This window comes from Pyrgilauda ruficollis, unplaced genomic scaffold (assembly GCF_017590135.1).
Source record: "Pyrgilauda ruficollis isolate IOZ18807 unplaced genomic scaffold, ASM1759013v1 scaffold24, whole genome shotgun sequence".
Lineage (NCBI taxonomy): Eukaryota > Metazoa > Chordata > Aves > Passeriformes > Passeridae > Pyrgilauda > Pyrgilauda ruficollis.
Genome location: NW_024523648.1, coordinates 8,101,434 through 8,244,280, shown reverse-complemented (window position 1 = coordinate 8,244,280; position 142,847 = coordinate 8,101,434). Strand labels below are relative to the sequence as shown.

The 142,847-nt window shown below is 40.3% G+C and overlaps 6 protein-coding genes and 1 non-coding gene across 17 annotated transcripts in view; 5 read left to right on the top strand and 2 right to left on the bottom strand.

Moving 5' to 3' along the window:
• Positions 1–16,656, top strand: part of LRP11 (LDL receptor related protein 11) — a gene marked incomplete at its 5' end in the record, with an annotated part of 19,561 nt that extends 2,905 nt beyond the window's left edge. The window contains 6 exons of the mRNA XM_041470025.1: positions 2,385–2,548; positions 5,470–5,611; positions 7,670–7,795; positions 9,225–9,434; positions 14,810–14,911; positions 15,195–16,656. Coding sequence (XP_041325959.1) covers positions 2,385–2,548; positions 5,470–5,611; positions 7,670–7,795; positions 9,225–9,434; positions 14,810–14,911; positions 15,195–15,349 — 899 coding nt within the window. The remainder of the gene's footprint in view (positions 1–2,384; positions 2,549–5,469; positions 5,612–7,669; positions 7,796–9,224; positions 9,435–14,809; positions 14,912–15,194) is intronic.
• Positions 16,657–22,559: 5,903 nt separating this feature from the next.
• PCMT1 (protein-L-isoaspartate (D-aspartate) O-methyltransferase) lies at positions 22,560–57,476 on the bottom strand. Its single transcript, XM_041469803.1, has 7 exons — positions 57,213–57,476; positions 45,254–45,285; positions 43,396–43,500; positions 39,978–40,098; positions 35,023–35,108; positions 33,221–33,437; positions 22,560–24,788 (listed from the first exon to the last, which is right to left on the bottom strand). Exons 1-6 carry the CDS (start codon positions 57,469–57,471, stop codon positions 33,258–33,260), a joined length of 783 nt encoding a protein of 260 aa, XP_041325737.1. The 5' UTR covers positions 57,472–57,476; the 3' UTR covers positions 22,560–24,788; positions 33,221–33,257.
• A 6,409-nt stretch (positions 57,477–63,885) lies between these two features.
• On the top strand, positions 63,886–73,100 carry NUP43 (nucleoporin 43). The gene is made up of 8 exons (XM_041469800.1): positions 63,886–64,054; positions 64,445–64,567; positions 64,829–64,906; positions 65,819–65,996; positions 67,608–67,743; positions 68,635–68,786; positions 70,638–70,760; positions 72,022–73,100. The coding sequence occupies exons 1-8, from the start codon at positions 63,935–63,937 to the stop codon at positions 72,234–72,236; spliced, it is 1,125 nt and encodes a 374-aa protein (XP_041325734.1). The 5' UTR covers positions 63,886–63,934; the 3' UTR covers positions 72,237–73,100.
• An 816-nt stretch (positions 73,101–73,916) lies between these two features.
• Positions 73,917–94,458, top strand: LATS1 (large tumor suppressor kinase 1). 8 transcript variants are annotated; one of them, XM_041469791.1, is made up of 9 exons: positions 74,003–74,050; positions 75,554–75,640; positions 77,916–78,421; positions 80,495–80,642; positions 82,454–83,982; positions 87,577–88,159; positions 88,854–89,036; positions 89,273–89,379; positions 90,322–94,458. In XM_041469791.1, exons 3-9 carry the CDS (start codon positions 78,071–78,073, stop codon positions 90,838–90,840), a joined length of 3,420 nt encoding a protein of 1,139 aa, XP_041325725.1. In that variant the 5' UTR covers positions 74,003–74,050; positions 75,554–75,640; positions 77,916–78,070; the 3' UTR covers positions 90,841–94,458. The 8 variants fall into 8 exon arrangements, with proteins under 8 accessions (XP_041325722.1, XP_041325725.1, XP_041325724.1 ...); XM_041469788.1 differs by lacking the exon at positions 75,554–75,640 and having other exon boundaries at positions 73,917–74,050; XM_041469790.1 differs by lacking the exons at positions 74,003–74,050; positions 75,554–75,640 and adding an exon at positions 74,253–74,376.
• Positions 94,459–96,352: 1,894 nt separating this feature from the next.
• TRNAG-GCC lies at positions 96,353–96,423 on the top strand. The gene has a single exon. It is a non-coding gene; the product is annotated as a tRNA-Gly (tRNA).
• Positions 96,424–96,628: 205 nt separating this feature from the next.
• Positions 96,629–114,984, top strand: KATNA1 (katanin catalytic subunit A1). 4 transcript variants are annotated; one of them, XM_041469795.1, is made up of 11 exons: positions 96,629–96,764; positions 101,582–101,756; positions 102,436–102,593; positions 103,360–103,543; positions 105,407–105,528; positions 106,925–107,030; positions 107,366–107,524; positions 108,641–108,767; positions 110,461–110,595; positions 110,870–110,996; positions 114,644–114,984. In XM_041469795.1, the coding sequence occupies exons 2-11, from the start codon at positions 101,586–101,588 to the stop codon at positions 114,840–114,842; spliced, it is 1,488 nt and encodes a 495-aa protein (XP_041325729.1). In that variant the 5' UTR covers positions 96,629–96,764; positions 101,582–101,585; the 3' UTR covers positions 114,843–114,984. The 4 variants fall into 4 exon arrangements, with proteins under 4 accessions (XP_041325729.1, XP_041325732.1, XP_041325730.1 ...); XM_041469798.1 differs by lacking the exon at positions 96,629–96,764 and adding an exon at positions 97,996–98,118; XM_041469796.1 differs by lacking the exon at positions 96,629–96,764 and adding an exon at positions 100,531–100,673.
• A 3,188-nt stretch (positions 114,985–118,172) lies between these two features.
• Positions 118,173–136,689, bottom strand: GINM1 (glycoprotein integral membrane 1). Its single transcript, XM_041469801.1, has 8 exons — positions 136,535–136,689; positions 128,112–128,171; positions 127,839–127,935; positions 124,975–125,126; positions 122,685–122,841; positions 121,805–121,935; positions 120,936–121,099; positions 118,173–119,115 (listed from the first exon to the last, which is right to left on the bottom strand). Exons 1-8 carry the CDS (start codon positions 136,637–136,639, stop codon positions 119,007–119,009), a joined length of 975 nt encoding a protein of 324 aa, XP_041325735.1. The 5' UTR covers positions 136,640–136,689; the 3' UTR covers positions 118,173–119,006.
• Positions 136,690–142,847: the final 6,158 nt, after the last annotated feature.

Below are 142,847 nucleotides of genomic sequence, written 5' to 3'. Positions count from 1 at the left end.
CTGTTTTCCTTCTGATACACCAAACCAACATTTACCCACAGAAGTGGTGCCCTCATAATTGCAAAATATTTCTGTGCATTTGGATACAGTGATCTCTAAGATCACTAGTGGTGAGCAGTGGGAGGATTCAGCATCAAGGTAGACTAATACCAAACACATTCAGGAGTTGGCAGTGAAATAACCTTTCATAACAAAGCCTTCATTCAGAAAATTAGTTGGAAGCTTCATTACTGGCAGGACTAGTCTGTATAAAGGATGGAGAGAGCAGAATAAATAAAAAGCAGGATGAAAAAAAAAAGCCTTTTTTGTTGGGTCCCAAAGAAAAAAGTGTTTCACCCCTTTTTCTAGAAAGCAGCCAGCTCCAGCATCTCAGAGTGTTGACCTGGTATTTCAGTTCCATACTGCTTACTTGCATTCAACTGAAATGCAAGTTGAAAGCAGAAGTTGAGATTAGTTTTTGCTGACCTGTGGCTTATAGTGCTTTATTCCCACAAGTGGTGGCTGCAAGTGGCTCCAGTGAGTTTGTCTCCTTAGTTTTTTATGCTGATTCTTATTCCTAGGATTTGGAAGTGTTTTGCTCTCTAAGAATCATGTGAAGAAAAAGCAAATAAAACTTTGCTATGGAAAAAGAATCTTCAGCTCAATAGTCTGTCTCCTCCCATGCCGTATGTCTCTATCAGGTCAAATTTTTCTTTTTGCTATTGATTTACTTTTCTGAAGATGATCTGGTGGCTTACAAGCAAAGGATGGTACCTCCATCTTTTGGGACTAGAGGTCTGTGTGGTCACTCACTCATCTTTAACAAAGAGCATGAATTTCTGTGACTGACTTACATGGTCCTTCCTTTGCAACTCATGCTGCTGGAGTATAAAGTTAGTCCAGGAAGGAAATATCCTCATTGCTTAGGGGAATTAGGGCTTGTTTCTGCCCCTGCAGGGCATTGATCAAGTAATTTAAACCAGACAGGTGACATAAAACCCTTCTCCAAGGTAGAAGCCAAAGGCTGGGCTGTGCAGTTTGAGACCCAGGTCAGTTTCTTTTTGACAGTTATTTGTAAAGTAAGTAACTGTGTGAAGTCTGTACGTAACTCATTTTTATAAAACAAAAATTGCTCTGGCACCATAATGATGGTGTTTATTAGCAATTAATTTTGAGGTTTTATTAACAATGAGTTTTGGGGGTTTTTTGCACCTGGATGGTTTTTTTAAACAAAGTTGCTTTTGAGAAGTGAGCGTATACAAATTAGGCAAAGCTGCCTTTGTCATCGGATGAGTAAGAAACATTTCATTCTATTATTATAGAAAGTAGTTATTGTATGTTTTCCTAACTTTATACATTTACCTTGACATTTTCTATGTCTGACCTACTGCTGAAAAAACCAAGAAATAAGAATTTTGCTGTTTAGTCATAGATAAACAGTTGTCCCACTGCTCCCATGAGCTCCAAGGCTTCAAGCATTTCATGATACTGTTGAAGAGCATGTGCAAAGAAGATTCCCCATGCTGATGGGGACCTTTCCTTGTGCAGCTCTGCCCACACCAAGTGCAGTTACAACCTTGATTTCAGTAACTGCTCTTCTGAGCATAACATCAATATCCTTTCCAGGGTATCCTTTGCAGGGGTTGAAGAGCAGAGAGCACCCTGGCACTTCAGGGTGCCCAGAGAAGGAATGACACTTGGGTGGGGAATGGTAGAAAGATACAATCTTTGGGTTAGACTTTCGTTAGTCTAACCCAAAAGCTTGTGGTCTGATTGGCAAAAGTACTTACTACACAGAGTTTTAATTGGTAAAGATTGTACTTTGAATATAGCAAAATGCCATAAATAAATATTCTGAAAATTGAGCTTTCAATATCTTAAATGAGGCACTTAAAATTGGTGGTGTCTGATGAATTTTAATCATGTGCACTGCTTCATCAGGGTGCCCCCTTATGCTAAGTCTGACATTCCTATAATGATGTATTATAAATAGGGAGTAGAAGCCTATTGAATTAAGCAGAGTACTGTAAAAGGTATAAAAAAGGTGATGTAACTGCCATCTGTATGTAAGTCATATTTAAACCTATTTTCCTTAGTTCAGATTTAAAAAGTACACTGATGCTAATAATCCTGTTTGCTGTATTGCTGAAACATCCAGGTACCTAGAGGGGTTTTCTATGCCATGTGCTTCTAATTTTAATTCCTGAAGACATCGTGGGACAGTTAACTAAAATAGAAGCACATACTACTTTGCCTAACAAAATGTGTGCAAATGAACATGTTCCTCTTTCAGAAAGTTGCACAGAGGTGAAACAATACCTTAACCAAGAAAGAAAAGTGTTTTATATAAATAATCACTCAGCCTCCCCTCATAAATAACTGATCTTCTCTTTTTTTTGTTGAAGAAGAAGAATACGATGAGCCTCCACAGTGTAGGGCGGGCCAAGACATTGTGCTGCAGTCACCTGTGGACTGGGTGCTTTTGGATGGCCGGGAAAGCTCCGATGACCATGGAATTGTGCACTATGAGTGGGCGCTGCTGCAGGGCGACTCATCAGTTGAAATGCAGGTACATGTGCAGCCCCCCTTGTGGCCAGTTACTTCTAGATTGTTGTGTATTGATGCAGGACCACCCCCAGCCAGGGAATAACGTGAAATGACTCCATGATTTAGGAGGCTGGACAATTGCTTTATTAAGCTATACTATATTATACTATACTATCCTAAAACTATACTATACTACTACTAAAGAAAAACCCATGACCCCTTACCAGACAGTCACGGTACAGTTTTGACCTAATTGGTCAATCAATGCAAACAGCCATCACTGGAGTCCAATTAAGAAATCATTCTTCAGTAAATAATCTCCATAACACATTCCACTTGTGCCAAACAACAGGTGCAGCAAGTCGAGACAAGAATTGTTTTTTCTTCTTTCTCTGAGTTTTCTCACTGCCTTGCCCAGGAAAAATCTTGGGAGGGAGAATTATGTCTCTCTCTGTTCAAAGAATGTCAATACCACAGTTGTTTTCAAGTTTTAAATGTACAGCTAAAAATATTAAATATATACAAATCTGTCTGCCAGGCACCAAAATGAGGATATCTTTACCTGAACATTTATTTCACAGAAATATAGAGCAGCCCAGGTTGGAAGGGACCTCAAAAGATCATCTGGTCCAACTGTTTGTGGGACAAGGAGTCTCAATGAGATTATTTTATCTGTCCAATCCCATCCTGAAGACCTCCAGTCAAAGGGACTACACTGTATCCCTGCGTAGTTCCAGTGATTATTTCTAGTGGCTTACACAGTTAATCCCTTTCCTGGATGGCATGGGACAGCTAGCAGCAAACAAGCAGATAATAATACTCCACTGGATTTGAGCTCTGCTTTATTTGTACTCGCTGCACTTGATTTTCAGCTTCTGTCACCCCAGTTAGAGACCCCTCAGTAATTCAGTTACTAAAAATTATAAGGGATTTTCACCACCAGTCTCCTGTCAGTGCTTATGGAGAAGCTACAAAGAAACATGATGAAAACCTTATGAGATATTTTATCTGTACATTTTCTGCTGAGCTTTGATTTCAAATTAAAATGAAGAGAGCAATTCTTCATTTTAGTCTTTTTTGTGAGTGCTGTAGGATCAGCAGAAAAACAAAAAATATCTCAAGTCCACTGACTCTACTCATAGTCTGCTCACAGCCTACAACATCCAAGGCACACTGGGAACTCCACCTAGAGCAGGAAGGATATGTAGAGGTGAGAGAGTGCAAAGCAAAATGGAGCTTTAAGAATAATTTCTATATATCATCTAGATAAAAGGAACACTTTATAATCAAAGACTTGTTAACTGACCCATTGCAGCATTATTTTCTTAAAAGAGGAATTAAATACTTTTAAAATTAATCTGTGATTTAGTAACATAGAGTAAAACAAAAATTAGAATTTAATAAAAACATTCAAAGTTTATATTTTAATATTACTCAAAGTCACTTTATAAAATAGAGACAAGTCTTATATCCATTCAAACTTGTAAAATTCACATTAACCTTGGTGGGTTTTTTGTATTTGTTAACAGAAAATTAATTTGACACACATTTATGCTTAAATAAATATTTTTTCATTGTGTTCAAATGGGCAGGAATTTCTCCTACAGATATGTACCCTGGTGATTAACCATGATAATTTAAATTTTAGAGTTGAATTAATAGCTGTGATTTTTTTTTATGCATTCTTCAGTTGATGTCTTTAGTGCTTTGGTTACTGCCCTGAAGTTACTGGATTTCGTGTCATTTATTCTTTGAGAATAATGTATGAATCCATAGCTACAAGGGAGAATGGGAGTGTGTTTAAATAAGATAAAAGGCAGCTGTTGCATTGCTTTTATGTAGCAAAGAATAAATAGAAAGCAGAGGAGGGGGAAGGACTGCTATAAAGAGATCTTATCATATTGTCATTTTATTTTATCATAAAACCTTTTTTTTTTTCATGTTGTGACTGATTATTGCTTTTTTAGGTAATTTGCTTCTCTGATTGCTACACCCACTCTGTAGCTGCACAGCTCCTGGACACTTGGGGACAGTAATGGGTTGGGTTTGTTTTTTTTTATTGCTGATTATCTATTTTGAACCAAAGTTTCTGTGTAAGCAGATACAGGCCAGCATTCTTCAGGGCAGCATGAAAATAAAAAGGAAAGCACAGAGGTTACTCTGTGGGAGTAGTGGTGGCGTATTGAGAAGTCAGTGGCATTTCTCTGTCTCTGCACTGGGAAGAGACTTGGGCTCCATGGCTCATGAGTTTTAAATACCACATTTGCTCTCCCTACAGTGAACAACAACAGGTGTTTTTTAGAGCATAATAATTTCTTTAACTCATTAAAGAATAAAATTGTAAGGGGTCATACACTCCATGAGGAGGTACTCAACAGTCTGATCAGATAACTGAGTGCATTCATGTAAATAGAAAAGGAAAGAAATTTCAGGTAGGAAATTTTCTCACTGAGAGAAAAAATGTGTTTATCAATACACTCTTCTATAATGGAAAGTCTAGGACTCTGGCTATATTAATCAAAAATTCTTGTTCTCTTTCAGGCATGAAAATTTATTTCTGTGGATCTGTGTTATATTGTCTACAGACTAACTTGATAAAGAGCAAAAGGCCAATATTTTACTGTCTATCCTCTAAAATTACATTTCTAATTACTCAAAAATTGATTTAAATGTATGTGATCATTTGTTCTCCATTTGTGTGCTGAGATCCACAGCTCCACGTAACTGAGTAGATCATGAAAACACTACCTGAATATTATGGGTTTTTTTACAAATGGATGCAAAAATAAAAAAGAGATCAAATGTTACATGCTGAAATACATGCTTGAATAGACTGACTAGACTGCAGGAGGTATTTAATCTGCATGATGAGCGCCTTATTCCTGGAAGGTCATGGATGGATCCATTGTGCCAATGTTTTTTTTACTGTGTGCCTTCACTCAGGTACCGCAGCCAGGAACGCTGAAACTGTCCCACATTCAGGAGGGCGGGTATATTTTCCAGCTCACCGTGACAGACACTGCAGGTCAGCGGAGCTCTGACAACGTCTCTGTGACCATTCTGCCCATGGTTCATTCTGCAGCAGGTGAGAAAATGGCTGGAACTGTTGCCTCTGTGACACCCAGGGTATGGTACTAGAGCACAGCAAGGGTCTTGATAAAGGTAAAAATGTTATTCTCCATTTTCAGTGTTTTATTTTGCCCTTGCTCATTACATAATGACATCTCTTTCAGCTTTGAATTGCTCTTTCAAAATGAGGAAACAAGCAAGCATTACTTGCCTGTTAGAGCAGTAATACTTTCAGGCACTGAGTATTTGTCCTTCTATTGCTAATAAGCATGCAGGATTGGAAGAGTGAAATGTTGACACAGGTGTCAGGTGCGTTGTAACAGTCAGATGGTGTGGGCATCATGACAGGGCTTCTGCTATAGGGAAGATCCAGTTTAAATTACTTAATAGTATGTTTGAGGCAGACTAAGAATAATACTGACCTGCATTTGTAGTCTGAAAGTTGACATGGTTTTTTGTTTTAATGCATTTAAGTTTTTCTTTCTGATGGTTGTTATTGAAGCCTTATGCTACTGGGGAAGCTGAAACTGGAACTGACCCATCATTTTTAAACTCTGAGCTTCAGAAACATGTGAAAAGCATAACAGGTAGAAAGTAAGTTAGATTTCAGTGGCTGTCAGTCCCACTCTTCAATGTAATAACTTCTAATTACATTGTAATTAACAAGTTGCTAGTGCAGATCTGCTGCTCTGGCACAAAGTTAAATAGCTTTAACCGTGTTTAGCAGAACCAGTGAAAATCTTTCCCTGCCTCAGCGCAGTATCTGTATGTGAGAGGGTAGTCCCTTGGCAATAAGCTTTTATTAAGAAAAAATCTGCTTAATAATGCCTTTGTTCCAGTAATGGATGACAGAGTTGTGTTCTTTAATATTTAATTCAGCTAAAGCAGCCAGAGAGGTTTGCTGCTTTGTTTATTTGCTGGTGTGGGTATCTGGGGTATCTTTTGTGTGGAGCACATAGGGGATTTGCTGTCTTTTTTATTTTTCTAATTCCCCAGCTACATTAGCAATTCTAGTGCTACTGCTGTAGCTAAACCAGTTCTTGATACCTTAATACATGCAAGATCAGTGCTATTACTAGTGCTGAAGTTTGGGAGATGCATTTTCAGATTTTAGGGGTTTTAAACAGTTGTCTGCTTTCCTGGCATCCTTCCCTTAGCATCGTGCATCGTTTGGTACACAGCAGGATAACAACCAAAGGCTGTGCCCCCTTATGCAAATTGATTTGCTCTTACAACACTAATCAAGCACTGAACTTGATAGTGCTTCACAAAGTGATGAACTGCACTGCTGTTGGAAAGACAAAAGCACAGATGTAAACACTTGACAATTATAGAATCTGAATGGGTTTCAGGAAAGCTTTGAGTATGCAAAATGGGATGTCCAGGGATACTCTCCATTTCCAGGGGAATCTAAATTTTAAAGCAGGCAGCAGTCAGTTCTTTCTGGTGAAAGTAATTAGTGAGAACATGACCTAGTCCTATTTTGGTCTGTGCTGTATTGAAGTCACTGGATTGCTGATGTCAATAAATGACGAGCATTCTTTGAGTATTTCAATTATGTTGCAGAAAACATGCCATAAAAGATCCCATATGGTCCAAATGTGTGCATGTAAAGAACACATGTAAATGGATATTTAGTAGGAATTACTACTAAAGGGAGGAGGGATGCAGTTACAGCCACAGAGATTTCATTTCTTTATTTTCAGGACTGTTCTGCATCTTTTAAGCTTAGGAAGATCTCCTTTCAGCTTAGGCCAGCAGAATTCAAAGCACTGTAAGGGTGCTGCACAAGGTGTAAGGTGCAACAGCCTCCAGGTTGAGTATTCCTGTAATAAAGAGATTACCAGGCTAGTGATGAAGGTGCCAGGAGCAGCTACTGCCTATATTTGCTTCTGAGTCAATACGATGTCACACAGCTGAGTCTGGACTTTGTGCCTTGTTCATGGTGCTTCTTGACATAGCTTGGTTTTGCTTTTTCCTCCATGCTGCAGATTTTAGTCATTGACTCAGTCACTGACTCAGTATTTACTACTTGGACGTCTCTTTTGATAATTTGGGAATTGTTTCTCAACAGCCTGTGTTGGGGTTTGCTCTCGCTACCAGTTTATCTGTGATGATGGCTGCTGCATTGACATCACGTTTGCGTGTGATGGTGTGAGACAGTGTCCTGATGGATCAGATGAGACTTTCTGCCAGAATTGTAAGTGTGCCATGTCTCCTTCTCTCTCGGTGCCTCCCAGTGAACCCCGGCCAGCTCCGGGTCAGCAGACAACGGGGGGAGCAGCCCCAAAGCGGCCAACAGCGGGGGGAGGGGCGGGGGGGAACACTCTCTGGTGCCCTGTGGGTACTGATGGCAGCCAGGCTAGTTGCCTTAGTTGCCTTTGCAGCAGAGGAGACACTGGAGACATCGGTGGAAGATAAAAGGCCGACTCGGGGGCCAGTCCAAGGTTTATTCGGAGCTCCTCAGGGGGCCCCACACCTCAGTGATGCACCTTGCTCAAGAGGGCGCAGGACCACTGCCAAGCGTACAGGGGGGAGGAAACCAAAGGTAGATGCATTTGCTGATCAATAAAGGCCCTCCAGGGATGCAATCTTAGGGATGGACATTTGGGATAGCGTATAAAATATTACTTGGGGGGCTGACTCCTGGCCTCGGACTAATCACTCGACGACTTAGACCAAAAGTTCTAGATAAAGAACATGGGATGCTGAGTGACTGACAGAGAGCCAGGGCAGGGATTTGGGGATGATCTCAACACAGAAGAATGATTACACAGGTAGAGGGAGGGGGTACAATCAGGGGTAAACCATTTGGGGATACATAAGGGAAACCATTTGGTAAAAATAAGGGATACAAAAACAAAGCTATTACAAAGTATTACAAAATATAAAAGCACACTACAACAGTGCCAGGCCACAGTGGCACAGGAGACTGTGAAAGTAACCACAGCCTCAATGACCAAAGGGGGACAATGCCACTTCTGTGGCCTCTCTCCCTGTAAGCAAGCAGTTTGCTCCCAGCCTTTCATTGGAATTAGCACATGGGAAGGTTTAATATTTGCATACTCAGGTGCTCAGAAATTTTCTTCAAAGCATATTAAAACTGTCAAGGTTTTGACACCCAAGTGACAGGTTTTGTGTTCACCAGTTAGAAGATTAGTTTTGTACTTGCATGATGATTCTGGAAACAAGAACTGTGCTCTCTGTGTGAAAGGGTGTCTCAGAGGTACCCTTCACTGTGCTGTTAGACACCTTGCAAGAATCTGAAACACTGTGGACACGCAAGGGAACCAGTTGATTCACCATTGTATTTGCTTTCGTTATTTGCCCATGCTCAGCTAAGTGAGCAATAACCACCAAAGGATGAATGGGCACAATGGCTAACCACTCTTTCATTATAGTTTAGTTACTGGATTTCACTGTAGGAGTCATGAGTGTACTCTTGAGAGCAAGGATTAGGTATCTGTGACTCACATTTCATCATACGTCTGAACCTGAGGAAGTTGTTTACTCTGCCTCAAGAACCATCTTGGACAGTCTTCCTTAAGAGCACTTCCATTCCCTTGTTGTACAAACATTTTTTTTGTACAACAAAAACATTGTACGAAAATTTTTGTTTCTGTTAACAGTGAGCTCGGGTCGGAAGACGGTGACACATGCAGCTCTTGGCACTACCCAACAAAGGACTGCAGGACTGACTGAAAACACAGAGGAAAACTCTGCAGTGAACACCCTGAAAGCCACTGCCAGAAATCAACCACTTCTCTCAGTGGATGCAGACATGTCTAACCAATCGCTTTCTCAGGGACCAAAGAAACAAATCAGTGGATTTGTGCCAGGTAAGAATTTAATAATTTTCAATAAATCCTTCTCCTCAAAGAAAGGAAGTGTCTTGTACCTTAAATTTAATTTGTCTTTTGGTGCCTGGCTAAGAGAAAAAATTTCAAATGTAAATAAATACAAAAGAAACGTGTAATAATGAAGTTCTAAGTAAGTTTTGATTTATTACTGTTAAATCTATTTTATAGTAGGTGCAAAAAGAAAGTTGAAATGTAGGAATGCTAGGGAAATAATACAGTCTAAGGAACAAAATGTGCAGTGAACTAGATAAATATTCTGCCACGGGTACAGCTGTGTAGGTTGATGTATTAAGGCTCTTTAAATCTGTAGGGGAGTACTTCAGGAGCACATAATAAAGTGCTGTTCAACTTGGGTGAGAGTAATTGCTTTTCTCCTGGTGCTAAGTATTACTTCTCTTTTTTTTTTTTCTTTTTTTTTTTTTCCTGAACTTCATCTCCAGGGCAGGAGCAGTCTTTCCTCATAGTAGAAAAGTCTCAGGCTTTGGTAACAAGCTACCTCAGGTGCCCCTGTACAGGTCCCCAGTATTGTTCTGCACAGTAGCTGCAAGCCTGTAGTGAGTCATTGTGTGATGTTACAGGCAGAGCCCCAGCCCTGGCCTTGGTAAAGCTCCAGAAGCTGCAATGAAATTGATGTGTCTTCTAAGGTTCATGCTAATGAATTAAAATGATCTGAAATGGCAATTACATGAAAGCAAAACTGTGTGCACAGAGCCTAGAATTAGTACAGTATAAACCCCCCACTTCTATTTCTTCATGGTTTAGACTGATTCATGTGCTCCAAGACACAGCTTTATTTTCCAGTTGTAACAGAGCAGTGCTCAGTGCCCTCTGCTGTCGACTCTGGAAAAGGGCACTGCCCTGGTTGGCACCTGGACGTTCCCTTCAAGGTGCTTTTACTTCATCACTGGAGTGCAGAAGGAGTAAAAACTCTGCAAAGGGAACACTCTGTGAACACTCTGCAAAGGGAGTGAAAACAATGTTGTCAAGAATTTGATGGCCTCAGTGAATTTGTGGGGAGTGACAGCAAAATCCTGTCCCAAAACTTTTCCCCTTTTCTGGCAGTATAGATGACCTCTAGATGACTCCTCACTGCTGTCTAAAATTCTGAAGTCTGCTTCAAACCCTTCTCACTCACATAGTCTTGAGTGACACCTGATATGGGGCCACCCAAACTGAACATCAAACTTCCAAAGGACTTTGCAAGCTCCAGTGGGAAGTCAGCTGCTAAGTAGGTCTCAAAAATCATTTGGCTTGTGAATCCAGGCATAAAACCAGAACTGAGGCCACTACCTTCAGCAATTGATAGCCAAGGGTTATAACTGGAAGTACAATGCAGAAGCATTTTTGCATAATCATTTTCTGTGTTTACCAATTGCACAGTAACTTACTTGCACCAGTTTTGCTCTAAAGGTAGCCTTTTGCACAGCAGTAGACAAGCAAAGAAAAAGACGCTTAGAAAACTAAAGAAGTGTGATGGGGCTTCAGTGATTAGTGTACTGCCAGTACCTGTTGTCATCTTCTGATTTTCAACAGGCAAGATTTCAAGCTGTTTTAATTCTTGTGGGTTTAATATTTTTCTTATGACAGGGCTCAGTCAAAATTTAATTTTAGATGCTTAATTATTTCCCTGTGGAATAAAAGGATCCAGTCTTTACTGAACCAGGAGCCCTATACTTCTAACCAAAAAAAGCAGCAAACAGCTCAGCAAGGTTTAAAATTGCTTATGGATTGATTCCAGTTAGAGTGCATGGGGTGGGACCTGAAGAGATGCTGAGTACGTGCTAGGCACATGGGTCTGAAGGGCAGAAACTGCCAAAAACTGCTGTGCCAAAACCTGCTCTGAGCTGTTGTCTTCTCCTGCAGACACTGAAAATTCAGAGTCCCATGCTGTGTATTAATGATTCACAGAAGTCCAGAGAGGCCCAAGTCCTGCCCCGCTGGGAAACACCACAGTCTTTATGGAACTGGAGAGACAGGCATCTAATCTATTTGTTAAAATCCACCCAGATCCATTAATTAGACTTCCCTCCACTACTGCCATCTCAGGGAGGTTACAGACCAAATCTAATAATTATGTGATACAAAAATGAGAGGCGTAGAAATGTTGGAGCAGCTCCGTGAAGCTCATCTGGAAATGTGTCCAGGAGGGAAATAATGTTATATGCATTTTTGAGAAGAGATGAGCAGTGCTGAACAGAAATCATACCAGCAGCCTCAAAAGTTCAGCAATTCAACTGGCAGAAATCCTGTTCTGGGAGGGATTGTCTCCTGCTGCTGATGCCAAGGTAGAACCTCTGCCTCTGAATCACTGTAAAGGTCTTTGTTGGACCGAGGCAATCATGTTCTTGTTGGCCTGGAGCTGACATTGCAAACATCCTGGCTTCTTATATACTATTTTACATAAGTTTTGAAAATAGCTTTATGGTTTTAATGTCACGATGGTGAAAAGCTGTCTACTTAAGATACATATTAGGGGATATGGCTTTACAGAGGCAGCCCAGGTTCCGCCTTTTCACTTGCAAGTGCTCCATTCAGGGCCACATTTTTCTTAATTCTCAGCTGACAGTTTCAGATCGTCATGGAAATACAATCCAGGAAGGAAAATGTGATGCTCTTAAATGAGGTGACTGCAGGCAGAGTAAGTGAAGGTTTTACCTACTGGAGACAGCATGTGGCACATTCCAGTTTGCTGCTAGACTCTATGCATGATACAGGAGCTTTCTGTTGATTTTAAACAAGAGAAATTTTACCCGAGACACTGTAGGACTTGGGAGTTCCTTTGTTTTGTTTTTTACATTTGTTTATTTTTTTAGTAGTGGCTAAAGTACCAATAAAGGCCTGTCCCTTCTGCTACTTACCTCTCCATAAACAACTTTCATCTCTGAGAATTCAATAAAGATGTCTAATAAAGGGACTTCCTTGTCAAGTACGACCAAATTAATCTTTTCTCCTTTTCTCCAAAGGAGCTGGGCTAAGTTGTAATGTTTTGGACTGTGAGATAGTTCTGGGTAGCAGATATATGAGCTTTCTACCTATGAGGGTGACACTTAAGGGAACTTCTTTCTAGAATCCATTTTCTCTTAATAGATTCTCTGTTCCAAATTTCCTTTAACCTTCCTTACAGTAGCCCTTCATGCTTAGCTGTGACTTGATACAAGCTTTTTAAGGATTTACACTGAAGTATGAAAATATGCAAGTCCAAGTTAAGGACTGTTTAAAACTTCTGCCTGACCTAACAGGATCTGTTCAAAGTAAAGTGAAACAGACCACAACCAACCAACACAAAACCCAAAAATCATTGATTGTTTACAGTGGGTAAATCTTGTTCTGCATTCCCGCCTTTTCAATGGGATTCCTCTACAGCAGGGCAAGTCCAGGGGAACACCAAGTCTGACTCTGAGATAACCCCCTCAGGCACTTAGGGCACCGAGTCTTCTGCAACAGACTCATGGTCTACTTTTGCCCAAGCTGAAAGGGCAAACATTTTCTTTCAAAGTCGAGAGTAGATGGAGGAAGAGGCATTTGATGTCAATGAAAGAGTCCTTTCTCTCTCTGCAGACATGTTTCCATGGTAGTAAAGTTACCCAGACTGCATCTCCTGCAAAGGCCAGCACAGCATTTCTGCATGGCTGCCTTCAAATAGCCCCAGTGTCCTTCTCCAGGGAAGTTCTTAAGCCTAGCTGCATATTCTGGCACTCCTGAACTTGCAGATAAATGTAGAAAACACACAGTAGCAGCACAGCACTCTGGAGTGAGCAGGGGGCTGGTTTCTAAGCAGCAGTGGCCAGTAGCAAATAGGGTCATGCAGACAGGTTGAATTCACGAGCAGCCTGAAGATTTGCACTCCCCAGCATAGCCAACCCAAGTGTATAAATCACCATAACAGCTTTGCATTCCCCTGGCACAGAGCCTCTGCCTCTCCCAGGCTGCCCGTGCAGCGCTGTTCGGGGCTGCCATTACAGCATTTGACTGAGTGCCCAAGCCTTAGTCATGTTTTTACTGCAGAGGCACCCACAGCAGTAGCCGTAACCTAGATCTGTAATTTAGGGTAATTGGAAAGGGCTGTAAATGGCAATTTCCTCGGAGTAGACTGGAAAATCAAGAGAAAGTGAAAACCAAATTAAAGCCATGTAAAATACTTTATGCCAGGCTCCTAAATGTCTTTGGGGAAATTGCTCCTTGTGTTCTAGAGATAACGGATAAGATATTGAGCAGCATTGACTCTGATAGTCTCTCCAGTCATGTAAGAACAGCCACAAGTCCTAGCAAAATCCTACAAGCTTTATTGAAAGGATTCTATTCTTCTACCCTTCCAAAAATTTCCCACTAAACTTTCCTCCATATTTGCCAAATTTCTGTACAAGCAGTTGACTTAAATATTCCCTTTACTTAAATCGCAGGGAAACAAGTTTTTAAAACAGGCATTTAGATGCAGACTGGAGCAGCTCTTAAAAAGAGCTAATGACTTTTGGATATTTCCAAAACAAAGACAAATATTCATTTAGGAAAAACAGCTGCTGGTTTTGGTGTCAGTTACATTCAGGTGGTCCTGCACATCTCTGATACCATTTGGATATTTTAAGGCCAGTACATTCACTGTTAGGATTTTTTCAAGCCCACTTTACATGCCAGGACAACATCAGGAGCCCAGTGAGGACAGGGCCATGGCTTGTTTCTACAGCATTCCCTGTGGGTGAAGTCAGTGTTTATGCACCACAGCCAAAAAGGCAGGGCAATAAAGCCACAGCCTGAGAGGCTGCCTTCTGCCTTGGAGTGGGAACATTAGCATGGACTTTCATGACAGTAGCAGTGAAACAATTTAAGCTTTAATTAGCAGTCGTGTGCATTTGCTGCTGCCACTACCAGGGACACCTTCTGCGGCTCTTCAGAGCTGCTGGAGGTGGGTGGGACTTACACACAGTGCATGTTCCAGGCTAATTGACTTAAACACTTCCTTAGCACCCACCACTACATGTAATTCCAATTACAACATTTCACATTCATATTCTACAGATCTTGTAGCATAGTGTGTTTCTGCTAGCTCTGTAACAGTTCTGAAGGCTGCCAGCAAATGTATCACAGCACAGTCAAAGTGCCCTTGCTTTTGGGTGAGATGCATTGTGGTTTGGGATGTAAAATTGAATTTAAATTTTAGCTTTAGTTTGACATTATTTCAAAAATTCAAGTTATACAGTCAAAGTCAGAAGTTCTTAAACTGTTCTTTTGTTTGTTTTCTTTCCCATAAGTTTAAGCGCTTCACATTATTTAATATTATTTAATATTAGTGTCCTGTGGATAAGATTTCCTGAGTCACTGAACTGCAGTATTTATTTATCTGGCTTGGTTTTGTGCAGATAACAGTTCCTCAGGGAAAAGAACAGATGATAAAAATGGGGATGGCATAATGATGCCAAAGAGAGATCAGCTTGGAGGTGGTCGCCCAGTCCCAGAAACAGGTAAGACCAACCATGTGAATTATGAATTATGAAGTTTGAATTATGTCAGTTTTTCAGTCAGGTGCTATAGATACAGATAAAGTGGTCAAGAATTGAATAATGTACTTACATATTCTGAACTGTCCCTAACATGATCTTGCAGTTTAGTTTCATGGTATGAGTTGTTCCAATTACTGACATCTAAGTGGTAGACTAGCTGTATTTTTAAAGAAAAATTTCAGGTTTTCTCTACCAGCGTCTCACTGTGTTAAATAAAATGTAATTTCTCTTAACCTCATTGTAGGTGCTGTGTTACCCTTAGCCTTAGGCTTGGCAATCACTGCTTTGCTGCTGCTTATGGTTGCTTGCAGACTGCGCTTAGTGAAACAGAAGCTCAAAAAAGCTCGACCCATTACATCTGAAGAGTCTGATTACCTCATCAATGGGATGTATCTCTAAAACCTGGATTTGGGTCAGTTGTTTTCTCCCCTTTCTCCTGTGTCCATGAATCTCTGCCTCTATAAAAGGACCAAAATCCTTAGTTTATTTTCAAGTTAGAAGCAGCCTATAAGATGAAGAATATACTCTTCCGCTTTGGTGATAATATAAAAAGTGGGTAGATGACCTTGGTCAGAAAATAAGAAACGCTCAGGCTCTGGAGAGTAGCTCTAGTTGGCTGTTGTGCAGAAGACACTGCAAGGTGGGGAGACCCCAAACTGGATGTGGGATGCTCTTGCCCTCCCCATAGCAGTTGGGGTCTCAGCCAGGGCTGAGTGCACCCCAGGGCCTGTGCACTGGAGCAGGCAAGGCTCCACAGCCCGGCTGTGTTGGCCAAGGTTGGGGGGAAGCCTGTGCCATCTTGCTCTTCTCAGTGTGCCACCACTGTGGGGACCAGGATGCTCCAGCCAACACATTCCTTCACCATCCAGCAGAGACCAGTTGTGTTCTTTCCACCTGATGATGCACTGGGATTCTTTATTTCCATTAAAGAATGTGTCTTGCTTTGTTAATTAAAAGCAGTTTCTATCCAGGCACCAGCTTTTGCAAAGAAAATTGGGATTTAAGGAAGAAAGCATGTTATTTTCACTCGGTTTAAACCTCTGCACTGCTAGCAGACAGCCATGCTTGCTAAATGCTGAAATGAAAAAATGCAGCTCCTCAGCGGATGAGCTTGGACTTCCCAGTGCTCAACAGCAGTCATGTACTGCTGCCTAAAGAAACTGTGGATGCCCCATCACTGGCAGTGTTCAAGGCCAGGCTGGATGGAGCCCTGAGCAACCTGGTCTAGTGGAAGGTGTCCCTGCCCACGGCAGGGTGGCTGGAGCTAAATGATCTTTAAGGTCCTTTCCAACCCAACCAAAGCCCTCTATGATTCCCTGTGCAGTCCCAGAGCTGTGTGTCTCCCCGGAGCTCAGGGCTTGTTCAGCCTTGTCCACATCCAGCCCACCACCCTCACACAGTGTGAGAACAGCACACAGCAGTTTCTACCCGAGATGACAGAGTGTAGGATTCCTGCTGGTTATCCCATAGCTCCTTGCAAATCTTGAAAGCTTCGGTGATCTGCCCTAACCGCAGAAAAATTCTCATATAATTAGAGCAAGTAATTGATATGTGTGAGTGAACTGCAGATGTGTTACCAGTAAAATGTGTACAGTACATGTTATATATACTTATATATATACACACACACTGTGCTGTCTGTCTTGTTTGGCTGTCCCAAGGATGTCACATTCCTCATGGGTCTCAATAAAACCAGAGTCAAATGAGGCATGCATTGTTTTGTATGTCGTCTTTTGTACTTCAGTAACTTTGAGTCAGCAAGAATATTGCCATGGTATACAAATAGTTCTTCAAGTAATTTGTTCTTGATTACTTTATGTAAAATAGCTCTAATAAACCGATTCTATTCTTATATTTATTGCATTGTCTTTCGTTTCCATTGCCAGCTAAATTCTGTGCTACAAGACTGCATCATGAGAGCAGACAGAATTTCTCCTTTCTGTGAAACAGCCTTACAAGAAGCTGGAATGTGAATGGTGGGGGAAGTTGTTGAGATACTTGTTTCAGGGAGACAGAGAAGGACAGGGCATCTGCCTGTGTGACCTGTCTCTCGAGCAGTGCTTGAGCTGAGCAGGACAGCAGCTGTAGAGCTGGCTGTGCCAGCCACTCAGGGAATCTGGGTTCCAGTGCTCCTTGCTCGTGCCACATGAGACAAAGTCTGGTTGTTACAGTGTTACGGTGGGTCCAGGAGACCATCTGCTGATGCTGCCCATTTCCAGTTTGGGAGTACGGCCTCTCTTCCATCCCAGCCCCCAGAAGACATGGCAAACAGCACAAGACCCAAAAGGCCACATTTTAAATACAGCCTTCTAGGGAATACTCACTGCCCATTTAGTTGGGGTCTTATTTTCCATCATTGAAATTTGCATTGGGTTTTAATGAAATACCTAAATGTCCTTCACCACCTTACCAAAGCAGCAAGAAAAGTGGTCTTTTCTCTCTCTGCCCACCGTGCTCCTATTACCAAAACCCTGGCACACAGCCAGCAGCAGAACAAAAGGTTTGGTTTTGTTCTGCCAGACAGAACAACAGCAAGATCTGGCACAAAGCACAAGCCAGCCAGTGCAGCCATGGTGCAAGAGGCTGCTCAGCTTTCCAGTCACTCTGCCCAACAGCAGCCTTTGTTTCTGTGCTGCTGCTAGGGGAATAAACCTTCAGGGGTTTTGCATATGACAGCTAGAATGAATGCCTGCAAGCAGAGAGCAGCAGACAGCAAGCAAGGTACAGGAGTCTGGCTAGTGCTGCCTTAGAGTGGCCAGTCTTCCCAGGGACTCTTTCTGGGACGGGACATGGTGACAGTTGCTGCCCTGTGGGCCACCAGCTTGAGGCCTGTTACTTCCCAGGTGACAGCTCCATGGCTGGAGCGAAATAAAATAGCTTTCACCTTACCAGAGAGCCTGGGGGCATTGTCAGCTGGATGGAGAGCAAGACAAAGTGGGCAAAGGAACAGATTGGCTTGGCAGCTCCTGCAATTAACACACACACTGGTCTCAATACCATGTGTTTGCATTTAATGGCTTTCATGCTATTTGATTTTTAAAAAGTCATACTGAACTACTCAGCTAGAGCACACCTGGGAATAACAGAAAATACTGTCAACATGCTCAGGATGCTTTTCCCTTTCTCCCCAGGCAGCTCGCAGCCACTGCCTCCTGCTGACACCACTACGGTAGCCCCTCCCTAGCCGCTCCCAAGGCTGGGGCTCTCCCTCTGATGTCAAAGGAGTGCTCAGAACAGGCAGTGCTTCCAGCCCATCTTCATGGCTGCAGTACTAAAACTGCATTCGTGGCCTCTCATGCAGACCCCAGAGCTGGGGAGTTTTACACAGTCACAGATCACAGAATATTCTGAGTCGAAAGGGACCTACGGGTGTTCATGCCGTAGCAGAAGTGAGACACACTGTGTGAAAGTCATTACTATTTGAAGTCTGTCAGATCTGTTTTTCCTGTCCTAAACACTGATGTTTGTCTATCCACATATCTGTGAATATGCTTATTCCACCTATTCTTACCAGCATTTTAGGTAAGCAGGGAATATTGACTACCCTGACTGCATAGCCCTGTGGATGTTGCTCCTCTGTGTATCAGGAGAGGTCATTAAAATTTATTTTGTCACTGTATGTTAATGTTGATCAAGATTCTTATTTCACTTAGACTGGTTTTTTAAAACTGTTTTGCCCTTCAGACAGCTTAAGGATACAGATTACTTCAGAGTAGCAAACAATACAATACTTACCTAGGTTTGATCCATATTTAGAAGTAAGGAGGTTTTTTTCCATAATATAGGCTGCTTGCTGCCCACTTTTGCAGGGGATGTTAGCCTGAACATCTCACTGTAATCATTCCGTAGCACTATAAGATAATAGCAGGGGCAGTTCCAAGAGCACATTTGCAAAACAAAAAGGCTGAAATAGGTCAGTGTGATGCTCCATTGGCTTTTCAAATCCTAGATAAAGCGTAAGAGTTTCAATCCCAAACTGCACAGAGCCAGCCAGAGACACAAACCAATAGCAACACAAACACGCCACCCCAAAACAAAGGGAGAGCCTTTCTAGTAAGCCCTAACAGAATCCAGTCATGCATCACTGAGGTCTGTGCTGGCTGTTTTCATGTGCATCAGGAATTGGGATTTTCAGTTTCTAACGGCAAAAGCTAAAAGAGTAAGAGCAAAGGTAAAAGCTAGAGAAGATTCAGAGAGTGCTGACAGGCATAAAAACCAGAAAGAAGCAATAAAATCACAATAATTAATATGAAAAAGAGCCTGTGACACAATTGGTCTGAGCTGAGTGACAGGGAAACATGCTGTAAACAAGGAATATTTAAAGGGAGAAAAAATTGTGTAAATGTAACTCTGCTCTATATTTTTCAAGTAATAGTTACTTAAAACAACTGAAAAAGTGAGCTGCACTCTGCGCTGGAGCCCTGAAACGCAAACAAAGAGAAATCTAGAATGACTGCATCAGCACACTTCAGCAACAAGTTTTTAAATAAACCTGCTAAAATTTAATTTTTGCAGTTATAAGGCTCCTGGCTGACAGTTACAAGCCACTCATAAATCAATGGAAAGTGTATTTTGAGCAAGCTGGCAGAAACCAGACACAGCAGAAAGGTTCAGTGTATGAGTTAGAGTTGGCACTTCCTTGGCCAACAAAAATGTATAATCCTGTTCTAAAGAGGGCAGAGCAAGACATTTTAACATAGTTCTTAAAGCTACCAGATCCTATTGCATTAAAGAGATGCATTTAAGATTTCTACACTCAAACCAAATTACTGGACAAAACAGATATAGAGGGAGCAGGGAACTTGAATGAGTGCAGGACTGCAAAGGACTTGAAACCAAGCAGCCCAGTGGAAGATTGGGCCTATAGAGAAGGCATCCCTGAAGGCTAATTCCATGCCCAAGAGATGACTGTCCTGGGGCTGCCTCTATATCCAGAGGAAAGCAGCTTCTCTAGAGCTCTGATCAGAGCAGCAGCCTTGGCAGGTGCTCTGAATCACCCATTTTCCTAACCACAGGCCTTTGAGAGTGTCCTCCCAGTCTATAAGGCGCCTGCAATAAAAGTTACTGATTTATCTAATGCCACTTCTCCATTATAGCTGAAAAAGGATTGGGCAGAACATAATAAACAAGACACATGGCCTGTTAATAGTGCAAACATGGCTGAAAAAAAGGGCTTCAGCTTCTCAGAAGCATTAGGGAATGTTCTCAAGAGTATCTACCAGGTCAGTTGCTCAGAAGCATATGATGAAAATGGCTGGACTACAAAGAAACCTTAGAGAATCAAAGTGACATCTCAGAGTAACTCCAACAACAGTCTTTATGAAGATAGTCTGTTGTTGCTAAAAAAGTTTGCTAAAAAGCACAGAATTGTCTCAACTTCTAAGTTTGGTATGATGAGACACAAAGCGAGTTATTTTCATTTCTCCTTCTGAAGCTTTCAGGCAATTCTCAATGGACAGCTGGATCTCCTCCATGCATATTTCAGCAACAGCTATGTCCACTCAATTCATAATTTAAAGAAATACAGTTTTAGTTCCTGAGCACATCCAGCTGAGCATCTCATTAACACCTTGCCAAGAGCATGAGAGAACAGTAACAGCCTTTCATAGGAAAATTCAGAGTGCATCAGCTGCAGCATGAAGTTGTGCTGTGTGAAAAACTACTACCTGGAACAGAAAGCAGCCCTGTTTGTCAAGGATGAAGTGTGGGAGGTAAATAGGCCAGGTGGAGGGAAGTTTACATCACCTCTGCCAGCATAAGGCCAAGTTTTAGTCCATGCTTATTTCCTCAGACCTGGCTGAGGCATGGAACCCCAAACCTTGCCAGCTGGGGAGTCTGAGCACACAGATGTGTGTTATTTACAGTAAAGGCAAAGTGGGGCTAAGATACCTTCAGAGTGTCCGTGACTTACTACAACTGGTCTGCAGTTCACAACCTTTCACAGTTAAAAGCAGATGGACAAAAGTCAAATAGACTCAATGAAGGCAAAATGTATGAACTCACAAAACCAACTTAAACCCCATGCTTGAAGCCATCTATTGTATACCACAGTACTTAAACTTGAATTTACCCTTCCCGATCTATGAAGTCTGAACATCCTGAAATGCAAAAGACCAATTTCAGACCTCATAATCTCCTGCATCCCCCTGTGCCATCTTTGAGGCAACACTTCCCCTCTGAATTTTTTTGTTTTGTTCTGCACAATGTGCATGTGTGACCTCACCATCTGCCTTTTTTCTGAACCAGGACCACCCCTCATTCACTTCAGCAGAATACCTCTTCCACATTGCGTGGGACAGGGACCAAGGTTCCATAAAGGTAACTATTCATCTTTTGACCTGCATCCTAATATGTTTAACATCAGGTAAATAGAACCAAAGTTACAAATCATGAGCATGATTTGTGCTACTCATCCTTTGTATCATGTCAAAGTTCAGAAGGAATTGTCTCATGTCTTCCTTCTGTGAACTGTACTTAAATCAAAAGCAGCACAACCTAGGGCACATTAATGAGGAGAAGGAAGAAAGCACTGCTACTGTAAGAATGAGTTAACACCCTTTTTCCTAGCAGGAAGGAGAGTACTAGTTCAGAATATTCCTCTGAGTATTTTACTTTGCGATGATGGGTTAATTACACAGTCCCTCCACACTCAAGGCAGGAAGGAGAGTACTAGTTCAGAATTTTCCTCTGAGTATTTTACTTTACTTCTTTGCGATGATGGGTTAATTACACAGTCCCTCCACACTCAAAAATCCTGGAGCTTGTCACCCTGTCACAAAAACACTGCACATGTGGAGAGAACTGCTGCCAGCTGCAAGCTCCAGAGCCTACCACACAGAGCCCCTCTGGCTCCAGGCACTATTGCCTGTTTCAAACTCGATGACTACGAAACATTTCAGGAATCATCCAGGTGGCTTCATCAGCAGTGCTGGTGCACACATGCTGTGTGCTGGTTTCCCTCCAGAAAAAGTCATGTTACGGGCTCTGTGGCCTCAACCAGGTGACCAGTCTGAACAGAAGAAGTACACAGGTCATTCCTGCTACATAAACAGAAAGCATCCCTACAGCACATCAAACTCCTCTGTGGAGAGCCCACAACTCTTGGTGGGTTTTCAAGATACAGGTACTGGTTTTCCAAGGCTTCTACTGTCTTTATCCCAGAAACAACCAGATAAGCAACTCAAGAGTTCAGCCAATCCATTCTCCCAAGCTGTTCTGACTTAGAGGTGATAATAACAGCCCAGTGCAACATGACTGCACTTCTTATAAAGAGGTAAAGCTGTAATCCTTCCAAGTGGCAAATCACACTCTCCAAGATGGCTGGATTCAACTATGCACAGCAGACAGAACTGTGCACAGAGCCTGTTCACCAAAACACACAGATGTGTGCTTCAGAAATGCCAAACAGACACCAAAAACCCCACTTACATTCCAGGTAGTATTAACAGGCTTTGTAACCGATGCAATACATTAATTGACTGAAAATGGACACATAGTTCTGGTCAGTTAGCAAACCAGTATTTTTATATATGTTTTCTTTTGGATATGTGAAATCCTGTTGAAGGTTAAAAACAACAAAACCAACCACAAAATCAGGCAGACACCTAGATACAGCTTCCTCTCAATTTGTTTTATTTGGCAAAGTAGCAATTCAGACAGTTCACACAGCATTTAGTCAAGCTCTTCAAGTCTTCTGCATTTCAACTTGTCCTTGTCTCCAAGTTTTTTACTTCAGAACCATTGCTCCATCATGGAGGAGTTTCCATTTTCGACTCCTAAATGCTACTCCTGGATACTCCTTTCTGTCAGAGTACCTTGACTGTCATCAGCCCCTTCAGTGGAATGGGTGCACTAATCCCACCAGCCTTGGTCCCTGAAGCCTTACACCTCCTGAAGTGGTTCTCCCCCAGGAAGCTGTCATCGGGTCTCAGCTTTAACACCACTTCCAAGTCAGGCTAGCTTATTAGACTGTGTCCAGAGACAGGAATTTGGATACAGTTGAGCTCATATCTTTCATTTAACTGATTAAATTAGTGAGAAGATGTAAATAAAGCTGAACTCAAACTGAAAGATACAGCGACCAAAAGGTTGAACGTTAGCATGCATCAGTTATTTCACTTCAACACCAAGAACTAGAGTCACAGTTGATTGTGGGTTAGTACAAATTTGTCAGACGCAAGTGGATTTTTCTGGATTGTATTTTCTAGAATATGCACTATATTAATTTCTTTATAAGATTAATCTTGTGCATGTGCTCCCAGGCTGCAGTCAGATCAGGAGGTGGTACATTAACTTCCAAACATCTAAATAAATTAAGTCCCATAGTATCTTTCACAGAGGAACAAAATGGGGCTGGCCTTCAAAAGGCAGGTTATTTAAAATGTTCCTTTTCCGTATTCAGAGGCCTTTGAATTATAACCTTTATGCTTTCAGGGATTAATCCTATCACAAAATTATTCCTCTTCCACCATAGGAAGTTGTTTTGGGCTTTTTTCCAGTGATCACTATGGGTTGTTTTATTCTGAAATCCTTCCTATCATTAAAAAAAAAAAAAAAAAAAAAAAAGGATAATATGCTGTTTACTTTAATTCTGGTTCGTTCAAATATGAGCAAGATCACTGAAGACACACTTCCCCCCTTTCCCAAAGCAGCCCACCTTAGTGTACTGCTTCCTAATTTGCTGTCAACATTTTACACTACCAGAACACAAAACTTACATGAGAAAAAAAGGTTTATAGCCTTCCAACTATTCTTCTATACGAAAACTGAACAAGTGCATCTATGTGTACTTAGGAGTCCAGGATTCTTTCTGATGCATTCCTTTTACAGCAATTTAGAATTCACTTTTTAAAAAGCCAGAATTTTTCCTGGGTGCCCACAATTATAAAAACAAGAATCTTAATACATCAAATGGCTTTACCAGAAGCAACTTTCTTTTGGAACCAAAGGGGGTTTTTGGCTTTTAATAAAGAACCTAGCAATCCATATATCAGACTACCTATCCATCCTAATCTTCCACACAAGCACAAAACCCCCTTTTGCTTTTAAATTTGCTTGGCAAAGCAGCATTGTGTAAATTATTCAGTGATTGGAACACAGCTCACCTCACATTTATGGAGTTAGCTCCATGTGTATCACACCAGCACTGAGCCATAAACCACAACAGAATTTCAAGCTTACATTAATCAGTTTTAGAAGGAAAGGGAAAACCATGTCTGTTATGTCCAGTTTGAACAGCAATGTTTGATAAGAGCAGCCACCTACCTCTGATGTCTTGAAATTTAATATATACAAATGCCTGGTTTTAAGGTAAAAAAGCAGCTGATTGTATCTACTACATGCTAGTCTATGACACCATGTCAAAAGCTTAGAAAGGAAGTTCATCTCCTTTTAGTAGCATCTAGCAGACGTTGGAACACAGAAAACCTGGTATTACCTACATAGTGTCGTAAGGTGCACAGAAGCGTTTTACCAAGGGACACAGGAGCCGAGAGAAGTGAGTGTTCAAGTTCCCCCATCAAAATCAGAGTTCACAAGCTACAGGTCTTTATCTGCAGTTTTGCAGAAATTCACTTTGAACAGATGAAAGTGAAATAAAGGCATGTTAAATAAAACAGTGCCCACATAAAACTTTCCACCATTTCTTTATCAGATTTGCCTTGAGCATCTAAAAAAATAAAACAAACACCACGCTTTTCCATGCTGATAACAACAGTATAACGAAGTCCAAAACAAGCTGCAATGCTGTTGGTTTTCAAAAAGCTTTTAGAACGGGAGATGAGCAGTCCACTGTAACACTATGTTTGGGTCAAGATGATGTAGCTTTTACAATTCATCCCTGTAGAAAGAAAACACATGCAGTTATGTTTCTTCTCCCCTTGGAAATGGTATTTGAAAAGTTTTGATATTGAATCAGGTTACATTTAAGTGCTCACGCACATCAGCAAAACTTTAGAAATCACTTCAAGCATTTGAGAAAAAAAACACCAAAGGAAAGGCAACAGCAATCCCATATCATCTCATACTACTATGTGACTTATTGTGAAAGTTTAATGGATCACTTGCTTTAAGGAAGCCCCCCCCATATTGCACAGCTGGTAACACAGCTACCTGCCATCTGTATTCTGCTGGCTACACACTGGCAAGCAACTGAGCCAACTTACTAGACAGAGTATTGGCAAAACCCATCCTCTGTAGTTGCCAAAAAGGCAAGTTTAGCTTCAGCTGCAGTCTCTCAAGAAAGTGGAAACAGTCTTGCATCCCTGTTATGCAGTCTGTACCAGTTAGTTTATTTATTTCTCAGAGGAACTCGATTAGCTCCTGAAGGAGCTACAATAAATCAGGAGTAGGTGGTGGAAAGGCTGGGGGCAGGACAGTGTGTGCGAGCTAAAAGGAGATTAGTTAGGAGAAGGATGAATCAATAAGTCTCTCTAAATCACTGAAAGCAATCTAGAAAATGCAGAGGTTTGTTCCTGTAGGACATTTAAAACACATTGAAACAAGAAACCCATAGAACCTATATTTCAACCACAAAGTGATCATACAGTAGTGATTTAAGTATTTCTAAAGCATTAATTTTAATGCAAAACACCCATCAAATCTGAAAGCTGTGCATTGTGCCACTCTGAGCACTGGAAAACTCAAAGAGAAGTGTTTTGCCTCTTTTTTTTTTTGACGAGGCACAAGCAATCTACAAATTCAGAATTAATTTGCTGCAATTTTTCTTTTAGTAGGTGCATCAGCCTCATCAGCCGAAGCAAACCGTGTCTGAATTAGAAAAAAACTCAGTAATGTGATTGCTGGCTCAATACACAATAGTATTTCCAGCTATCATGCAAACTAACCCACAAAAATATAGTTCTACATGCACACATACAAAACCTTTAAGTTTCAAAGACATTATTAAGCTCCAGGAATCATACAGCATGGAATGACAGCATGCAAAACATTTTAAAAGCAACTGAAAAGGCTGTAGAAACTAGTGCTTAAATGACTAGTTTTCTATCTAATGCAGCTGGGATGCAAACGTTGTGATTTGTAAGTGATAAATATTTGCATTCTTTGCACTTTGCACTGCCTCCTAATAGTAAAGTACTAATCACACAGCTTTAGAGCACTGCAGTAATTACACACAGCAGAAAAAAGCAGAAGTTGGAAGAACACATCTTGGCAGGGATAAAGAAAAATCTGTTTATAGCTAAAGGTTTGGAAGCTCTCCGTATTTGCCTGTCTCACAGAATGGGTATTGCTTACTTTAAACAGATAAAAAGAAATTAACATCTGATACCCAGTTTAAAATGCAGTGCCAGTGAATTCAGGACAAATGCTTCATTCATCCCTAACACTTCCAGGAGCTGCATCATCAGTTAATTTTTACAACTTCAAGAAGTGTGTGTAAGTAATGACTACTGCTGTTGCTGGCTTAGTCTCATATGCCTAATTGTGGGTGTGATTTTTATCCTGATTCCTACCACACACTCACAGCTTTATAAAACCCTGCTCTTTTACTGTGACAAGCAATTCATAATCCTTCAAATACAAGGCAGATCCTCAAGAAACTATAAGCCTAAGAAACATTACGTATTTACCTTGAAACTATTAAACACAATGATTCTACCTAGCCACAGATGTTAGCAGGGCTTTTGCATAATGTTGCTAACGCATTTAAGGTATTTAAAGTGTGGGGTTGTTTTTTCTTTTCCAAAATGATATTTCTACTTAAAACATATAAGTATTATATAAATATATAATTTAAAATAAATTACATTAGCATGGCAATGTTTTAATTGTTGGTAGTTTTCATTGCTTTAACATATTCTTGACCACTACATCCTGTATGTGACATTCAAAATAAGGATTTTCATATTTTATTTTTTAGAACATTTACTGTATTAAGGGGATCAGCTTTCCTCAAGAGGTTTTTCACTTGCTCTTCACTAGTCATTAATCTAACATCAGCATGCCAGCCCAAACCAATCCCTGACATAAGTGTTAAAATTATACAGCATTTATTTTCTACAGATAGAAGTTGAATTTATATGTGCATTATTGGGCTGTATGTATTAGAAAGTGCCAGAACAGTCTCAGATCACCTGATAGGTAACAGTTGCCAGCTTTCTCCCTAATGTAGCACAGCTTGCAGACATAAATACATATTGCAAACCAGCGTCAGCTCACCTGAGCTGATCCTGTATGGATCAGAAACTGCCAGGCTATGAAATCCACCAGGTCTGAGCGACTGGTAAGAATCAGGATAATTATCCTATCCTCCCAGTGGTACAACAAAATCTATCCTGCTGCAAAGCTTAAAAAGAGACTCAAAAGATTGCTCTTTCCTTGTTAAAACTATCCTGTTGTCCTCTAGAGCCACAGAAAAGATCTACTGATTTGTATTCTTTCTGGCCACAGCTATTTACTGTGACTCTTACACAACTCACGTAATTTCTCTCCACCTTCATATATGCTCTCCTTCTAATCTGCTTACCAGCTCCTGCTTAGCAAGCAATATATATATTTAGGGTTTAAGTCACCACTGTAGCCCTTCTCAGACTTTTGGAATTGCAGCAAGAGAACCACTCATCTATCAGCTGAGGCATCAAAGCAACTTTGTAAGCTCAAGTTAAAGCAAATTTCAGAAGTCATTAGCTTAAGGTTACTATTCTTGAAAAAAATGTAAGAAAGTTTGAAAAATTTTCGCTTGCTACTAGGGAAAAGATATACGTGAATACTCTACACTTCCCATTATGAATATCCAACAAAAAAAACCAAGAAAAATTCTCAGAAAAAAATCTAATGTGCAGCTTTTCAGGTAAATTACAAACTATAAAGAATCAATAATCATATCAACAATACGTTTGGGATACAAGTAACTCATGCAGCTTTGTGATCCCTCACTGCCACTTTAGTGAAAGGCATTCAAATTAAATATTTGAACAAACATTTGTAAATCTATCTGTAGTCTGTATCTCACTCTTTTAGATCCACTTCAATTTTCTTGTTATTAGGCAGCATTTGACTTTCCCTTCTCAATACATCATTTATCTATGAAAAACATGTTGTCATTACTGACAGTGAAATTCAGAGTATAGCCTTTTATGAATTAGAAATACAGCATCTACTCAGTGTTTCAGCAGCCCATTATTTCTCACTTTATAACTTTAAAGATGCAATATTTCGACTTCCAGCATTTTAATGTGGAAAGGTGCTATTATAAAATATTTATTATTTGCTATGATCAATCATAAAATTGAGAATAAATTGAAGGGATAAATTTTTTTTCTGTAATCTACTGTATCAGGTATATCACATACACTTTTACATAATTATATTGGGTTTGTCTGGCAAGGTTTTGGTAGTGGTTGGGGGGGTGCTGAAGGGGTGGCTTCTGTGAGAAGCTGCCAGAAGCTTCCTCCAGGTTCTACAGAGCCAACACCAGCTGGCTCCTAGACAGACCCTCCACTGGCCAACACTGAGCCAGTCAGGAATGGAAGCAACGCCTCTGTGGTAACACATTCAAGAAAGAAAAAAGTTTTTTTTTATTGTAATATATATATTTTATTGCAGAGAAGAGTAGGGTGAGAACAGGTGAGAGGAACTGCAGACACCCAGATCAGGGGAGGAGCAGGAGCTGCTCCAGGTGCTGGAGCTGAGATTCCACTGCAGCCCCTGGTGCAGACCATGGTGAAGCACCTGTGCCCCTGCAGCCCATGGAGGATCACAGGGATGCAGAGATCCACCTGCAGCCCCTGGAGGAGCCCATGCTGGGGCAGGTGGATGCCTGAGAGGAGGCTGTGACCCTGTGGGAAATGTGCTGGAGCAGGCTCCAGGCAGGGGCCTGCAGGCCCATGGAGAGAGGAGCCCACACTGGAACAGGTTTCCTGGTAGGACTTGTAACCCTGTGCAGAACCTACACTGGAGCAGGCTGTGCCTGCAGGACTGCATCTCAAGAACAGTGACCCACCTTGGAGCAGTTCATGAAGAACTGTAGCCCACAGGAAGGACTCATGCTGAAGAAGTTCAGAAAGAACTGTGTCCTGTGGGAGGGACCCCACACTGAAACAGAGGAAGGACCCCTCTCCCTGAGCAGCAGCAGGAAGAATGTGTGACTAACTGACTGTAAACCCCATTCCTTGCCTCCTTGCACTGCTGGGGGGCAGGACATGGGGCTAGGAAGGAGGCAGAAGGGGTGCAGGAAAGGTGTTTTGAAGGTTTGTTTTGCCTCTCATTATCCTGTTTTGATTTTGCTTGGCAATAATTTCAATTAATATCCCCAAGTCAAGTCTGTTGTACCCACGGTGGTAATTGGTGAGTAATCTCTGCCTGTCCTTAAGTCACGAGCCTTGCATTGTATTCTCTCTCCTCTGTCCAGTTGTGGAGGGAGCAGTTTTGGTGAGCAGCTGGCATTCAGTCAGGGTCAAATCACCTTGATACATAATTCATAATTCTTAAATTTAACCTAAAATGTTTTGTGTAGAGATTCTTTTTGCCAAAGTAAAATAAAAACTTAAACCATAATCATTACTCTGCATGGCCTGAGGAATTCCAGCAAACAATACCTGCTAATTTCAAACTAGATTGATCAACTAGCTCATCAGGAGCACTTGTAACACTGAATAAGAGTTTCTAAGCAGAAACACATTAAAATGTATCCTAATAAATACATTTTCCAAAAGGGTGTTAATCATGGTTTATGTACAGATAAGTGGGATAAAGTAACAGCCCCAGTTTAGTCACTGAAGTTTTTCTTCAGAAAGGTCATACTGTCATTATAATTTTGTATTTTATCAGCAAATATAAATTCAGCATGACATTTATAAATAATTTCTACTAATACAATATGTAAGACAAAAGTAGTTGTTAACATTTTTAAAAAGCTGTCCATCTGGAAATCAAATCCAAAATGCAAGAGACTCATGGCTGTTATTTACATTGTTACTCTCTTATGCCTCTGTATCAGCAGCAGCATGGCCAGCAGGACAAGGTTTAGTGGCTCTTAGGATCAGGTTTAGTGGTGGACTTGCCAGCACCAGGTTAACTGCTAGACTCAATGACCTTAAATGTGTTTTCTATCGTAAATAATACCACGATTCTGTAACACTTACAATTGTCTTTCCACATAAATAGTAAGTGAAGTAGTAAGTTTTATTTCACATAGAAATAAAACCAGAGAGATCCTAATTTATACAAGATCTGCCCATAAGGCATCCATCAAGCCATGTTCCCAACTGTGCTACACAAGAGGCCCTCTCTCCATACTATTTTTTCAGTTAAAAACCCAAAACAATCTAAGTTTTATGTGAAAGGATACCCTTATCCGTATAATCACATAACTGGGCATTGACTGCTGGATTTCTGGCACACTGCATTGTTTTGTTTTGTACCAGAGATAGGGTTCCTGTGTATATTCTACTTCTAAATGTCCCAGGGAGTCACGTTTGAGAGGATTCTCACTAATACTGGGAGCTTAAAAAAATACCACTGCAACTGAACCAAACTACAAAGTCATGGCCTAAATGTAAAGAAATTTAACAGTATTCACAAATAAGATGCTTTATTTAGCAATGTATTGAAACCCAAGGAATTTTTTCCTTCCAGCTAGTCCAGACTTTCTTTTGCTACAAGCTCCCGTTTTACATAGTGAAGCATGATACAAAATACCTGAAGATGGGGTTGACTTCAAACACCACTTAAGAGTGTTGTGCTGCTTTGCAAAAGCACCTTACAGCCCCATTAAAGAACATTCCAAAATGTGAATAGCTCAGCAAAAACTTAAACAGCTTCTTTCCTGCCAGCTGGAGGGTCTGCTACCCCAGGAAAATGCTGCTGGCCTATCAGTTGTATTCTGTGAAGGGACAGCCATTCTTCATTCAATGCAATGGAAGAGTTACCTGCATTAGGAATGAAATCACATAATGTAAACTAAAAGAATGACAAACTAAACACACAGAATTGAGCTAATCTTAAAATGATTGTTGTTTAATGAATTTGAGATTTACATTAACTAGTCTCCCATACACTACAGACTTTTATTACAGAAACACTTAAGAGATGCTTTTTCAGAGGAGTCTCTAAATGAACTCTGCTCACAGATCTTGAGCAGTGAAGAAAAAATGAAATCTAGGAAGTGAAGAGAAAACAGCTCTTTCCTCTTTGATGCAAGCATAGATAGCAAATGCTGACTTATAATTAGGAATTTCCTTAGCAGCAGCTGCCTGACCATATACTTCATAGTCACCAACAAGGAAAAACAAAGAAAAGAAAGATGTGACCTCCTGTAAGGTCAGCAGTACACTGACAGTTATCCTAGAAAATGGAATGGGAATTTTCTCCAGATGACAAAAGGACAATTAAAGAAATAGCAAATGTTACAAGAAGAGGACTTCTGAGATTTTCTTTAACAGAGAGTTCCAAGACTGAACAAAATTTAAATGCACATAGCAAGATACAGCCTCTATGCCATTGCAGATGAACCCTTCAGGCTAAGCACTTATATTTTCTGATAACACCACTGTAAATTCTTAAATTAAAAATAAATAAATAACATCAAGAAGTGTTTCAGAAAAGCACAGAAACTGGTACAAATTTCTGGGGAAAATAATCCTACAGTATGCATGACTGAAGAAGGCCCAAAGACAAGCTCTTTCCAAGCTTTCAAAGGGCTTTCCACAAAGCTCTTTCGAAGCTAGCAGACAAAATGAAATACCAAACTGCACCGAAGAGATGCTAAAAACTCAGAATTCTAGTCCTTAACACAGTACCCCACCTTCACTTGTAGCAAGGGATAAACACTGTCATTCGAGAAACCCTTCTTAAAGTGTTTTATGAACACACACTGCTATCCTTTTTTTGGGATACCAAAAAAAATCCCAATTGCTACTATAATCAGATCAGGTGGAAATAGAAAAAAATCTATGAAAACTCTCTGAGAGAAGGAAGGTTTAAGAAGACGACTACTCTTTTTTAGAGCAAGCGAAGCATGGATTCCAAACTTAAATAAAACATTTGCCAGAGGAGGAAACCGACCACAAAGGAAAGCTTCCAAAGCCTCACAAGAGGCAGGAAACTCCTGAGTACCACAGTGAGGGAATACTGGCAGTATTCGAGGCCAAAGCATTAATTTACATAACAAATACAGAACATTTGAATAACAAGCACGCTTCACAAGCTGTGAACTAAGCAGTACCTCACTGAAGTTGTTTTAAGAGTAATTTGTACGTGGTGGCTATACAGTAATCCAAGAAACACTGAAATGAGGTTTCACTAAGCAACAGTATGCAAACTGCTTTATTTTGTACTTTTTATGAATATTTTGATAGGTTAGACTGAATATTCATGTATTCAAATCACAAGCTATACTCCAAAATATCAAGGGGAAAAAAGCAAAAAATCTAAATTTAGGTTATAAAGCTCAAGAGTTGTTTTCAGAGCTCAATGCACATCTCTGCACTTCACTAATGCCAATAATACATTCACAAGCACTTTCTGCCAGGAAGCAAAACAGCACTGCTGCTCTGTTCATTCACATACTAATGCCTAGCATGGCTTAAGCTGACAGCTGCATTGAGTCTATTTATTTATTCATTTATTACTGGCTTTTCAATTCAGCAAACTGGAAGGTTTCCTACTTCTAGAAAGGCCTTTAGAGTTTGCTGTATTGGCAAACACAAATACTGCCCCATCAGAGACAGATGACAGACTTCTAATAACATGTCTGGGAAAATTTTCTAAACACTACTCAACTACATTTATACTTGAGGGAAGAAGGAATTATCTTTTCTACTTTTTGCAACTCGGAAGCTAAAGGAAAAGCTTGCAAGATCATCTACATTTTCCAAAAAGGATTTTGCAAAGATTTTTCTTCATTTGTAGTGTTTCAGAAAAATAAAAAATGAACACCCAATTACCACTAACTTAAAGGACAAAACAGTATTTATTAAGTAAAATTTTACACTTCACCCTAATTATTGGGCAAAATAGTTATAAAAAATTCATTAAAAGTGAAGTTTAACCTTAGAAAATACTGTGTTTAAAACAACAAATAAGAATCTTCAAAACACCAAAGACTAAAGAAAACATGTCCAAAAAAGACAAAGTGCAACCCATGCAATATTTTTCTTCTGCTTTTAATTTAACTCAAACTTAGCATAACCTCCTTTGGGTGATGTAGTAATGCAGACTGAGTCACTTTTCATGGTATGGAGGAGCAGAAAGCAATGACAGCAGCAAAGGCAGGCCTTGCAGTCTATCTGCTTAAAATTCACACCCTTTCACCTTGCATGTGTGTGGAAGAAGTAAGTGGAACAGAAAATCACTTCCACCTGGACCACTGCTTCTCTTTATCTGTTAAAGGCACATATATCACTCCCATCAGAGGCTTCATTTTGACACTGCCATCTTCTAGTTTGTCATACTGTTCGAGCATCTGGTTTCCCCCAGCAGGGCCAACTGGTAATATCAATCTTCCGCCAGGTTTTAACTGGTCTATAAGCTAGAACACAACACAGAAATTAGAATGTAACCAGCCACTTCAGAGAAGCTGGATCCAAAGTTTGTTACAGTAGATTAATAGCTTTGCCATTATGTATTTATCTACTTTTAAGCAGTAGATAACTACTTCCATTAGGAAAAATAAAAAGTGCACTGAAAATGAGAGTATCACAGCAACATGGTACAACAACTGGTATTACAGTAAAATAATTTAATTAACTGGGTAGGTTGCAGTTTTATTTTCTATATATGTGGGGGAAACATGTAAATCACAAATTATTTTTACAACAGATTCAATCTTTTGAAATTGTTTAACTGTTCAATAGTTATTGTGCATCAGTACAGGCCCATTGTCAAAAATTCTGGGGATAACTGATCTCCCCTTAAGCCCTCAGAATAAGATTTGAGATTGGTGACTTTTCATTATTTCTCTTCCTGGAAAAATTTTGTCTACAACACACTCACTATCCAACAGCTCCTCTTTCATTCTGTGAATTGAACAGCCTTTTGTGAAACTAGTCTAAAATATATGAATACGACTAAGATAAGTGACACATAAACATAGTATGTGAGAAAAGCTTGCACTTTTTTTCTATAGTTAAAGGAGGCTAATCACAATAGTCTCAAGGAAAATTTCATACTTCCCAGACGTCATGAAAAAAACCACTTAATCCCCATTGCTAACAAAAGTTATAATTAAGAACTGTTTCATTTACAAATAAGCTTTCAACTACTTTTTTAATTGTCATCTGTCAACATTTTGCTGGGAACATCCTCCCGCACATCCCCACCAAAAAAAACCAAAAACAACAAAAAACCTCAAACAACAAAACTCAAACAAATAAATTCCCCTCAAAAAAACAAACTAAAAATATAACCTACTTTAAAAACATGAAGTAAAAAAAAAACCCCACCACCACTGGTCATAGATTGGACATTTCCAAACAATCTCTAGCACATCAAAGCCCAGTCTTTCACTATCCCTCACTAAGATTTAAAAACCTTAACTGGCATCTAGCATATAGAAATCATGCTATGTATTACCATGTGCCTGATGAAAGGAAGAGAAAAAAAAAACTTATCTGTAAAAATGGACTATATATGTATGCACACTCTAAAGCTCCTAGTTACTCTTCAGCTTCTCTAGTGAGAACTGCCCTGTATCCGTTCTGAAACCTACGAACAAATGGCACTGTTTGTACTTCCAGTTGAGCATTTTATTTTCAACAGACTCAGTGCTTTGGAACTTGGGAAACACACCTAAATTTTGTAACTCATTGTTTGATAAAATTGAATTATCTTATTACATAAAATGCTCCAGTTCATTGTTGTAATAGAGGGTTGCACACATGTCATTTTAAAATATGTTTATTTAGAGCAGAGTTATTAGAACATACAGCTTTATCGAACCAACAGGAAGCCCAATTGTAACAGAGACAAAAACCCCACACCATACAGTAATACCACACTGCCCACTGATACTCCCAGCAGTGCAAGCTACCAAGTATTTTACATAGAGATGTATGCAAAGCATTCTCTACAGCTAAGATATTACAGAAACACACACACAGAACATAAAGGCTTACTGCTTGGGGCACAACTGGGGCTGCAGCTCCAACATGAATTGCATCATAGGGAGCTTCTTCTGCATATCCCATTCGTCCATCTCCCACTGCAAGAAAACACTATTTTTTAAAACATTTTCAAAAGGACTGAGAAAACAGCTGGTTTCCCATATCTACATATAAAAAATGAACACATTTGTAAAATAAATGCAACAAAACACCCTTATATGTGCATACACATGCTTATAAAACATACTAAATAATATTGAAGCAACTGAAATTAGAAAGCATGGATTTATAATGAAAGTTCTTGGAAACACATGGTCCACCTAGAAAAGAGACTAAAGTATTTATGTTCCCTACCAATTCCAGTGCAGGTGAGTTTCCCCCCTCATTTACCCTCTTAGAACATACACTTTGCTTTGTCTTGTCTTCCTGCACACCATTCCTAAATAAAATGCAAATCATAAGTCCAAAGCATTAAATGTCAGAAGCACATATCAGAAGACTCCAAAGGTGAGGAAAACACAAAGGAAGTGTTCTCATGGACTATATGCCTACAACCGCACTACCAGTTGGAACAAAAGCCCACACCTATATGCATACATTAATGCAGTACTGCAGTAACCTCTGCACACCCCACGTTCCAGCAGATGGGCCTCACTATTCTCCCTGCAGACAATCACTGCTAACACAGAGAGCCAGGTCAGATTCATGGCTAAAGCTCCAGGTGGTTGCTTGGAAGATGCTAGGAGCAATTAAGGTTACCAGTGCTGCTTGAGCTTTGGTGGAGAACCCATGGAGAAGCACTCTATCACAAATGTCTCATACAATCCCAGTTATACAGAAGGAAAGAGTAACAGTTTGGTGTTTTTAAGCCAATGAAATGTGACAAACTAAACTGGACCTTGAGTTAAGTTTTGAAAGAAGACTATATGAATATGGCATCCACAGTATTTACAGGAAAGCAACAGGAAATCAGAGCAAGTTAGGCAGGCTCTCTCTGGAGTTATTTAGAACAAATGTAAAAAATGAGGCTGAAGCATCCATAAATTCATACTCTGTGATTACAGAAGTTCCAATAATCAGTCAAGAAGAAAAAACATAGAGGTTGGTGCTCTGATCAGCACAAGTAATTTGGGGCTTCCCATCTTTAGGCTGAGCTTAGACTTCTGTGCAAACACCAGTATCACAGGTTAATTAAAACTGAAAGTCAAAGGAAGTGCTACACCCTAGTCAGAGGCTGAAAATCTGTTAACTTTTTGCATTCCAAAAACTCACATGGCAGGAAAAAAACATGGTCATCACAGCAGGTTTCACTTTGACCTCCATGATAAGGAAGGCCATCTGAACAGTAAGAGCACCCTTTGGTATCCAAGACAGTACAGGAAGACCTGGACAGCTCTTCAAAACAATTAAAACTGAAGTCTTCATCATCTTTCTTATGAGGTCCTGAAAGATGACCCTGGCTAGGACCTTCTGCATCCACACTCTTTAAGAGAGCACATTTCCTCAGAATCTGAGAAGCCTCTTAGAGGTCAGTGACATATAACAAATACTGGTTAAATACAATCATAAACAATGACATAAATACAATGAATTCTGACCAGCACAAGCTCCAACCAAGGGCCACAAGCAAAAGCTGCCAAGCAAGAAGTACCAGTGCTTCAGGAGATCTCATCCCTATTGATCAGCATTTCCACTAAGTCAGATGGCAACAGAGATCACCAGTAATGAAAGCTCCAGTATTTCCAGGGTGTAATCCCTCTGACTGCCAAAGTGGGTCCTACTGGAACAAACACCTCTATGCAGCCAAGCATATAATTTTTACTTACATCTTAACAGCACTGTAAAACTCTTCTAAAGAAGAAGAAGCAGCAATGATGTGTTACTAAATCAAGCTGCTGTTCCATCAGAGATGGCAACGGAGAAAGGCTTCTTTAGCTTATTCATACAGATACTGCTAAAAATTATGTTAGTAACACAACAGAGGCAGAGTCTCATCCCCCAGGGTGCACAGCAGGCATTAGAAGCAGCGGTCTCCAGTATTGCTGGCAAAAGAAGTGATTGCCAAGAGGAAGAAGCAGCTGTGAAAGAAATTGCTGTCACTTCTGAAGAAGAAAAAATGTATTCTGAGACATAAATGTCCCCAGTGCACTCTCCAGAGAAGTTGGAATGTGACTTCTGCACATCTTACCACTTCACTGACAGCAGTAAAACAGATCCAAAAACAACTAATCCCTTGGTTCCCGGAATCAATAGCTAACATCTTCAAAAACAGCACACACCCAAAGGGGTAAAAAAAAAAATCATGCTCCTTCATATGCATCACGCACAGCATGGTTCTTCCCTTCTAAAATCCACAAAATTTCTTATAGAAGAAATATATCCACCCACAATGGCAACACAGTTTTAGATACCCAGAACATTTAAAAAATAACTATTTTTATTAAGTTGGCATTCATATATTCAATGTCATTCAAATTATTATATTATTCAATGTCCAAGGGGAAAGCGCAGCCCAAATTTTCAGCCTGTGTTTACATCCTGAATGTCCCCTATCCTACTCACATCTCCAGTTACATGCAGCCTGTTAGTAAAGTAATTGTGGTGGAGGGTGGTAGGTGGTGATGAGGAAAAATGTCAGGACATTTTGATATAAAGGGTTCTGCAGCTTGATTATAAATCTAGACCTGATTTGCTGATCACAGTATCCAAGCCTTCTATGCAGACCTGTTTCACACAGAGCTGTAGCATGAGCACAGAAACAGAATAAAATTACTTCCCTCAGTCATTTAGAATCCCTCATCCCCGCTGGCTATGGCTGCATCAGCAAATAGTGCAGTACAATAGAGGCAGATCTGTACAGCAAAAGTTTTTTCTGAGAACCTGGCATCCATGCAACATATGCATTTCAGGATAATCACTGCAGCCTAGATCTAAGTCTTATTGTCTTAATATGCACATATCAAACATATTTGGCTGCTTCTTGGAAAATAATCTTGTCTAGTTTCATCCAAAAGGAATCAAATTTTGTGCTTTCCAGGAGTACTCTCATGTGAGCCAAAGAGTGGTAAGCAGAAGCACTTGAGAGATTCACCTCAAAGGCTTCCTCCTGATATTAAGAGGAAACAAAATAAAAATCAAGTTATTAAAAAAAAAAGCCAAAAGACCTGCAAATTAACAAAAAGACATGTTAATCCAAGTATACCTATTCCAAATTTCTCAGTGCAGTTCTACTGAGACACCCCAAAATAATTTTGGTGTTCCTGAAATGCAGTTATGGTATATGTGAGATATGACAAAGCAGAGTACAATGTCTGAAGCACACTGTGGAAAGCCAGCAACGGACACACCAGGTCTTATTTCATACAGTTCCCATCGTCAATCAACTGTTTTTCGTAACTTTTTTGTTTGTGTGTTTGGGATGGGGGGTTTTGGGTAGGGTTTTCTGTTGCTGTGTTTTTGTTTTAAATTAACAGCTGTCTGGATTCTTGCTCCACATCAAAGAGCTCCCAGGAATCCAACACAGTTGAAACATTGTTCTCAGCCTAATTCACAGAAGTATTACTTGCCCATCTGTACTTTTTAAAAATGTACCTCACAACAAAACTATCCAGAAGTCTCTTAGTCACCCTGCTACATAGTCAAAAATAATACAATGATGCTTACTTAGAATTCCAGACTTGCAAGACCTCCAGAGTTTGTTTGAAGAACAACCAGAAGCATAAGTCAAAATTGCTTTTGTACAATACCAGTGGAAATTATTCCCTCATTCCCCCTCTACAGCCCTAGCAGTCTAACTTCTTTTCCAAAAAGTTCTGAGACATATGTGTTCTCAGTGAGATACATTGCATTTTATACATGTGTACGTGTTGATAAACTAATTTAAAAAACATTTAGAAAAGTCCCTCATTTACAAGAAAAGACCAAGAATCAAAATGGTAGTTAAGCTAAGAGCCAAACATCACATAATAATAATTTCTCCAAGTGTTCTTGTAAGAAGCCTCAAAAAACATCCAGCCCTTCAACCTCTTTTTTTAACTTAGTGAATAGAATGACACTTATGCCTTGCCAGCCTTGCATATACTAAGAAAAACAAACAACAACCAAACAAAAAATCCCAAACAAACAACGGGGGAAAAAAAAAAAACAACAAACCCTAATCTTTTTTTTTTTTTTAAGTAAAAAACCTCATTATTTAAAATAATTCACTGTCCTGCTATCATTTGGGCATTATTTTGCCTTGCCAGACTTGCATATTCTAAGAAAAAACAAACAACAACCAAACAAAAAATCCCAAACAAACAACGGGGGAAAAAAAAACCAAAAAAAATCCCTAATTTTTTTTTCTTTAAGTAAAAAAAAAACATTATTTAAAATAATTCACTGTCCTGCTATCATTTGGGCATTATTTCCTCTCAGTTACTCTAACTGAATTAATGTACTTTGGTGTCAAGCACTTCCCTAACTACTGTCAATTTTAAAAACAAGTGAAATAAACATCTCTGGTGCATACTGCCAATCTAGTACTTTTTCCACTTGAATCTTCACATGCAGCTTTCTCAACCACCCTATCAGAAGTGTGAAGGCTTTGTTATAACACTCAAATTCAGATGACAGGGTATTTATTCAAGAACAGTTGTGAATTCAACCCCAATTTTAAATAGCAAACATAACATGACAGACTTTCAGCATGTATTTTCACCAAAAAAAACACTCCCCTATTAAGTTTTTCTAGTAGAATGATTACATAGTCTTTGAGATCACCAGAAGTCATAGTCTGAAAACTGGGGGAAGATACTGATTTTCAAAGGCCTAAAGACAATTTAAATTTTAAAGTTTTCATTTGGCTTCTCTTTCTTGGGTTCGGCTTATTAAATTCAAACTTTTAATAACATCCAATTCAGTCATTTTCAACCAGCTGCTAGAAAGAATATCAGTTTAATTAGTAAGTATATCAGTCTGATGCTCACCAATCAGTTTCACTCTTCCTGAAGACAGCAATGTGGGATCGTCTTTTTTGACATTATTTATTGAGTCATCTACTAGTTCTTTGATATGATCAATTCCTACAACTTGTCCTTTGGGACCAACCTGGAATAAAAATATACAGTTGAACAATTTCTGCTAGCTTTATTTACAGAATGAGTACTTATACTTCCTGACCTCATTTCTCTAAAATAAAAACAAAAACAGGAAAGTGGAAGTATATTTTCCCAATGTTATTAAAACTACTGTTAGAAATGACAAATTCTGAATCCTAGAAGCACCTGATAATTAAAGTGTGTCTGCACAGTTTTATAAATACTTGTTACAGAGATGTTCTTGAGATGTGATTCAGTTATGTTATATTGTTAGTGGAGATTTCTTCTTGGAATTTTTAGAAGTTAAATTTGATCATGATTGTTTTCATTATCTGCAATAAAAAGTAACAACATCAAAGACAAAGACTAGAACTGATCTCTTTTCACACTGAATAAAACTTATTAAGGATTAGGGTTTTTCTAGAGAAGACCTTACTTCAAGAATTAAATAATGATTTTTATACAAAATTGTCCTAAGAGTCCTATTCTTCCAGAAGCAAATGCTGCAATTACCAGTCACGGACAAATTACCTTCCACTCACCCTTGCATTCATGAATCTGCTTTCAGATTTACAGCTCTGCTCCACAGGAAGAGTGGAACTTAACTCAAAAAAGGTCACAAAATTTCTGTATTCTGAGAGGAAAAAAAGATCTAACAAAAATTTCTCCATTACAGGAATTTCTTCCAGAATTTTGTCTTTAGTCCAGAAAAAAAATTCAAAACCAATCCAAATCTTTAAAAATCTGACCACTTTTAACAGGATCCAGCTCAAAGACCACAATAGCAGAGTACGTCCTAGCAAAGCCCATGTTGCCTAACAACTGTCTTTGGACACATCTAAACGCATTGTTTATGTTTCTGTATCTTACATTTTAATATTGTTACGACATGAAAAATTAGTAACTGGGGTTACTGGTTATCCTGGGGAATTTTTTTTTGTTTTATTATGAACAAGTCCTATGTTAAAAACATTTAAAAAGCAGTGTTAGCTTTTCTTGTTTGAGGGGAAGACCACCACCCCAGCCTTTGAAACAGAGCAAGACACAGAGCAAGTTTTCACTATGACAGCCATGGGTTGCTGTTTCGAGGAATGCCTGGCAGCCAAATTTACCATAAGCTGGCAAAAGATCCAGTATATTCCAAACAGTAACATCAGTAAAACGAAAATTTAGCAAAATGGTCAGAGCATGAAATAGCCTGAAAGTAAGAGAACCTCCTGCTGCATGTGACAGCCCATTATGCTATTTCTGAGTCCTCATCAGTTGTCTTTATTACGCTGGAACTGTGAAGCACATGCAACTGAGACAACACAAAAAGGCACAATTTTTTGATCTCTATGTTAGGAATAAAAATATACCCAACTTTTTTCATAAATCCAGTACTGACAGGATGAAAACTGTAATTAATTTAATTTGCCAGCAACCTTCAAAAGTAAATAAACTTATCTACATAGCTTGCAAAATTATCCCAGAACTTTAACATGAAAATCTAAACAACAATCTTCAAGAAACTTTACTAGTCTAAGTAAACATAAAGCTTTCCCAGAGGTACCACAAATGACATTATCATCATAAGAGTACAGCTGTCATCTATGAGCACTGAGGCGCTTGTGCCACAAATGTGAGCTACTAATTCTAGATCTCAATTAGACTGAGAAGCAACATTAGCATAGTCACAAAAAGCACATCTAAAACTGAATTTTTATGGCAAAACACTCTACCATTGATTCCTATAATATACTTTGTCCTGGGGTGATTTTATGATGCTTGCATCCCCAGTCGTCGGTAACTTCTTTCAAGTTTTTGTTACTGTTAGCAGTGCTACCAAGCAGAATGAAAGCATGTACTCAATTTTTCATGACACATGTCTGTAAGCCATTCCAATGCAAACAATAAAGGAGGATTCATAAGAGGCACATGACATTCATATGGCAAAAATAAGAGAGAGGGATTAACTTCAGGAAATTTGGGAAGAGATTTCCTTTTTGGGCTGATTCTGACTTCTCCACAGCTTGTTTTAGTAGAAAAAAGTGCAAAACTACAATTTAGCAAATCCTATGGAAAATGGCTATTCCTTTATGCATTCATAACTGCAGTGAGAAATATATATAGCCTGGACAAAAGTTTTAATGCTTGTAGGATTGGCATTCTTATGCTAGCATTTGATTACTGACTTCAAGACCAAAAATAACAGGCAGCCAGTTGAATCAAGTGCCATCTAAGTCTTTTTCTAAACTGCAGTTTGGTTAACTTATTTCAACTACTTTTTTTTTTCCCAGATTTTGCAGCTAACACTTAGAAACCTAAATACTTTTGCAAGTGCATTGCCCAGTCCTAAACACTCTCAGCTAACTCTTAACACTGGGAAACAGAAGTGATTGCAGAGTCAGACTGGTGCTTGAAAACAGAAAACTAAGTAGCAAAGAAACCTAAATGAGAAATTATCATATGTATCAATACATCTCAAATCAACTTGGCAGAAAGACAAAACAAAAAATCTAGTTGGCAATTTAATGAAAGTCTCTACTAATCATAAAGCAATTATAAAGCCCTGGAACAGAGAAAGAAAATTATTCCTCTTCATTAATCAGTCTAAGAATACAAGAGCTACAGCCACTAAAACCCATATTTTTTTATCTTTTTTATTTTTTCATCTTTTTTTTCCCAACGTAAGGTAGGGAAGAACACAGAAAATTCCTTAGATACAGGCTGAATAACACAACTGAGATTAAGTTACTTGGCAAAGACGTAAAATTCAAATTAATATCTAACATAAAAAAGGTTAAATAGACACTTATAGTAATGCTTGTGCAATATAACAAGAAAGCAATTAAATTCAAAGACAATTTATTATATACACAAGATATTTTCCTGTAGAAATAAGACTCTTTTATGCCTCACTAAGCTCTCATTGTAACAGGATTGCATGTCAATTTATCACAATGAGAACATTCACAGCCATACAAGATAACAAAATTTGAAGTGTTCAAGACAAACGTCTTCCTTCAAGATATACAGCAACAACTAAAATTCAATCATTAGAAAATCTCCAAAACAATTCAAAAACCCTAAACTTCCTCACTAGGGGGTTTCTTTCACCATTACACAATTTATTGGTCTATTTAACTTGAACATCTACTATAAGCTACCATAAGAAATAGGAACAATCACACCCAGGAGAGTAAATTATTTTCTGTGTAATATACTTCAGTCACCTATGAAGGATGCTTTTTTTTGCCCTGTAATTCAGAGTTATACTCGAGTCCAAGCAGTTTTGATGATCAAGTGATTAAACCAAACAACTCACCATTCGTGAAAAGCATGCTGTAAGAATTCCACTTCCAGATCCTACATCAAGTGCTTTGGCTCCTTCATGTAGCTGATCAGATAGAAGTTCAAGTGCATACGCATGCTAAGAGAACACAGAGAGAGAAAATTTCAAATTATTTTAAGTGTCTGTTTTACTCAATATTTGTTAATTTCTTCAGAGATTTTGGGAAATGCCCTGAGCATTTCTGTAAGAAATTTCAGAATCATTTCTATTGCAAAAATGGAGGGAAGGGGACGCGGGGGGCAGGTTAACTGCATTACATAATAATTGTTATTTCATTGGTTTCAACAAATTTCATTAATGTATTTTTTTATTAATATTCATATACAAAGACTCATCTTCTAGCACAGACTCTATTTATATATTAAGAAAAACACTATAAATCAGTTTATTTCTCCTCAGGTCTGGTGACTCTTAATATTCTAGCAGTAGATAGCCAATAAAGAATTTAGTTTATCATTATGCTATATGCATTGGAATATTCTGGTACAAAAGCTAACTAGGAAGAAGGCAGCTCTAGAGCATCAAGGAAAACGGCTATTAAAACACCTCCTGTATTACCTGCACACTTGCTGAATCAAAGAATAGCAAAAAGATGTATTCTCTTATAAAGGCAGATAGCCAGGCTCACTGATGAAATGCAGTAGTCTATAGACACCATTGATAACTTTTGCTTTGCTATGTGGTGGACCAGTACACAAACTAAGTGTAGTCTGCACACTAAAAAACCAATTTGTTCTTTCATGTTTCAGAGATAGCCATTACCACACTCTTACAGCTTAATCCATCCCACCCAGAAAATATAAATAATTAGAATATTCTCTGTTAGAACATTCTTTGTTAATATTTGCTTAGAGGATATATTACCTTTTTGCTCTAACACTTCATATACTGCTAGTGCTAAGCATTGGAAAAATAATGACTTAAGGGACTTAAAATTTTGAAGCATAATTAATCCTTATTTTTCCCCTTAGAAACAGTACATTTTTTCAGTCTTTTCTTGAATAATATTGTTAACATCTCTATACAAAATTCCTGATTTTTTATATTGATAACTAGGTAAATTCTAAGCCAACTACACAGTTTTTAATCAAGAGAAGCAGACTTTTACTATGTTTTGACACCTTCCAAATGTTGCAAAGACAAAATACTTGCTTCTATTCACCTTTTATCTCAAATAAAGAAACATAGAAAAATTATATCTGGGTTAGATGTATGCACTGAAATCCCAAGTGGAACACTCACCCTGGTCTCAAACCACTTGGCAAAAAAACTTGCAACTCAGTACAATGTATCTTTTTTCCTGTCCAAGGACTTAAAGGCATTACCATAATACTGTACTATAGGAGTCACTGTCATTCACTCCTGAATTCTTATGATTTTATATATTACAAAGTAATTTACAATGGAAAGATCTCTGGAAATCTTCTGGTTCAGTCCTATTTCAATACTGGGCATTTTAAATTAGGCTGCTTAGAACCCTGTTCAGTCAGCTTCTTTGTATATCAAAGAACAGAATTTCCACAAGCTGCAAAGCCTGTTTCAGTGCTTACCCCACCCTCATATTTTTTTAACTCTAGAAACTGATCAGAATTCCTTATGTTACAATTTTTTGCCCACTACTCTTCATCCTATTACTGTACATCTGCAAGAAAAATCTTGATCAATCTTTTCTACTTCCTCACAGTAAGCAGTTCACAAAAGTGTCCCTGTAATCAACTGCTCATTTACTAGGGTAATTTATTAGGTAAATATTTAGTAAGTAAGTATTTTATTTCAAAAGCACCTGGATATTTATAAAATCCCTATACTAATCACCTAGTTTAAAGCTTACCATGTGTGGAGCACTGATTGTTGCTTGGAAACCTGTAAAACAAGAGAATGGAAGATGTTCATTGTTGTTCAGACAGCAACCTTACAATCTTTATTACCTTGACTGTAAATTGCAACACCTTCACTGTCACCCTCATCCAGGGTACAACATTCATACCCCAGCAGTTACACAGGTACTCTACATCAGATGTGAGTTATGGTACCTCAGCTGAAAGCTATGCTGTGTCCACTCTGGACAGGAAAAAAAAAAAAGGGTTTTATCCTTGATCTCAGTTGCAATCTCCATTTTGTCACCATACATTTAAAGAATATCACAAACTGAGCAAGTAGGCTTAATTCAGAAGAGCAGTGTCTCCCAAAATAATGCAATTCCTTTTTAGTCATCTCCTGTGTTTTAGTCATCAGAACCTGAATTTGTTAGTTTGAGTTTCATGTAGTAGAGACCACAGAATATCTGGAGAGCACTCTCATGTGTTTGCAAAAGAAAAAATAAAACAAATAAGAATGGGAGGCACACTCACCTATATTTGTTTTTAGAATATCTGGAGAGCAACCTCATGTGTTTTGCAAACGAAAAAAGAAAACAAATAAGAATGGGAGGCACACTCACCTATATTTAATGAATAACAGAAAACTTTGGAAAACAAATGGAAGAAATTAACTAATTACTTGTATTAAGAGATTATATAAACTACAAATAACTGACATTTCAATGATGGATTGCTTCATTAACTACTTTCTTTAAATAAGGATTTATTTGCAAAATTATACTTTAAAAGGAAAAAAAAAAAACCTGATCATTTAAGTACCATTAATGTCTAACCCAAAACATGAAAATCAGATTATGGAACTTGTGTAAGATTGTCCTGAAGTTGCACCAGTGGGATTTTTTGAAAAAATATGCCCCAAGAATGGGCCAACGTCTGCAGAGACTTTACTGACTGTTTACTGGATGCTCCCAACTACACCTATTAATCATGGGATTTTCCTGTCTTTTTTTCTTATCTACTATCTTCGTCCAGAATTAATTATCCTATACAACATAGACTTGAATTAAGAAAGGAAAATAACTCCTCAGATCATATTCCTTTTTGGTCTGAAGACAAAGTATCACATAGAACTACAAAACAAATATACTATTACTAAGGACAATTTTAAGGAAAACAATTCATTTTTAAAATATATTATTTTTGTAGAAATATTTCTATTATCTGGTAAGTCCCAGAAAAAGCATACACTCCACTCACAGTCCGCACACCTTAGATATATCCTGTTCTTTGACTTCATTTTGAACTGAATACTACAGCAGTTCTAGTTAGAGGAAATTCATTTCAATCTAAGGTTTTAAATCTGAGCCAGCAGGCAGTTGCAGCAGTTCATAAGTTTACTTACTGAGCAAAATTGTACCCAAAAGAAAACAAACAAATCAATCCATTAATACATTGGCACTAACAACAGAGGATAGTGAGGAAAAAAAAGTTTTCCCTGACTACTAGAAATTAGTTGGATCAGTTGTATAGCAGTTCTGTGAACAAATCATAGAAACAAAAAAACCCAAACTTTTAGAGTCTCATTAAGAATCACTAAGAAGTTAGTATTTCCAAATGAAATATACTTTAAAAAAGGAAAATAAGCAAGTCTAATTATAATAGAAGTGAGGACATAAAGGCTCTAGGAGGCTGAAGGGATGTCAAAAAGCAATAGCCAAGAAGTACTCACAAAAGGTCTAAAATAGTGATTTATTTATTTACATGCAGAGAGGCGCACATATTCTAGAACTACAGGTAGCCATCTGCTACACAAAAAGAACAAGCTTCCACCTTGGAAGTGCAACTGCAGGGCCCTATGGTAAGGCCAAGAACCTTCTCTAATTTCACAAAAGCTAGCCCCAGTCAAAGTACATACAACTATCAAATAAGATGCTTACACTGACAGGCAAATTACAAAAAAAAAAAAAAAAACCTTGAAAAGAGAAAGTACTAATATTCTACAGATGTTGGGCATTCAGGATGTTCTCATTCAGCAAACAATCTTGAGATTTGCTGACTGTTGTACTGTCTTTAATTATTGTAATCTTTTTCATCAGTAAATAAGAATTGAAGAAAGTTACCCATACTCAGAACGTGTGGGAGAAGCTGAATCTGCTGTCAGACATTTATTTCAATTATTGAATAACGCTCCGTCCTCAAAAAACAACACCCTCTCAGCTACCCCCCCATAGATTAAGTCTGCTTTTCAAATTTGCTTATTACACAATGGAAACAACATCAAATTTTAGGTGGGAATTAAGAAAAACAATCAAGCCCTAAACAGTAAAGTCATAATTGACTTAGTTGACATTTTTATTGTGTTGACAACAATACGATTTTTTTTTCTTAGTCTCACAGCTGAATATAGAGAAACATAGCAACTGTAAGGTACCGAACTCCAAAAAAGTCCTTTATTTCCTGCAACAGTCAGTCCCATGATAACCAGCTGCCAGGATCTTAATTCTGCCTGAAAGATGTCTCTATCAAATTCTCAATTAAGTCCAGAAAACAAGTGTATCCCCTGAAGAAGCCAATAATAGAAGCTTATATTGCAAAGAAAGCATTCTAATTGCATGCCATCTCTACCAAAAAACCAAAACTATAAAAAAATTAGCTATTAATAAAATGGTAACTAAAACAATTTTCTAAATCTTAAAATGAAGCTGTATACTGCAAGAAAACAGTTAAATGCATAGTAGAATATCCTTTCCAATTATAATGTGCACAGAAATCTCTCCTTGAGGAGACTGTTGGGTTTCAAGAATGATAATCAGTTTGTGCATTATCCTTTGCTTGTAAACACTTTAATCAGATATTAAAGTGTTTACAAGCAAAGGATAATACACAAACACACTGACAGCTTGAAATAAAAAGTAAACTCAAATAAAACAGAGTTATATCAGCACAACTTCCAAGCTTCAAAGGGCTGAAGCTGAAAAGTAAGTACTTAATAGAGGAGCACTGCCTGCCAAGTTCAAGAGTTACTCTGTGCAGAGGCTGTGGCAATGACAACTTGACATAATTGGAGCATGTTTTGAAAACTCTCTCTGGTCTGCCTCTTTTCCACAAATAACACCATGAAAACAGGAAAAGAGCTCAGAGCAGACCTTGGATTTGAAGGTGGGAATATACCACTGTTGAATGTAACCTGGGAAACTGGGCAGTTGGCTGTCAGAGAGCAAGGAAAGAAGAGTCTGAAAAGGCACCATGGACTTGCAACAGGTAAACAACCTATCTTTTTATTTTGTCTTTTATTTAGCAACAAATTCATCACTGAAGTTTCAAAGAATTGCCTACCTCACTGATGGTACCCTGACTGTTGACCAAACACATTTCTAACCAAACCATAAAATACTAGCAGTCAACATTTAACCCAACACTGGCTTCCAGATCAGAAAAGAGGATGTGTCACTACCACATGATCCAGCACACAAGCTTACTATACAAACCATAACACCTACTCAAACTCCTCCTGTGACTGACTATGTATTAAAAAAATTGTCTTGCAGATCCCAAAACCATTTACTACTTCAAGAACCACAAGCAGTGCAACTACTTCAGCATCCACATAGTTCAGATTCTTAGACTACTTTCTCCATAACCACTGCAGAATACTTCACTTAGGAAGATGAATTTTCAGTGAAACAGTGATATTTTGAAATCATACAGAGATCTTAAGGCATGATGCAAAGCACATACAGCTTTATGTTACAAAAGATTCATTTATGTAGATGGAAATTACTGATGTGACAAATCACAGAATGGTTTGGGTTAGAAGAATCCTTCAAGGTCAACAGTTCCTTCGTATGTTGGGGGCCCCAGAGCTAGATGCAGCACTCCAGGTCGAGTCTCACCAGTGCAGAGCAGAGGGGTGGAATTGCCTCCCTTGCCCTGCTGGCCATGACACTTTTGATGCAGGACAGCTTGCTCTGCACAAACTTGCAGAGCGTGCACTTGATCCCACTGTCAATGTCAATGACAATGTTAAACAACACCAGTCCAAGTGCCAACCCCTGAGGAACACCACTCATCACGGTCTACACCTGAACATAGAGCTTTTGACCACAACTATTTTGAGTGCTACCACCCAGCCTTATCTATCAAATGGTCCATCCGTCTAATCCGTGTCTCCCGCTTTTAAAGATATGGATACAGTGCAGGACAGTGTCAAATGACAGTCTCCACCTGACCGATAAAAAACAGCTAGCAGCTTTCCAGAGGAGAATGGGCTGGAACAGAACCACAGCCTGATTTGCAAGCAATGTGAAGATTGTTGGTTTTAAGCACCTGATCAACTGACATTTTTAAAGTCAAGGTCTTTTTGTTTGAGCAGAGGAAGAAAAAAGATGGGAAAGAATGTGGTTCAGTTAATAGAATTTTATTTATTAATGAGCATAGGAAGATTTCACTGTGAAGTATGAACACAAAGAAAGCACTTAGAACAAGAAGTGATGCATCAGCACCCTAAAATCCAGTAACAGACACTGACCCAAACCATACAAAGCTCTTTGTGCTAAATAAATTGAAAGTAGGTGTTTGTAAACAAGTGTTTCTTATACGGCTCATACATGCACATTTCTTGTGCTTTGCTGATAATTTAAGAGCTATCTGCCTCAAACATTCAGCTGTCCATCTATTTTTATTGTGATTTGGATTCACAATATCCAAACATTACCCAAACAGGAGGTTGCATACAACTCACTGGAAGGAATCACTTGAGAGTCTATTGTTCAAAGACATGACAGAAAGACTGCGGAAAGCACAAGTCCATCAGAGTTAATCTTACAGCCCAGAAATGAAACACAAATATCAAGTCCCATGAAAATTCCAAAGTGACAGAAATTTTAAAAAAATGGGAGTAATAGTAATAATAAATATTCAATTACCATTTAAATGCTACTCAAAACCTGCAGAGGTAAAACATTGAAATCATAAGCTAGGCTCAACACAATTGAAGTCTCAAGCTTCATTTAAATACAAACTTACCTGTGAACATTTCACTTTTATTTTAAGGTAGTATTCCTTCCCTATTTAATAAAGATGACCTTCAAAAACAACATTTTGGTGTAACAGGTAAGAGTTTTCTATTCATTTTCATGGATCTGAAAGTCTGCAGTTAACTAATTTAGATATTTTAACCACATCTGTATTGCCCACTCCTACCATAGGGCAGTGTTGCAAAGTTGGTATTAACCATTTTCTTCTCTAGGGGAGGAGAAAGGCCTGCTAAACACTGCCTTCTAGCACACAGACTTATAGAGAAGTTCTCTGTAATGTACTCACATTTATCATAATGATTATGTTGATTTCATCTACATCTGTATCAGCAGCTGAATCAAGAAACTTTGAGGAGTACATGAAAGAAAAAAGTAACTTTAGGGTTGGTTTCAGCATGCAAAAACATAGAACCTCATTTTCCAATGAACTTTAACACCTATGTGTGGATGAGGGAGAGTTTAACCTCTGAGCACTCCTCAATCCCTCAAAATTTGAGAAGGCTGAACTTCATTTAACGCATCACATGGGAAGTCAAAACTAAAGAGTTCAATACAAACTGACAACAACCATCAGTAAGAATGAAAATGTGTTGCAAAGGTTAAGATAAAGTTAGCTGGATCAGACAGAAAGACAGGGAACTCTCTTCTCAGTAAGGCTTGAGGCAAAACTACTTACAGCTTTAGTAGATCTGTAAAGAAGGCAGATGGTGCACATCTCACATCTTACTGAGCAGATTCCATGCAACCACTCTGCAGTTTTCAGAAAAGCCAATGCTGTTAAGACCAGCAGCTAGACCACATGAAGAGTTTGTCATTATGAAGGTGGTTTCATTAAGACAGGCACTAGTACCACATGAAAGTTGAGGAAGATCAGAAGATCAGCAAAATATAACTCTGACTCTTGGGACAAAATGACAAAGAAATGTCCTACTAGCAGAAATTAGGAAGAATTTCTGAAGCTGTATTTCAATAGTGCAAGCATTTAAAACTATTTAGTCCTCAAGTCTGCTATTGAAGTATTCCAGTTCTGAAGTCTTAAAATGTAACTCACAAGTCAGCCAGTCCAAGAGAATTCCACAGTTTACTGATCTCAAGCTAAAAGAGTTCACTCAGTTTTTGCCAAATGTTGGTAATTTAAATTAAAAATTAAAACATGAATAAAATTAACCTAATGAAAATTTAATAAAATTATTTACTTACAGTGTTATGCAGCACTAAAGAACATGACTTTGAGGCATTAAGGGATAACATTCGCATAAACACTCACCCAAAAGAACATGAACATTATACATTTTTTTCTGGGCTTTCCAGGAGATCTTAGTGATCTCCTGATACTACATCAGGATGAAAGAAACAGTAGCATCAAAAGAAAAGCTTAGAGCTGTACTGAAGCTAAACCATAGAAGATTCCCTCTTTTTAAATGCCTACATGCAGCAGTAATGACCTGTTTTGGAGACATTTGCAGTATCATTTCCATTTTGCTATGGATTACTAGGCAGCTTCAGATCACCAGGAAAAAAATCATATCATGGCATTATATTCACAAACAAACAAAAATACATCTTTAATCAAGCAAAATAACAAAATATTTTTAATTAAAATTATTTATTAGGAGTTATAAAGATTTGTGATGCAAATAATCAGCAAAAAATGCCCTCTTTTTTTTCTTGAATGATAGAGGACTTGGATTTTGATGCACTGAATTTTGGAAGTTTCTGGGAAAGTATGGGTATGTTTTTAACATTACATTGACACCCTGTCTAACATTGACTGCAAAAAACATGCCAACAACAAAGAACCAGTTAAGAACACAATGTTAATTTACACACCAATAAAACATTATAAATGTTATTAAATTTAGGTTGGGTTTTTTTTCTTTCTGTTATAATTTCCTATTATTTGGGCTATCTAGTTGTCTTGATTTACTTGAAGGCCTGCCTCATAAAAGATCAAGGGTACAGAAATTGCTTCAAAACATTTCATTGATATAGGCAAATCATTACCAAATACTTAAATCCCACTTAAAAAAAAAAAAATTCACAGCAACTCCTTTAGGCGATTATTCAAATTACTCACTAACAAAATTTTTTTTAAATCTCAATGCTCCAAAAAATAGCATCACAGATTTCAAGCCTGCCACCTGAGACATGAACCAAATTTAAGAAATTTTAGATATTCTTAAATTAACTTATCAGTGAACGTGTTAATTTTTAATTGAAAAAAATAGTTCACTTTCTAACCGCTTCACTACCTGGTCATAAGTTACAATGCTTAGTCACTGAAGCCTCAATACATTCATGACAAAGGGTGGTCACTGAATGCACACAACAGGCAGCAAAAGCGCTTGTACAGGGGAATCATTAAACTTGGTCTAATTTTCCATTATTAGTTCCCTTCTTCATGTTCATCAAAGTTACATTACTCTTCCTTAAGCAAAATTAGACAGATGTAGAAGAGATTTGGATAAACCAAGGGAAAAGACATGACAGAGGAAAATAAAACCAATGTTTACTGCTTGCTGAACCTAGCTCAGGCTTACTATATGCAATGCTTTCCCAATCATGGCAGTTCCCAAAGAGATTTTTCCTCAGCAACCAGAAACTTGCACCAAAGGTGCAGATTCATTGCAGATAAGCCTTCATCATGACAAAGCATGCTAAGATGTCATTTTTAATTATTTAACATCTAACTAATTAAAACACTTGGAGAAATACCTTTAGCATATTTAAAAATAGAATTCTCAGACCGTGATAATATTTGAATATATACTGATTTGAAGCATCATTCACACTGAAAAATTAAGACTCTGATCTTATGTGAGGTGCAAAACTATATGGAATCTTGTAAATTAGAGCTGCTAACTTTTGCAACACAAGTTTATTAGGTGAGGAAGGTAAAAGAATGTAGCAAGAAACAAATCCACAGATGGTTAACAACATCTGCCACAGCCAAGTTAACTCACCTTCACTTTCACTAAGAAATGTGGATTCAAGAGCAGGTATATGGGATGAAAACACCACTGACACAACGTGATCAGAGAAATAAGCAAAGCCAGCTTGTCCTAGGGCAGCATGACATTGACTGGAGGGAAAAGGTGCAACAAGGAAACTTAATGAACTTTGATTGCTTGTGAATTGGACAGGGAACCAATTTTTGTGTCCTTCAGGTGGGAAAGAAAAGCTGATTTCTAAGATGTAGGCATGTAAAGTAGCAGGACTTGGCAAAAGCCCAAGTATGAAAGACAAAAGATGAAATGATCTAGTAGTAACCTATCAGCGGATAGCTGAAGATACAGAGAGGGGGAAAAAGTTACAGATTTAGAATTGTAAGACTTTCAACCAAGCAAGACAACAGTAAATAACTCACCCATTTTTTCCTCTTTCCTCAGCAGCTCTATATGAGGTTCATAATTTTTAAAAAAATCTCCTGTCAGGTAATTATTTCTATGTTTAGCATGATTTCTAACCCTACCGTAACCTGAATTTAGAGAGCTCCCTAGAAATGTTGTCTGCTGAAATATCTTACTTTAAATATATTTTAGGGAGAAGTTTACTCAATTTTGAAGGCACATGTTCAACTATTTTCAGTTAGGAAGAAGCAAAGATTTAAATAATTACTCTGTGAAGGTGAAAAATATTTGTTTTAAGGCTTGAATGAAGAATCATTCAGATTTTAAAAAGGCATTTTTAAAAAATGAAAAGTACTTTCAAGAATCACTGAAACAAAGCAGCTGAACACCTCGTAGCAACAGCACATTCAAGGACAGCATTTTTGTTGTGAAGGGCATGTTTTAAACAAGTTTATTTTGCATATGTCAATTTGTGCATCTATGATGCCTCAAATTAACAGCACAAAAGCATGTTTACAATGCAACAAGAAGTTAAAACAACAAAACAATGTACTGCAACATTCTCCAGTCACTTGTCCCTAAGCATGTGCTGAAAAACATGCAAAATTCCAGGACCCTCCTTATTACTTTGTCTCTTTTAAGACAGGACAGCAAAGATAAAGCCCATAGAGAATAATTGCCCAAATCTGCATTGTAAATACCCAAAATCACTTGTCAGTGCGCTAACACAATGATTGCCACATTTACAGAAAAGTTAGTTCTATAGTTAAGGCAACAGTGAAATGAGCAGTAAAGCAAATGTCACAAAATAGAGAATTTTATTGCCACAAAACAGAAGCACTAGTAACTGTCAATAACAGCCTATAATTAAGAATAATCTTTACAGCTGTTTTAAGGGAAAAGAACAAGCAGCATACAGGAATCTTCCAATGATGTTTTCATTTGGAAGCAAAACCACATTAATAAGTTCCCATTCTTCCCAGCCCTCATTTATGTACAACCAAGTTTACTGCTTCTCTAACCATAACAGTGCAACAGCTGACAGACTTTGAGGAGCTTAAATCTTGATGTTTCAAAAGTCATGAGAAAGAGACCCAGTCTTACAGCACTGCCTCCCTCACAAGGAATTCCACAAGAACAGTCAAGAGAAGAATTGTGGCATAAGGGCAAGGGCACGAACCTCTCTACCAGGACTAGCTGCAGAAGAAAACATACTGTATCACAATAACCTGCATTATGTTCTTTAAGTTATGCAAAATATACACTGCATTACACACACATTTACTAAGTTATACACAAGACAAACACTGGACAACATCAAATTAACCTCGTCCAATTTGCATTCTCACTTTTAGCATAAAATGCTGTAAATGCTATGTAGCTGTTTTTAGAGAGGGGAAAATAAATTGACGGATCTACTACTCCAAAAGAATTCTATGGAACATTTTAATCTTTCTGTAACCAATAATTTCTAAGTTTGTTGAAACATATCTAGGAGAATTGTATCACATTAAACAGTACTTTCTTCTAAATCTGTTCCCAACTTTAGCAACAAGGTATCATCTTACCAGACGAACTCTAACTTGCAAGTTATAGTCTTAATTCGGCAGCTGCTCTGCATTGATAAAGCCCTACACCCTGAAGAGAGTCCCACTGAAGTTGACAACACAATCTTCCTGCAAGATCAAAGGCCTCTTTGCTTCCATAATATTTTACTGCCAATCCACTATTTCCCTGTTTAACACCCCTCAAAACATTTTCGCATGCATATGCAAAACAGAGAGGGGGAAATTACCATCAGTGCATGCTTTGAAATTACAATATTGAGCACTTCTATTTTACTTTCCTCTTCCTATACAACTATTGCTGTATACTAACTACAATGGTTTTTAGCTTTGTCATCATTATTTGCAATGCCCTAAACAGTTTCCATGTGTTGAAAAACTGTCATTGTCTTCTGCGACAAAGAAACTGGTTTTGCCTTCAGGTTCTGAGCGCCATAGACTATTCTGGCAATAATTGCTTTTTTGATGTATTTTGGAGTTTAACATTGATTTTTACGTCAGAAAGCTTTTCCCTGCTGTGTAAGAGAACAGTATTTCACTAAAACAGTATTTCTAGCCCTTTCAGTTGCAGAACAAAACAAAACAAAACAAATGTATTGCAACACTTGTAACTAGAGAAGTTATCAATTTATTAAACAGAAACTCTACAATAATTAGTAGTTTTTGCAGGGAAGCTGAAAGTCACTTCAGCATGTATTATTCTGCTGGATGTGATAGTTTTCAAAAGAAAATACTGAGAAAGACCAAAGAATCAGATGATCTAACATAAGCAGAGAAAAGGAGAAAACAACAAGGGTGATTCTCCTATGACACCAGAATAACGAGGAGGCCACACAGCTGAACTTGTCTGTGGTGTTGTAGTGTCACTAAAATAGGAGACAACTGTCATAATACAGGCTCCAGATCTACATCCTTTTACATCTAGGACACAAACTTGAGAAGAAGAAGGGAAAAAGCCAGGAGCAGAGACGAGAGACACTGTAAGTATACATAAGAGAGGTTAATTCTATTCTAATATGAAAAAATGGAAGCTTTGAATTCAGAAGTTGTTGTCTCTCCGTTCTCTCAGGACTTGCAGACTTCAGGATGTACTGAAGTACATCGGCGAAGGAGCGCCCGCCCGACACCTTCCACGTTCAGCACGGGGACAGCACAAACCCTCGGCGAGCACAAGGGAGCGCCCAGTGCCGGGCAGCCACCGCAAAGCTCGGCTGTCACAGCGCGAGTCCGCAACCCTGCCCTGACAGCCCCGCTCCGCTCCTCTCCTCTCGCCTCCCCGCGGTCCCAGCCCACCCTTTCGAGCGGAGCCACTCGGGACCCCGCCGGGGAGCGGGGAGGAGGGACTGCTGCCACACGCCCCTTTCACCCAACACAAACAGCCGCGGCCTCTTCGGCGCGATTCCCAAACCCGGGCGGCTCCCGCTGCGTTGTTCAGTCCGGGCCTGAAAGACCGGAGGGCGCCCGCTGACACCACTAGTTCCGCCGGCCGGAGCGAACCAGACGGACGCCGATCCCGGTGCGTGCGGGGGATCACGGGCCCTCCGGCGCTGCCGCCGCGGCCCCGCCTCAGCTCGCACACGGCAGACGGGAACGAGGCGGCGGGAACGGGGCCGGCGAGGGGGGGACGCGGCGAGTAGGGAACAGCCACGGCCGCCGCACGGCGCTTCCCCTCCGGGACCGCCATCGGCGCCACCCCGCCCGCCGCATTGCCTCCCGCAACAACAGCCCGGCCCGGCCCGCCCTGCGACACCGGCCGCCGCCCGGACACACACCCCCCGCCCGAGCACCCGGGCACGCACGGACACACCCCCGGTCGGACATTGAGACAAGCGCATGCAGACACGGACGGACAACACGGACACACGCGGCCGGGCGCCGGTGCCGCTCCCCGTGACAGTTGGCGGCGGGTCGGGCGGGCGCCGCGGGAGCGCGCGGTCGCTAACGGTCACCGGGCGGCCGGTAACAGCCGCCCCGCAGCCCAGGGGCCCCGCCCGCCCGCGCCCCCGCCCCGGGACTCACTGCGGAGGTTGTGGATGAGCTCGGAGTGGCTGGCGCCACCCGACTTCCAGGCCATCGCTAGGCACACTCTGCGGAGCAGGTACAGAGCCGCCTTCAGCGCCGCGACTGCGCACAGCAGCTTCCCCAGGAAGGACACAACCTCCAGCGCCGACACAGGCGCCGCCTCCTCGCCGCCTCCTCCCGCGGCCGCCGCCGCTGCGGCTGCCGCGCGCTCGCCGAGGGGAGGGGCCACGCGCCCACCGCCCCGCGCGCCCGACATGCCCCGGCCGCCGCCGCCGCTCCGCCGGCCGGCGCGGTGACCCCCCCCGCCGCGCGCATGCGCGCCCACCGCGCCCAGGGGCGCGCGTGGGGAGATCCTCGCGCGCCGGGGCGGGGATGCACAGCGGCTGCTCCTGGCCCGCGCGTTTTGTTGCCGGGGCCCTGGATCCCGCGCTGGCGGCGAGACCCCAGTCCTGCCCTCCCCTCCCCTCAGAAACGGCGGCGAGGTGGGACGTATCTGAGGGGCGCGGGTGTGTGAACTTAGGAGCTCTGTTAATGAATGAAATAGCGAAACGGCACCTCGGCGCGCACGCACTTTCCCCGCTGTCCCGGCCTTAGCCACTCCCGTGACACAAGTCGGTACACGCCGGGTACCGGAGAAGGCGCTGTCGGGGCGGGCGAGCCCCATCACAGCAGCTGCGCCGCCAGCTCCGGGCCCCGGCCCAGCGCGCGACCCGCCGCCCTTGCGACGGAGCCAATTAGCGGCGTCTCCCGGCGCGGTGTTTTGCATGGGGCGCGCCTATTGGCCACATCCAGCGCGCGCGGGCCAGGCCTACGTGTTGGAGGCTGCCATTGGTCAGGTGGCGCGGGAGCTGCGTGTCCCGTGCGTGTCCCCGGCAGGGCACGGTGCGGACGGGACGGGGCGGGTGCGACCCGCAGCCGGGAAACAACGCGAGAATGGGAGCGGGTGGAAGGATGTGGAGAGTTGGCACGGCCGTACATTGGCTAAAGGCCGCCAAAGTACCGATGTTTCACAGGAGCATCTACCGGTGCAATGCCGGTGACGCAGGACAAAGTTACAGGTTAAAATTCCTTTTAAGAGGTGTCCAGGACAATAGCTCAGAATTTAGTAAATGCCGATGGGCCTTTATTCTGTCCCAGCATTAGGCCCATGATGAAGTAGCAATCTTAAGGGAAAAGTAGCATCTTCGGATCCTCCCGCAGCTGTAACAATGATGAAAACCCGATAATTCACTTCCTAGAATCATGTAGTATTTCTCTCTGCTCTGAAACTCCTTTATTATTAATTTTGCCGCCAATATTCATTTGCCACCTGTTATTTATACCCGTTTTGATTGTTTAAAGGGAAAACATATACCATCTTTGCAATTTTGGGAACCCACTGGCAGTGCTGTGACTTCTGCGTTTGTGCTGCCTTTTTGTCCCTGCAAATGGGCTTCTGGGAATAGTTTTGCAGCACTTCCTTTCCTAACCAGGCACACTGGCACAGGTATTTAATCTACATGGTACCAGACAGCAGGGTTCTCAGTCCTTGGCTTTTAAAACGTGAGAACAATGATACTTAACTATGGATAGGTTGGCACTACCAATAGTATATTGTATAAACATTGGGGGAAATAAGGTGTCATCTAGCAGATATAATTTCAAGTATTATATTGTTTCTTAAAAGCATTTCTGAAACAAGGACACAACCTAAGATACCACCATGGGAGAGTACACAGATTATATCTTCTGTGAGAGAGCCCATCTTGGCTGGGAGTGTTGAAACTGTTCCAGCTCCACACAACACATCTGTTTCACGCAATCATTGCTGGTTCAGGTGAAGAGGTGAAGATGCAAGTCTGCTTCTCTACTTGGCAGTCAGTCCAGGGCAAATCTGACAGTTGCTCAATGTATATACCAGATCCCATCGATAGACTTCTCATCTGGTTCTTTTGATCCTGGAGACAGACCTACTGCTTCCTTCTATGCTCTCCACCTAACTTCTCCCAAGCATGATCTGGCGACTGCAGTCCGTGTGAGACTCCCAGCCTGTCCCAGAATATAAAAGGTCTCCCTGATACACCCAGTGGGCTGAGAGAGAAGGAAAGAAGCCATGGAGTTAGAGGAATTCCCAAAGAGCAGCAAGTACAGAGAACAAACAGACATTGTAAAAGTACAGCACAGAAATACTTAATTGTTTTAAATGCAAAAGACATTTTCTTTTGTCAGATGCAAGCAAACTGCATTGCTCTCACATAGAGAGGTTGCTGCCAAGAAAAGAGCTGGCCCATGTTTAAAAGCATTCCAGGGATACTTACCCCCTTGGGAGACCAAAACCACAAGAGAAACCATTGACATACAAGCTGATGCTGCTTACCAGGACCAGCTTGAATTAGGCTTAGGCTCGTCACGGAGCACCAAGAGCAAGCCCACATTTCTCTCTTAGGAGTTTGCAGTCTTGCCCAGTCGCTTTCTGACTGAGTGTACCTACTACCATGTTCTTGACATGAGTATTCAGAGAACGAAAACAAGTGTGGGCCTTCCTTAACAATATCTGGGGTGTCTTGGATGGATAGCAGGCATGTGTGAAGGAAACAGCACTTGGCTTGGCAAGCTTCCAGGAGCTCTAAGATAAGCCAAGTTGCCTCAAAGGGTCCTGGGAAACTAACATGCACCAATAGTGGCAGGATGCACTCATTTGTGCAGCAAACAAATGTAGGGATCCCTAACTCTTTCAGTTCCACAATCCCAGGCCATGAGTACATTTTAAAAACCTATCAGGAGCACATCCATTGAGACTAAATTCAAAGCAACATAGACATTCTATACTACTGAAAAATATGAGCATAATTAATATGAAAAAATTGTTTTCTTGGCATCATTATTCACGTGGAACTTCTCAATTTGCACTAATACTCAGGATTTCTGTATCCTATGGCCCCTCACTTGTCCAAATCAGTGTGAGCACCTTGGTCCCTGGATGGCCACTGTCAGTTGCAGGCACCTCCATTTTCCACATGTAGAGCCATTGCCCTAGACTCTCCAGGGAGCTGTGGCATGGATGGTCCTCTTAGAGAAAAGGCACAGGAATGCCAGCAGCCAGAGTGGGCCACCATATGATTGCTCTGACACGAAGATCCCACTAACTGTAAGCACATAATCTCTTCTTCCTTTGCTGCACATTCACCCACATCCCAATCCTCTAGCTGTACTTACATACATTTAGATATAAACCCCTCCAAGCTACTATTTCTGTGTCATTCCTTCCCTCCCACCACATAAGCCCATTAGATTTTTTTTTAATTCTTTGAATTTAGAAAGAATTTGAAAAATTGCTCATCACTGTCTGCTCCCATCTGCTTCTGCATACCACAAGCAGAAATTTCCTTGTGAAATGTTCCTGCTGTACATTTCCGCAGTTATGTCCCAAACCCTACGCTAATTGGCTTTTACACCTACACTCCCTCCTCTTCTTGACTCCATTCTGTTTTTTAACTTAATCACTCTCCTTCATCTCATTTCTTTTCCCATAAGCTCAGGCCAGTTTGATGTGTACCTTCCTTTTGTATTACCATTTCAGAAGTTTACATTATTTTGCAGTCCGCATCCATGTTTTACCAGCTCTGCACTCCAAGGACTCAGTCACAGCAGTGACTTTCCCCATTAGGGAGCACCAGAACTGGGACCCCTTCATGCCTCCTCATCCACGTTTTACCAGCTCTGCACTCCAAGATGAGGTGACAAGGACTCAGTCACAGCAGTGACTTTCCCCATTAGGGAGCACCAGAACTGGGACCCCTTCATGAAGGCAGGTCAGCTTTCCAGATGAGACCTTCCAGATGACACGCCATCCCACAGCATCTAAGCAAAGCAAGCAGAGCAGGGCTGGGGACAGAAATGATTTTGCCATCAAGTGAAGTCAGGCCCCAAGTCAAGCCAGCCACCAAGTCTGGGCAACATGGCTGAGCACAGGCCCTCCTGCAACACAGCTGAGGCCAAGAGCAGGGTGTCCCAGCCCAGACGGGAGCCCCTGCCAAGGGCAAGGCTTATGACTGCACTCTGGGCTGGGCCCTCTGCTGATATATCTGCTCTGCAGTACACTGCACTGGAAATGTACTCGTTCAAGAGAATGCACTGAGCACAGCTCCAGGAACTCTTACCAGGTGTTGACATTGTTTTGGCATCTCCAAATAACTTTCTTTAAATATTGTTCAATTATGATTGGAGAAAAGCAGATTATAAGTAAATCCAGTTCAGAATTAGCTTTATCACGCCCTAGTACAATCACTTATCTAGTAAGTGCCTTTGTTCTCAGGTCCCTTACTTTCTCTAAGAGACAGGCATGCCTTCAGTTTTCTTCCCTTTCACTCACACTCCCAGCTTTAGCCATATTTAAGGGTAATCCATAGATGCTCCTTGTTGTCTCAGCTGGTATGTCTGGACCCAAGGCTTAGAGTCAACTTCATCTAGACTTAACATCCTTCTTGAAAACCACAGAAATACTAGATTAGGTGTATTTTCTCCAGGTGATTATTTCTGCCTTTTATATGTTTATTTAAATCTGCCATTACACTGAAATGATATACTAACACAGTACACATCTTTCACAGGGATCAAGCATAAAGAATATATTTAAAGGTTTACACAGCAGCCCTAAATCTGTCACAGCTCTCACTTCCGTCACATAACATGCTGCCAACATTTTCTTTAAAAAATGTAGGACAGGGAAGAAAAACTGTGACTCTTCTTTTCCTCTAAGTGAAAATAAGCCTGTATGTCCAATTTACTTCCATTAATGCTTCCCAAATGCTTTTGAACAAGCAATCCTGAGCAAAGAAAGAAATCATCCAAAAGCACAATGTAAAATAATACACACAGAAATCATAAACTAACCAACAAAAATATTTGCCTAATAAAACTTTTCAATAATCCCAAAGTGTTTTCTATTCAGTTTTTAGCTGTCTGGTCGGTAGCTGTATTCTGAGGCTGCCTATTGATATTTCTCATAAGTTATAAGAATTAGCTGAAAATGCCCTTGGAGTCAACAGTGACTTGCAGAACTGCTGTGAGCAGCTTAATAGAGGGTGACAGAAGCATTTGCTACTGTAGAATAACAATGCTACTGCCACATACAACAAAGATTTTTTTTTAAGGTATGTTTGCAGTATGGTAGACTACTATAGCATCCAGCTTTTTTGGAATATCTTCAGTGTTGGATTCTGCTGAATGTAATTATGGAAGAAAAAGTTCAATAAAGTTCAAAAGATGCACATAAAATATCACTCGTTTGGTATCACACCTGAGGGATTACAAAACAGTATAGCAGACATAGTGAAGAACTCAAAAATGCTGTAGAGAGGAAATATGACAGATGCCTTTAGCAGGAAAACTGCAATAACACAGTGGAAAATTTGTCTAAGCCACTGTTAAGTCCGTCTGACAGAACCTCTGAGACCTGGCTGCATCAGCTTTGGAAAAAAATGCAACAGAAAACGAAGGTGTAAAAATCTTTGTGAGAAAGTCCCTTACTGGACTGCAGTGACTGGACCAATAGTCTCATCCTCTGAAATGACAACTGACAACACAACTGTGTCAGCCTTTAGTTTTACAACTAACGTCTGAACCTTTTATTGAATAGTTGTTTAGGTCTCAAGTGAAATACTAGAAAGGAAGTACATGTGTGCTCCTCTTTGATTTAACATACCATTTAGGACAAAAAAAATTATTTCTGTACAGGTAGGAATCTGTCAGAGCAATAAGAGTATCACTCGGAAGTACATTATCCTGGTTTAACCCGAGCCAGCAAGTGCCAGGCAAACATTTGGTCACATAAGCCCCACAAACCCACTCCAGCCCACTCCAGGGGGAAATGGGAGGACAACTGGAATAAAACAAATGTAAAAAACATGGGTTGAGATAATAACAACTTATCTCTTGATAACTTTAATAATTCAAATCAAAGAAGATAACTAGCCTGTCCCTAGGCAGTAATTGGTCCCTCCTGGCCAATGTCCCCCAGTTAGACAGTGCGTGTATATTCTGTGGTATAGAATATCCCGCTGGCCAGTTCGGGCCAGCTGTCCTGGCCATGCTCTCTCCTGGCTTCTCGTCCACCTGCTCACCGGCAGAGCGAGGACGGAAAAGATCTCGATTTGGGGTAAGCGCCACTCGGCAAGCAGTAACGCATCAGTGTGCTGTCACCATTATTGTCACGTAAATCCGGAACACAGCGCTGTGGCTGCTGCTCCGAAGAAACTAACTCTGCCCCAGCTGAAAGCAGGGCATACTTAAAAGCAGATCTTAGACCAGAAATGCTCAATCGTTGTGCAAGTCACTCATTTTGAGAAAACAGGAGTCGGTGCATGTCAGGCAAAGCTGACACACGGACAGAACGTTCCGTGGGCGCGGCCCGGCCGAGCAGACAGGGAACACAGCGGCACCATCACGTCTTCCTCCGCTACCTCCACTCCGGACCCGACCTGCAACCGACGCCGGGCCGATTCGCGCCGCTGCAGCGGCTCGCAGGGGGCAGGCAGGTCGCAGCGCCGCCCCGGCCCGGCCCGTCCCGGTAACCGCGGGCAGCAGGCGCGGACCGCCTCCTACAAACGGCGGGGCCGCCGCCGCGCGCCCCCGCGCCCCGCCGCGCCCCCGGCCTGTCCCTCCGCGCTCGCCGTCGCGCCGCAGCCAATCAGCGCGCGCGGCGCGGGGCGGGCGGGAGCGGGCGCGAGGCGGGCGCGGCCATGGAGGACGTGAGCGCCAAGTTCGTGTCGCAGAAGATCAGCCGGACGCGCTGGCGGCCCCTGCCCGCCGCCGCGCTCCAGCCGCCCGACCTCTTCGCCACCGGCTCCTGGGACAATGAGGTACCGGCCGGGCGGGACCGGAGGCGCGGCGCGACCTTCCCGCCGGAGCGCGGGGCGGGTGGCGGCGGCACCCCACGCCACCTCGGTCCCGTGCGCCTCCGCCGCTTGGTGCGGGAGAGCGGGGCCGGAGCCGGCGCCGGCCGTGAGCGCTGCCCGGCTCGGCAGTGCCGCCCTTGGCTTGACCGTGCCCTGCTCGCGTCCCCTAGGAAGCCGTGGGGCCGCCCCGGCGCACGGCAGCGTTATCCCCCTGGGCAAGCGCTTCCCTCCGGCCGGCGGCGGCTTCCTCAGGAGCGGTGCGCAGCCCGCAGCCTATTGCTTTCACCGACTGAGGCTTATTGCTAGGTACTTTCAAAAGCGTTTTCGAGTAAATGCGGTATCGTTTCCGTTCAGGATAACAGGATCTCCATTTGGTCTGCTGGCGACCTTGGAAATGCGGGCCTTAATGGTGAATATCATGGAGAACCTCATTTGCTGTGTGACATCCAGCACAATGGTGATGTTATGGATATGCAGGTAAAATAGCTGTGTTAAATAGATCCGTATTTTTTAAGGGCTTGTCACTTAGGAGAAGTTGAGTGAGAGTGAACTGTAAAAATGCTGAGATTAGCCAGAAAATTCTTATGAACAAAAAGGACAAAAGCAATCAATATTGCTGTGTTTTTTGTGGGTTTGGTTTTTTCCCCTCCACCTGCCAATAATTTACGTTACTCTAAAATCAAAATTACCACCTTGGTACTAACACTAGCTAATAGCATTCTTGTTATCTCTCTCTAGTTTTTGGATCAGGAGAGAATTGTGGTTGCCTCATCAACAGGAACTGTAACTATATTCCGTCATCATCAAAATAACCAGGTATGTGACATGCACTGCCTTTAAGATGATATTGTCTATAATACAGGTTGCTTTGATCTTAGTATAAAAAACATCTGGCTACCAAAATGAATTTCTTTCTAAAGTCTGTTAAAAAAAGCTTTGACTTGATACGTATCAGGAAAGAAAAGAGCGTTTTACACACAAGCTACATAAACTAGATTCCAGAGCGAGACAGTCTGAGGTATCTCCTCATCTGTATCTGTAACCAAACAGCCCAATCATTGAAAACATACTTTAAGACATTAGAGTGTTTTGGGGTTGTAGATATTAATGGACTTCTGCCTGTCTCATCAGAGTTTTTGCATTCTTGAACTAAATGGCTTCTTTTTCAATTCTAACCAATTATGAATGAATTCTCATGAGTGTCATGTGAAGGAAGATATGTAAACTCTGTAGCCTTTTGCTTTGGTTATAAATCACTGGAAATAAATGCATAATTACCTTTTTATATATGTTTACAATGACACAGTGAAGGTGAATATCAGTTAATAATTTGGTGTGGTACCTAAAATAAACTAAGTTCCTTGCAATCAAGATCTGAATCTGACCTTTTGTCTTCTGAGGGCATCAGTTCCTTTCCCCTCTCCTGGGGAACTATGGGAGACATCAGCCTAGTGAAAGACATTTTACAGTCTGTAGTGTCATTTGTAATTGCTCGGTCATGTGAACACGGTGGTTCAGAGAAGAAATAATTGTTTTGTAGAAGGGTTGTGTGCTTAAGAGTTGATGAAAAGTTGGATCTCTTGATTCATGTTTGTTTAGGAGGCTTTCATTCCCATGAAATAGTGTGGCTTTCCTGGAGCTTGTTTCTGGTTTCATGAGTATTCTGGAAGCTTTGTTCTATCATGTTCATTATTTATGACCATAATTTCATGTCTGGTTACTACTTAGACGTTATCTGCTGACCACCGGTGGGAGAAAGCTCATTATCACGTGGATCAAGACACATCTTGTGGTGGAGCAGCCTGTACAGGAGTCGTCTGCAACAACCCAGAAATTGTCACCGTTGGAGAAGATGGCAGAATAAATCTCTTCAGAGCTGACCAAAAAGATGCAGTAAGAACTATAGGTATGTGAAATACCTGGTGTTTTAAATTAGTCTAGATTGGAGGGGCTTGTTTGGTTTTCAGCTTACTATAACAAAATAAAGAAGTTAGTTGAGTATTGATTTTAGTATTCCAAGTTGAACATGTTTGTTCCAGATTATTCCTATATCCCTCCGGAATTCAAATACTTGAAGCATATTTCAGATATATTTCTATATATTCACCTAGGTATTTTTCTAAGTTCATGGTTTTACAGTAAAAGTTGGAGAGGGAGGAGAGAGAACATCTTGGAAGATGCTCTCAGGTTCTTCAGAATGGAGTTCCATGGTGTAAGCAATCTGTTTTACTGGTTCCCAGTTCAATGACACCTTGATATTTCCCATTTTCAGCACTAAGCTGAATCCTTAACATGAAGATAGAACTCTTGTAGCAAATAGTTGCAAATGAATGCCTTGGTAATTTTGTTATTGTTTAGTGGATTTAATAGTACAGTATGAAGTGCATAGGTTTGTAGTCAGTTAAGGTAGGAAGAAAAATCTCTGAAGTTAGAGATTATGTAAAAGTCTTTTGGGGCCATAAAGGTGTATCATTGCTAAACTACTTAGTGTTAGTCTGTCATGAAACTTTAAATCCTCTAGAACCTCAGTATTCAAAAATCCAGCATTTCATTTTAATGATGTTTTAGTGAGTTTTTTCTTTCCCTCTGCTTTCATTTAAACAGTAGGCAGAAAAGTCATTCAAATATCAATAACTAGGCATCAGTGTAACTTTTTTGTCTCGATATCAGAAAATGTTTCCATCTTATGCAGAAAGGTAATAATTTGCCTATATTTTCAATATGGGCTTACACAAAGAATTTAAAAATACTTGAGGTGAAAATAGACTTAACAGAGTTACCCCATCATAATCAAGATGAAAAGTTTATATATAGTAGAAATAAAATACAAGAAAATAGTATCTGTTTTTTCAGAAGGCCTTAGAAGCTTCACCTCAAAGCTGTGAATTGTTTGACATTTTAAATTACTGTGATAAAAAGAGGCACTGGAGAAAAGGACCTGAAAAAAAAAGGGCCTTGCTATTTAGTTATTAACAAGCACAACATAATTTGGGTTTAACTTGATACCACACTGGTAGTTCAGAAAAGGTCTAAAAGTTGGTGAATTAAGTGTTCCTGTATGAAACTGCTTAATGCTGTCAGCCAGAGTTACTGTTCCTTGTGTTTAGAACTCCATTATAAAAAGCTCCATAGCTGCCTCCTGTCAGTAGGTGCTGGCCATATAAAGAAAACTTCTGAGAACCATAAACCTGGCTGAATTAATTCCTCTTCTAAGAACTACCAAAAGAAATACTTTCAAAATATTTACAAATCAACGAGTAGTTTTGTAATCACCAGAGCTAATTTAATAGATCTACTTACAGATTGGTCTCAGTAGTGTATCATATAGTAAGCAAGGAAGGGCTCCTTTTTCACAGGGTATTTGCAGATACTAGAGGGTCTCTGACCCTGAAACTGCAGAAGTTATGCACATGTCTAAGCAGCTGTGTTCTGTTCTCTATTAAAAGTTACTTTTTTGCATTTAAATGGAGACTAGCATTCCACAGGTTTACCTGAATGCTTTCCTTATCTCTTGCAGACAACGCAGACAGCAGTACACTCCATGCAGTGACTTTCCTTCGCACAACTGAGATCTTGACAGTAAACTCAATTGGACAGTTAAAAATATGGGACCTCAGACAGCAAAGAAATGAGCCATCTCAAATATTTTCTTTGTAAGACCTCCACTTTTTTACTTATTTACTGAAAAGCATGTGCTACTTTATATAATAATCTGATTCAAATCTTTCCTAGTAGCTTCCTAACAACAAAATGGTAAATTACTGATTTTTTTTAAGGATTTTAACTTTGGTACTTAAATAAGCAAAAGGCAGACTGCTTAATGGGTGAACCACTGTTGTGACTCAGCATTGTGCTTAGCAGGTCCGTTTTATGATTTAACTTTTGAAGGACTATTATACTTGTACAATTCTCTTTTTTGAGAAAAAAACCTTTCAATCCTCAACCCCAAACTCTTTACCTGTTTGTATTTGCTTTTCTCCACAGGCCTAATGTAAGGTTTCTGGCATTTGGAATGTATTTGAATGGTAACTTTGTGCCTTACAAGGTACTGTGAGAAAAGAAAATGGGCTAAATTTCAATCCTGTTGTTGTCTGTGTAATAATCCCCATTGATGTTCCTAGATTGTGGTTTAGGTACCTGATTTTGTTAGTGCCTGGTCTCCCTTCTTAACTCTTAGTATATATTAAAACTATAATTTTATCATGCATCAGAATAATATTATTATTATAGGTACATGTAAAGTATTATTTGCCTGTATAGCTTCTCACTCCTATAAAACTGTCAGATGCTGTGTAGATGTTCCATAGGGCACGGAACCCGATTGTAGCTTCATATTATTGCCATACCTCTGGTTTCCAGTAGATGTCATGTGCCTTCAGCCTGGGGTGGTCAGATGTTACAGGAACTGAAGGTCCTGTCAATAGTGGTACCTCACTTGTCAATGCTTCTGATGCTGAATTAGGGATTAAGAAGGGGAAAATAGAAGCTAAATAAAAAAAATTGTGTTTGGGTTATTTGATTGTTTTGTTTTTTCCTCTTTGCAGGGCAGGTGACAGAGTTCCACTGCACTGTGTGGATAGGCATCCCAATCAGCAGCATATTGTGGCTACAGGGGGCCAGGATGGAATGCTGAGTATATGGGACATCAGGCAGGGTACTATGCCAGTGTCCCTGCTAAACGCTCATGAAGCAGAAAGTAAGTATCTTAAATGGAGTGGGGAGAAGAAGGTGGCAACTTTTAGAGAAGTTTCTGATTACTGTAAAAATAAGTTGTTGTAACTGTGGTAGAAAACAATTACATACTTGCTATTTAATTGAATCACAGAATGGTTTGGGTTAGCAGAGACCTTAAAGCTTATTTACTTCCAGTCTTCCCTGCCAAGTGGTAGGTGCACTTTCCACGTGACCAGGTTGCTCAGAGGCCCATGCAACCTAGCCTTGAACATTTCCAGGGATGAGGCATTCACAACTTCTCTGGAAAACCTGTTCCAGTGCCTCACCACCCACACAGTAAAGAATTTCTTCCTAATAACCTAATCTAAACCTACTGTCAGTTTAAAGCCATTTCCCTTTGTCCTGTTACTACAAGCCCTTGTCCTTCATGTGTTTTAGTATACCTTCTAGGAGGATTTGTTCCATGTTTTTCCCAGGACCAGAGCTGAGGCTGACAGGTTGGTAGTTCTCAAGGTCTTCCTTTCTACTCTTTTTAACCATGGGTTTTTGCCCATCTTTCCCTTTTTCCAGTCCCCTAGTACTTCCCCTGACTGCCATAGCCTTTCAGACGTGGAGAGTGGCTTGGCAACTACATCATCCAATTCCTTCAGGACTCTGGGAAGCATCTCATAGATTTATGTACATTCAGGTTACTTAGGTGGTCATGAACCTGAGCTTCTTGTACAGTGGGAAGCACTTTTCTTCCCCAGACCCTGTCTTGCAGCCCACCCACTGGAGAGGTATGGGAACAGAGGTTGCCATTGAAGACTGACATGAGAAAGTTGTTGAGTAGCTCAGCCTTGTCCCTGTCCAGTATTACCAGTTTTCCAGCATTGATTACTGGGGGGCATACACCTTCTTGGGCCTTCCTTTTCTCGCTGACATACCTGTAGAAGCCCTTCCTATTGTTCTTTTTATCCCTTGTCAGGTTCGTCCAGCTCCTCCTTGGCCTTCCTCACTCTGTATCCCTAGCCTTCATCTTTATACTCTTCCCAGGATATCTACTACTGCTCCATGGTTTCATCTGGAAAATATGGCTTCCTTCTCTGTATAGGAGACTGCTTTTATCTAAAAGTGAACTCTATCTAACTTAAAAGTAGACTTAGTGAGCAATTCTTTAATGAGCTGTTAGATGCATTTGATCAGAATAGTTATGTTTCTAGCAGGGTAGGTGTATAAACAGTCATGGAAGCTGGTGCAGTGTTAGGCAGATAGTATCTGCATTCTGCTTTACTTTAACAAACTTGAAAACATGAGAAAGAAGGAGAGACTCAACATTCATTTGGTGTCTCCACAGTGCTGAAATAGCTCACTTTCCTGGCAACTACATGAACAAGACAGCAATTAATTTTGTGCTGAAAATTTTGTGATTTGATGCTACATTTAAATTAAAGGAGTGAAAATATTTCTTGATATTACATTTTACTGACTTAAATGTCTTCTGTAGTTGTGGTATTTAGACACAAAATAATTTGTGTCCTGAGAAGAAATGCATGCTATGTGTGGATTTAAACTTAACAGCAGGGAAGATGACATGCAGGTTGCCTGAATTCAGATAAGACTTCAACAATTTTCACAGTACTGAAAATGCAACAAAATAGGGTCTTTTTTTTTTTTTCTTTCTTCTTTCCCCCTTTCCCCCTACCAGCAGAGGGAAAACTGCAGTATATAACTTAGGATGGGGCTTTGGGCTTCCTACCCACACACAATTAAAAATGAAAGGTTTTGATGGAGGCATGGGTTTTTGTAAATATGTGTCTATATCATGCTATCCAAATGCTTTGATCAAAGTGCTTGAGACTTGTTCTGAAATTATTTTGTTCAATACTTCCAGTGTGGGAAGTTCACTTCCATCCATCTGACCCTGATCATTTATTCACGTGTTCTGAAGATGGATCTCTTTGGCACTGGGATACTTCCACAAATGTATCTGAAAAACCATCTTTTCTTCATCAAGGTAAGGTGTTTGAAGTCCATCTGCACTGAATTTGTCAGTTGGTAACATCATTACAGTCAATGTTCTCACATGACCCAATTCATAACACAATGCAGAAAATTAAAAGCTTTTTTTTCTTAGAAAGCAAACTTAGATAAGCACTTTTCCTGGATAAGCACTTGAGGAAAACTACTTATATGGCAAACAGTTGTGCAGGGTTTCTCATGGTCTGGTTTGGGTTTTTTTAATCTGCTACCATCTGACCAATGTGTGAAGGGGCACATCTATGATTTCAAAGATAGACTGTATTTATTCACTTAAAAATCATCTATATGTAGAAAAGAAACAGAGGCAGCCTGACTGACTTTATTGAGTCTCTGAGGGACTTACACTAACTTAGAATACAAAAATAATTGATAGGTTAATGAGATAGTAGAATTATGAACTTACAATTCAGGGTAATAATTGGAACTTTCAATAAATGAAACTGGATCCTTTTGTATGGTGGCAGGATTTTAAAGTTATGATACTGACTTTTAATGTAAGCATTTATTTTCACATTCTAATCACAAAGACTGCTAAGTGCTTGCCACATTAGACAACAGTGGGGAAACTTTCAGATGTCACCTGCTGCCTTTGGCCTCAAAGTTGTCATTCAAAGTTAAGTTTTATCTCTGGAAATGATAGGATTACTAATTCAAGTTGGATTCTGCATGTTTTCAAGTATATGAAGCATAAATCCCTTACCATCACTTCTGACACCTGCTAATCTTATGCTGAATGATGGTTCTTACAGTGTGAGACTTCAGTTTGAATGTAAAGTGTTATGTGGAAAAAAATGTCAAATATGGGTATATCACTTGTTGGAAAGTGGGGAAGAGGAGCAGTAGGGAAAAGGTGTTACTGAAGCAAAGCTGAAAATCCCAAATAGAGCAAGACACTTGATAAACAGACTTGTGTTCTTGTACCCTTGCTTTAGTGCCTGGCTAGAGAAACTTGAAGGTACTTACACTGTCCAGTGAGATGAGTTAATAGCTGTTGTGATATATTTGTCTTAACTGAGGGTAGAGCTGGTAGATAATTTTTGTAATTATTTCAAGTACTTGATTTTTAAAAGTTAATTTTTCCTTAATTTACCAAATAAATGACATTTCAACTACTCTGAAAACTGACTTAAATGTAAAATTATATTTCCATTATGTCTGACCCATATCTATGGTGTTTCTCTAAATTGTGAGAATATATAAACAAAATTGAAACTTCTTTGTCTTACTTCTTTCAGGAGGAAGAAGCACTGCCTATCTTTCCCACAGTACCATTAACCAGTCTGTAGTAAGTGCCTGGCTAAGCAATGATCCGACCAAAGACCGCATGGAAATCACCAACCTGATTCCAAATCAGACTTTGTCTGTGAATAGTTTAGATGTCCTAGGACCATGCCTGGTATACGGTACTGATGCAGAGGCTATTTATGTGAACAGACAACTTTTTGCATGAAGTGACTGTGGTATCCCTTTGAAGTATTGACCAGCTTGAACTACTGGGAAATGTCAGTTTAACTCTTAACGCTACTCGCTAGTCTGTTATTGGCATGTGTGGGAGAGGCCTCAGCTTGCTCCTGGTGCTGTGGAAGAAGTGAGGTACTTCACATTCTGACAGCTGTCACTTGATGCTCCAGGATGGGCAACTGAGCAAGCTTACATGCCATTTCCTCCCTGTTGCCTGCTTGTTTTTGACAAGCAGGAAAGTAGTCACTAAGGGCAAAATCTTTGCTGAAAAGTGATGTACATTATACACATGCACATAAAAACAGAGGGAAAGGTAAACCCTGAATTTTTATTTTTCCCTGTAAAGGTATTTTTCAAGTATCATTTCTAAAGCGAAACTGTGGGCTTCATGGAATTTTTTTTATGTCACCTGAAAGAGATGGGGTTTTTTTTAAGCTGAGTTTTTATATATATATAGGGGAACATAACTGTTAATGTTAGTTCATGAGTTGGAAGGAAAACTGTTAAAGCTATGAAATGTGAAAGGTTCTATAGGAATCTAAGCATTCTAGCAACACTATTTTGAATCATTCACAGCTTCATAATGGATGCTACATGTTAAAACTTGATAATGCACCAGTAAATCTCCCAACAGAAAAGCAGGGTTTATAATTAAGAAGTCATAATTGACAGATGTGTTGGCTGTGTTTTCAGGTGTAAGAATAAGAGTTTCTAAACTTGAGACATAGTCTTTGTCAGAAATTCACATCTGGTTTATTGAAATCTTGGAAAAGTTTTAAATTTTGTTATTAGCATTGTACCTGATTTTTGTTACAGAGAACCCTTTCTCTTTTTATTAAAAAGTTTTGCACAAGAGTAGTTGTCTGTCTTACTAAAATAATTCAAATAGATGTGTTTGCAGGAACTTACTTGGATTGAGCCTGGGTATTGAACGTGAAGGATGGAAAAACCTCTGTATTTGGGCTGGAACAGGTCAGTTATGAGGTGTTACATGGCATTTCCACCATAACCACGTTAGCGTGTACTTTAATTCACGCCGGCGCGAGTGGCCTGTGTCTGCTGTGGCAGGAGCACCTTACCTGATGCACATTCCGTGTGTCTGGCTGCAGGAGCTGCATGGGGACAGGGCGGTCCTCCCTTTGCAGGGCAAGGTGTACTGGGTTGCCGATGAGCTCCTTGGAGCAGCTTATTTGAAATTTATTTGAAACGCAAAGATGGAAATGAAATGGATCACTCCGAGTGCTAACCGGTGGGTTTTCCTTCCTGTTCGTCTGTAACGAGTGCATCGTTTGGGCATCAGCTGAAACACGAGGCTCAGCGGAGCTTTCTCCCCCCTTTTAAAAGAAAATCGGAAAATTAGGAAATGGGAATTTGTCCGTGGTGCTCGGCGCTGGCCCGTGAGAAGCCAGCCATGCCCGGCAGCGCAGGGCTGTGCTGAGCTGAGCTGAGCCGTGCTCTGCGTGCGGCTGCCCCGCACGGACGCGCAGGGGTTACAGCGCGCTGCCGCTCCCCGCCGGGGCGGGCGGGAGCCGCCGCTGCTCCATCCGGGAGCGGCAGGAGCCGCGCGAGGCAGGCCGGGATCTGCCCATATCCGGGCGGCTCCGCGGCGGGGACACTGACAAAATGGCGGCGCCGAACTGAGTGGCCCGAGGCGGCGGCGGGCGCTGGCGGAGGGACCGAGCGGGCGCTGGTGGCATCGCGGAGGAAGGGCGGACGGAAGGGAAGGGCCGCGGCCGGTCGGCGCCGCGCGGGCGGGGCCGAGCTCCGAGCGCCCGGGGCGCTGCCGCCGCCTTCTCGCCTCAGGTAGAGTCCGCCGTGCGCGGGGCCGCAGGGGGGGTCGGGGCGGTAACGGGCCCGCTCCGGCTCGGCCCGGCGTCCCGGGCCCTCTGCGGGACGCAGACCGTGGCAGGAGCCACCTCAGGTCACGGCCCGGGGCCGGCGAGGCGACAGAAGCGCAGGTGTCCCAGCGGGACACGTTCGGGATACTCCTCGCGGCAGTGAAACCCTCCTGGCCTGCCTGGTCCTTGGGAGGCCGGGTCCTGCTGTCCTGCAGCAATCCGTGCCGGCCTGAGGCAGCGCAGCGGGGCTGTGGCTGCCCCGCAGTTGTTAGCCGTGAAGATCGCTCCCAGGTGCGCCTGAAGTGACTCCTGCTGCTCCCCGGAGTACATGTATGTGTCCCTCTAAGAGCTGTGTCCTGCTAAAGGAGATAGCAGAGCGTAAGAATGGAAACAAACCGAGTGAATGCACAATGTTCCTAGTGTTCAGCTGGCCTCTGGCTCTTTCCAGCTCTGGCTTCTCTGACCTTATGTAGTTGTGCTTATGTGCTAATTTCGGGGTCCAGTTTTCTCCTCATCCTATGGAAACTTTTAGCATCGGAAATGCATCCTTTGGGAAATTGCTGTTGCAGCTCAATGATTTGTTACCTGAAAGAAAAGCCTCCTTTGGTTCATCTGAACCAAGTCCCTGCAAACTTAATTTTATGACTTGTGAAGTCTCTGTTACTTTCTTTATCCCTAGCAGTGAAACATTGTGATTATGTATAAAATGAGCTCTTAGACTAGGTACATGAGGGAGGATGCCTAGACACATTAATATGTCATGCTCACTACTCAGTTGGAAATACAGGCATTGAAAGTATTTTTATAAGGAATTTTAAAGTTAGATTAAAAAGCTGTGTATTTTTTCCCTCAGAAAATCATGGGAGTCGTTGACAGTTGCGTGTTGCCAGTCAGAGCATCACAGACTGGTTTGGGTTGGAAGGGGCCTTAGAGATAATCCAGTTCCAACTCCCTGCTGCTAGACCAGGTTGTTCCAAGCCTCATCAGGCCTGGCCTTGAACACTTCTGAGCATTCGTTCAAGCACTTATTTATAGAAGTCCAATCTCTTATGATTATAATGTAAAAAAAACCCAAGGTGGGCTTTTTTTTTTTCCCCTTACTGTTTGACCTGTAAAAGAAAATACTGTATTCCCATATTTTGAAAAGAGATTAAACATTCTTTTCTTCATATCCTTTAGGGAAGAGAATTTAATCAGCAAGAACAGCTGCATTAACAAACATTATTTAAGGGCACAAAACTACAGGACAGAGCAGACGTCAGTTCCCATGGATATAGTTGGTGTTTGGTTGTTAGAAGTAAAAAGTTGAGATCCATTTCTTACTCAGCAGTTAACACTCTCTTCCTTTAAAATGTGTGCCAGTGTCTATAAGCAGAGGTGATCTGTGAATTTTGAGATTCATATATAAAGCAAGGTGAATTGTAGTAATTCCTGTTTTCTGGAGGACTAATTTAATTTGTTTTCTAAGAATTAAGACTTAGTTTCACATGTACATGCTGGACCCCAGCAGTGCTGCCAAAAGGAGCAACCCACCAAAAAAAAGTGATTTATTTGGGTAAGTTCCTTAGCTTGGATCATGCTGTGTGGCCTTAGAAACAGTTACACTATCTGTGGTAAGTGGTGGGAGATAAGTGGCTGGTTTACACTCCTAAACCTAAACTGCTGCTAAAAATTTAAGCTACAGTGGCAGTGCAGCTTTATTTTCCAAGACTGCTCCTGATTTATGATTTTAGTTTCCTGTTAATTTAACCTTGATTTCTCTTTGGGGGTGTTGGATTTACCTATCCCAGCTACCCGAGGTGTAACCATGAAGTGAATACTGCAATACCAGATGAAATTTGTAAAATATGTAGGTGCAAAACCCCTGTTTTCTCCTGAATTCCAGGCCTTTGGAATTTGTTAAAAACTTATTTTGTCAAGTTCTTACTTCATTTTCTTTGGAAAAAGTTTTCTTTGGAAAAAGTATTTTCAATGTGGTCTTAAATGTGGCATGTTTGGAAAATTATTTTGAAAGTGGCCAAAATTAAATTGCATTTTAATAGCTCTCATGCTGTACTTTCTGCCGATTTCTGGATTTCTTAATACTTTGGGCAAAATTTCACTGTTAATTATTAAAATTCACTCATGTCTGATGATCACTTCCTTATTCAGTGAGCACTGAAGAACTATGTGCTATCAGACTGTATTAAACATATAACTACCCTACTACACTCATCTAAGGTTTCAAAGCTATCACAGTGCAAAGAAGGCTTGTGGATGCAGTTATACCCCTTAAGAGCTAGCAAGTTTCATAAGAGAAATTCTGTTATTTCTAAAATGGTTCTCCAAGGAGAATGGGATTAAGTGGATATCCCTTAAGTGTTTCTTTTCACACTCCTCATTTATGTATTACTTCCCAGCTTTCAGGTTTTATTCATATAAGGATAGCACGAGTATTTAATTAATATAATTTGCATGTGTTTCAGAGAGTTCTTTTTCCTATTAACTTGTCATATTCTTCCTCAATTGCTGAATCACTAATTGGTTTGTGACAGTGCAAGTATTATAGAAATGAATCCTGAATGAAGAAAGAGTGACTTTTTTGTAGACTGTGTAAAATTTTGATGCTTCTTTAATTTATGTCTAATATGAGAAATGCTTAGCAACACAGTAGTAAAGGAGCACTGTGAGTTGGACTTCAGCATTTTTGTTGCCTCTGAAGAAAAGACAGAGCTGAAACATTTAGTTTATCTTGCACTGTCAGTAACTGATCTTCCTCTGTGAAGCAGTAGAGACTGACAAAATTTAATTTCATGATAGTGCAGAGCATTTGCCTCTTTAGAGTTTCTTCAGTGTTTCACTGTGGTTGCTTTATCCTTTGTCATGCAGTAATACTTAGTGCCCAGCCTGAACACAGATATTTGAGTTCTCTGCAGACACGGGGCTCTTTCTCTGATGAGTCAGCGCCTTCAAAATGCAAACGTTTTTTATTTGGCTTTTGGCAGAAAATTCTGTTTCCCTTACCAAATGTTATAGCTATGCTCTCAGCGAATTTGATGCTTGAGTTGTTAAACAAATTTACAGTGAAAAAAGTCTGATTAAAATTTTCTTTGTTTCTCTTCCTGCTCTCATTTTCCCTTATGTAAAATAAATTTAAAAATCACTTTACTATTAATGAAGACTGGTTCAAGGAGACTTGAGCTAAGTGACTGTGAAAGTCTCAGAAACTGAACTCTTAAACAGATGCAAATAACAGATGATACAAGAAGTCATAAAGTTGCATGTGATGAGCCAGGCAAGTGTTTAGTTGTAACAAATGTGACTGCTAGAGAACGGATAAAAGCACTGTAATTACATGCCCTTACTGGTGTACTTCTCTCTTCCATCTTTTGCTGGAGCTGGATGTTAGAATCATTGAACAGCGAGGTTATTTGATCCACATCCTGGGTAGTAGAGTTGGCTCTTCTGGCTACAAAGGGATGGGGAGAACGTAGGTGACAAATGGACACAAGAGAGGGGGGAGGCAAAGAAGCAGTGCTGGCATAAACCAGTGGTTCATATCTGCTCTTGAAAGCTTTATCCACCACACAGAGCTCTTTACTATGCCCACATCCTTTGCAATTCAGGACTGTTCAGACTTGAGGCACCTAAAACATTAGTTGTTTACAGCAAGTTAAAAACCCAACATGGTTTGTGAATTAGTTTGAGTAAAAACTGCCTGAAGAATTCGCTTAGCATGCTTTTAGTATCTGTGAAGGCAGTGCTGCATGTGAACGTTTCACTGCTCCAGTGCTACATTGTGAATTTTTTTACTGTTCTGTTAAATGTGCTTTGTTATGTTTTGTTAACAGAATAGCAGTTTTGGGTTGTGACAAACTCCAGCACTACAGGAACCAAGGTTTCACAGTGAAGAGCCACTGCTTTCACAAGTTCTGACATCAGCCAGTCTTCCTTGAATTCTGGTGTGTGCGAGTCCTTGGTGGAGGTTGTATATATACATGTTTTCATGAAGAGAAGTGAGAAGCCAGAAGGTTATAGACAAATGAGGCCTAAAACTTTTCCTGCCAGTAATTATACTGGCAGCAGCCAGCAAATGCTACAGGAAATACGAGAGAGCCTCAGGAATTTGCCTAAACCCTCAGATGCTGCTAAAGCTGAGCACAGCATGGGCAAAATGTTACCTGAAGATCCTAGACAAGGCCGAAATCCCCCCAAATTTGTAACATATCATAAGGTTTTGCAGGAGATAAGAAATTCACTTCTGCCTTTTGCAAATGAAACAACCTCAGCTGTCAAAGGAACGTCAGAAGTTAATCGACAAATGCTGCAAGACTTGCAAGCTGCTGGCTTTGATGAGGTGAAGTGTTTTATTTTGAAGATACGGTGTTCTGCTAACTATAAACTATTAATGCATGTTGGGGTGTTGGTCAGGGAATGTTTGAACAGCATGATAAGCAAAAAGCTTCAAAATCTGTTAGGTTTCTGATTAGGACATGAAACTGGTAATAGTGGGGGATGTAGAAGAAGACTAGAAGGATTTAGATAGACTTGGCTTTGTTTTTTTAAGCGTCTTGTCCAGATTGTTCTTACGTGGTAGGTTGTTATAATTATTTATATAATTTTAGACAGAGAGGACTGGACTCTCTAGAACATGGATTTTTTGCCTCTGATACTCAAAGTAATTTTGGATTGTGCTCAATTAAAATAGGTTGATAAAATATGGCCATTCTAAATTGAAAGGCGATACCCAATATTTTGGAAATTAATCTGAAATATGGTTTCCAGAAAGGAAAAATGAATGCGCTTACAGCTCCTGTGTTTTTACTGGGACCTCCACATTATATAAATCACACTTGTTTTCATGCCTTCTTTGTAAACCTGGGTACAAAAGCATGTTTAGAAAGAGTTAGCAAACCACTCATCTTTCCAAAGGAAAAAGGCACAGTACCACAACAGGGATTAACTTTTCAGGCATGCACTGCTTGCAATAGTGACCAGCTCATGAGTTCTGCTGTCTGTGATGCTTTGGTATTTACAGAGATCTACCTCTACCAAGAGTGAGCTTCTCCAAATCTATCAATTGGCTTTTCTTCAACAGCATCCCAGTGTCAAGTGCTGATAGTGGCTTTTCATGTTCCTTTCACTTGATCAAATACACAGTCCAGGCTGTGTGTCAGGAAGAATGGAAGGATTTTATAATGATAAATTATTTTTGTAATAATTTGCTCCAGCTCTGTGATTCATTGCTGAGGTTGAAGAAGTATTTTTATTGTTGTTGTGTGGGATTTTGGGGCAAAGAGGGGTGTGCATTTGTTTTTTCAAAGTAGATTGGTTCTCAGCTCCATTTTTACAGATTTGAACCTGCAGCTGGTTTTGCAAACTGAAGGTTGTGGTATGTGTCTGGACAATAAATTAGAAAGGTATCTTAAGTTGGTATTTTTGTTGTATCCTTTTGATATCCTTTGTATCTTGTAGCCTTTTGCTTCTACCCTTTGTTCTTGGATGCAGCTGCAAATTCCCATGACACTTGTGATTATATGGGGCTTTTTTCAGGCACAGTGCCAGCACAAGCCCTTTCTGCCATGTGTTAACCTACAGTTGTGTTGCCACAATAGCCCATATGGCACTGATCCACGTACGCCCTAGGAACAGATACAGCTGAAATAGGAAAGCATTTTCCTTGGTCAAGAAGTTCCAAACTGTATTGAATTTTATTTTTTTTTTTCAAAATGAAATGTCAGCAAAAGTTCTTGTTATTTCCTCCCACCTATCAGGTAATAGGTAGCATTAAAGGGTAAAGTGGAACAGATAGATATCAATAAGTATCAGGTGTGTGTATATAGATAATTTTATGTATATATATGTATGTATGTATAATAATCAGGGTGGAATGCTGTTCATTGTATTGGGGGCTTTTTTATCCTAAATATCTTAGAGAAAACCTCTTTTGCTTACTATTGTTCAAGTTAAATCCTCATATGTTCTGTGTATAGTGATACTCTTTAAGACATTGACTACTTCATATCACATAGGTGACCAAATTTTTGAGCTGAAAATCTGGTTTTTTTAGTATCAGCTGGTCCGTAAAGATTGCAACAACTTTATTGTATAGGGTTTTTTATTATAAAGTCCTTTTTTAAGGGTTGTATGACCAAACTGTTCTACGAATAGCAAGATGACAATTTACATCAGACTGCAGTGCTTCAACTGGTTAACTTTTCTTCTGAGCATCAAGATTGCAGTACTATTTTGGATGATCTCTTCTGGAGAAGACATTTTAAAATTAGTTCTAAAACAACTGAGAGAAATCTATACTTTGTAAAATTACTTTGGTAAAATTAGTGGAGGATATTTGGCTAAATAACCATGATTTTTGGTATTTTTTGTGATTTTCTTGTAAACAATTTTTTGTATATAATTTTCTCTTTAGGATATGGTTATACAAGCTCTTAGACAAACTAACAACCGTAGTATAGAGGCTGCCATTGAATTTATAAGTAAAATGAGCTACCAGGATCCTCGTCGGGAGCAGATGGTTGCAGCAGCAGCAAGACCTGTAAACGCAGGTATGAAACCAGGTAGGTGTATCCATGGTGACTCAGTAACTCACTGAGTGTATTCTTATAGGTGAAACATAGAACATTTGTCTTCACGTGCTCACAGTAGAACAGAAATGCTCAGATACATGTTTTTTTCCTTTTAAAAACAGCATTTTACATATCTGATGTAATCCTTCTGAAAGATAGGTCCATTTGACATGATTTTCTTAAGCATTGTTTTGTAACTGCATGGTTTTATTACTGTGCATAAACATTTATACAAGGAATGGCATTCAGATTTCATTTTGGTAATTTCTCTTACCTTGCTGATGTGGTGCCTGTGTTTTGTTCTGTGTCAAGCACCACTTAGAAATAAGTGCTGAGCATTGAATTCTTCTTTAAATTTTTTGCCTCTCTTCACACATGCTCCCACACAACAGCATTCTGTATGTGTATTTTTGTTTATATATTTGTGTGTGTATTTACATATCATGTAACTATGATATTTGTGTTTTAGGATGTGATGTTTCAGCATCCCTCTCTAACTAAATTCTTGCTTGGTTCCAACTTTTGTTTCTATAGTTTTTAAGGCAAGCTTCATGTTCTTAGAGATTTTGGAGGATGGAATATGTCTTTACTAGCAGAGTCAGAATTTTGCCACTTGCTATTATTGCTTTCTAAACAGATGCTAGTGCATTTTTAATATAACTTGATGCCTTTTTAGTAGCATACACCTTAAAAAAGAGTAACTTTAAAATGCAGCAGAAATACTGAACTTTTATTTGACTAAAGTTGGGTGCTAAGTTGCTAGCACTGGAGTTAGATTTTAAATCAACAATATAGGTAGGAGGAAAAATTAGTCAGGAGTTGCAAAGAACAGTGTCACTTTCCTTTAGTCTGTTAAGCAGGATTAGTTGGTGCTTGTATGAAGTTCATGGGTAAATTCCACCATTTAGACATAGTTTTCATTGTTACCTGCAAAAATACAGTAATTTACATGTTCTTTAAGTGAGAACAGGGTGATTTTCAGCAATTAAAGTACCGCATCTGTTTACACATATTTTAGTGTTAGCATTATAAAAACCACAGTAAGACTGCCTGCATCATCAGTTCCTTGTATATTTTGTTTATATCATGCAAAATAGCATCTGCAAAGTAAATATATAGCAGGGTTTTGTCTGTAAATTTTGCATTCATACAGTTCTAATTCTTGCCTCTCTATCTGCAACACTTTTACTCAAAAATATACAATTTTTAAAATTAAAGTACTTAGTCAAATTCTGCCTTATGAGAATATAACAAGTCTGAGTGGTCTGTATGCATGTAAGGGTGCAAGCCTTGATTTTACAGCATTCAGTTAAATTTTAGTTTAAGAATGCTAAGTGTTTTGCAAGTGTTAACTGAAAAGGATAGCAACATAGTGTATTTTCCATGCTATTACTTTTTTTGTGTTTGTGCTGAACATTCTGAGAGTTTCTTGTACACATGATTAAAAATAAATTATGTGACTAATAATTTTGCACATTACCATTTTTTTCAATTAAATTTTACATTTTTACTGAAGCAAAATGCGTTTTCAGAAAAGTGATTTCTAAAAAATCACTTTCTGGTATTATAGTTTTGTAGTTTCAGTGTGGGGGTTTTTTTCCTCTAATATGTACACTGACCATATTAGCATGCAGTGCTGTGTATACTAGAAGAAGTTTTCATAGGAAGTACAGTGGATTATATTGTGTCAGAGAGTTCAAGTCCTGTTTCTGTAGTAATTAACACAGAAGAACAAAACGTTCAAAGCACTAAATAGGAGTAATTTCCAATAATGTAAATGCTGTGTTTTCTTCTCGTGGAAGCAGGGGCTGTCCAGCAGTCAGTTAACCGCAAGCAGAGCTGGAAGGGTTCTAAGGAGTCCCTGGTTCCTCAGCGGCACGGCCCTTCCCTGGCAGAGGGTGTCGTTTATCGCTCAGAAAGTCCCAGCTCGCAGCCTGATGTAGGAAGGCCGTTATCTGGATCTGGCATTGCGGCGTTTGCTCAGGCTCATCCTGCCAATGGACAAAGAGTGAATCCCCCTCCTCTACCACAGATAAGGAGTGTCACTCCTCCTCCTCCACCTCCTCGGGGGCAGACACCCCCTCCAAGGGGAACTACTCCTCCACCTCCTTCCTGGGAGCCAAATTCTCAAACGAAGCGGTACTCTGGAAACATGGAATATGTGATCTCCCGTATTTCTCCAGTGCCACCAGGAGCATGGCAGGATGGTTATCCACCTCCACCTATGAATCCTCCTCCTATGAATTCATCCGCACAGGGTCAGAGAGGCATGAGTGCTGTCCCCATTGGCAGGCAACCAATAATCATGCAGAGTTCTGCCAACAGCAAATTTAGTTTTCCCTCAGGAAGAGCTGGAATGCAAAATGGCAATTGTCAGGCAGAATTCATAGTTCACCAGAATGTGGTGTCTGGAAATTCGGTGAGTCGCCAGCCACCCCCATACCCAATGAATCCAAATAACAGGCAGAGTCCCACAGCACTACAGATGCAGGCAGGAGGATCTGCTCCTCCTTCAGCGTACACCAATGGGAATATTCCTCAGGCAATAATGGTGCCAAACAGAAACAGTCACAACCTGGAACTTTACAACACAAATGTAGCTGGAATACCTGCATCCTGGTCACAGCCTTCCCCTGTGCAGCCGCAGTCGTCGCCGGGCAATGGGCACGACATGCCTGCGTGGCAGCCCAGTATTCCCGTGCGCTCAAACTCCTTCAACAACCATCACGGCAGCAGGCAGAGTCACTCTGGCAGCTCCCAGCCCTCGGCCACCACAGTGACAGCCATAACACCAGCTCCCATTCAGCAGCCAGTGAAAAGCATGCGAGTGTTGAAACCAGAGCTGCAGACTGCCTTGGCACCCTCTCACCCTTCCTGGATGCCGCAGCCCGTGCAAACTGTTCAGGCCATTCCCTTCTCCGACAGTCCCTCTACCAATATGGCAGTTATGTCTCCTGTTGCGGAGGCTCCAAATTACCAGGGTCCCCCACCACCTTACCCTAAACACTTGTTACATCAGAATCCTTCTGTCAATCTGTATGAGGCAGGACCCAAGCTCAACAAGGAGGAGCCACCTCCTTTATCCAGGGAGGATGAGAATGAAAAGAATTACGAATGTGTTGATTCAACAGATAAAGAAAAGAAACAAATTACAACCTCACCTGTGCCTGTTAGAAAAAACAAGAAAGATGAAGAAAGAAGAGAGTCTCGCATTCAAAGTTATTCCCCTCAAGCTTTTAAATTCTTCATGGAGCAGCATGTGGAGAATATACTCAAGTCACACCAGCAACGTTTGCACCGAAAAAAACAACTAGAGAATGAAATGATGCGGGTAAACTCTTCCTTCTTTCTAAATCTATGGCCAAACTGTTCTTGTATTACTTTTATAAGATATTTCTTAATTGTAGAATTAAATAGTACAGATAAGTAGAAGATTTAGAACTGTGGTATTGAAGTCGATTTTTAATCTTTGTATTTGAGATGTGGCAAGTTTCTTCCGTGTCTTGATTATGTATTTAATTCTTAGAAATTGATTTTTAAGTAAGTTTTTTGGATGTCTAAAGGTAATTTGTATGGCCTACATACAGTAAGGTGGCAGAAGCAAAACAATTTTTACATGAACTGAGATGTAGCTACATGGCTCATAGCTTTTTGTTATGGGTTCTACTTAATCCTGATTTTTGAGTTATAGGCAGTATTTTAATCATTTTTTAAAATATTTATATTTTTTTAAAATAAGTACTGAAGGTACAAGCAAACTGGGACAAGTTGCAGGCCAGCTAGTGCTCTTATATAGACATGCAAACAATGGTATTTTTTACATTCTGCAGTTTGTTACCAGTAGCAATAGTTTTTTAAAGTTCAAATTAAAAAGAAAACATTTAAAGGTTAGTTGGGGTTTTTTTAGAATGAAAGAGATTGTATCTTTTGTCTAATTGTAATCTGCACTGTAAATGTATCTGCTTAAACAAGAGCAATTGAAGGGCGTAATTATAAAACAACTACATGTGAAATCAACTTTTTCATGCCTGCATGGAGTCAGTGGTCTATTTCTAGTATTTCAGTGTTCTGTTAAACAAAATCAAAAGGGTAAAAATTGAGTTGACAAACATGTAATTTCAAAAGAGAAAACAGTGAGAAGTAGTGAAACTAAGATTTTCAGAAAGGTGAAATTCAGATGTGTCACACAAATATATTTCTTAACAATTGTAGTTGAAAGTTTGACATAAGTATGATGTTCTTTTTTATTTATTCTGTGAGAGTATGTATTTGGCTTATACCACTTTCTTGACATGCTGTTTTTAAATCTGTGTTTTCTTACTCTTTGAAAATTCTTACTGTAAGCTGTAGTCTTTTGTAAGTGTTTGCTTAATCACGAATATGTAAATGTTAGCAAGATTTCATCCTGGAACTCTTACTAGATCTTTATTCTTAGTCTTCTCTCTTTCCTTTTTCACTTCACTAACAGCTGATTTAGACTGTTAAGGTGTGGGAAGCTTTCCTGAACTCTGTAGCCTCCATCCCTGTGTAGACAAGTAAGATTCTGAAGCAACAGTGTTTCTTAAGAATAGCATGATCCCTTTTTAGAGGGCTTTGCATGCAATCCTGCATCAAAATTAAGCATGAATTTGTTTTGGCTATTTTTGAGTACTTAAATGTAAGATTATAATTAATGTTGATTTGCAAACTTCACTTTTCCTTCTTACTGTGTTGTGTTCTGTAGTATCTCAGAATAAGTATTACTTATATGAGAGCACTGATATAACTTTTCTTGATATTTTTCTGGTGCTTTTAAAGCACCTTAGTAGGGGTATTTTATAATATTTATAATATTCATGCTAGAGTTTCAATAGTTCATACTGGATTTAAAGCTGGTATGTTTAATTACAGTCTGGAGGGTGGAAGATGGGTTATTGTGCTGCAGCAGACCTCTCCTTTTTCATAAGCATACAGGAGAGGAATGCCACAACAATGAAGTATATTTTGGGCCTTCATGAGAAGGAGAAAGGGAAATTATTTATTTTCAGAAAGTTTTGAGAAGATTAAGCAAGTATTGAATCCCTTTTCTGCCCTTTGAATTTTGAAAGAAAAAACCTCAGGTTGCATCCCTGTGAAAATACCTGCTTCCACTGGATGCTGTATTTCTAGCATATGTGACATATTTCTGTGGTGTCAGGTCTCCTAGGAGTTGAGTGGTCTCAGAAGTTTTGTGTTTTCTAACAGTATTTTCTTTAATAGGTGACATATAGTAACTTGTAAAATCATTTTTAAGATACTGAATGATATCTAATTGAATTGTTTTTGCCTTTTTGTCAGTCACATCTATTATATTTTGTTTCAAGTTATGTTGGAAGTCAGGCAAGGCCAAAGTCATCTATGAACATACAGTCTATACAGGCTTAGACTAGTTACTTGGTCCTGTTGATAGTTCTGAATACTGCTATGCAGAGAGTATCTCACATATTTGAGGCTTTAAAGAGATGGAAGCAGCAAGATTTGGTATCAAGAATCGATGTTACAGTAAGAAAGGGAAACCTTTTAGAATAGTGCTTGAGTACAGCTGAGATGTTTGCAGGGGTTCAGTGTGGCCATGTTTGACTTCATGATCTACACGTCCATGAAAAAATAAGGAAGCATGCTATAGGTTGAACTTGGAAGTTGTTGGTGTGGGATGGTGATTTCAAGCCAGGTAGGCAGATAAAATAATTGAGATGCTGTGAGAAAGGTAGCATATAGTAATTTGAAAATGCTGTCAGAATACAAAAGAAGGAATGAACATCAGGGTATGTGGCGATAGTGAAAAAAATGAAGAAAAAATGAAAAAAAATGGAAAAAAATTGGAGACAGATTCTATTCACATTAAACAAAGAAGAAGGATTATTCTGATTCCAGGCCCTGAAATTTGCCAAGAAAAATGGCAGCAGAATTGAAGAATTGAATAGGGCTCTTAAGGGGATTGAAACCAGAAAAAATACACCAGGAGGGCACACAGGTTGGTGTACAATGAGAGTGATCAATGTGGTTCTTGTAGATAAGAGTTTCCACGCTGTAGGTGGTGAGTTTTGTGTGGTCTGTGAGTGTTTCAGCTGCCAGAATGTTGGTGGCATTGGCTGGAACACCAGGGATGTTCAGTCAAGATAGGGATATGTATGCAGATAGGAGCCAAGAGAAGATCCTGTTGGGAGGAGTGAGCCACTTCAGAAGGAGGTGCTCTGCTCAGCTGGTTCCTAGGTAGAGTGGAGAGCAGTGGTGAGAGTGTGAGCAAAGTCCTGCTGGAAAGGGGTGCGTTATGTGATAAGAGAAAATATCAATTGGGCCAGGCAGAGGTGTGGGTGGGCAGTAGGAAGCAGTGCCGGTAGGATGTGTTTTGGGTAGCTACACGTGGAAGTGAAAGAGGGAGAGGGGGTGCATACTCCCTCCTGCAGCTGAAATTCTAGAGCGTGGTCAGGAAGTTCAGTGACTTCTGCTCCAGTTAGTCTGCCTTTCCCATGGCAGCTCCGTAGCCCTCAGCAACTTACGGCTCCTAGACATGTCTTGGCCTTCTTTAACCCTGTAAAGAGAATCAGGGAGGCAGCTGATGCACACTGTTACTCAGATGATATTATTTGCAGTAGTTTTTATCAGCAATTTGTAAATTACCTTTCTTAAGAATGTAGTAGTCCCTTCTTAGAACCTCCTGGTGCATGGCACCTTGTGCATTTTGCTGTTGAAAATGATCACATTTCAGTTTTTTATCACTCCTATATGTTTTCATAGAATCCTAATGTGTAAATTAAAACAAAACCAAATCCCTTTTAGTATTATTTCTTGTGCTGTGTATAAGTATTTGGTTTGCTTTGCTTAAGCCTTGTAATTAATTATGAGAAGATCGCCAAGAATTAAGAGTACTGTTCACTCTTCAGATTTAACTCTGTTTACTGCACAGGTTGGATTGTCACCAGAAGCCCGGGATCAAATGAGGAAAATGTTGTGCCAGAAAGAGTCAAATTACATTCGGCTAAGAAGAGCTAAAATGGACAAGTCAATGTTTGTAAAAATTAAAACCCTGGGAGTTGGTGCATTTGGAGAAGTTTGCCTAGCAAGAAAGGTGGATACTAATGCTCTATATGCAACAAAGACTCTAAGGAAAAAGGATGTCTTGCTTAGAAATCAAGTTGCTCATGTTAAAGCTGAGCGGGATATCCTTGCAGAAGCTGATAATGAATGGGTAGTTCGCCTGTACTATTCATTCCAAGATAAGGACAATTTGTACTTTGTAATGGACTACATTCCAGGAGGTGATATGATGAGTCTCCTAATTAGAATGGGTGTCTTCCCAGAAAATCTGGCGCGGTTCTACACAGCAGAACTGACGTGCGCAGTTGAGAGTGTTCATAAAATGGGCTTCATCCACAGAGATATTAAACCTGACAATATCTTGATAGACCGTGATGGTCATATCAAACTGACTGACTTCGGGCTCTGTACTGGTTTTCGATGGACCCATGACTCAAAATACTACCAGAGCGGTAAGAGAAATACAAGTATTCTTTACAAGGAATTAAATTATAAATGAGTAGAAAGATGACTGTGCTGTTTCCTTTATGAGAAGGTTTAAGTAGGCTTTTCAAAATCCTACTTGATTACTTGAAACAACAGCTAAAGAAAAAGTTGGAATGAAAGACAACTCACAGTTTTGAGAGTGGTAAAATACAGATTATGTGATATCTTGTTTTTAGTTTCCAAAAATAAAAACATGCCTTCAAAAACAAGGTTTAAATTCCTTCTGATTAGTTTTTCTCAAAATGTCACGTATCTTAGGCCAGACTGTTACAGTCTCTAGTGAGAAGATAAAGATTTAAATTCTGATTTTTTTTTCAATTTAAATGTTAGAGGTTTATGTTTATGCAAGTGTTAAAACAATATACACCTTATACACCCAATGTGGTGATGTTAAGAAAAATCTGAAGAGTATCAAGATTGGTATTTTTTTATAGTTATGTCAAAAATTAGCTTAAAAAATTGTGTCCTCAGAGGTGGTATTTTATATCATAACAAAAATCAACACCTTGATGTTGATTTCTGTTTTAACTCTCAGGTTCAGTATTGAAACTGAAACAGATTCTGTCTTGTAACACATGCTAATGGATAAAGAAAATGTCATATTAGATAAGAGCTAAAGCAGTCATCCTCAGTTTTGCCATCCTTGTCACTCCATGGCAGGTGACCACGCCCGTCAGGACAGCATGGATTTCAGCAGTGAGTGGGGTGACCCGGCGAACTGCAGGTGTGGGGATCGGCTGAAGCCGCTGGAGCGCAGGGCTGCACGGCAGCACCAGCGCTGCCTGGCCCATTCCCTGGTGGGCACACCCAACTACATTGCACCAGAAGTGTTGTTACGAACAGGTAATGCGTGTGGTTTTGTACTGCAGTCTCACTGCAAAGTGGCTGGTACTCAGGGGTCCTGCTTCACTTCTCCCACACTCCCACTTCTCCCCAGGATGTGATATTTAAAAAAAAAAAAAAAAATTGTCAATATGGAAATCTTAAGTATTGAATTCTCTTCTGAACTTTTTTGTTCTTAGAAATTCAAGATTAAAACTATACAAAGGCTTGACTACCTTATTTAAACTTTATTTCAGGTTACACACAGTTGTGTGACTGGTGGAGTGTTGGAGTAATTCTCTTCGAGATGTTAGTGGGGCAGCCTCCATTCCTGGCACAAACACCACTGGAAACACAAATGAAGGTAACTTTAAAAGTCTGGTATTAGCAATCTGAAAAAGTCTTGAAACTTACATCGTCTTGCTAATTTGTAGTGGAAACAAAGGTGATGTTTGAGACTGCTACCTATCCAAGCATGTTATAAACTGTGGCAATTTTAAACTTTATGTTACTGTGGAGGTGCACTTAATTTATAAAGAGACTTCTAGAATCACATTTGTAACTTACCTGGTCGTACAGTAAACATGCCAACTAAAAGTCCCATCACATCCCAGCCTTTCACTGTTTGTATCTGTTCCAGTTATTACCTTTCCCTTCCCTCTTCCAGTATCTCTGTGTTCTTTTCCCACCTCTTAGCTTCCATGCCTGTTTGCCTGCAGAGGATTTCCTTTGGTGGGAAGGCAGAGGAGCAGCAGATGACTGCCTGCTCAGGGCTAGTGACAGCTCGGAGCCTTTGGTCCTTTTCTTCCTGAGCCCCTGCTGTTTCAGAGAAAGCATCAAGGCAGTCTTCTGCAGGTGTCATTTTTTGCAAAATTGCATTTAGGTGGCTCAAATGTAGTGCAGTATTGATTTTTTTTTTAACTTGAAATCTCTTAGGCTTTACAGTAGATCTTATAACTCAAAAGTCGTCTGCCTCATCTTTTTAGGATTGTAAGCCATGTGCCTAATCTCAGGTCCAGGTGCCAGATTTTACGGTATCTTTGTTGGTATATAGCAGGGGTCTTCCATGCCAGAATCTAGTTTGGATTTAGAATGTGAATAAACTTTGCCTGCATTTTGCCAGATATCCAGACAATATGTTCCTCGTCTTTCTGAAAGAGCAGCTTCACATTTTCCCCTCTACTGTGAAAAACTTTAGACATACTGAATTATTTCTTTGTGGTCTTCTTTGTTTTCTTTTGTTGTTTTAATGTATTTTTCCTTTTTGTGAAATGATAAATAACTAATACATCTTTTTGCTTTTAAGGTTATCAACTGGCAAACTGCACTTCATATTCCACCTCAGGCTAAATTGACTCCAGAGGCCTCTGACCTTATTATTAAACTCTGCCGAGGGCCGGAAGATCGTTTGGGCAAAAATGGTGCAGATGAAATAAAAGCTCATCCATTTTTCAAAACAATTGATTTTTCAAGTGATCTACGGCGACAGTCTGCTTTCTACATTCCCAAAATTGCTCATCCTACGGACACGTCAAACTTTGATCCAGTTGACCCAGATAAATTGTGGAGTGATGATGATAAGGAGGGGAACAGAAATGATACCCTTAATGGGTGGTACAAAAACGGAAAACATCCTGAACATGCTTTTTATGAGTTCACCTTCCGAAGGTTTTTTGATGACAATGGCTACCCATACAACAATCCAAAGCCCATTGAGTATGAGTATGGTAGTTCCCAAAACTCAGAACAGCAGTCAGATGATGATGATGATGATGATGAACAGGATAGTAGAGGAGTTCAGAGTCGTGATCTAGTTTATGTTTAGTTGAGCAATAAAGGTCAGAAATTAAATAATCAATTCTGCAGCTTTAGACTTTGAAAAGTCTCTTCCTTCAAGAGAATTGAAAGAATATTGCTAGGGTAAATATGTGTACACTGCTTTTTAAATGCTAAAAAAATTATTTCTTCACTTTCCCTCTCTGTACATTTTGTTTCCCTAGAATGCAGGGAAATCCTTCTCGAGAATTAATTTATTCCAGTGATGTTAATTGTTTAATTTAGAAGATATTTGATGTTAGGTTAAAAAAAAAAATCACTTGAATATTGTTATTGGTCCTCTGTACTCTAAGTACTCAAAATAGGAAATACTGATTTTTTTTCCCCTAAGATGCCTGGTATCTATTTATACATATAGTGAATAATTTTAGAGAACAAATCTGTGCTTCGCAATTTTTAATCACAGTTTTTCCATGCATTGACCAAATATAAAACCTACTTTACACTAATAAAGTTCTCTGATACATTTCTGAAGAGGAAAAAAAGGCTGCTGTACCCTCACTTCTCACTGTATTTAGCCTTATTATTCACAGTGTTGGAAAAACAGCCGCCTCTCTAGTGAAATGTGTCCAGCTGCTGTGGGAGTGGCCTAGTTCTCAGCTTTGAAACAAGAAAGTGTCAGTCTTGGCTATAGGATGATCATAAGATGATAAAACATTAGAACTAGTATTTTATTAAATAGTATTTGGATTTGATATTAGTAACACTGTAGCATGTGACTGGTACTCTCAAAGCAGGACTGCTCAGTCAGAAACAACTTGTCTCTTGTCATCAGTTCTCCTATAGATACAAGAGGAACAGAAGCCTTAGAAACAACACTTTCTGAAATCTAGGTCAATCTTCTGACTACATCCAAACTGTAAAGTGCGTACAGTGCTGCTTTAGTTTGAATTTTTAGTTTGAAAAATAAATTTTAGAGTAGTATCTTTATGATAAATTTGAGATAGTAATGGGAAAAGATTATAAATTACAACTTTTGAGACTTCTTGTGGAGACCCATTTGCCTTGGCTAGAGCAGTTTGCTCCTGGTTACACAGGCACTGAGGAGAAGGGCTGTGCTCTGAGCTGGCAGTGCAGTTTCAATGCTCTGTCTTTCACGGCCCGGTTCAGAACAGAATTAGGAACTTACAGCTGTGCCTGCTGCCTTCTGCATTACTGTTTCCATAATTTCCAGCAGCAGATGCTCAGATATTTCCTAGGGTCTCATGGTGGGAGAGTACTGAGCCTGTTGAGGTTATGTGGAGCAGGGATGGGGGCATCTCTAAGCAGCTTCACGGAGACAAGACCAGGAGTTAAGTGCTGAAAGGCAGAAAGAATTACGGTTTTGCCACTATCCTTCTTTTTCCTAAAATAAACAGTGGTAAAAAAAAAATGCACTATTTTTAGTCAACTTAATGTCTTTTGAAACATTTCTTCTTCCTTGGAATTGAATTCCAATGGATAATCTAATAACATGCATGTAAGCATTACTGCTTTCCTAAATTATTTGTGCCATGGCACTGGCATATCTAAACATCATGAAATTGGTGTTCATAGCTGTTCTTGCGGCAAACATCAGTTACCAGTTTACTTTTCTCACCAAGCTGGTTTGTTTGCTTATGGCCATTTGTTCTCTTTCTGTGCTCCAGTCCAGTGTCTCTGTTTGTGCCAGTGCAACTGTCTCTAGTACTGTCCTAAATACTGGATCACTGAAGAAAGTGCTTGTTGGTTAGCATTTGGTGTTTCCGTTCTTGTGAACATGGTCATTTGAGCGATCCAGTTTCTAGTGTGGTCCAAAAATGATTTATTATATTGACATAACTGAGGGAACTGCAGCAGGTTGGCAGTGAGGAAGCTTCTTAAACATACTTTGTCACAGAAGAAAATGTTTGTGGAAGTTCACCCCTCTGCTGTGAAGTGTTTATAATGGTTAGAAGATGGATATGAGAAGTTGTTTTCTCAAACAAGTAGTTAGTTAGTTGCTTACTGTAATGAAAATGAGTTTGCAGCTTAATAAAACAATTCCTGTTCTGCCTTTCCCACAGCTGTTGAAATAGAGTAGCTTTTAAGATTAATTTCATTTAGCTTAATTATTATAAAATGGCTGCAGTGCATAACTACTCCATTTTATATATTATGTAAAAAAGATTGCTTTTCATGTAAATAAACTTTAAAGATTATTCTCCTTCATAGTAAGTATCCCAGTAAAACTGGTTTATTTGTCTTGGAGCAAAGTATAATATATTGCTGGTTAAAGGTAATTTAATCAAGCCTGCCTCACCATTTTTGAAGTGTGCAGAGAAAATGTCAATTCATTAAATTGACTCTTAAAATTGCCTTTTCATCTGAGTACATCTCTCCTCTGCCTGCACTATACTATGGTGTATTCCTGTTTAATGCTATTACTGATCCTAGGCAATTTAAAAATAATTTAAAAAAAGAATAAATAAGTGTCCTGTAAAGGCATTATTGGTCTAAAAAGAAAAGACAATTGCTTTTATTAAAGGAAATTATTGATTCTTTTAAGGACATGTGCAAGTACTGAAATACTAAATACTCTTGCCTTTTTTAAACAAATACAGGAAGTGCTCACAACTTTAGAATTTGGTAGATGCTTCTGGTATTTTCTAATATCATGTGTTAGAAGTTGTAATGTTCCTTGTTTGAATTTTGCCACCTGTATGCTGCAGTATTACGCATTTCCTTGCAAAAAGTGCAGTTCATTACAGTCCAGGTTCTCCTCTGAGAAAGTTAGTTACACATAAATGTTGTCACAGCTCTCCAGCATGCTCTGCCTTACCCATGTTTTGAAACTTGATGTTTCATCCATAGATTCAGAGTCTGTTGAGATTCTTCATAGTTGCTGCTTAAAACATGGGTGTTTCACTAGTGACCTGCAATGGGGATTGGTTTGTACAGGCAGTGGAGAAGAGAGGCTCCTAGCCAGCAGCTGTGGAATTCTGTAGTAAGTTTTAGTTCAGGTTACCTTTACTTTGTAAAGCATGAAAACAAGTTTCTCTTTTATGTGCCCTTGTATACATAATAATTGTATTTATAAAATGTTCTATAATCCTATAACTTGTACTGTAAATACTATTTGATATTCAGTGGCATTCTATCCTCGGGCAGGCCCTCTTGCTGTATCTTTTCTATCCTCAATTTGTAATAGAATCTGTAGAATTTATGGCTAGAAAGTCTCTTTGAGACTGATGTATCTTCCGCTGTTGCAAAAACTGTGAGTGGGAATGATTTATTTAGACTTCTTTTAATATTATTCAGCTGATAGGCAGTGCAGTGGGTGGGTTCTTAGATTATGCTGCTGTCACTGAAGATACTATTAGGCTTTTGTTTCAGATGTGGTTGTTTCAGATCAGACCTTTAAATCTGTTTGCTTTATTTCAGCCAAAGCAAAAAAAGATAATGAATTGGGTCAATGTCATAGTAAAATGTTTTGAATGCCTTAAGATGGTCATGATAAAGGCACTATTCAAGTTTACTGATTTATATATATCTATATAGATATATATAGACATACTCTGTGTGTATATGTATATATAATGTTCTTTTTGTATTATATGACTGTCAGTTCTTTTGGATTCTCCTATTAAATACATAGACCATCCCACAATTCTGCCAAAATGGATTATTCATTTATTCTGTGTCTAGCTAGTAAACGTAACAATTTCACACTATCTCATGGCCATAGTAAGTTATTCACCAGTTTTTTGAGTATTCTTTATTTGTCTCAGTCATGACCTGGGCATCCCCTTTTGCCAGGCCTCTGCACTCCTGCAATCCAGCTACATGTGTGCCATGTGAGCTCTGAATGCCCATTGGCACATTTGGGTCTTAGGGAAATATGGGGTGCTGGCTTGGACCATAATCTCCAAGACTCCTGATGTTCACGTGAAAAGAATGTGCATCTTTGCTGACTTTTCCAGTAGGTACACTGGAGCATCCATCCTCTTCTTCCAGGAGTGCCAGGTTTCCAGTTTGTCAGTGCCCAGCAGTTGAGCAGTGGAGGCGTCCTTGCCCCTGCTGACTGAACACACAGCATGTCTGTTTGACCTGGGGGACGGGATGTGGGTGGGTGGTTGCACTGACACCTTCTTAAAAGTTATTTTAGAATAAGAGAAAGAATTCCAGCTCTTGTGAGCAGCCTAACTGAATTATTGGCTACTGGTAGTCGGTGACATTCCTGAGTTATAGAAACTCTTCCTGTTTTCTCAGAATCAGTTTCTGTAGTGTAACACTTAATGGAATAATAAACCCCACACTGGATCTTTACAAGAAGTGAAAATCACATCCTTATTTTGGCTATTCAGACATGAAATGTAAACATTAGTTGCCCAATTGCATTTATTTTTCTCTCCTCCTTCACATCCCTCTTCTACAAGTCCTGTTCATGCTGCAACAGCTCTACTGTTTAGCAATAAAATGACACAAGTGTAACAGCAGGAATGCTATTGTACTTGGCTGTCACCTCCTGTTTGTAAGCTGCTCTCAAAAGTATACATGTTGATGTTCAGGAGTTCAATTTGTTGGTTTTCTTTCCGTGTCCTCTGCTGCCTCTTTCGTCAAAATAAGTACATCTTATTAATTACTATTATTATTTTTTTATTATTTATTATGCCTACATTACATACTGTGAAGCTGTTCCTTAAGAGGACAATGTAACACAGCTTTCATCTGTGCTTGTCTTTGTGAAAACTGCACATCTCCAAGTGCTAATGCAGAAACTAATGTGTTACTGGAGAGACTGAGTTATATCCTAGTTCTTCTACACTTGGGGAGGAGGTTGTGGAAGCACAGCACTATTCTTTATTCATTAGCCCACCTACAAAGGGGACAAAGGAAATTCCTCCAGCTCTCATCAACCAAGTGCTGTGATAACACTTAAAATTTTAGAAACTCAGCAGCAGCTTTCTGTGTCTTTACAGCTGAAGTAATGTAGGAATGGTTGTTTTAAACATAGGCATTTGTTAAAGGGATAGACTAAAACTGACAGTTTATGAATGGGTAGAAATAGAATAACAAGACGAGTAAGAATGGATGTGACACACGTAGTTAAAGGATGACATACTGCTGTGGGGGTTTGGAGTTCACCCTGAAGGACTGTCATAAACCTCCTGCATTGTGCCCAACCTTTAGATCCTATTTGTTGCTAAGCAGCTGAGTCTATTTAGACAGGTGGCGATGTACTGCTCCATCAGGGACACCTAAGGGCAATTTCCTGGTCTGACTTCGCTCGGCAGCAGGTTTTCCTCAGCACTCTCAGATGTGTTTTCTTCCCCAAAATAACACCATCTATGAAAGCTTGAAGAGGTGCAGACAAGTCACAAGCAAAGAACACGCAGATAAAAGTGGGTGCTTGCCATTCACTCGGCAAAACTCACATTTGTGAGTTACGGAAGGAAAATAGCCAAAGGAACGCCCTCGACCATCCGGGCGAGATCTTAGGTGTAGGAGAGTTCGTGTTTGTCACCTTCGAGTTATGAACGCAAACCAACCTCCCTGTGCAAGCATTGGTGGTTCAGTGGTAGAATTCTCGCCTGCCACGCGGGAGGCCCGGGTTCGATTCCCGGCCAATGCAGTTGCTCTTTTCTCGCTGTCTTTTTAAATTGTATTTTTCCGCTGCTCTTTTAACATTTAGAACCAAACCAGCTCTTAGCTTTTAGTAATAACGCTCAAACAGACACCAACTCCTTGTCGGTCCGGCTGCGCGGACCTTCTCCCCCGTCCCACCAGGCTGGAAGTGACGCAGCCGGATTTGCCTTCAAAAATTGCCGGCGGCGGCGGCGGGAGGAGGCGGCGGGCAGGGCCGGGGCGGAGCCAACGCCGCTGCGGGAGGAAGGGGGCGGAAGAAGTGGAGGGGTCGTGGCTGGTACCGCCGTGAGCTGCTGCCGCCGCCGCGGGTGCGAGCTCCGGAGAGGAGTAAGTGAGCGAGAAGGGGCCGCGGGGTCCGGCCCGGGTCGCAGGGACGGGCGGGCCCTTGACGAGGGGCGACGGTCGCGCCCCGCGTGGCGGGGCCACCCTGAGGGCTCCCGGGCACGGGCGGGCTCCGGCTGCTCTGCCCCGCGGCCGGAGAGCGAGGGGCCACGGAGGTTGCTGTCGCCGCAGCTCATTATGTCAGAGCTGTGGCTCACACGTGCTCGGTGCCGCACGGGGCATCGCCGTCGGGGGCTGCCGCTGCCCGCAGGTGTGCGGCCGGCGCTGAGGGCCAGCAACCCGCCCGGGTGGGCTCCTGCGGCCGCTGGCACTGGCCCAGGCACGGAGCTCTGCTTCACCAGTCTCCCTTCACCCTCCACCTGCTTTGTTGTTTGGGGGTTTTTTGTTAACGTGCGGTAATGTGCGATGATGCAAGTTTTCTCTCCAGAGAGAGAGAAGCTGCAGGCAGCGATTTCAGATGTCTGTGCAGCCGCGGACCTCTCTAAACTGCCAGAGAAATTTGTTAATTTAACATTGATCGTTAAAAAGAATGGCAGCCCTCATGAAGTGGGGAGAAAGTAGCCTGCTTTGTAAAGCCTTCTGAAAGGCTTAGCCTGGAAAACATAAAATCACAATCCACCAGTGTATCTCTACCTAGTGATTGATTTTTGTAATGTTTTTTATTTTCCAGCCATGCTTATGTTTGTGGCTGCTGGTGGTTTTTCTTCTGCTAACTGTTACTGTTAAATACGGCAACTGCGTGAGAACCATTTTGTTTAATATCCAGTAAGCCTGGCAGCTCTCCTTCCCAAGTAATGAACACAGTCACTTGTTGATACCAAATGTTGCATGCCATGGATGTTATGAAGAAGAGTATTAAAGGTGGAAGGGTGCAGACCATCGTGTCATCAGCCAAGACTGATTCCTGAAAGCTGTTACTTTGGGGTGTTCTTTTCTCATCTGGCTTGCCAAGAGAACTTTGCAAATATTACAGGGTTGCTTTGATGTCAGAGCCTGTATAGCAGGCTGAAATAATGGAAACATGCACGCTCTGCCAAAATTCAGGCTCTGGCTTAGTCCAGACATTAAGGTTGGAGTGAGGAACTCCTTGAAAGTATTTTCCATGTATGGTTTGTGCCTTCCAGTCAGCAGGTCCACCACGGTAATTGACACACTATCTATCAATCTCTTCTTTTATTTTTTAAAGTTTGGGGGACTTCTTTGTGTTACAGGATTGATGCAGTGTTCCTGGATTCTATTGTATGACTGTGAGCAGAAATAACTTACCGTCACTTCCACTGATGGTTTCTTGAAGTTATTATGGAAAATATGAAGTATCCTCTGCGTTTTCTTGATAATGGTTAGGCTGGTATCTTTCAAATGAAATACAAAAATAAGTTTCAAAACCTCATTCTCACAAGCTGTAGGGATATTGAACTTTTGTTAGGTTCAACCCTTGCTGAACTTGGCTGTTCTATACTCCAGAAATATTTTAGGTCCTTGGAGCAAATGATAAAATGTATTTTGTAACTAGAGGTGGGTTAATTTCAGGGAACCTTATATACCCACAGCTGGTGTGAAGAGTGATTATTCTTTGTGTGAAGTCTGTGTGTTTGTATACAGTGAAGAATTAAACTTGCAAGACGAAGTGCTTAGGTTATTTTCCTTATATCCTGCTCACTGCGAACTTTATGAGCTCTTCAGTGTTTCAGTGGCTGCTGGAACATAGATAACTTCACTGGTCATGATTCATGGAAAGGTTGTGGCTGATAAGCGCAGACCTGCTGCTTTGACATCCTGTTACGTGATAGCACCAAGTATTTGTAAACACCTGTGATATTGCTAAGTATTTGTAAATACTTTAAAAACTATTAAGTAGTGCAGGATTAGTTTTGTGAGAGTTTTAATCCCTTCAGTTCTGGTTTAACTCTGGATTCATGTGTAGTCATGCCTCTCCCATGTTCTCCACCCTGCTGAGCTGCCCCAGTGTATTGTCACCTTCTGCCACAAACTTCAGTCTACTTTCAGATTAGTACTCTAACTCTTCTTTTTCCTCCTTAGAGCTGCTTTACCATCTTCACTTACAAGTGCAGCAGACCCATGGACTCTCATTAGTGGATCGGCTCTGACACTGCCTGAAGTTGTGGCAGCAGCAGTGGCATGTCCAGACATAAGCAGAGCCAGCAGCTTTTTCTGCCTCTCTTGTACTCAAGAGCCTTGTATTTGGAAGCCACTTCAAGCTCTTTTGCTCTCATGAGTCAAGATGAAGCAACAAATTAAATTAGTTTTCTAGTTTAAACCAAATTATCTTGCATTTTCAATAGCACTAATGACACAGGTAGATTCCAATAGCATTATAACCTTGAGTGAGCGCCTTATTTTTTCTTTTTTTTCTTCCCACGAGGTGCTAGCTTAGTCTGCTTACATGTCTGTTTCTGTTTCTGTCCTTACATTCTCTGCTCTTTCTAACCTGAAAATGTCCTTGACTATTTAATTATGTGCAGTGCTATCCTTTTGGTCCCAAACTTCCATATGTTTCTGACTTAGCCTCTTTAGTTTTGTTGTTGTTTATTTTTTTTCTAATTCTAGTTATTTTCACATTTCCAGATGAAAACTATTCTCATAACTTTTTTTTTCTTTTTTCTGTATACATAAAGTTACTCTTCTACTTGGATTGCTCTACAGCATTCAGTGAAAAAAAGTTACCTCTAACTTCCTTCTGTATTTAAAAGTCCAGTTTGGTTTTAGTAACTTGCTATTACTTGATTTTTAACGTGTCTATTAGCATCTTGCTCAACTTGTGATTTCAGCAGTGTTAGTCATCAGTTTGAATTCTCAGGACAGGCAAACAGGTGTATCTGGTAGGATGAGCAGGAGTGGAAAAGCTCGCTCCTAAATACAGCAGGGAAAACTCTTAACATCTGTGTGATGTTAACAGCAGTTTGACAAACATCTCCAGGCCCTTTCTCCTGAGGTTAAAACCACCAAAACTCCCAAGCCAAACTGTGTCTCCAAAGCCTAATTAGCTTGGGATATGTTAATCTTTGTAGTTGGTGGTGACATTAACTGTATCAGCTTGTAGACATCCTGGCCAGCTGGGCGAGTGTCTGGCTGGAGCGAGATTACACCGTGTAGGTTCTGTGATAGCAGGTTCCCTGCTCGCCCACAGGTCCCCTCTGCAGGGATGGCTGTGGGCTCTCAGAGACCTGTCTTCAGCTCTGCTGCTGCCAGAGTTGTGCTCTTCTGGACTGAAAATCTTGACAGCAGCTATTTGCTCTAATGGAAGCTGGGGAAGGAAGAAGGAAGCAAATAAAGAAGAGGATGCTGGCTCAGGAATGCCTGAGCTGTGTTTCTGTGTGTGGAACTACTTGGGAAGGGGACAGAAAAAGGAGTGAAAGCCCTAAAATGTTTGATTTGTACTTACCAGGCCTTCTTTACAATGGAAAGCTCACATTTTAGCTATAGGTTGGCAGGTGTGTGCAAAGAGTGGCTTCTGAAACCTCTGATAATGTGTCTAAGCTCGACCCTGACCTGGTCCTGAAATATATTCAGCCCTAAGTCTGTTCATTGCGCATGTGAATTTAGTGCCTCTTACATTCTTTAAATAGTTGATCTGTATCAAGTATGCTTCATCCCAGGGCTTAGCTGGAGTTGCTTGTCTGCAGTTGCTTCTTCCTGGCACTGGGTACAGGTACCAAAATGAGAACAGGATGACTCTCTTGCAGGCGTGTTTTTTTTGCTGATTTTAATGTTTTCTGTGGTTAGGAAATTATGAGGAGAGTGGGGAAATTCTTGGTGTGTAAGAGACAAGAAAGGGGAGACAGCACAAGTGTCTTAGAGAAGAAGGGGCTGGGCTGTATAAGACCCTGACAATAATGTGGGACAACTGCTCCATGGACAATGGCACTGTAAAGAGTGAGTCTACTTCTACTGCTTCTGCTTCTACTGTGCTTGCATAAATAATACTTCTGTACTATTCTGATTTAAAAGTGCAGATTCTGTTAGGGCTGTAAAGTGGAAGTCATCACAGTCTATGATGTTCGCTCCAAAAAAAACACAAACAAGCACCACTGACAGGGAAAACCAGCATGGTTTGAACAATGTGTTAAATAAAATGGGTGGTTGCACACTAAATATTTAATTGTGGCTTTTGCTTACCTTTCAGTGATAACTTAAGCAGCCTTGATGTTTTTCAGGGGTTTCTTTGTAGGTGTAAGAATGAAGGTGATAGGAGGGTGCAGGCTGGGTATGGAAGATAGATATTTGTTTCAAAGAAAAATAAAATTGAAGAATTGTAAAAGCAAGCTAATGGAAAAATAGTGTTTTCCACAAGGCAAAATCAGACTATTAAAACTCAACGTGCACGTAATGTAAAGGTGAAAAAAAATTAACGAAACATAATGCATTAGGAGGAAGGGCTTTGATTTATTGCTTGTTTGGTGTTTTTTTTAAACCACACAAGACAGGCCAGGCACGGTAAAATACTAATTTATCTTACAGTAGAATAAAGAGGTAAGGAGAGTATGCAACTGTGACTTGTAATAATGCATTTAAATCTGCATATCTTACATGGGCTTTTTGACAGAATCTCCATGACGAAACAAAGCTGTGAAGTGAAAAGCTTGATTGCTACTAACAGAACATAAATTTGCTTCTTATATGTATGACATTCATTGTAGACCTTTTTTTGTAACCAGTGTTTTCTCAGCTTCTGTGTTTTGTTATGCCAAATGAGGTGATAAGCATATGAAAATACTTGCAAAAAATTGTTTCAATCCTCGGTTGGTTTTTTGCTTCCTTAATATTTCCTGGTTTTTTTTCAGCTTCATGTTGAACATGAGCCTTGTTATGATAATTGAGAATGTGAAGCTGGCCCGTGAATATGCCTTACTGGGAAACTATGACTCTGCGATGGTCTACTACCAGGGAGTTCTTGACCAGATGAATAAGTATCTGTACTCTGTGAGAGACACCTATCTGCAACAGAAATGGCAGCAGGTAAATGGCAATTCTTGTTACTTCAATGCTTTTCCCTCAAAATGTCCCTGAAAAAGTGCCACAAAAAGACCTACCCCATTCACTCATAAACTAGTGTTGTTATATATAGGCTTCTTTTTCGTTGGACTTAAGTCATCTTTATGCCTTCTTTGTCTGACAGTGGCAGAACAGTCAGTGGAACATGGCTCTGAGGAGCAAGTGAAATGTCTGCCCTAACAGCTATGCTGATGAGTACGCCTGTTATGCTCAAGTTTTTTAGACTGGTATCTTTAGGGTCTTATTTCCCTCAATGTTTTAGTGGGACTAACATTGTCCTTAACAGCAAGTTGATAATATCTCCTCAACAAAAACCCTCTGGTTTTTTATTGATATTCTGCCTATTAGGTTGATACTTTTGATATTTAGTCTGTTAGGTTCTGTTGTACCTGTTTAATCTGCAAAATTTGTCAAAAGTCTCTTTGATATTAAATCCAAAATCTCTTTGTTCTTTAATGTGCTGAGGAAGGCAGAAAAACCTCCTTAATATCTAATGTGCGTAATTCTTGTTTATTCTTTGAAGTAGAATTAGGTAGCTCATTAAACCCTGTGGAATACATCCAGGCATTTCATGAGCTTGAACAGAGGACTGTTACAAACTTATTTCCAATGTGCTTAATCTACCTTTTTTGTTTTAAATCAGGTTTGGCAGGAGATAAGTGTGGAAGCTAAGCATGTGAAAGATATAATGAAAACACTGGAGAGTTTTAAACTAGACAATACTCCATTGAAAGCCTCACAACAAGAATTACCAGCTCACGATGCAGAAGTCTGGTCTTTGCCAGTACCTGCTGAACGTAGGTAAGAGGAAACCTGAAGACCTAAATTAATATTTATCAGGACAAAGTGTGCTTGGAATTCAGCCTGTTGTGGTGTAATTTTTGTTCTTGAGCTGAGGTGTGTAACACTCACACCAGCAGCTTGACACCATTTGTGGTGAAGGAGGTGTCAGGTGAACCTTCTGGAGGTTTTGTCTTTATGTCAAGGTTCTTCCCCCCACACACTGTTGCCTAAGTTGTTTGGTTTTTGGTTTTGAGTTTTTATTTCACTTTTGTCTCTGTTGGCATTAATTAGCTGCTTCAGGATGCTAAAGACATTGTTCTGTGTGTCTAGTGGTTTTTGTTTGGTTTTTTTTGCCTTTTTCTGTGAGTAGCTGTCTGACCTGGTTCACTGAAGGTTCTAACATGTGCCAGTGGTAGCATGGAGGAGGGGACAGGAGTACGTGCAAAGCAGACACAGAACTGTGCATTTTGACAGAAAGTGGCTGTTAGATTACTTTAATTGTATTGTCAAATTATTGTTTGCTTTTTAATTTTTTATGAGCTCCATATTACTTAAACTGATGAAATATACAAAGCAAGGCCCTTATTTTAAGCAGGTGGACCCTGAGCTTGTGGCACAGGGAAAATGGATTTTTAGTCACTCTCTAAAAATATGTCTTGTTTCTGACATACAGATTTTTATCTTGAGCCAAATGGCTTTTCAGTTTGTAACCAGTTGATTTGGTTATGTGGTGCTCACCAGTGGCTTTACACTGAGGCTTTTTGCATATGTTACAACTAATTAGACCTTCGCCAGGACCCAGGAAGCGCCAGTCTGCTCCGTGCAGTGATTGCAGAGGGCACAATAATCGTGTGAGTGCAGCTGGCAGGGGCTCGCACCGTCCCTCCTCTCGGAACCCCAGCGATAAAGGGAAGGCAGTCCGCAGCCGGGAAAAAAAGGATCAGCAAAATAAAGGAAAAGAGGAAAAGGTAAACTTGAAAACAACTTCACAGGGTTGAGATACTCAGTTGTGCTTTCTTACTACTGAGTGTATTATAAAATGACATGCCTATAAAATGTTTCTTCTGTTCCTGTCAGTGTGCTGATTTGAATCTCACCTTTTAAGATGTCTTTTCTTCGTGCACAATGTTGGTTATGGATTAATTAAAAACAAGCAATCGCTCTGGGAAGTTGGGATCTGGTAAATATATCTGAAGGTCGGTGCCAAGAGGGTATTTCCAGGCTCTTCTTGGTGGTGCCAAGCAATAGGACAAGAGGCAGCAGGCAGAAACAGATGCGTAGGCAGTGCCACCTGAACGTGAGGAAGCACTTTTTTACTGTGTGGGTAACCACACACTGGAACAGATTGTCCAGAGAGGTTGTGGAGTTTCCCTCATTGGTGATACTCAAGAGCTGTCTGGACACAATCCTGTGCCGTGTGCTCTGGGATGATGCTGCTTGAGCAGGGAGGTTGGACCAGATGACCCACTGTGGTCTCTTCCAGCCTGACCCATTCTGTGATTCTGTGACATGTTTACTGCAGCTTGAGGGCAGTTGTTTAAAATGACACCACTGAATTTCTGAAACAGAGCCCAGTGGAACTCATTCACATGGAACGTCCTTGTGGCATAATTGCTTTGAGTATAATTTAAACCAAGATTGACTTGCCTCTTCCAAAGCATATCAAGATTTACTTAATCCTTAAATGAGACCCTTGCCTTTTTTTTTTCCTTTTGAGATATGTTGCTAGCTCCATACTCTCTTCAGTTGTAAATGAACAAAACCCCAGCATACTTGAACTATTATCTGTTCTTGGCAATCAGAGTGCTTTAATTTTTGCTTTGTGCTCTGGTCTCTATAAATTTAGCAGATGACCAAGGTAAGAGACCATACAGGAAACAGCAGATTCATAGTTTTTCAGGGTCTAAATAAATCAAATATCCATGCAATAGTTTGTTAGCTTCATCAGCCTTCAGCTGTGGCAAGGTGTCATGGCCTGTGGAGGTAGTATAATCTACAAGGGTAGACTTGTTTAGCTGTGTAGGCTACTACTTTTATTAGAAGCTAAATTAGATTGCCTTTGAGTGATAATCCTCTCTCCATCAGAATATACCCACAGAGAGACAGGAGAGGTCTCTTTTTCTCTTTTACAGTTGTTCTGTCATCACCAGTGCTTGCTGTTAAATGTATAAAACCAGGGTATGTCTAGTGTATTTTATTTCCTTTCAGTTGCATGGTCTCTGCTGTTTGAGCCCTTTCAACTATGTAGCTTCTTTGCTTTGACTCTGCTGCAGAGCTGCTTCTCTGCTGTTCATGTCCATGCTTCTGTATCAGTTAATTAGCTCTGGTTTTACCCCTGTGATCTCCCTGAAGATCACCATTCTCATTCTACTTGTGGAAGTCATGCTTAATTTTTTTTTTTTTTTTTTGTGTCCCACATACATGGCATATTTATGACACTTAGAGAATTTGGGATACTCTGTGTGACACTTGTGGTCCAGTCTTACACTGCTGTGTCTCAGATAGTTTCATATTTCTGTGGGAGAAGAGGCAGAAGCTGTTACACTGGGATAGGTGTATGCAGTTTTCATTAGGTACCAAAACAAAGAAACTGCCTCAGTACAACATGCTGGCTTTGGGGAGAAGGAAATGGAGCCAGGGCAGTACAGAAATCTGGGTGAAACACACAGATCCATCCTGCAGTGCAGCTGTAATATGGATGCTTCATGATTTTCATGCTGGTTTATGTTGCCATCTTCTAAAAATATGATGCTGTTGTGGACTTGTGGTAAAAATTCATTAGTAGCATAACCTTTGTTATGTATTTACATTGTTATATCCTTTATATGTAGAACAAATCCACATCTGAGATTTCAGAGTCTGAACCAAAGAAATTTGATAGTACTGGATATGACAAAGATTTAGTAGAAGCTTTGGAAAGAGATATAATTTCTCAGAATCCCAACATCCGATGGTAAGTTTGAGTACTGCTGCTAGTCTCTTGAGCTGTTTCTGTTTCCTCTCACGTGGTATGACAAGAATTAAGTATTTTAACATATAAAAAAGCATTTTACATATGAAAAGTACATACAGGATTTCCTTACTGCCTTTAAATAGGCAACTGTTTATGTCATTGTATACTTCTAGAGCTCAAAAATTTTTTTTCCATGAATAGATTCATGGAGTAGTTTGGGCGGGACGGACCTTTAAAGATCAGGTAAAGCAGTCCCCTGCCATGGCAGGAACATCTTTCTCTAAATCAGGTTGTCTAAAGTCCTGTCCAACTTGGCAATACAAAGCTTCTCAAAATTTTCTGAGAGTCTTAAGATCAATTTTTGAGATACTCTTTTGCAGTGTAAAAGTTTCTAATTTCTGTCAGTGTCTCTTCATTTGAAAATGTGTTTTGCTACTCTGGGGCATATCAAGTCAGAAAACTGATTAACAAAGATATAGGAACCCTTGGAAATGTTGCTGGATGTAATGTGGCCACGAGTATAAAATATAATCCTGTGCCAATGCCTTTACATAAACGTGTTAAATATTAAACCTTATATAAAGCTTGTTTTGTGTTCCAAATGTTTCCAAGCTTAGGTGGTTTTGTGAGGATTAAATGAGCAAAATTCTTCTGGCAAATAAAGTAGGCTTTTAAAAAAAACCAAACAGTCCCACAAAACACTTTGTATGCATGCAACTGCCTTAGATTTCAGTTTAATATTTAAATATATGTTTTGGTTTTTATACTGAATCTTAGATTGTGACTTCAGATTTTAAACTAGTTCTTCATATAGATGTGTTTTGAAACCAAAATGTTACTTGGGCACATGCTGATAAGAGGAATGCCCTAAAAGTTACTTTCAAGGAAATAAGACCAGCCTATAAGGTATTTAAGAATTAATACTTTTATAACTCTGTAAAATAATTCTAAAAATTTTGTTTAATTTGCTCATTTACTGGTCTTCAGCAAGTTGTTCTTGTAACAATGAAAGATGGTATTTAAGTTTCAGGGACATCCAACCTCTCAGCAAAACAAGAAAGGCTAACTACCAATTATGCTAAGTTTAACCAGCCTGCTTTCTTCTGCTTGTCTTTCTCTGAATGCAGACAGTGGTGAAATAGTTCATGTTTGTTTTTTTTTTTTTTTTTTTTTGCTTTTGCATCCATCTGGAGCCTGCCAGGTGTCAGCCAGGCAGATGTCAATTGTAGCTGTTACAGGCTTTTGCAATTAGAATGTAAATAATTCAGGAAAATTAATTAGATTTCTGGGAGAGCCAATGCGTAGCAATAAGTTTAATTGTGCAGTTTTTTGAGCTGTGGAGCGATTCTTTTGCCTGCTGTCTGAATCTCTCAAACAACTTTCTATTTCTTATCAGGGATGACATTGCTGATTTAGTAGAAGCCAAAAAGCTGCTTAAGGAAGCTGTAGTTTTACCAATGTGGATGCCAGAGTTCTTCAAGGGCATTAGAAGACCGTGGAAGGTATGAAAAAATCTGCTCCTGTGATCATAAGTAGGATTTTGAGATTGGATTTTGGCAGAACAAGAAATTTCAAATGTTTTACAGTTTAAATAAATTCTTCCTACGCTTTAGTAACAAAATTTATTGTATATAACAACAAAATAAAGATGTCAGCCGGATACCTGCACAGTGTCTTCAGCTAGGTGTTTGCAAGTAAGCCATGACATTAATTACTTACCTTTGAATTACTTTTCAAGGGAAAATTTGCATCCAGTTGTTTACTATTACACTAAACAAACTCTAAAATTCTCTGGTTTGATTCTTGTCCTAAAAGTGGTTCTTTTTCATTTTTATAGGGTGTGCTGATGGTTGGTCCTCCTGGTACTGGAAAGACCCTCCTAGCAAAAGCTGTAGCCACTGAATGCAAGACAACTTTTTTCAATGTTTCTTCTTCCACACTTACCTCAAAATACAGAGGAGAATCTGAGAAACTTGTTCGTCTGCTGTTTGAAATGGTGATTTAAGTTTCTGGTCAGAATCAGTGAGATAATGAAGTAGAATCACCTCTGGAGCAGTGAAACCTTACCAAGGTTTCAGACTTACAGCATCCATAAATAGCTCTCCAAGCTTGGAATGCTTGGGCCATTACTGATTTGCATTTCAAGATTATTCCTAAATGGATTTATAAAAGCTGAAAAATAGGTCATCTTTTATTTTCAGGGTTAACTTGCTACATTAGAGGTAGCTCACTGTAAGCTGGTGAGTGCTGCAGAACCTACTTGAATGGAAATCTAGGGATGGAGTTAATTGCTTTCTGGGTGAGAGCCCTATTTAGGTTGTGTGCTTTGTTGTTTCTGTGGGTGGTTTTTTGTTTGTGGTTAAAAGAAGTGGCCTCCCAAACTGTAGTTGGCTTCAGAGCTCATAATACTTGAAATGGGCTCAGAAAATAGTTGTTTTTTTTTTTCCCGTGTGTTATGAGGTGTTGTGCAGTGTTTGCTAAGGTGCCCACTACTGAAGGGAACAGCAGAGTTGCAATTGCAGTAATCAGAAAAGGCAGGAAGTAAAAGATCTTTTACATTATAGTTTGTCAGGTGGGATACCAGCTCATTTAATGTGATTGGTCAAAAATACAGATAACACAATGAACAGCATGTCAACTGCTCTAATACAATAGCTTTTATTATCCTGGATCCTTGTCTTTAAATGCTCTTGTTTTCAGAAAGGTCACTTATTTTGCAGTTCACCTATCTCTTGGACAAGCTCCATGTCATGATGTCCCAGCTTAACATTCATCCTGGCTTTAACTGAAATACTATTCCAGCAATCTGTGATGACTTTCACAGTTCAGAATGTTACTCCTAATGTGGGAAACTGCCTATAGCTTATGAAATGTTTGTTTTTAGCCCTAACAACTACAGGACTCGGCAAAAAGTCCTTCTGCTCAAAGGCTCTGGATGAATGTGCAGCTGCTCTGTACCTGAGGGCTGGGGTCCAAGAGAGGGAAGGGTGGGGGTCCTTTGATACCTAGGAGCTGGGGTAAATACATCATTACTCTGCTCTGAATATGCTGCTACTTCTTAAATGGGAGTGAACTGCTATTTCAGCTTCTGCTTTATTTTTGCTTTCTTCAGGCTCGATTTTATGCCCCCACAACCATATTTATTGATGAGATAGACTCCATCTGTAGCCGCAGGGGAACTTCGGAGGAGCACGAAGCCAGCCGACGTGTGAAGGCAGAGCTGCTCGTTCAGATGGATGGTAAATAACCTGATCACTGGGAACTGCTGGACTGGGGGAAACTTGAGGGACCAAAAAAAACCAAGTGAAACTTCATTCTTCAGAAGCAGTTTTTCAAAAGCCTTACATGAAATGGGTTAAACGCTACAAGTGACATTATTTAACAGTCGTTTGGCCTCTGAGATATGATCTTGTATTAGTGACCCAGAATAAGGAAGATTCAGTGGAAAATACAAGAAATTTCAAAAGAGCAGCAGAAAAAAACCCTGCTTCTCTCAGTCTTTGCCTGGCATATCACTCACTTCTTCAAAATTAAGTAAAAAGTGCTTCAAAAGAACTGTTACCTATTTTTATTTAAACTTCAAAGGCGGCATTGCATTTCACTTCTTTGGGATCTCTTTTTCTTCTAAAAATATAAATAACAAGTGAAGTTCTGTTTTATAGAAGTGGTTGAGAGAGTTCTCATTTTAAAGCACTGATCTCACTACAAGTATGTGGCTAAAATTTCACAAATCAATGAAGTTCAAAAGTAGGTAACAATGCAGAGTTGCTACAGAGGCCTTTATTTTCTATTCTGGGGAGCAGAGAGAAGCAAAGAAGCTACTGAGAAGTGCTAATCTATGGACTGCTTTGTGATAGAATTCCATGAGTCAGAAGATTTGCATATTTATTTCTCCTTCTCTGATGTTGGTACCCTTTTATTTTTGTCTTTAAAGAGCAGCAGAGCTCTAATACTGTTCTCATATCAAGTATGTACATAATCTGATTTTATTAGTAAGCACTATTTCAGTCCTTTTACTTAGGCATTAATAAATTGTGTTTTATATGCAGACTCTCAGGCAGACTAGGTACAGCAGCTATCCCACAGCCCAGTCCTGTTGTTCTAACCAAAACCAGTAGATACAGAGAATAGCAACTTTAACAAAATCACCTTCTCCCCTTTGTAGCAGATTCATAGCGTTTAAAAACTGAGGTGTTCTGTCTGTCTCTTAAGAAGTTGTGATTTAGTCCACCAAATTTAAACATTCACTTCAGCAGTTTGCACAGTCCACCTGTACATGAGAAACCTTTGGCCTGACTTCAGACGTGAAGACACCTTATAGGGGAGTACCTTCTTCCCTTTGTAGCAGATTCATAGTGTTTAGAAACTGAGGTGTTCTGTCTGTCTCTAAGAAGTTGTGATTTAGTCCACCAAATTTAAACATTCACTTCAGCAGTTTGCACAGTCCACCTGTACATGAGAAACCTTTGGCCTGACTTCAGAAGTGAAGACACCTTGTAGGGGAGTCATGCTGCTTTAGTGTGGCTGTTGGTGAATACTGTGGGGGATGTTGGTTTTTGGTGTGGTGATGGTGTTGGGCGTTGTTTTGTTTCCTCACAGGCTGCTACAAGATGTTGGTGTGAAAATTGAACCACTGTTGTGGCAGAAGTACAAACAACTCTGCTGTAAAACCATTCTAGCCATGATAGACAGGAACTTCCTGGTCTGAGTAGAGCCCTATGCCCCTGCTGCTGTTTAAACCAGGCTTCCATTTATGCTTGCAGACTGTCACAGAGATGAAAAAGTGACCTGTGTTGTGCGTGGTGATTCTATTATGCTTGGGCTCATTAAAGTGCAGTAGTTACATTTCTGCTTTAATACTGCAGAACTGTTTCCTCTGTACATGAAATTTCAAAAAACATATGCATATTTTACCTCTTTTCTGCACTGCAGGTGTAGGGGGTGCTACTGAAAATGATGATCCTTCTAAGATGGTCATGGTACTTGCTGCTACTAATTTTCCTTGGGATATTGATGAAGCACTAAGACGGAGACTAGAAAAGAGAATTTACATTCCTTTACCATCAGGTATGAAGAATTGGGGAGAGGAGTGGTTAAAAATTCTAATATCTAAATTTTATCAATATTCCTTTAGTTTTGATCACTTGGTTTAAAAATCTAATTGATACATGTATGCAAATTCACTTATGGATTCAGGACCAGCTTAAATCTAAACATGAATATTTACCTTTTTAGCAAGTACAGCATCCTTTTCCTCATCCTTACCTCTTATCCTCCATCAATTTATTATTTATCTTCAGAAAGCAAATTGTACAGACTCAATTTTCTTTTCTGTGATTAGCCAAAGGTAGAGAGGAACTCCTAAAAATAAATCTGCGAGAATTGGAACTGGCTGATGATGTTGACCTTGCAAACATAGCTGAGAAAATGGAGGGTTATTCAGGTGCAGACATTACCAACGTATGCAGGTAAGCTGACATTGCATCATTTGTGTTACTACTGCTGCAGACTTTGGGAAAACTGTAAGGCAGCCAGTTTACATGATTAAAGTTATTGAATAAAAATGGACTCGTCTTTTATGTATGGCTAAAAGGTGAAATACTGCATTAATATGTACCTAAATTTCTATTTGAAGAGTAGTTGTAACCTAGTAATCTAATAGGCTGTGATTTAGGTAAAATTCCACCTTCTTTCATATAGACTAAATTCCATGCGTGAGGATTATCCAGAGGATGGTTAACTTGTTGAGTTGCAGTCATTCTGCTTGGGCTATATGACTTCTGCAGAAATCCATATGTGAGAGGCAACAGGGATAGAGGCTGGAATAACTAAAGTAAAAACATGGAGTTTTCTTTTCTCATGACATGGAAAAAGTCTAGAGTCTTGTGTGATGGTACAAGAGCTGTGTACTCACCACATTGGTTTTTGTGATGAGACTGACTAAAGTTTTCTGCTATCTCCTTCATTTCCCTGAATCCTTGGTACTGTTGGCATACAGTTGTTTGTGGGCCTGTTCTCTAGCCTAGATTCCTGAAATAATTGACTAAAAATATCTTCTAATTCTTCCCTTGTATTTTCTTTGAAAAACTGGAAAGGGAGGGAGAGGACTGATCTGTTAAGGGACAAGTTGTTTTGTTTACATCAGAAGACTTGCACTGGCACAGCTGTGGCAGTGGAAGCTCTGAGATCTGCAGTACGGACAGAGAACCGAAGCTGTTTAAGATGCTGATGTCATCTGATGAGCACCTGTGTAACGCTGCTTTCAGGCTTTGGAGGTAGCACTGAAGCGTGGCAGGGCAAGGCTTGAGCTCCTGGCTGTTCCAGCCCAACTTCTGTGGGCTTTGAGCAGGGTGAGAGGGCTGGAGTAAAATCACCTCCCGGCTGCTCCCTCAAACACGGATCCATTTCTTGCCCAGATTCTTAACGTGGTTCTGCAGACACGTGTCAGCACAGCTGGGAGGACAATGTGCTGTGCCACAGGGATGCAAGCAAGCAGCCTGTACTCAAAGCTGCCACCAAAGGCTCTGGCAGCAGGGCCACTGCAGGCTGGGCTAAAAATTCAGAGCCTCGGTAGAGTTTCCTGAACAAACCTTGCCCAGAGTCTGGGAAAAGAATGGTATGTTAGTTGTTCTGAATCTGTGTTGTGGAGATTTGTTGCATTTGTAGGTTTGTGAGATGGATTTCTGGTGTTCTTCTGATCTTTGGTTCTGCTCTGGAAGGAGTTTGTGCTAATAGGCTCATGTTGTATGAAAGAGTTTATTTGGTCTGCTGTTTATTTTGGTATGTGTATTTTAGCTGCGGTTTGTCTCCTTCAGTCTGTTCCATGTTTGTTGTTTGTAATTAATTTTATACTGAATATCAATACACTTATTTTAGAAATGAAAATACTTGTGATGTTTTTCAGTGAAATTTGTGTGTATATATTTGTGCACAATTACTTTTGTTTTTTTAACCAAAGCCCCTTTGTACAAATACTATAAAACAAAACAAAAAGATTAAAAAAAAACCACAAAGAAACCTCTGCATCTGCTATTTGTGGCAGTCTCTGAAGTGAAGACTGAGGTGGCAGCAAGCAGAAATCCAGATGAACTGAGATTTGGATGTACATGGTTTGAAATTACTAAGAAAGTACTTGCATTAACCTGTGTATTTACACTTTGTTCATGGTGTCAGGAGAAATAGCTCTTGGATATGATGGTTTCATTTACATTGAGACAAAAAGATGTGGATGATTTAAAAGTGCTTTTTTATGGTTCAGGCTCTCAGGATATAAGCAGAGTAAAGTTCAAACCTGTATACTATGTCAGTCCTTGCTAGTGACACAAGCAGAACATAAGAAAAAGTGGACCAAGAGCTCTGGTTTACTGAAATTACCCTCCTATCTTAAAGAATTTGAAGTGAAGTCCAAAGTTTGCTGAGCCAGAGTGAAAACCAGTCAGAGGTAACACTACAGTTCCTAGCAGTCAGCATATAAGCAGGGGGAAATGAAGGTGAATCTTCATTTTAAAATTCAGGAATACAAAATGCATCCAAATTGCAGATCAGATGTGAGTATGAACTAACTTTGAATCGTTGTTTTGGGTGGACTGTCAATGTTGAAAGGCCTTTAGAACAGAACTGGCCCCTGCTGTGTGGGTGGCTAACTGTGTTTTGAATAGAGCTTTGGTGCTTCTTCAGGCACCAAGAGTGCATTTGAGAAAGCACCAGGAGTTCAGTTTGGAATACTGGACTGTCCATAAAATGACTTTACAAAAGGAAGTAGTGGTGGCAGCTGTGCTTCACTTCTGTCAGTGTGTTAAGGTATGATGGGCTGGTTGGTTGGCTGGATTGTTTTCGCTGGACTTTTCTGATTTTTTAAACTGCTGTCTGGAAGCCAATTAGATGCATGGAATGTCCCCTCACCCCGTTGTGTAGCTTATGGTTTACAAATGATGTAACAGTGAAGCGTGGTGGTATTTGGTTGAGATGGAGTTCAACAAGGCAATCTTTTGGTTGTTCTAAAATTTTAGTTCCTGTATTAAGAGATTTTAATTTATTAATTAACAATGAGATTAGCTCAGTTAGTCAGAGTATGGGGCTAATAATATCAAGGTTGTGGGTTCAGTCCCTGTACAGGCCATTCATTCAAGAGTTTGACTTGATGATCCTTGGGGGTCCCTTCCATCTTGGAATATTCTGTGATTCTGTGAATTTAGTACATTCCTGAAGTCTGACAGTTACGGTTTCCTTTAGCGGGAGGGGATGGTACTGAAACAGAACATGCTCAAACCATTTTTCTAAATCCTTCTGGAAGGCAATGTGTAAGTTTTTCTCTCTTCAGAATCTCACCTTCTGATATGACACAATTTACTACTGTGATATCACCAAGATTAAAAGATTCCATCTTTTTTACTGCTAGACAGATTAACAGCATTTTCTTGTTATTATAAGATCTATAACAATTAATTAGCAGGAACTTCAGCCTTCCAGTGTTACCTAATTATCACCTTGCCAGCTCGTCACCTGCTGCTACCAGATTTACTGCTGGAAATCTAAATGTAGTCAAACCTAACACTAAAGAAAATGACACACTTGTAAAAGCACTCAGTGCTCATTAAGGGCAGAATTTGAGGAGCTACAGAACAGATTTTGTTATTTAACATTTAGCTCTTGAGTGTACAGGTTGGAGGGTAGATACTGTTGACTCCTCTGTCTTTGAAGTGGGATTCCTGTTCAAACCAGAAAACATTCAAAACACTTCAGCTACTCCTTCTATATCTAGGAGGAGTGAAATTGTTATTGCAATGTTCCTGTTTAAAAATACTATAAACAGCAGATACATCATAGGCATGCAGTGACATCAGCTAAACTAGTTTGTCTTTACCTCTTTTGCCTAGCCTATGAATAGTAGCTGTTTAGATATCCAGTGAGGATAATGCCATGTTTGAAAAATATGGATAACATGGTATTGTGGCTTGTACAAGCACTTGGAGATCTTCCCATAAAAGTTTACAGTTCTTTATTGAATCTCTTTGAATGCAGCAGCTTAACTGGAATGCTGTGTTGAGCCTTTCAAACAACTGAACTCACCATCCTGCACTGAGTAATGATTTTATTTTCTTACCCTCCTGACTAGAGATGCATCACTGATGGCTATGAGGAGGCGTATTGAAGGCTTGACCCCAGAAGAAATCAGAAATCTTCCCCGAGATGAAATGCACATGCCAACAACTATGGAAGACTTCGAAATAGCTTTGAAGAAAGTTTCTAAATCTGTTTCTGCTGCGGACATTGAGAAATACGAGAAATGGATAGTTGAGTTTGGATCCTGTTGAGTTGTGTTCTCTTGAAGAAACCACCTTATGTCTTAAAACAGCTTTAGAAGTAATGGGTGACGTGTCAGTGCACTGCGTGCTCTTTTTAACTTTTGTAATTTAAGAGCAACAGATGTCTAAATAAATTTTTTTTAAAATGCAAGTTCTGCATAGCTGTCTTTGAACTAGCTCAGAAGTCACATTTTTCTCAAATGCTGATGGTATCTGATTTGATTTTCTAAATTTTAAAATTACTTTAATACTAGAACTCTTTTCATCAGTTGGTACTGTTGAAAAATTGCTTTTGTGTCAATGAACCCTTCAAGCTACCCCTGCTAAGTGAGTCAGGGGTGCTGAGAACTTGAAAATGGGACAAACAAGATGCAGTTACACAGGTAGTTTTAAATCTTAGAGAATTCTACCTTTAAACTATTGTTAAAGAACCTGTGCAAAGGCTGAGATGTGGAACAGCAACCCTCCTGCTGGAATAGTCAATAAAGTTAGTGAAGTTTGAGCAAGAGGTTAAGATCATCACGGGTTTACGGTAGCTGTTAAATAATATTAAAATATGTCCAGCTGGTGTAAACTAATTCTGTACAGCCAGCAGTGATGCTGTCACATGTGTAGTTTCCTTGTTAGCCTGAGAAATCAAAAGCCTTCTGGCATTAATTGTGCAATAGTTCTTTTTCCCTTGACTGTCTGCAAGCAGCAAAACAGACTGGTGAGTTGGGTCCTGGTTTACAGGGTTATTCTGGTAAGGCAGCATGTGTTGTGTTTGTACTCAGTTTACAACCCTGACTGTACAATTGACATAAAATCTAAATTCTGATTTTTCATTACTTAACTGCTTCTACATGCCACTTACTATCTGAGTCTGCAGTAACCATCCAGGTAATAATTTTAGATTTTGCTGAACAGTGGTAAATTGTAACTAAACCACCTTTAATTTCTAACCATCTACTACTGTTTGGGAAACACTTCTTCCTGCTAGCTGCTCCCAGTGCAGCCAGCTGTAGCTCTGCTTATGGGTAAACTTCGTTATTTTTCATGAACCAAATAGGCCTGGACTTGTTCCAGCTGGTAGATAACATGCTGTATAAAGCTGGCTGTGGAATTCCTGTTCATAATGGTAATGCAGAGTTGCAGTCTGAGTAGGAGGCAAGTGCATCTCAAAGACACAGCTGTGTAAATGGCATTATTGTGAGCATCTTGTTCATGTGCCTGAAATTCATTGCTATGGTGTGAGTGACAGCTGGACACGCTGAATAGGGACTTCTAGCAGTGTCGGCAGTGGAGGCTCAAGTTAGACACTCAGATCTTGTGAGAGCTCCTGAATCCCTGGGTGGACCTGCATGAAGAACCCAGGAATGCAAGGAATGTTGAGGTGAGTATACAGGTGTGCACATTTATAGACTTCCATTTCCAGAATGGAAAACAAATTCACGATTTTCGGATAGTTTTATGTGTCAGAGTTAATAAAAATGTGTAATATTTTGAAGATGTGAGTACTCTTAATACTTATCTTTCTGTTTGTGTGTAAGGATGAGAGTGTAGCTGCCAGGTGTTGTTGCAGGTTTCTTCTCCTAATTCACTGCAAACAAACCAGAATATTTGATCTGTCTCCCACAGAAGACGGGAGAGTAAGCAAACTTTGGACCTTGGCAGCAGTCCATTAAGGGGCCACTTAGACTAAGTGTGATATATTTTGAGAACTCCTAAAGTAAACCTCATCTTAAAAGTAGTACTTTAGTAGTCAACCAGCCCTGTTCACCCTGATTGAACAAAATTAACATCTCTAATGCATAGTACAGGAAGGAAAAGGTGATAGAGGCTGAGTTTGTAGCTCAGAGGTTCATTTTGGTTTGGAGCACACAACGTGGTGATGCGCAGTTCTGAGGGCAGGAAGGGCTGCAGTGTGGTGCTTGTGAGGAGATGATGTTGCTGTTTCTAGCAACCTACCACTATCCCACCAGGGATTTTTTTGGGTAGATGGGTTTTGATGGGTTTTTTTTTTCAGTTCCCAGTCCCCCCACATACCTTCCCCTAGAGGGCACATCAGTTCACGTCCTGGAAAAATGAGACCTGGCATGCAGGACAGTTGCTCTTTCCTTACTGTCTTAGTTGGCTGAGGTGGTTTTTTAATCAATTTACAAAATATTTCAGAGTGGTGCCAGCTCAGAGTAGCACTCCTCTGAAAGGCATGAGACTTGTGATTTGGGAAAACTATGTGCATGCTAAAGCAGAAACACAAAACCTTTAACTTTTTAAAGCCTTGATAACTTCAGCTCTAAAAGGCAGCAGAAACTGTTTGGCAGTTACTGTGTTCAAGATTTGCACTCTTTTTAGAATTCCATTAACCTGATTGTGATACTTCTTTCCTGCTGCTTTGTAACTTTACAGAAATCAGCCAAGTTTTCAAGCACTACCAGCACTTTCATGCCTAGCCATGCATTTGTTGCAGCTGTTTAGAGCAGCTAATCTCCCTGTGGCTGTTGCAGGTGCTGGGTTTCCAGTTTCATAAGGAGGGATGCAAAGAGCACATGCAGACAGCTGCCAAGTTTCCATCTGCAGCATAATTCCTACTGTGTTTGTGCACTAAGGGAGAACTATTGTGTTTCTTGTCCATCCTATTTTTTTTTCCCCCAGAAGAAGCTAACTTCAGCTTTGTGCATCACTTCTTATTGGACTATGCAAATGGAGGGGCCAGGCAATATCCATGCACAGACAAGTTTGTCTACACCTGTTTGAGTACTTGCTCTTCTCTGTGCAGTCACCACTCCTGTGCTAATCCTAGCAGTTTCCTGTTCAGCCATGGGTGACAATCCCTCTGCCACCCACAAGGTACTAGAACAAAAAACAGGGAAGTTTGAGCAGTGTCCCTGTTACTTTGAGCTGGTGTGGTGTGTACCACGCTGCACTGCTGGGTGGTGAAGATTGGTTTGGTTTTTTTTACAAGGCCAAGTCGGTGTTAGAAATGTTCCTTTTATCACTGCAGTGCTGTCAGCTCAGTGAGACAATGAGAGCTGTTCCTGTCACAGACCAGCATCTGAGTAGCTTGGATCTCATTAAGCACATGATGTTTCCTTAGGGCAGGAGGAGGGGAGAATCCCAGCTTTTCTCCCTCACTCTAACAACTCCAGCTGAACACAGGTAATTCTGATCACTCAGAAGATAACTGTGCTCAGTCTAGTGTCAGGTAGTTACAGTTTTGAGATTTTATTTCCTATTCATTCTTTTGACAAATTTTTCTAAGTAAGAACAATGAAAAGCTAAGAAACAGACAGTGTCCTGAGTCTGAAATGTTTGGCAAACTGCTGTTTTACATAAATATAAAAGCACATGAACACAGTCTAATAAACAATTTAAATGTTTATTTGAAAAATGTTAACAGTACAAACTGGCATGAGCAGACTGGGCCTACTCAGCAATAGTAAGCCAGTATTTCTGTAGAATTTAATGGAATTTTCATTTTTCTTCTGGGACTTCATAGAGTACTGCTGTCACAGATACAAAAAGCAAGCTGGTTACAACTGCTAACAGTTTTTATGAGTGGAAGGGGCCATAAAAATGTAAAGTGCTTGAAATATAAATGTTCCGTTCAAATTTTTGTTTTGCATATATGAAGTGTCAGATCTTTTGAGTAACACAAATGTTTGGTAGTGGTATCTTCCTTGCAAGACATGCTCAACCCTATGAGACCTGGAACCAGGTGGGGTAGCTTTGCTTAGGTTTGCAGGCACAGCTGATGTTTGCAATATTTCCTCATATTTTTTAAAAGAATGCTATCTCTGGACTTAAGGACACCCTGAATTTCATGATCTTATTAGTCAGGACAGCTGACTTGGTTTATGGGCATGAAGGCAGCCAGCATATCCTGTCTGAGGTGTGTAAAAGTGACTTCACAGAAGTTAAAACCAATGGTAGCCCTCAGGGTGGAAAGCTGCTCTATTTTAAAACCTCTGAAAAGACAGCTGTTCTACTTTGAAGCTTCTGAAAAGGCTGCTTGTTTATGGAGAGGCACAAGGAAGTCAGCTTTGGGCCTTGGCCTGAGTGGCTGTTTATCAATTAATCAACTGACTTAGTTTTCTTAGTAGGAAAAAAACAAGGTATTAAGATCAGGTGCCAAATATCAGATCAACTAAAAGTGTGTGTTTAGAAACCAGTAACTCCAAAGTAAATACAGCATTAAGTACATGCTTTCTCATCTAAATTATTTTTCCTGTCTGAAAGGTCTGAAGGCAGGCTGATGGTAGTCACAGGTACAAAGCTGACTTGATCCAGGAGAAGGATGCCTCTGAAAGGTAAGGTTACCTGGCATTAGAAAACAATACACAAAACGATTCTGTGTTCTAAAAACTGGACTTATTCTTAAACTCCCCAAACTTAGTTTAAATCAATGCATCAACCAACTACTACCCTCATAATATCTCTTATATGAAGTTGCAATGAAAAATGCTTCCAAAGTGTAGTGGCTGTGGTTTCTGAGGGCTCCCTTTGCCCAGTTTCTACATCTGAAATGTCAGCAGTGTAGGCTCTAGCTGCTCAGTTTCATAGTAGCCTAAAACTGTTTGCTGTCAGGACCTACAGCTGATTCTCCTGGACTCAGCAACAGCCTCCAGTTTTATCAGTGTAACATAGAATGGCATTGAAGACTTGGGATGAGGTCCCAACTCACGTCTGCAACTGTCATGCACCAGATGAGATGTTCTGCTCATTCTTACTGGTTTACAATCCTGAGTTAAACCTTTACCATTTTTTAGAGGACCACTTTACACAGGTAGCAAGAAAATGACTATGTGGTTTAGGGGTTGTTTTGTTGGAGGTTTAGTTTGTTGGTTTCTTCTAATGGAGGGGTGGTTCAGTTTCTTTGTACACTCTTAACAAGGCATGAGCAATCCCCATGTTCCTCAACTGGAAGAGAAATTACTGCAAGCTGGTTCCCCTGCTCCATACTGACCTCTGCTATGGACAGGTTATCATCCACTTTGCTGAACAGTTTGTTGGGATTAGAATTTTCTTCCCAGTTCCAGTTAGTTCAGTTTCATACATGGCAGTGTTAAGCTACTTACTGCCAGTGGTAATCTGCTTACTGCTGGGGAAAGTACAAAGTGTTTCTCCACTCCTTCTACTCTAACCAGGGGAACCCCCTCCCATCTGACAGCACACTGTGTGAAATGCCAGGGGAAGCACTGCCTCTTTTGTCACTGCAGTTTCCAACCTTCCTGATCTTCCAACCCTCCATTTTCCTGGACCAAGAACACCTGTACCCCTGAGTGGATACATAAATAAACTGCATGCAGGGCCATTCAGAGGCACAGCTGATCAGCTGCATTTGAAGACATCAGCTGTGCTCGGGGCCGATGAAGCACGCTGCACTGTCAGTCACTTCCCAAAGAACATGAAGTTCCAAGGGACGGCTCTTCCAGAGCTGACTTAGGTTGCTTTAAAGTGCACGTGCTTACCCATTCCAGCACTAAATCTACACTGATTTATAACCTGCAGTTACTAATTCATCTTTCTGCCCCTTGCTCTGAGACCTTGCTTTCCCTAAAAATGTTAGTGTTGCTGGTAACACAGCGAGTGGATGCAGCCCTTGCAGGCAATCAGCTTTATTTGGGACCTCCTGCCACCTATGCCAGCAGCAGTCACTATGGCTTGGAAGCTGCCTACAGAGGTAGGTCCCCGTCCTTGGAGAACTCCCATGCAAATTTGCAAAGCCAAATTTGAGGCCTTTCAGAACTACTGTAAAACTCCAACACAGTAGGAGTATGAAAAGATGAGGAGATACTGGAATTATTTAGACCTAGTTTCCACCCTCCTTTCTTGGAATTATGTTAATAGCATCTCACAATGTAGTCCTTAGAAGGCTTGATAAAAATTTGGCAGTATGACAGCTCAGCTAAAGATATTTCCAATGAAGTACTTTCCCATGTCTCTCTGAAATGCCTGTGTGTCAGAGGTGCACTTGGAATGGAAAGTTACCAGTAGCTTTCTCATTGAATTCTTGCTACAACTATCCTACAGTATGAGCCTGCTTCTTGGAAGATTCTTTTAGTCAATATCTTGCCTTCATCAAAGCAAAAAAAAAAAAAAGAATTACAAAAAATTACTTACTTATTTTCACAGGAAGGAAGAATCAGCTTTAAGACTTTGATAATAAGAGATGCTCCAACAACTCCAACAACAACAACTTCCATGAAACTAAACAAGATAGGTAGAGATTGAAACCAGAATCTGCACAACCCTTTTCTCAAGTCTTCCACCCACTGGCACATCACCTACAAAACAGGTAAAAATACAAAGATTGCAAAACAAAGCAACTGCTGGGTTTTGGAGGTTTTTTTTAGCTACTAGTAAATCACATTAGATGGTGATAATTTTACTTAAACATACATAAAAGCATGATGGAATTGACTGGTGGCTCAGCTATCTTTATTGCTCAAAGTCTGAAACAGGTGAACATTTAGTTCTCTGTTTATTAAAGGCCCTTTGGAAAATAAAGGACACTTGGACAGAGCAGACAGTGGGTTGTAACTGTGAGTGTTATGGCCACAGAGGAGCCCATGAAACCCATCCTTGCCTAAGCTGGAACTGCACTTCACCAGCTGTTACTGTGTTTCCTACAGCAGGTGAGACCAGTGGTCTATTTCTCAGAGGGGTAAGCACTTGGGCAGAGTCAGGAGAAAATGGTGGAATTTAAAGCTAAGCAATATTTGAAATTGTCATAAATTATTAGCTCAGTATAATGTAAATGTCACAACTGACTATCATGAAGTATCTGTGTGGTCAGAACATGGCAACATTTAGAAGCCCAATGGATTCCTACTGGACTTGTCACTGCTGAATGGTCATTTAGGAGGGGGCATTTTTCGGTTTATTTGGGAATTATCTGCAAAAATCCATTGGTCTTAGTGGTTGTCTGTTTTTAAACAATTGTATTTATATACTAATAATTAAAACAATCAAACAAATAGTAAAAGCACCTTGTAAGAAGATGGAGGTTCTATCCTAAGAGGGGTCTCTGGTAACTTGCCAGGTAATGTCTCTTCATCCACTGTAGTTTCTACTTGCTGGATGAGGTACTGACTGGTAGTCTGCAGTGGATCTTGAATATCTGAAGAAGAAGAGCTAGATTTAGGGCAGAGTTTGCTTTTTGTTTGACTCACTGTGAAGGACAATAAAGACATGCTGTGTTTCTCTGCAGAGGGTACAGTTATCACACATTTACAGCAAGAACACAGAAAGCTTTTTTTTAACTTGAGCAGTGAACTCGTTAAGAAGCAGAAACAGTGCAGCCTTTAGCTATGCCCTTAGCTGTAAATTTCAGCTGTCATAAGTTTAAAAGGTGATGGACTAGATTAAAATGTTCTACTCCAATTAAATCCTTGACAGTTTTTGATTAAACAAAACTGAAATAAAATTAAGGCATCGAGTAACTTCTATTGCTTTTAAGTTATTCAAGTATAATAACAGAAAACTGTTCTGTGGTTTGGAATTGACCCAGACAGGTATTTCCTCTACAGTTTTCTCTCTCATTCCCAGGAAGAAGGGGGAGCTGTAGAGAAACTTCCATTGCAGATCTGAGAGAGAAATTTACTCCTGTCAGATGTCTGGATTGCAGACTGCCAAGTCTCAAGTACTTCAAAGGAGAATAGACTTGAAATCAAACAAATAAAATACCTAATATGAAGAGCTGAATTTAGGTGTTTAAAAAAAATAAAAACCAAGACATATAAAACAAAACCTGTCCCTGTTAATGAAGAAACTCTTTCACTATGTAGAACAAGGGATAAACGATGCTCTTAGCCTGTAAAGCAATACATTGAATATGGATGAAAATGCTACTGAACAGCTGAGAGATACCTTTTCCTGAGAGGTTGGGCAGTGTAAATAACACGTCGTTGTCCCTTGGCAAGGAGTACAGCATGCTCTCTTTCAAAGGGACGGTGTAGTTGGAATGTCTAAGTACTCTCAGGTCCTTTACTAAAATATCTATTTCTGTTACTTCTTCCTGCTGAACCTACAAAAGATGCAAACATGATATTACTGAGCTTAAAGCAAGACTGAAGCAGCCTGGCAGAGGACAACAGCACATCCCAGAAAACTCCAGGCCACTAAGATGTACACATAGAGCTGTTATAACATGAACTGGTATTCTTTGTTTTCACGTATCACACTTCTGTAGACCATACCACATGAGAAAATATGCTGAACAGACTGGGTCTTGCTTCCTGCAAAAGCACATGCTAGTCAATCCATGGGCTTTTAACCAAGTCTTACATGGTACATCACTATACTCTTGCAGGGAGGCATTTTAGGGCATGGAAAGCTCAGGTATGTAGTGAAAGCACTTGCAAACATCAAAATTCTTGCTGAGGCAAGACTGACATTTCTGCTTTTGCAGGAACATTGCCTGTTTTCAACAACTGAAAGCCAAGTGTCGCAGCATTTGACAGTGTCCTGTTTGAAACCCTTGTCTCCAACCAAGAGACAGATGGACTTGGGAGTGGATATGGCATTGGCTGGGTGCTTGCACTCTAGGAAGTTGCTGCCAATGGCTCAATATCCAAATGGAGATCAGTAACAAGTGGTGTCCTCAGGGATGGGTATTTGCACTGCTCCTGTTTAACAACTCTGCTGGCACCATGGACAGTGAGACTGAGGGCACCCTCAGCAAGTTTGCTGATGACACCGTGTGGTCAACCTGCTGAAGGGAAGAGATGCCACCCAGAAGGAGCTGAACACGCTTGAGGGGTTCAGCAAGGCCAAGTGCAAGGTGCTGTACCTGGATTGGGACAGTTCCAAGCACAAGTACAGGCTGGGCAGTGAATGGATAAAAAGCAGCCTTAGAGAAAAGGACTTGGAAGTGTTGGCAGATGAAAAGCTCAGGATGACCTAGGAATGTGCACTCACATTCCAGAAAGCAAACTCTGTCCTGGGGCTGCAGCGAAAGCAGAGTGGCCAGAAGGTTGAGGGAGGTGATTCTGATCCTCTGCTGTGCTTATATGCTTTTGACTTAAAAGGAACAATCAAGGAAACAGCATTAGCTTTCTGGTTGTTTTTACTAGGTCCCTATGAAAATCTGAAATGCATTGTGGTGTCTACTTTGAGGCCTGAAATACAATGCCACTGTTGTGTAACAAGTGAAACCACAATTCTTAGGCTATTATCAGTGGGATGAAGACCTCACTGGAAAAGCTACAGACCTCTCAGCGGGGTTTTTCACTAACAGACTAAGATTCTGACATGATACAGATCCCTGTAAAAACTACTACATGCTGACCATGCAATTAATCAAGGCATTATGAACGTTATCCTTAAAAAAAAGAAAAAGGCAGCAGAACACAAGCCAGCTTCAAAAAAGCCTGGCCACATGTAAGATGCAGAAGTACAGAAGCAGAAATATGACAGTTTCTGGCTTGAACAGCTGGATCTTTTCTACAGAACCTCTTTAGTTAGTAAATCAACTACACCATACGCAGGTGATTTTGAGAACTCAGTTCTGCACATTTCAACCTCAGCTAGAGTTGCAACCCCTCACATTGACTGCTATTTGTGCAAATACAGTTAGGATCAGAGGGGTGGAGGTGCTTGTTCATCTCAAAATCCATGTTCATTATCAAGATGCAAATTAACTTACATGCAAAGTCTTCTAAGACTAAGCTCTCAGGTGTAGTGGGCTTTCACAGTAAGCCCACTTGTCACAAGGGTTTCCTGCTGCAAGCTGTTCCCCATGCTACCTGCTTGAAACCTTTGGTTAGCTTGGAATAAACAATGGGGAAAACCTCAAGAAGCAGAATGAGCCCGTGCCCCTTTTGTTCATTTTGTGTATTATTTTATTAATCAACTCTTGCTTGTGAGTCTGGCTATGCTTGCACAAGTTCACTTATTTGAAGTGGATGTGATGTAGTTAATGATAATTATTATAATATAAAAAGAAGCATTAAAACTTGAAGTTTCCTCTTGAGACACCCCCACTATTATGCTGCCAACTTTGCTGCTGTCTCCCTCAGTACTGTGTTAGTTAACATTAATTATATCGTTTGTGTTCTAATCACCAGCTAGATATATGTAAACCTGGTAAGCCCTGGGAACTACTTGCCTCTCCTAAATTAAAAAAAAAGCAGAATATTGTAGCAGGGCTTTTTTTTACCTGTCTTCCATCAACTTCTGTCACTTCTTCCTGAATGACAATCAGCTGCAAATCAGACGTGGATGACAAAGGCCACTCGTGAACCATGATTCGAACACTGACGGTTCCCAGCTGCTGCTGATCCGGTAAGTTATCCAAGCTTCTGTTCTCCACTGTTAACACACAATGTCATGATTTTCAAGGAGAAACCACCTCAACCAGAAAGCAGTACCCAGCCATAGAGAAAACAGGTGCAAATCCGACACAAATGCCTTTGCACATGCAGCACCTGAATGGAGAAGTCAGAGTATCACTAGCATCAAGCCAGAGATGCCAGAACAACAATACAGAACATCTTAACACTTCCAGTAACTGCTTTTACAACCAGTAGTAATCTGGGCAACAGCTAAAACAGGTGCCATGATTTTTTACCAGTGTATCTCCAAATCAGACCCAGAGCAGGCCTCATAACACAGCAGAGCTGTACAGTCCCCTGACTCAGGGAGCCTGCAAACAATGTCACATCTCTGCCTTTGAGGTTTGCATTTAAGCACTGTGAGCAGAGCTCTTTGGCTTGGTTATTGCTGCATTCTTATTTCAGTTGTCCAAAGGAGTTCATAAGAGTAATGTCACAGCCTAGCCAGCCACCTGTGTAAACATCTTGGTTTGCACAACATTTCCCTTCCTCTGAATACAGAAACAAATATGGTCTTTTCCAGGCACACTGTATCTCCTGCTCAAGATGAGTGCCAGTTCCCTCCTACGTATTTTTCTGTCCCCCTCTCTGTTTTCATATGCGACTGGTGACACCTCCACCTCTCTTCCTACCCGAAAGCTTTCAGCTCTTTCAACAACTTAATGTTCTACAAGTACACATGGAACTGCCTTTCTACCCTGGCTGATTGTGCATAGTCTTAGTATCCTTCTCCCAGCTACCACACCTCTGCTTCAGGTGAGGGCATGCTAGAACTGAAGTCTGGAGAAGCACAAGAGCGGAGGTGGGAGATCTCTCTAGCATGCAGATACCACGGGACATGAACTGAGACCAAACCATCCCTGCTGCTAAGCCACTGGTGCTGTGTGTGTGTCACTTGCAGACCTGAGCCTGTCAGGTAATGTGGGATAAGGCTCAACCTGGGTCTCTCAGTCACACAGCAACTACTCAGTGTGTCCACTACTTTTATGCTGTGATCCCTGTCCTCATAAAGCCATTTTTCTTATTTAAAATATAGAAAAATACTTTCTGGTATAATTTAGTAATGCCTTCCATTGCCAAAATAAGTAGCAGAAGGAAAGTTCCCTACAGGTGTGAGCCAGGGCACCGACCTGGTTGCTGAATATTTTCTGACTTGGAGCAGCAAGCATGCACTAGGCCCAAAGCCTCTAAGATGCCAAGCAGCTGAAGCTCCCTGTGTTCCCAGCTTTTACCATGTGTCAGGCTGTTCAGCCACCACTACATTCACAGGAGTGACACACACACTTCTAAAACTGACATCTGGGGGAACTTCAAGTGGGGATGCAGGTGCCAAGAATGATCTGACAATGATGTCAGAGCGGTCTCCAATAGTCAAAAGCATGATTATTAAGGTCAAGTTTTGTTTTTATATACACTCAGGAGTATTTCCCCCCTCTATTAAAAAGTATCTTGATATTTCTTTAGCATTTTACAAACACTACCTGAATCTGTTGTCAATAATTTAGCAAGTAAATAGTATAAACATTACATTACAGTTAAGAGAGAGGTACTGTGCTGGGGACTCAGACCCAAACATGGAGATAAAGAGCTTCAGGTTTCTAGCTCTCAAGTCAAATCAGTATTTTCCTCACTGTTTCAGATTCAAAACTAGTCACAGCAAGTGCTACAACTGTGATTTGGAAAATTAATAGGAACTACAGAAGAGTGCTCAGGAGCTCCCAGAATTAGTCAATAAAATCATATCTATTTTTCTGGAGTGAGTTATTTTGCAAGTAAATGACATATTGCCATGGTTTTGTACCAGAAAAAGAGAATGTGATTACTGGTCTCTCTCTCCAGAAAAGAAATACTGACAAATTAATAATTGATCATGCTTGGAAAAGAAGGGTTCAAGCAACAAGGTCGGAGCTCAGAGAAGCAATTTGAAAAAGTGTTAGTATTCTGTAAGTGCCTGATGAGGATGACCTCAGATATCAACTGACTGTATCTCATGCAGCAGAAGACTGTTCTCAATACAACAGAAGCTTAAATCAAATAATCCTAATGGTCCTTGTTTAATTAATTACACAGTATGCTCTGTGGATCTCCAAAAAATCACACAGTACTTTCTGTTTTTTCACAAATATGTAGCACTGAATCTGTGGAAAAACAGCAGGTTCAAGACAATTTGAAGTCATTAACTACTGCAGTTATTAAAGTGCAATATTTGTACTATAATATCCTACCCAGCGGAAACTTGTTTGTCCAATAGTTACAGAAGTGATATCATTAAAAGATCTTCCTAACAACAATTCATACTTTTGTTATTGAATCTCCTTCTGGATATATGCCAACTAACCTAGGGACACAGCCATTAGCAGGGTGGAGTTGCATCCTTCTGTTTACATTGTCTAGCTTGTACTGCAAAACATGCTTTTGAAAAGATGGGCAGAGTCTGGATTTCAGATCAGACCATTTACACACAATGTGTTAATGTGACTTGATATGAAGGCAGCAAGATTTTTTTGATCCATTTTAATACCAAAATTGTCCTACCTTGGGAAATGTTTTACTTCCACAATGCCCTGGTTTACAAAATACAGAACACGCAGTCATTGTAAGCTTTGGTTACTAGACAACAGGGAAGCCAAACACCCCATGGGAGGGAGGAAAATTAAAAAAAAAAAAAAGAAAGAAGGAAAATACTCACATATTACTGTTTGGCATGTTATATGGGCAACCCCGCTCTTCATAGGAAAGTCATTTAGATAGACCTGTCCATTAACATAGGTGATGTTAAAAAGAACCTGAAAGAAAGACAGCCAGAATGAGTGTCTGTTTCCTGCCCCTGTGCTGCAATTCTGCTCTCAGAGGAACACACTCCATACTGACTGATGTCAGAATAAAGGACATACTTGCAGCTGCTGTGGACTTTGTTTTGTTGCATATTAATCCACTGAATAAATAGAAAAACTGGACAAACCTGTACTTTGTGAAGTTCTCCACTGGTGTTCAGCATCATAACACCAACTCTAATTGCTTCCTGGAAAAAAAACAGAGGAGATGTAAGTTTGAGCTGCCTGCAGTGGTTCATGTGTTTTCTTTCTTGTACTGTCCTGGCAGAATGACTTCTTACTAACCCCAGAGCACACTCCCAGGCTTTCTACCCAGCAGACAGAAGGAAAAGGAATATGCTTTCTTGTTCCATGTAAGGATTAGCCTGGTTTTTCCACACCTCTTTTTAGTAAAGAGGATTGACAAGAAAGAATGACATCTGCATCCTCCTATGTATAGTTTGTGGTTTTTTGTAATAAAGATAAAATAATAATAATCACTTGTTTCAAACAGATATAATGGAAGTCTCTCATATTAGCTGAAAAATAATAGACCACAAAAGGTAAAAATCAGATCCTCTGTAAATGTTTTTTTAAGTACTCCAGTTAGTCTTCAAAGTGAAGTTAGTCTATACTAAAGAATACTCACTTTTGTCAGCAGAAATTCTGTTTCTTTGCTTATGATTCCCAAATTATGCCATACGGGACACCTCAAACTCACAGAAAATGGGGATTTGCTTCTTTCTTTCAAACCCTAATTGCTGTAATTTATTGAATCATTCATTCTGTCCTCTCATTTCTCCCTTGTAATTTCAGGTGCTGCTTTGCAAACGAGACCTTAAGTCTCCCAGCTCTGTCCCTGAAAAAAAAACTACATACAAAAATCAAATCTTGCTTGCATATAGCTAAAAGTAATGATTGCCACACTGCCTTCCTCAGATACCTCTTCAAAAATAATGTTAAGCTCCATATTTGGCCTGTGGGAGCCTTAAATCATTATAACTTCATTTCATTAACACCTGGACATGGCACTTAGTGCTGTGGTCTAGTTAGCTGGGTGGTGGTCAGTCAAAGGCTGGACTTATCATAGTCAAGATCATAGGTCTTTCCCAACCTAAATGATTCCGTGATTCTGTAGATCCATTTTCCTCTAGAAAATATCTCCATACCTTCAGCATCTTCTTAGCTCTGTAGTTGAGTCATTGTTGCACAACCAACAGTTAAAAAGTGAGTCGTGTCTCAATAAAAAGTTGAACATGCTCAGCATTTAAAATAAATAAAAATGTAAATACACAAAAAGACTTTCATTTAGTATTTTTACACAACACTAGATTTTCAACCAGAAAATATGTACAGCCTGGTTCAGGAACAGAAAACCCTGAAGCGTGACAAGAATGTCAAAAAATCATTGAAACGATGGGTGTTGATGAGCATACTCAAGTAGCCAGAACTGTCAAAAACTGAAAAACAACCTTCCAGTCTGATTCAGCTGGAATTTGTCATCATGAGAAGAATGGTTTCAAACCTAGCACAGATAACCTTTTGGTTCAAAGTGACTTGGAAATACTTCAGACCCATTTGGCATATCAGTAGGAAAACTCTGGCCACCGAGACCAAAGTGAAATCTTTTCCTCAATGCCCCTTCTATGAAACAGGTTTTTATATTGACTTTTCTTCAAAACTTAAATTCTAATTATTCAAAAGAAATTAAAATTGCCAGATTAGTCAGACAAGTGAACTCTGTAACTGAAAATATAAACTGGATTAACAGTATAAACATAGGATATATTCTATCCTGTCTTCCTGTAATGTCCTCAAACCACTAATTTCCTTCTCATATTTTAAGAACTGTGTATATTAATAATAAAATAAAAATCCACCAAACTTTTAGATCCTTTAGCTCTTAGTATTCATAACTGTCTTTTACACTCTCAAACTGTTGAACAGATTACCAAAACATCGTTCCTAAGTTTTTCTGTTTTCTGGGAATTCAAAGGGCACAAAAGATGGATTTTCCAGGAAGTCTAAACAGTCCTTCATTTTTTAAGCCACGAATTACATCTGAGGTTGTTTTACACAGAAAGTATTTCACAATCATTTTTCAACATCTACAAAGAGACTCACTGAGATTACAAGAAAAAGGAAATGACTGATGAAAAATAGGAAAATCCCCTCCTTTTTTTTTTTTTTTCAATCAAATGCTTTATTTGAAAGTGAAGGGCATGAAGGAAGCTAGATATGCTCAACAATTGACTGTTAAATGTACAAGGTTAGTTATACATACAATGATTAATTTCCTTCAAAACAGCTGTCAGCTCTGTTGGCACAGTATCCACAAGCACTGTTGTGAATTCTAGAACATACTTAGAACCTGCACTTGAAGAACATGTTATATGTTTAAGAAATGAAATATTTCAGTGGATCACGTCTGTGCTGTCAAAGGTTCAAAAATCAGATCGTAAGGTGCAGACAAATAAGACAGTTTAACCACTTGCTGCTCTGCCACTGAAGGAGAGAGTGCAGATCTCTCTTGCACATACATTATCCTTCTCTCTCATCCCAAGTCAGTGAGGTAATTTAGCTCCTTAAATTGGTACTAAAACTTTCCCTTTTTTGTCAGACCGTTTTTCTGTCAGTTGAACAAGCAAGGAAGAGCTGGACAAGCACAAGAGATCCAAGAACACAGCTGGGAAGAATGAGCTGGGCTCCTTGTTCTGATGCACAGAGATTGTCAGACTGCCTCTGCTGCATGATCTGTCTGTCCTTGCAGCATCTCCTTGGGAGACATCTGTCCTCACCACCATCTCAGGTGATGGTGATGCATCTCCATAATGGCACAGATTCATAACACTCCTCAGTAAGTTGGAGCAATGATCAGCATTCCCCTGCAGCAGCTGCATCGTGACCCTTGCAATTTTGAATTCACACACAACAGAGAACTCATGCTGTTGCTGTTCCTGGGACTAGTCTGTTCACATCCAGATCCAACAAATTCTACTGAGATCTTCCCATATTCTGTACATCCATTCTACTCAGTTGTCATATGCTCTCATTTTGCAATTTATGAACAGGTTGTTCATTACTCTTCTTATCTTCCCACAGAAAATAGCAGTGTTCCAGCTCAGTCTTAACCCTTCCTAGAAGGCAGATTTCACACTGCTGTCTTCCCATGGCTTCCCACTGCTGCCTCCTGCAGTACCACACTCAAAACTCAATGGGTCCTGCTGTGGCCAATCTTCCTGACCCTACACATACCCCATTACAAAATCTACAGGATGGCAAAAGCAGCAAGATGCGTGCCAACTGCAAGGGAAAGCTGGGGAGGAGTGCTGGGGAAAGGAAGCAGCAGCTCACAGGAGAGCAGAGCACCATCCCAGCAAAGCCACTTTAACCCACAGCAGGAAGGAAGTGATGCATGGCACTGCCCCTGTTATCACAGGCCTGACTGGTACCCCTTCAATATCTGCATGTTGATAAGTGCTTCAGGATTAAAGGCCTGGTCTGACAAGCCACACTTGCTAGAAAGTGCTCCAGTGATAATTCAAATCCCCATCTTTCCAGTCCTAGGGCTGAAGACACACACTTACAGAACTTCATTTCAACAGAGGAATTTTTTTATGTTACCATAATAAAATTCACAACCTTAGCATGGAAGGGAAGGAAGTGTTTTATAGTGCTTTGTAGACATGTCTTGTGGTTATGTACTTCAGTACTAAGAAATGTGAGTAACCCCACATGCCTTGTTTTGTGAAAGCATAGTAAGCCAATCCTGCAGTAACAAAGCCACTGAGAGCAGAACATGGGAACTCTTCAATAGTCCATAGTGTTGCACTGTCAATTTCTGGAGAAGCCTCAACTATAAGTGTAAAACTTGGTTGTATAACTTACAATACACTTTTCAGTTTCAACAGTATCATGCAACTTTCAGACAGGCCTGTAATTTCAAAGGTTCTGAATTCACTGGGATATTTGAAAAAACAGTGCTTTGACAGAGCCAGAATGAAAGGACAGCCCAAGAAGCAATTCAAGTCCCTAAGAATCGGGGTGTGCTTTCAGCTTACCACTGACCCCGTTCCATACTGCACAGCCCCTTGTCCCCTCCTGTGCCGGTAAATGCCTTCACACAAAACTCCAATCTGCACTAAAAATGGCCCTATCATTCTTAATGCTCTTATAGGATATAAATGTCTCTCCTGAGTTTTTCTATGATTTCTCATCTCTGTTTTAGTAATCCAGCAGTGATATTTACAGTGGTAATGGCCACAGAATCTGCAAAGAGGACAGGAAATGTAAGTCATTCTGTTCTAGGACAGATAGGCAGCAGCTCTAACAGTGTGATGGCGCAGGTTATAGTGAACTAGTGAATTTCTTTGAGCTTGGATCAGCAGAGGTAAGCAGGTAGTGATCATTTGCTATTCCTTTTCTCTTTCACTGTGTGCTACAACAGAATCCAGGAGTGCTAACTGGGGCAGTATAATCACAGCTGCAGCAGAAGAACAAAAAGGGGAAAAGATGTCAGCAAAGAATATAAAGCATCTGGCATAAGTTAAAAGGGAATATTCATTAATTCTCAAAGACTAACACTGCACAAATCTACAGAGAACTTTTCACCTAATATTGTTTTTTTAAAAAAAAAGTCACAAAAGAAAAAGCTGATGGGTCCAATCACGGAGGAACTTCAAACAGATCTGATTATCTGATTAAAGATCATGGAAAAACTTTATCCATAGGCAGTGAATACCTGATGGGGTGCACTGTACAGTTTCTCCCCGTACAGGATAACTGTTCAGTCCTACACAGCTGCATCAGTCACACAAACCCCATCAAGATTCTGCTAGCAGCCGGCCCACTTGAAGCACAGCTGTTCTCCATTGAGGCTCTCCAAACAAGGCTCTTTCTGCTACAAGGCCTGTGGGAAGCCAAGTGGGCAGCCCTAGGAACAGATGGCACAATGCCTTACAAGCTGGCCAGCTGTACAGAGACTTGAGAGGCAGGCAATCCCCTCACGGCCATTGCACAGGCACTGCTGATATCCTGTTTGCAACTGAAAAATGTCAGGTTGCCAAACAGGTGAAAAATAGACAAAACCAATAAACTGTTTCTAAATTTGAGAAGAGATCATGGGAAAAGAAATGTCTGAATAGACAAACAAAACTACCACACAAGCTCATACCACTTGAGTCCTGGCACTCACATGGACAACTGGCTCTAAACAGTTAATTGCATATTGCAATCCAGGGCTCCATGATCCATGCTTCACATAATTCTCTCGTAAGAATCAAAACAGAACTATGTTCTAGAGTATTACTGCAATCAGGCATAACTGAATTGAGAAGTAACCATGGTAAAAGCTTGACATGACAAGACAGAATTTTACAAGTTTGCAGGATGATAATTTGTCCCTCACATTTCAGAAAATTTTTGTACAAAATTTTCTCCATTGAGATTTAGCATTATTAAACTGCATGACAGTATTTAGGGTAAGATAACTACATCCAGTATTTTCTTAACTAGCTAAAGCTGAATAATCTGACATGATGCTTTTGCTTTAGTTTGCTTTTCTGAATAAGCACACTTGCTTTCATTCCTTCCTTGTTTTACAATGACTCTTATTATAACATGGTTTATCCTTCCCTTTCCCCTATGTGTGTTACTAGAATTAATTGCCTTTGTATCCTCTCTATTAAACCAACTCATACTATGATATTTTATCATGAGTTTTAAAGGTGAATACTCAGTCTCACATCACAGAGACATAGTTGCATCATACTGCTTTCTTTTAATCAAATATACATAAGAAGATGATGTCAGCTCTTTTAGGCCTAAAATGCACATGTGCCAGGCTGCTAATAAAGAAACTGGCATAAAGCAATGGAAGAAACATTCCAGCACATTGCTATTAACAAGTTTCTTCTTTGATTAAAATACATTGTACTCACTGCACCAAATGATTGACATAGTGAAAATTATTTCCTGCTCTTGTGAAAACCATCTACACAGAGCTTTCTTGCAGACAACAAATAATATAAAAACTTTCTTTTTTCCAGGCAACTGAACTAAACTAAAAAGAAAAAAAAATCTGGTAGGCAAGTATGTTATTTAGAAAGAACTCTGCTAGCCTAAATTATCAAGAGGTAAACAGAATAAGCAAATAACATGGTGTTAGCACTGCTTTCAGCCAGTTCCTATCAGTGCATTAAAAAATACTCTAAAGCACAAAACCTTATTTCTGACCTTGCACCAGAAACATTACTTTAATGTGAAAGCCAGTTGTCTTATTGCATCATTCCCTTTAAATTTTTTAAAAACACAAAACAACAACAAACCCCCAATTTTGTCTAAAATCAATCAATTTTTAGTCCAGTTTTGTATATCCAAATTTTATGAGGAGAAATAAAAACCAGAACAGACATGCTATACAATTTTTTTTTCAGGTCTAAAGTTAACAGCTTTTTAAAGAAATTACAAGTATTGCACAACAGTTAAGGCGTTCACATTCCAAAAGAGCTGAACAAAAGCATTTCAGCCTTACAAAATGCTATTCCAGTGTCTCAAGGTTTTTCCTCAGTCCTTCCACTCTGTAAGACCACTGGCATCAGCACGGAGGTACACTTTGACACCAGCTTTAAACCCCACAAGGAAGAGTTAACAAAACGTGAAGCTCTTAGTAGAGTGGGCTCACAGAGCTGTAAAGCACAGTTGTGTCCAGCCAAAGCAAAGTTGACCACACTGATGCTGCCTGATCCCAGCCATCCTGAGGAAACACCACAGTTATTCTGACCCTACAGCCCATTGTCACTGAGCTCATAGCTTCTGAAGGCAACCTGACAGCATGGCATTCCCACTCTGCCTACTCCCACTGCCTAGGCACTTCTGTTCCTAACAGGCTACCAAAAAAACAGCTCCATGTCAAAAAGGATTGAATCTTCTACTCAAAACTTTCTCAAGATACACTGTTCCTTTTCCATCAAAATTGGTCCTGTATGTACAAAACTAAATAGTGCAGGAGAAAACACAGGCTTTTATTTTGCTAAGTTTAACATTTAAAAAGAAAAAAACCACTCAAGTAAAGATTTGTGTGCCCCTTTTTGACTCTTAGAAGAAATTTTCTGTATATACTTAGGCCCATATAAAACTAAGAGTGCAGACACTCCCAAACTAGCAAATCACGAGCTCACAAGACCACCTGAGCAGAAATGGACAAACTCAGCCCCACTAACAGCACAGCTGTGCCCATGAGGCACTACAGTTCCTAAGTCAGGCCCTACTCACACCCCGAAACACACCTGCTCTATCTCTGGCCCCAGGCTGCTTTACGTGGCACTGCCCCGGCACCCCTGTGCCCGGCTCACACTTCCCCATCCGAAGACAGCAGACACAAATGTGCCTCCGTGTCCTTTAAAACTGCCAGCAGTGACAAAGAACTTTAATGCTACCAAGCTGTAGTTTCAGTGTGGAAGTGTGATAGTTCCTGGGTAGAAGGTGAACAAGAGCATAAGTCTGTGTTACACTGTCACTTGATGAGGCTTTCGGCAAATTCTAGCCCGCACTCCCTTTCTCAGAGGGATAAGCAAAGTACCCAAGGATTGAGCTCCCTCTGCTCTCTTTAGTAGACCTCACTTCAGGAATTCAGGCACTTTTGCAGGTGTCTGAACATCTAGATCCCCATTTTGAAATCAGAGCTACGGAGCTCAAAAGTTCATGAAGAGAAGAAGAAACCAGGAAGTAAGGCCAGGAATGAATCCTGCTTCACAACACAGGATGTGCCAGCGCACGGCCTCTGCCAGGCTTTCTTGGAAAAGTTTTACTCAAATTACACTAATAAATAAGTAACTCTGGAGGGAAAAAACACATAATAAATTTGGTCAGGTAACAGTAACTTCACATTGGCTAGACAAGTTGACTACAAACCCCTCACAACTCATCCCTCTTGGGTTCACAATTATAACAATTTTAAACGATGTATCTGATCACGATTCAAGCTCAGGCAGAAGTACCCAGCTCTTCTGTAATTCTAGAGGTCAGAACTCACCTGGTGCTGTGGCAAATCTTTTTATTCCCACTGAAAAGTTCCCTTAAGTAGTACCCAAAATATTCTTTCCACTCTTTTAAGAAGCCACCAAATTTAAAAGTGATGTCACCAAGATACAGCACAGATATTGGAATAGAAAACCAGACAACACAATGCCCTGTGTATTTATAGATATACACCAACACATCAAAACCCTTTTCTTGGTTCGAATCACAAGTAGGCTAGGCTCAAGTGTGGACCTAATGCAGCGCATACTTCTACAGCACCGAACCATGGAGATGCAGGCAGACAAGCCTGAAAATACAACATAAACACATCCACACTGCACACAAACAACTACCTTCCCCCTCAGACCTGTCACATAGGGCACACCGAATCCTACAGGGACGAACCAGCAAAGGGAGAGGGGAAACCCTGTCTGCCCGCGGCAGGGTCCGGCTCACCCCTGTGAGGGAGCGGGGCACGGGCAGGGGCAGGAACAGGGAGAGGGAGAGGGACAGGGACAGTGGCAGGGCAGGGCAGGGCTGGCCCCGGCGGTACCTGTCCCAGCGGCGCGGCCGGGCCCAGCAGAGCGGCGGCCAGAGGCGGCAGCAGCAGCGACAGCGGCAGCAACAACAGATCCCGACGTCCCAGCACCGCCTCCATCTTGCGACCCGGGAATTAAAAGCAAGTGAAACATCAACAGGCGGGGCCGGGAGGAAGCGGGGGAGGCGGCGGGAGGGGGCCGGCTCTGCCCCGGCCCTGCCTCCGTCCCTGTCGCTGTCTCTGCCCCTGTCAGGGCTCCTGTCCCTGGCCGGGCAGCGCCGCCGCCGGGAGATGCCGGGTTCGGGTTGCGGAATAAGGCGCGAGTAGGGAGCTGCGCCTGCAGGAGCCCGTCAAGCTTAATAGGCGAATGCAGCCCTTGAAAGCATTGAGGGAGGTACCCGTATAGATAGTGTTAAGGACTGCAGCTGTCTGTGAAATGTTGCCGTGGGGCGCCTGCTGTTGTCACCTGCTCTGCGTGGAGAGGGTCGTAGGGCCGGAGCAACACCGGGCTGAGCTCTCAGCCCCACGCTGCAGGAGAGGGAAAGCAAAAGCAGGCAGAGTACTCCAGGAGGGAGCAGAAAGAGTCATTGGAAAGGAATAAAGCACAAGATAAAGTTCTCAAGAGCTGCAGGTCAACATCCTAAAGAAGAGGAAGCAGAGGGAAACTTAGTAGTGGCAGTCAAAACCGTGGAAGTCTCAGGCAAAGACGACAAAAAGCTGGACCACCAAGTTCTCAGTGGATTTGAAGACAAGTGTTTTATTTGCAACAAGAAGGATTGCCATTACCTATTAGCAAAAAATGGTAAGCGTGGCAAATATATGAACACCTTGTCTAGGGAGGTTTTATTACTGCCATAAATTTGCTGTCCTGTTGAAGCAATCTTTAGCCTGATTTTATATTGCTCTATGACTCCCTATTGGTTGATAATGAACATGAATCATAAACCCCACAGAAACTTCTTATTTTGTATGCAGTTCACATTCATGAGACACTGATACAAACATCTGGCACAAGGAACAAGGCATTGGAAAATGAGGCCTAAGAGAGTCGTATATTGTGAAGTATGTTTCACACATTTCCATGAAACCCTCAAATATGTAATCCCTAAACACATTTATCATCAGCAGTTCCTACTGTTTTAGAGATTGCAAAAGACAGAGCTGACTAATTGCCTTTGTAATATCCACAGATATCAGTAACAGAAGAAGGGATAAAAACTGACATCTTCATTTCCACCACCTCTCTTCACTATCACCTAGTTTACCTAATTTCTCACATACTCATCCTCTAGATTTTTTTTTTGTAATCTGTTGTGTTTGGTAAATGTAAAAGCAGTAGGTAAAGGGTCTGTTCACTGTGCAGCCTCATAAGGCAGAGAACTTTGAGGTAAGTGAGCTCCCCAGCACGGCGATTTGCTGCCTCTCCTGACGGCTGCAGGAGCGTGTTCAGGGATATGAGTGCTGTCAGAATGCAGCTCTTGTCACTACTTGCAGTCATTTGCATGTGCTGGTGGGAGGAAGTTTAAATTACCGAAATTCCTAACTATGAGTTGCATTCTCTAGAACTCAGAGTGGGAGTTGCCTTCCAGTAGGAGACTAGTACAGTGTTTTTTGTAATAGATTCATTACTTCAAATGTTTACAAAATGTACCAGAGGCATAATAATTAATGTTATCAAGGTATGTTAAAATGGAGGGAAGCAAAGATCCCTGATCTGCAGAATTTATAGATTCAGCAAAATTCAGGCTGGGTTCTGAGCCAAACTTGAGGAGTTTAGCATCTCACTGAAATGGAATAGCAGATGAATGCCTTTTCATTTTTGGCTATCTCTGCTTGCAAGTTGCCTGGTAAACTATCTATCAAGTAGTGCTTCCCTTCTGTTGCTGTTTCCATTGTTCTTTCCTTTTTCTTCCCATCTTTTCCACCCTCTTTTCTTCAATCCTCTCTCTTACTCTTTTTTTTTTTTTTTATTCTCCTGGAACTTAATTAGAACTTCAAAAATTATGGACTAATAGTGCTTTCAAGTATTTCTGTTTTCTTCAAATTTCAAAGCTTTCATTAGTCTCACAGTGCAACAGATGTCATAATAGTTTTATTTCATGTAAATGGTAAAATTCCTTGCAATAGCTAAATAACTTATGATCAGTTTCACAGGTGAACTGTCTTTGGGTGAAGGAGGAGCTACTCAGTGCTAGGAAAAGCTGGGAGCATAACAGGGCTTTCCCTTTGGGCTCAGCTGCAAGGCTCTTAGGCTCCTCCAGTCTGCCAGTGAATGTGTCCTGCCATTTTAAACTATTATTAGAATATATAACATTTTAAAGTATTTGATATTGAGACTGACTACTGCTTGAGCTGCTGTGTGCCAGAAGTGGTATATTTAATTGGGTTTTTATTTAAGTTGGAAGTGATGTCTTTGACCTTTCTAAGTAATTGTGAAAAGCTGTTTTTTCTTTGAACCTTCATTGCAGGCATGGGTTATTAGGAGACAGAAGCCAGTGTAAAGAAGAAGGAAATTAGGATTTAGTTTCTCTTATGAATAAAAAGAGTGATAAAAGCCTGCTCTTAGCAGTATGTTTTCTTACCGAAGTGCAAAGTAGTTGTGTTATTGTAGTACTTAAGAGTAGCAAGTAAATACTTAAATTTCAGGCAGCAAAGGCTTGCATGAACTGATGTACCATTTACATCCCTCCTAAAGTTTCAGAATAATAAATGTAATGTGTGCTATAGTGCTTTCTTTTGTCAATAACTGCTGTATGGATGGCTTAAAACCAGCCTTGAATCAATTCTGGATTGACATACAGTCTGGGAATAAGCTCACAAGAACAGTACAACACTGCCAACCACTCGATGACAGCACAAACAGCTTTGAGAATTAGCACAATGTGGAGGCAGAGCACAATGCCCTGCAGTGCAGATCTTGGCCCCAGCACCAGCCCACTATGTCTCCAGGACCATCCTGCATCGAAAAATAAATTCCCTGCTTGGCTGTTTATAAAGGTGCTATTATATCTGCTATTACTTTTACTGCTACTTAAAGAGGAGATCCTGCTCTCACCAACCTACACACACCTCTGCACTCCCAGCTCCTGCTCCCCCCTTTCCCCTTAGCTGGTTCCATTTTACTGTACAGTGAGTCAATTCAGGTCACTAATCTGGCAGAAAACAAATTCAGCGATAAAAAAAGAGAAATAGTTTTGCAGCAGATTAGTGACTTGGACAAACTAATTATGTGATAAGTACCAGAGCATGATCTGGAAAGAAGTGAAGACAGTGGCCTGAAGCAGAAGTTCTCTATCCTGGGGAGCAGGATCTCTTCTTTTGAAGGCAACAAGCCTGCTTAGATGAGTTCAGCTGTAACACATAAGCCCAAAACCACACTACATGTGTACATGTAATTACATGTACTACACTACATGTAGTGCGTGTGCACTACAGGGAGGGAGTAAGTTCTCTTTGCTTGTCTGTCCTTTCAGAGGTGCACAGTACTACAGGTCATGTTGTGACCAGGTACTCACAGTAAATATTGGGACTGTTAATCATTTTGAAACCTTCTAATTAATATCTGTGAAGTAGACTGGGTAAAATAAGCACACAGCCCCTCGGTGTGCACCACACTCAAAAGCTGAGTGATCTGATCCACATCAAAATGTGCTCTCTCCCATAGGAGGTTGCTCCTGGGGTGGTGTGGGTGTGTGTCTTTCATTTTCCACATCCCCTCCAGGACAGGCTCCCTGGCAGCCTACTCACAGTGTTGTCCACAAAATCGGATTCATTACCTGATGTACAACAAGCCAATAATTACACACTCAAAGGGGTGCCACACTTTAATTGATAAAAGGTATGTGCTGCCTTGGAGATGAAGATCAACTCTGAAAAGGGTATGTCCTAATAAAAACATTATAGTATTGTATAGTATGCATATCATCTGTTTTACTTGAAAGGTGGCCAGTGTAGGACTAGGCAGTCTCATAAAAAGCAGTTATTCATTGTATTCTAATGCATATGATCCTGAATGGAGAGGGGATCCATCCATATCACCATCACCACCATCTCATTCCACAGGAGTACAAATCCTCTTGGATGCTATCAAAGGCAGGCAATAGGATAAAATCCTTTCCTTCTCCATGAATCAGTCTAGTAAGAGTGTCCTGCTCTGTAGGTGTGACACTGAAGCTGGTTTATTTTCAGCTAGCGAGATTGGAATTTTTTTGTATGTTCTTGTGGAGTGCATCTGAACATTTCCTTGCATATATGTGTAGAGAAGGTGCATATTTGGAAAGGAAATTTAACATGAACATAGATGTCAGCAGCTAAATTTAAATTTTTTGTATTTTGCAAACTAACTGTTGTGATACAGAGCACAGTAATCAATTAAAGCTCCTTCTCTGTAAACAGGACTGATATTTTGTTTCCAACTTCATATGATTGTTGTGAAGCTCCATAAATGAAAAGAATGTTGAGTTCCTGAATGCAGACTTTTGTTAAGTGCATACTTAATTTTCTGTGACAATCAGCCCAAAATTATAATAATCAAGTAGAATAATTGTCTTGCAAAAAGCAAATGAAATGTGAAACTGAGGTGCTCTGGATGCTGTTAGAAAAAAATGGGGGACATGACTAGTTTGGGAATTAAGGTAAAGGTTCTCTGCATGGGAATTGATCGTTTCTCCTTGTTCTGAGCTCATCACTCCTGCTGCACCTGAAATCTGCTCAGAGTCACAGAGCAGCCAGTTGCTGCTCACCTCGCTGTGACCTGTGCCGTCAAAAGCTGCCTTTTTGGTGCAACAGAAAACAGCTCTTACAGAAGCACACACTACTGAGACCAGAGCTTATGTTGGGAAATTCAGCTTTCTGCCACCTCCTGTCAGTCTTTACCTGTTTGTTTGAATACTGTCTGCTCCTGAGTGTTCTCATTTCCAAACTGCTGGGAACATGAGTCTCCATAGAGCAAAGTACCTAGCAGTAGACCTGGTTCAAAGCTTTTTAGATGGAAATCAGAGGGAAATTTGTGTTTACTTATTTAGGATTCCTGTGGGTCCTAGCAGAATGTGACAGCAGTCCCAGCAACAGAAAATCACGATGGCTCTGGCAGTCTCCTGAGAAATGGGAAATGCAGGGTAGGGCCTGCTTTCCCAGATTCCAACAAGAATCCTAATGGGAATCTACTAGAAAAAGGGATCATGTTGCAGAAGTCCCAGTGGTGTGGTGGCAGTGCCAGTGCTGCTCAGGCTCTCCTGTTTGGAGGCACTGGGTGCACTGTCAGTGTTGCCTGGTGTGCCTTTGGGGTGTGTATGTACAGAGGACTGGGAGCCTGGGTACTGGGAGCTGGACACTAGGGACTAATATCTGGGGTTTGGTGCTCATAAAACAAACACTGACAGAGACAGACCAGAAAGAATAAAAGCATTATGGACTGAAACAAGATTCTTTATTTCAGTGCAGAATAGAGAAATGGAAGTTACTTTGCTTTGAATGAAAGTACTGAAACTAAAAAAATGAAGCAGATAAAATACATTTGTGTAGTACTAGGAATCATTGGATATCAAAGCAGTGAAAAATTATAGCTATTATGCTGCAGGATTCAAAGAAATATTTACATAGCTTTAAACTAATGCACTGCTACCTTGATTTATGTTATATCACTGGTAATGTAGTTTCCAGCTGTATAAGATACTACCACTGAAAATGCTATCTTAGCCATCAGTCTTTTAGTCTGTGATTTCTTTATGTTTAAAATGCATTGATACAGAAATAACACTCTGTACCAAGCCAGCTATCCCAAACCCCAACAAAATCAGTCTCTTTTTTCTACCAAAAGAATGAATTTGATCAATTTTGTTAATTACACTGCCCTTTGGTTATGTATAGTAATGCTGTAAATAGTAGGCCCAGTTCACAATCAAATAGCATGAACTCATTGTATTAAAGTAATGAGAAAGTACTGTTTAAAGAAAAGATTGCTACACTGTCATCCTGCAGCACCAAACACAATGGCTGCTCAGGACTGGGCTTTTTCAATTACAGCACTGTTTTTCAGCTTGAATCAGGACAAGTAATTTGTTTTCCTATTAGATGTAGGTAATTTACATCTTCAAAGGTAACAAAGCAGACTGACATAGTGGTTTGCAGCAGAGTCAATAGCCTAATTTACTGATTCAGGGATGCTTTTCTAAATAATAAGCATTAATTACACAGGTATTGCTGTGAACCAAGCCCATTGTCCAAAGGAAGCACTTTTCTTGTTTAATTAAAAGTGTTTACTTAGGAATATGTTTTTATAATGGATTTGAATAGCTGCTGTGCAAGTTACTAAAATCATATGCCTTCC

Excerpts from the sequence above, each read along its gene's own strand:
- LATS1 (XM_041469788.1), top strand. The coding sequence starts at position 78,071 with ATGAAGAGAAGTGAGAAGCCAGAAGGTTATAGACAAATGAGGCCTAAA. Across the intron at positions 83,983-87,576 it reads TAGAGAATGAAATGATGCGG|GTTGGATTGTCACCAGAAGC; the intron begins GTAAACTCTTCC and ends TTTACTGCACAG. Across the intron at positions 89,380-90,321 it reads CACTGGAAACACAAATGAAG|GTTATCAACTGGCAAACTGC; the intron begins GTAACTTTAAAA and ends TTTGCTTTTAAG.
- NUP43 (XM_041469800.1), top strand. The coding sequence starts at position 63,935 with ATGGAGGACGTGAGCGCCAAGTTCGTGTCGCAGAAGATCAGCCGGACG. Across the intron at positions 64,907-65,818 it reads GTCATCATCAAAATAACCAG|ACGTTATCTGCTGACCACCG; the intron begins GTATGTGACATG and ends GTTACTACTTAG. Across the intron at positions 68,787-70,637 it reads AAACGCTCATGAAGCAGAAA|TGTGGGAAGTTCACTTCCAT; the intron begins GTAAGTATCTTA and ends CAATACTTCCAG.
- KATNA1 (XM_041469795.1), top strand. The coding sequence starts at position 101,586 with ATGTTGAACATGAGCCTTGTTATGATAATTGAGAATGTGAAGCTGGCC. Across the intron at positions 103,544-105,406 it reads ATAAAGGAAAAGAGGAAAAG|AACAAATCCACATCTGAGAT; the intron begins GTAAACTTGAAA and ends CTTTATATGTAG. Across the intron at positions 110,596-110,869 it reads TTACATTCCTTTACCATCAG|CCAAAGGTAGAGAGGAACTC; the intron begins GTATGAAGAATT and ends TTCTGTGATTAG.
- GINM1 (XM_041469801.1), bottom strand. The coding sequence starts at position 136,639 with ATGGAGGCGGTGCTGGGACGTCGGGATCTGTTGTTGCTGCCGCTGTCG. Across the intron at positions 121,100-121,804 it reads AACCTCCATCTTCTTACAAG|GTGATGTGCCAGTGGGTGGA; the intron begins GTGCTTTTACTA and ends CCTGTTTTGTAG. Across the intron at positions 119,116-120,935 it reads CTTCCTTCCTGTGAAAATAA|AGGCATCCTTCTCCTGGATC; the intron begins GTAAGTAATTTT and ends CTTACCTTTCAG.
- PCMT1 (XM_041469803.1), bottom strand. The coding sequence starts at position 57,471 with ATGTCGGGCGCGCGGGGCGGTGGGCGCGTGGCCCCTCCCCTCGGCGAG. Across the intron at positions 45,286-57,212 it reads GCTCATCCACAACCTCCGCA|GTTTCCAAGCAACAATCAGT; the intron begins GTGAGTCCCGGG and ends CTTGTTTTACAG. Across the intron at positions 33,438-35,022 it reads CCCCAGTTGTGCCCCAAGCA|CTTATAGACCAGTTAAAACC; the intron begins GTAAGCCTTTAT and ends GTTGTGTTCTAG.